The sequence below is a fragment of the Topomyia yanbarensis genome, chromosome 3, assembly GCF_030247195.1.
Source record: "Topomyia yanbarensis strain Yona2022 chromosome 3, ASM3024719v1, whole genome shotgun sequence".
In the NCBI taxonomy this organism is placed as follows: domain Eukaryota; kingdom Metazoa; phylum Arthropoda; class Insecta; order Diptera; family Culicidae; genus Topomyia; species Topomyia yanbarensis.
Window position 1 is genome coordinate 306,070,595 of NC_080672.1, and position 109,502 is coordinate 306,180,096.

Genomic DNA, 109,502 nt, shown 5'->3' on the forward strand with positions numbered 1-109,502 from the left:
ATCGTGAGATCAACGGATGGATTACAAACTCGGGTGGCCTTCATCAGGGGAATCATGTACTGGGACGCCGGGTGGTCCTCCTCAAGATGGCAAGGGTTTTTCCAGACGATTTCGTAGTACGGCTCAGATGTGGATCGGCTACATTTCGAGTTAAGCGTGTTATGTTCGTGCCGTAGGTACCGTGTTTGTTGGCTCATTCGATACAGATGCTTTGATACAGGTGGAATAGGGTTCTGAGAATAATAAGGAAAATAAGAAGGGGCAGTTAAACTTGTATATTGATGGTTTTCACAAAGTTGTATATAAGGGACATATAGAGGACATCGCGGCTTGCCAGCACATCTCGAACCGGGACGTTGGTTGGTCTTCCTCGGGCCCGCAGGGTATCCATTAGCCGAGACCTGGCGGAACTGTATTCGGTGCACGCCCAGACAATGTGCTCGATGTCGTGATAGCCGTCGCCACAAGCGCAGATACCACTATCCACGAGCCCAATACGCCGGAGATGTGCATCCAGCGTGTAATGGTTTGCCATGAGTCGGGACATCACACGAATGAAGTCACGACCCACATCCATCCCCTTGAACCAAGGTTTCGTCGATACCTTCGGGATTATCGAATGCAGCCACCTTTCCAGCTCTCCACTGCTTCACGAAGTTTGCCAACTTTCGAGGGTTCTCTGATGAGTAATACTGAAAAATTCGCTGAAGCAAATTGGTCTTTCGTAAACGTCTCCTTCTAAGGCACCCACCTTAGCTAAGGAGTCTGCCTTCTCATTGCCCGGAATGGAGCAATGAGAAGGGACCCATACCAAGGTAATCTGGAAAGAGTTGTCAGATAAAGCACTCAGTAGCTCCCGTATTTTCCCCAAAAAATACGAGGAGTGCTTTCCATGTGTCATCGAGCGAATAGCGTCAATGGAACTGAGGCTATCCGAAACGATGAAGTAATGGCCTGCGGGTAATGTTTCAATGATTCCAAGGGTATACTGAATGGCAGCTAGTTCTGCGGCGTAAACTGAAGCAGGGTCACTGAGTTTGTAGGAGGCGGTGAACTTTTGATTGAAAATACCGAGGCCAGTGGATCCTTCGAGGTTTGATCCGTCAGTATAAAACATCTTAGCACAGTCGACTTCTCGGAATTTATTATAAAAAATGTTTGGAACCACTTGTGGGCGTATGTGGTCCGGAATTCCACTAATCTCGTCTTTCATGGATGTGTCGAAGAAAACAGTAGATTCAGAAGTATTTATGAAATGCACACGGTTGGGATTGTAAGAAGAAGGGTTAATATTCTGCGCCATGTAGTCAAAGTACAGGGACATGAAACGGGTCTGAGAATTGAGCTCAACAAGCCTTTCGAAATTTTCAATCACGACCGGGTTCAAGATATCGCATCGAATGAGCAATCGATATGAGAGTTCCCAAAATCGATTTTTCAACGGGAGAACGCCCGACAGCACTTCGAGACTCATCGTATGGGTCGACTGCATGCACCCTAAGGCGATACGCAAACAACGATACTGAATTCTTTCGAGTTTGATGAAATGTATGTTCGCGGCGGAGCGAAAGCAGAAGCATCCGTATTCCATTACCGACAGTATCGTTGTTTGATACAACCTAATTAGGTCTCATGGGTGGGCACCCCACCATGTTCCGGTTATTGTACGAAGAAAGTTGATCCTTTGCTGGCATTTCTGTTTCAGATACCGAATATGGCATCCCCAAGTACCTTTCGAGTCGAACCAGACCCCTAGATATTTTACTGTGAAGACCTGAGCGATAGTTTGGCCCATTAATAGAAGCTGTAGTTGTGCTGGTTCACGCTTCCTTGAAAATACAACTAGCTCAGTTTTCTCCGTGGAGAATTCGATACCCAGCTTAATAGCCCAAGCAGACAAATTGTCCAAGGTATTCTGTAATGGTCCTTGTAGATCGACAGCTTTGGGTCCCGTAACAGACACCACGCCATCGTCTGCAAGTTGCCTTAACGTGCAGGAATTGTCCAGACATTCATCAATGTCGTTGACATAGAAATTGTATAAAAGGGGGCTTAGACATGAGCCCTGGGGAAGGCCCATGTAGCTAAATCGTGATGTCGATAAGTCGCCATGCGAAAAATGCATGTGCTTTTCCGACAACAAGTTTAGTAAAAAGTTGTTTAAAGTCGCTGAAAGACCATGCTGGTGCAGCTTCTCTGAAAGAATGTTGATCGAAACTGAATCAAAAGCCCCCTTAATATCTAGGAACACTGATGCCATCTGCTCTTTGCTAGCATAGGCCATTTGAATTTCAGTTGAGAGCAACGCAAGACAATCGTTCGTCCCTTTGCCTTTGCGAAAGCCAAATTGTGTATCTGACAGTAAGCCATTTGCTTCGACCCAATTGTCGAGGCGGGATAGGATCATTTTCTCGAACAACTTCCGGATACAGGATAGCATTGCGATCGGACGGTACGAATTGTGGTCGGAGGCTGGTTTTCCTGGTTTTTGGATGGCGATGACCTTCACTTGTCTCCAATCGAGTGGGACAATGTTAGCCTCGAGAAACTTATTAAATAAGTTCAACAAGCGTCTCTTGGCAGAGTCAGGCAGATTCTTCAGCAAGTTGAATTTGATTCTGTCTGGCCCCGGAGCTTTATTGTTACACGACAAGAGAGCAAGTGAGAACTCCACCATCGAAAAAGGTGTTTCGTTCGCGTTATCGTGAGGAGACGCGGCGCGGTAAATCTTCTGTTCCGGGGCGGAATCCGGACAAACCTTCTTGGCGAAATCGAATAACCAACGGTTTGAATATTCTGCACTCTCGTTAATACTGTTTCGGTTTCGCAAACGCCGGGCCGTGCCCCAAAGAGTGCTCATCGATGTTTCTCTCGTTAGTCCGTCAACGAACCGGCGCCAGTAACTACGTTTCTTGGCTTTCATCAAACTCTTCATTCGCGTTTCTAACGTCGCATATTGTCGATAGCTAGCGGGTAACCCGTCGTCCCGGAAGGTCTTATACGCGGCGGCCTTCTCCGCGTACACGTCTGAGCACTCTTTGTCCCACCACGGAATAGGAGAGCGTTTTTGTATGTTCGCGCCGGGTACTGGCTTAGTCTGAGCTTGATTCGCGCTGTCGAGAATCAAGCCAGCCAAAAAGCTGTACTCTTCCTCCGGAGGAAGTTCTTGGGTAGATTCGATGTTGTCGGATATCGCGGCAGCATAGCTCTTCCAATCGATATTTCGTGTGAGGTCATACGAAATATTGATTGATTTCAATGGCCTTGAACCGTTATTGATTGAGACTACAATCGGCAGATGGTCGCTGCCGTGGGGATCAGGGATTACCTTCCACGTGCAATTTAACCGCAGCGATGTTGAGCAAAGGGACAAGTCTAAGGCGCTCGGGCGCGCTGTAGGAGCAGGAATCCGTGTCATTTCACCCGTGTTTAAAATTGTCAAATTGAAGTTATCGCAAAGATCTTGAATTAAGGAAGACCGGTTATCATCATAGAGGCAACCCCATGCTGTACCGTGAGAGTTAAAGTCTCCTAAAACTAGTCGCGGTGCTGGCAGGGATTCTAAGATGTCTTGTAGCCGTCGGTGCCCAACCGCGGTGTTGGGGGGAATATATATGGAAGCTATGCAAAGGCTTTTGCCTTTGGTTGTTACTTGACAAGCGACAACTTCAATACCTGTTATCGAGGGAAGGTTAATTCTGTAGAAGGAAGGGCACTTTTTGATCCCCAAAAGCACTCCTCCATAGGGGGTGTCTCGATCCAGGCGAATAATATTAAAGTCGTGGACGTTGAGATCTATGTCGGAAGTTAACCAAGTTTCACATAATGCAAATGCATCGCAACTCAAATTATTTATTAAAATTTTGAAGGAATCGATTTTCGGGATGATACTTCTGCAATTCCACTGTAGAACAGTGATCAAATCCGTGACCTCGTTCGATGAGTTAGCCATCGAAGGATACAATCGCTGAGAGGAGGGGCCATTTAGCAGTCAACTGCTTCAAAAATGTTCTCACTGTAGGGAGAAAAGCTAACATAAGACTTTTAATAGGATCAGTAATATTGAAAGTTTTTATTATCCAGTCCACTATGTCCGAGAGTTTTACAATTCCAGTGCTGTGATTACTCTCGAACTGAAACAAAGGAACACTTGGGATTTTTGATGTTCCTGGAAGTGCTGGGAACTCCTTCTCTGAGCTTAATCCTCCGAGACCAGGAGCTAATTGCTTCGGTTTGGTTGCAACACTTCCAATAGATGTCACTTTCGGAGCCCCGTCAAGGGACACCTTCTGGCCTTTACAAGGAACTTTACGAGAGGAAATGTTCCTCCTCTTCCTATAAATTCTAGGCACCCTAGTAGATGTTCCCTCTTGTGGGTTACCAGCCTCGCCCTCGTCAGGAGGCAAGTGAGTATAAATGTTTGCTGAGGATGGTGGCGTAGCATTCTTTAACATTTCTGCGAAAGAATGTTTGGATCGTCCCGCAAGGGAACGTTTCAGTTTATCCCCGCGTAGTTTGTACGCGGGACATGCCGAGATATCATGCAGACTCTCCGCACAGTAAGGACACTTTTCGGCTTGCCTACTGCACGAATCATCTAGATGATTCTCCCCGCATTTTCCACAGCGGGCCTTATTGCTACAATGGGTGGCTGTGTGACCCAGTTGTTTACACTTTGTGCAATTCATGACCCGCGGCACAAACAGACGCACAGGAAGACGAACCTTGTGCAAGAGGACGAAATTTGGCAAAGCGGTACCAGCGAAGGTCACCCGATAAGAGTTTGATTGGGGGTACGTTTTTGAACCATCCCCCGCAACTACTACTGAGTGCAAACGTTTGCACTCAAGTATTTTAACTGGCTGAAGTAAGCGGTCTCTGAACCGGCCAACCCCGTACTTCAGCAGATCCTCGCACGTCAAACTCTCATCGGTTACGACGCCTTCGGATTGTACTCTTACAGCCGGAATATACACGTTATAATCCCGCGTAAAGTGCTCACAGCAAGCAATATCGTTTGCCTTTGAGTTGGCTAGCAACACCCTTATCTTGTCCGAGCGGACCTTTGAAATTTCGGTCACAGCCGAGAACCGTTCCGTTAGGTCTCTAGAAATCTGAAGAAGATTCAGTGATTTAGTCTTGGGCCGAAAGAAGACCACAAATGGACCAGTTGAGAGTTCTGGATAGCATTTGGGCCGGGGGGGAGCCTTAGAAGTTGAACCCGATTCAACTTCCATTTGACCATCCGGAGAGGGAACCATAGAAAACGTCAACGCACGGGGTCAGCGCCCGCGCAGACGGAAGAAAGCAATAAATGTGTTACAAAAGTCAAAAACCACTTAGCTTTAAACTGGTGTCCAACGACGAACCTTACAGCTTATACAGCTGGCTATTGTTTAATCCTCACACGCGAACAAAAGACTGAGGACCGAACCGAACTGGCAAAATAACCTTGAATGCGGATTAACACTATTCTTTATCGTCTCACACAGCACTACGGACTAGAAAAAACAACCTCTGTCTCGATGGAGAGCTCGAAAACGAATGAACGAAAACTCCATTATACGACATACAAGATGGTAAACCGGATTCTTTTCGCTGCTCGTTAACATACTTCCAGAACGACTTGGGCTTGGATTTCATTTGACGCTCGACGTTTCGCTGGTGTCTAAAATGGCGCGTCTGCTTTGCTGTTTGTATTCGTGGTTGAGTAGTAGTGATTTCGTAATGCAAGTGTCTTATGCTTCGAGAATTTTTTAAATGCAGGTCGTTTGGCAGATTTTAATCGTCTAAGGACGATTGCCAGGGAGGGTGTTCTAATTCTTCGTTCTGGCACATGGCGGTCGATAAGGTAGTTAAGAATACTAGAAAACGTTATCTCTTCGTTCGCGTCGTCATTGTTAAGATTTTCGTCCCAGTTTATATCCAACAGCGTGATAACGAGGAGTCGGTGCAGTGCAGCAGTACGGAGCGTAATCCCGGGCACTTACAAAGCAGGAGTCCAATGTACGTCCAATCTCGTTAATGCCATTATTAATTTGCCGAAGAGTTGCGCTGCAGTAGTTGTCCAAAATACAACTGGCATTGTTAAGCGCAGATTTTTAGATATCCAATCGTAGAAAACCATTACTTGCCTGGTACCACGTCAAGCCAGGTAAGTTGAAGTCGCCCACTATAACAATATTATCAGACGGGGCGGCGATAAAAGAAACGGATGAAAGATTTACATCGATCAGACTGGAATCACGAATTCTGTCAGGTGGAAAATACACAACACACAGGAACAGATTGCGATCGGCAAGTTTCACTGATATCCACACTTGCTCGGAGCTCGCCCACCGGTCTTCGTTGATCACTCTGGCTTTTATACCATGGCGAAAGGCGATAAGCACACCACCGCCTGATGTCTTGTGGCTGTTGAGGGCATTACTGTCACAGCGGTAGACATCGAATGTTGAACCAAAGACCTGGCGAGACAGAGTACGGTTGTCGAGCCACGTCTCGGTCAAGGCGATAACGTCGTAACTGCAACCCGGGGTCGCGAGCAAATAGCTGTACGTTGATGAATTTAAGCCACCAACATTCTGGTAGTAAACCTCGATGTTGTTGGAGGACGGATCAGGTACAGCAGAGAGCGAAGCCATGTTGCTGTGTAGGAAGATGCTTTCGTAAATCGTACGAACAGTATCGGAACGGCTCACGGTTGCTTGGTCGACTGTGGTGAGGGATTCGAGGCTTTCCGAATCAACAGAGATGCGCATAACATAGCAAGGAATAGACTCACGACATTCCGTGCGCGACTGGCATATTTTAGTCATGTCAGCGATTCAGTCCCCAGCACGGAGAAACACCTCGACTTGAGGACTACTGTTTTCAGTCGCCTCTTGCGACATGGGAGCAGGAACCCAGTGATCAATTCTTGGTTGAGGTACTTCAACTCGCCGGATGCCACACGGACTCGGTCATTGTATTCGAGGTATTGAGATATATCAGGTTATAGTCAAAAAACCTTTTAAAACATTCTATTCTAATAATAATCTTGGTTGAGGTACTTCAACTCGCCGGATGCCACACGGACTCGGTCATTGTATTCGAGGTATTGAGATATATCAGGTTATAGTCAAAAAATCTTTTAAAACATTCTAGTCTAATAATACTGTTCACCATAACGTTTAAATGTTTAAAACTTTCATTCAAGGTATGTGTATGTATCTCGATAGCTAGGTACATAGAGCCTTTATCTTGCTTTAACCCTTAAAAAGGCAAGCTAAATTTATGACTTCAAGAAGCATCGCTCCTAAGACCCAATGAAATCAAAAGCCTCTTTTTTGGCGTTTTATCAGTGAGAGAATCGAAAGCCCGAAAATGCTCGATCATTTGCATTTCAAATTACAAGTTCTTTGAAACTAGAGAACTGTAACTAGCCGGGCCTCTGAGACCTCTTGCCTATTTGAGGGTTGAATGATATTCTCAACAATTTTACTGAAGACACCAAATCTCTAACAAATGTTTTTGAACAGTTAATTCTGCATAACTACTTGTTGGGGGATTAATTAATCAACATTGTTTTATCAGAAGATGCGCTGTATTATTCTGAACTAAAACTCCAAAGTTTACGGGTTTTCGAAGTTTATCGCTCTTATTTAATTTTAAAAATAAACAAGAATCAATTCTACTATCGAGCTGCGTAACTTATTCCCAGTACTGTTTTTGAAAATAGTTGCTTAAAACCCTATTCGAAAAAGATCGAAATTTTAGTATTTTTTACCGTTCACCGTTCTTGATTGTCACATTGCAATGTTTCACTAAATTATATCTACTGAGTAGTCAAGCAATTCGTGGCAAGTTTTCACCTTTTCTTCGGGTTTCACATGTCATGACATGGAACGAATGAAAAACTATTTCGTTTTGGGAATCATAAATCAACGTTCAATGCAGAAATAACACTATTGCATGACTCTGTATGCATTCTTTCGATTCGATAGAGAATCGAGCGAAAACCATACACCATAACGACCTTGAACTATTTTTGCCCATTGCCAATAGATTTTTCGTCGTTTCCTCTACACGAACATTGGTGCTTAAGAGGGGAAATTATAGAGGGATGTCGGAAAACATGAAACGGGTATATAGGTTATAAAGGATGCTCGTCTGACGGCCTTGTGTTTGTTTCTGAGATGGCACCAAGCATAATCGCATGTTATCCTTGCGCCTCGTTCTCTCGAGATTCATTTCAATCGTCAGAGTGCAAACCCAATGGGGATAACATGCAATACAATGAAGAGGAAATGTAATCGAAATAGTGATGCAATGCTTCTGGTGCCATATGGTGGTATGTTGTCACACCTACTGGACACAAATCATATTCCCGATGAGTCTATGTATATACCTATATAATCCTCGAATGTAGTTGTTACATTTTTTTCAATCTACAGGGAATAAACCCACGAAATAACTTAACTCCAGAGATTCAAATCGTTGGAAAAACCAGCAATGTTCGGGGAACATTTATAGCAATCTAGGAAAAGTTTTAAACCCAATTAAAAATCACAATTTATTTTTCAAAAATCCTGCAACATTTTCGACCAAACCTTATACCACACTGAACTAAATTCCGGCAAAAACCGGTTTCAGGATAAATAATTAAGTACCCTACTCGCAGTTGAAATAATGGTAAGAGGCACATCGGTAATTCTCATTGCCTTATTCATTTGAATTCTCGGAGTATTTATTATAAAGCGAGTTCCCTCACAATATTAATTGTTCTGCAAAACAAATATAAATTTTACTCTTTTTGCTTAATATAATTTTGCAAAACCGTAGGGACTTTAAAAGATTACCTAGATTAAGAAAATCACATTTTTCCGAACGAATCAATCTTCTGAGTTTTCCTACATATTTGATAATAATTTATTTCAGAACTGGACTTTTGTACAATGCAGAATATATATTTTCTCGATTCATGCTGCTAAACGAAACTTTTAAGAATTTGGACTTCGAATATGTAGAACTTGTTATGGACTAATGTGCGGGAAAATGATTGGAAATAGTGACATTTTAAAATTGTTACCTATAGCGGGTTTATTTCAACTGAGTGTTATACTCTATTAGGAAAAAAAATAAACAAAACAGTTAATATTAAACTCTGCCGGTTTCAGTTTTCGGTGTGATTACAGTTATTTTATAAGTTACGTAGAATTCGTTAAATGATTCAATAATAATCTCATCAAATTAACACGAATCTATAAATACGATTGCGCAGCATCAAGAGCACAATCACTTCCGCATGAAGGCTTTAAATTATCGCTTTCTTAAATACTGATTCTTACAGCCAACAGTTAATAACTGCTTATTTATACCAACTTGCAATGAAGTAACACACGTAATAATCTTATATACCTAATACCAAATGAACTACTACTCTCTCCATTTCTTATTTCATCAACAGGTATCAGTGGATTGGCAGTACAAATAGTGTTTCCCGAACCCCCCACTGCATGATGCCGCTACTGGCAGCCAACCAATTGACGCTGATCGACCGTGAATGTGTAACTCAGTTACGACGTCTGTGATCAAACAACCTGTCGATTTAAGGTTTCATGTGTCGATTATCGCTTTTGACGCACGGAAGAGATCTGCGGGGAAGATAGAGAGATAGAAAAAAGTGAAACGTTCAACATAGAAAGCGCGGGGTGAAACGAGAGCGGTCTGTGTACATAATAAAGTAATGCGATGCTAAGCGTCGAGATGTATGCCCGCGTTGAGTATAGAATAGTGCAATAGAGAACTGAGTACAACCGTAAGAGAGCAAAAGTGTTCCATTACTGTCCGGTCACCGGCTGGCTCTAGCATCTACATTCAACCAGCAGCGCGTCCTCGCCAAGTGTTACTGAAGGCGATTACTATCTCCGATAAATTAAATAGGCAACGACGCGCAACGTGCGGTGGATATGATCTTCCCTCACTTTTCGTGCCAATACGCAACCAACACACGGCACCTGCAGCAGCGCTTATAGATGCTTGTAGACTGTTGTAGATTTGCTCATTCAGGTAAGTGTTGGTTCATAGATTAGTTGTTTGTAGACGTTTGGCCGAATGTTTTTGTTGAATACAGCTTCATTGCGAATTTAACTTAGGCAATGTTGCACTCATTCCAAACTGTAATTCATTAATTAAAATGGATAGATATAATAATTTATTAGACTGAAATCTTAAAAGTACGCTGGAAAACTCAACCATTAGTCCCATGCAGTCTGTCTCCGTGAACTGTCACTTGCTTGTTCAACCGAAATCACTTTCCCACCCGGTTCGGTGCCTCCTCCACCCAAGCTTCACCGTTGGGGTGGTGTGGCGTTCAGGGTCATTACGTGTTAGCGACGACGTTTTAGCGACTGCGATGTCGCTACCTATATAAATATTACCATCGGAAACTGCCTGTAGGTTTTCACTTTACGTGAGTAGATTTCGTGCTAGCTGTAACCTTGACGTTATTTGGTTTCGCCAATCAAAGCCACATCCATTATTCGGCTAATTTCCCAACCCAACCGTTTGGGGGCATTCGTTTCGATTCGGTTAATGCTAATTGATTGTTGATATACGCGTTAGATTTTCACGACGTCGTTAACTTATTAGTGGCTTTTGGTTCTTGCATTGGGTCACGCAGTCTGTTGAATGCAAATGCGAATATAGGGGTTTCGAGTTCACAGATGTTCGGAGCGCAAACGTGGCGATTTTTCCATCCTGCAGTTTTATACACACAATGATGAGAGTGAGGTGACAATATGGATGTATTAAGATATACCCAAAAGCAAATCAGGCATATTTATTGGTATACAACAGAGATTAACAAAATCTTAGGTGAAGTATACAATCAGTTTTGGTGTAGTTTATCTAGTTACCAGTAGAGTATGGTGGGGAAAAAGTGTGCACCTAACAGTTAATAGAAAAGGACAAGGGAAATAGATGGTCATCGTGGAACAAAGTTTACCGTAGACCTCTTTTTTCAATGGAGAATTAGTAGATGCCAAGCTACCACACGGGGTGTACTGGAGTGTCGGGCTCTCATGGTGACACCATGACTAGGTAATACCGACTAAACTCCATTGGGCACCGCCATTGTTCCCCCCAGGGACTACCTCTCGGTATTACTTCTGGGGGCTACTGTAGACCTCTTTCGAGATGAAAACGTACCCGTGAGTACAGTTTGCCGGATTCTGGCATCCCTGAGCGAGGAGTGGAAGGAAGGTTCAATGTCGTGGTTCAAGCCGAGTGGTCTGACCATCAATCAACAAGTGTACCAGGAGGAGTGTCTTGAGAAAATTCTTCTGACGTTCTTAACCTTCCGGAAGTCGCGCTAGTGCACATTACGCCAAAAAGACGCTGGATTATCTTGAGCACACAAAGATACCGTACGTACCGAAAAAAAGGAACCCGGCCAACTTGCCCCAGTTCTGTCCCATTGAGGATTTTTTCGGCTCCCTCAGTGCCCTAGTGTACAAAAATAGTTGGCGGGCCAAGGATACGAAGCAGTTGACCACCAGGATCCGGAATCGTCATGTGGGATAATGTTACCCTCGAGAAACCTATTAAATAAATTCAACAATCGTCTTATGGCGTAGTCTGGCAGATTCTTTATCAAGTTGAATTTGATTCTGTCTGGCCCTGGGGCTTTATTATTACATGATAAGAGAGCAAGTGAAAACTCCACTATCGAAAACGGTGTTTCGTTCGCGGTATTGTGAGGGGACGCGGCGCGGTAGATTTTCTGTGCCAGGGCGAAATCCGGACAAACCATCTTGGCGAAATCGAATATCCAACGGTTTTAATATTCCACGCTCTCGTTAATACGGTTTCAGTTTCGCATACGTCGGGCCGTGCCCCAAAAAGTGCAGCTTTCTCCGCGTATACTTCTGAGCACCGTTTGTCTCACCACGGGTTGGGAGAACGTTTTTGGGTGTTCACGGTATTCGTTTCGTCTCAGCATGAATCGCAGTATCGACAATCGAGGTGGACAAAAACATATACTCTTCCTCCGGGGGAAGTACCTGTGTCGAATCGATAGTTTTGGGCATCGCAGCAGCGTAGCTCTTCCAATCAATGCTTCGAGTGAAATCATAGGGAATCATGATTGGTTCCGATGGTCTTGAACCAGTGGTGATTGCAATTACAATCGGCAGGTGGTCACTATAGTGGGGATGAGATTTGCAATCTAACCGTAGTGATGTCGAGCATAGAGATATGTCCAGTGCATAGACTTGCACTGGTGATCCATGAATCCGTGTCATTTCTCCTGTGTTCAGAATTGTCATATTGAAGTTGTCACAAAGGTCTTGAATGGTCGAAGATCGATTATCGTTGTACAGACAGCCTCACCCTGTACCGTAGAAGTTAAAGTCTCCAAGAAGCATTTGAGGCGAGGGATGGTGTTCAGTCACGTTGGAGAATCTTCGGTATCCCATCATGGCCCTAGGAGGAATGTAAATAGAAGATCTCTGCCTTTGATTGTTGTTTGACAAGCGATAACTTGAATACCTGGCGTCGAAGGGAAGTTGATTCGATTGAAGGAGTAGCACTTTTTGATCCCTAAAAGTACCTCTCGATATGACTCGACTGAAATAGCAATTGTTGGAGAAAATTATCCTACGAAGTCCCAACAATTGGTTTGAGGTGAGCTGCTTGCTATCAGATACCCAGTTTGGTTCCGGAGAAGAAATGGAATGCAATAAAAGAAGAAGTAGCGTCTGGGTTCTTAAGATAAATTTTCTTTGTATAATTACCAGGGGCGGATCCAGAATAAAATTTCGTAGGGGGTCTGAAATTTCTAGTTTAAAATTAGCGGTGTACAATACGTAATGCGCAATAGCCGCATTTAATACAAATTAGTGAAAATTTGATTTGAATTTGATAATTTCTTGTTATGTATGTCAGTATACTAGATACTCCCGATTCCAATTTGTTTTTAGACACGTCAATGCAAGAACGAATTCGTGGAACCGCAGATCACCTAAGCTCGCTGGATAGCACTCAAGTAGTATAATACCATGACGTTTACTGCCATAGAAGATACCAAGGAAAACGGCCATAATTTAAGATCCCACCAAATCATAATTGAAAATGTTTATTGCTTTGAAAAAGTAACCGAAGCAATTTTTTTAGTTTAATCTGACGCCTTTATTTTTTTTTTCAATTTTTGGAAGAATCCAGTATTAAATAAAAGTTTTGGAAACACAAACTTTAGGAACATTTTTTTAAATAAAAGTTTTCCTTGAAGCTTTGAAAAGTTTTTGACCATCGATTTTTTTTTTGGAAAAATATAGAACGGAACTTCATAGTGTAAAGTGTTACGCCATGGTAGAATTCTCGAAAAAACCAATTTGCTATACTTTGATGTCTTAAAAATAATATGCCATAATCGAGCAATTTGTGTTTATTTATAAGGTATGGCGGTATGACGTTTCTAGCTTGATAAGTGAGTATGTAGTACTTTGGAATTGTAGTCCGTATTGCGTTGACCTCATATGAACTACCATTCCAAAGTATTGATTTTAATTGACCCTTTTGGAAGTTATGTGATACCTTATACGACGAAAAACGAGGAGACCAACTAACACCGACGGCAACACCATACACCACATTTTTGCGGCGATGGCGAGTATCACGAGCGATGGAATGCACAATGTAAAGTGCCAATACTTAGCCGGTTCAGTCTCTACTACGAGAGCGATCGCCAAGCACCGGCAGCAATATTGCAACTCTCTAAGGAGAAGATCATGTGAAAAGATCCGCACAAAGCGAAATGTAAATATCAGTTGTAGTACCCACGACTGAGCAGGCAGCGCAGTTGGCATGCACGCTTTGATTGTTTGCATGGTAATAGGGAATGCTGAATATAATAGGAACATAGCGCGAAGTGATTGTACCCTACTTAGGTATTTTTCCCAGGCCGCCAGTGTTCTAGCGGAATATAGTACTTGAGTCAAGTAGTCCGTGTAATGTGACAGATTATAATTTGGGCAGCCCAGTCCCAACTTATAACTGATACCAGATATGACGAAAAAGTCACATATCAATTTTCGAATTACGCTAGTACCCGAGCAAACGAAAAGCCCATAATACCCCCATGCTCATGGGGTTTGACATGGGTGTTTGAAATGGGTTCAACCCATGGAAAAACCATCACCATGGTCCTGTAGATCCCATATAAAATACCATATGTTGGTGTATTTATGGGTTATTGAGACCATTTTATGGTGTCTTGGTGGTTGTGAATTTTGGCACGGACCATGTTTAAGGCCTTTTCGAGGAGCTATGTGGCGTTTGAACCCATGAGTATTTGCTCGGGTAGCTCTCGCTTATCACCGAAATATCAGCCCCGCAATTGTGCAACCAATGTCAGTTCAACTGGGTTCACAGCGCATTGGGTACGTCTCTTCTGCGAGAGGCAATCAACGAGCACTGACGCGCGACACTATACACCATGTCCCTGCGGCAACTGTGAGATATTTCCGTACAAAGCATGAAGCAAATATCTATCGATGTGTCCTGAACATACATCATGTACGCGTTACTTGGTAATAGGTGGTGTTGAATGTAATATGTGAAAGCATTGCGCGGATTGTAGTCTGGCGTGCTTAGGTATTTTTGTCAAGTCAGTAATATTTTTTTATGTTTTCCTAAGTTCGTTATGAAATTTGATGGACACAAAAATCTTCATATTCACCTGGAAAATTGGTTTTCAATTTCATACAAACTCTAGCTTTTAAATGTGAACCTGCTTTCCAATTAAAAAAACTCCGTGGCGGTTTAGTAAGAACGCCAAACCTCTGGAGATGTTAGGATTTGTTCTGTTAACCAATCCAGTTCGGTAGGAAAATTCGACAGTCGCAAAAAAAGCTTTCATTCAAGAAAAATTATCCTAAATATATTTTTCCTAACCTTATTTACTATTAACAGAATTTTTTTTCAAAACTTACTTTTTGCTTTGACATTAAACTCGACATTTCAAAATCCTTGACGCCAAAAGATTTTGTATTTTTTTACCATTATCATTTATTTTGACGCTAGATGTTAACGTTTCATGTTATTTTTAGACACTTTTCCTCCAAAATTTTTTCTTTGACACTTATAAACCAAATCCTTTTCTTAAAGTTTGTCAACAGTTAGTTCAAAAATTTCGCTTGTGGCGAATCCTAGACCTGTACCTGTCCTTCAATCCAACTCCGTAATACCTACGGAAGCGTCGCTGAGTCGGGGGCCTTCCTTAAGTAGGTATTACATCAACATTTCCTACCCTATCCTAAGTATCGGCGAAGATGGTCGTGGCCGGCAAAAACGATTCTCATGCTATTGGTTTACTGAACTCATAAGAGATAAAGTTCATTTCCGATCATTTATCTCACAAGCAAGATGAGTTGAGCTACCTATAGGCCACATGATAATCGTTAGTATGCAATCTACGAATAGCACCGTGCTTCGCAACGCAACGCAACGCAAGTTAGTTCAAAAATTTAAAAAAGGTAAATAACGGCAACAGGAAAATATTAATGGGGTTACAAAGAAACTCAGAAATATACGTACATTTTATCATAAAGAGATAGTCTTAAGAAAACTTTTTAACATGTTATGTAAAACAAAAGAATCTCTGTAAAAGAGATAGAACTATTACTTTGAACTAGTTTGATTCTCTAACGCCATTGTGCGGATAAATTAGGAAACTCATAAACGGAACATCAAAAGATATTTATTCTTGCCGTGCACAGATTGGCATAATAATATATGAATGTTATGCTGTTAGCACCAGCATGCGATTTATATTTTTATAACGAGACACGAACATGCCAATGTTCAGAGGTAATTTGACACCTATTCCTCAGAAAATTCTTCACCGATTTCCGCCATCTTCCAAATTAGAAATGATTGATGCTTTAATTGGCTGCTATATAATTGCATCTCGATCTGACTTTCGGTTCCGAAGATACAGGTTGGTTAATGCGGCATAGGAATTAGGAATAGGAATTACCCATCTACCTGTTCCATCATAATATTTGATAAGCCTTTGAAGTACTATATAACTTCGTAGAACATCAGATTGCGCTATTTGTTACCATTGTATAGACAGGCATATTACCTTGAAATTTGCTTTTTTCAAATGAGAAAAGACTAGTACTCTAGAACTTCGTAGAACAAAGTCTCTCCTACCATTGTGCAGATAGGAGTACAGTGAAGATCCGTTTTTATCAGCCCCTTGATAAATTTTAGGCTGATAAAACGGGGACATTGACAAAATTGGGACATATGTTTTTCTTTCTTTTTAATAAACCAAAGCGCTTAAAATATTCTTCTTTAATCCCTAGATAAAGCCTCATAGCCCTTTCTGACAGCACAAAATTTAAAAAAAAATATTTTTGCATATTTCGGATCTCTAAGATAAGAAAAATATGCTCAAGAAAGGATTTACTCGAAGTCACCTTGGTTCATCTGCTAGAGCCCATCAAACTTCCAACTATCAATTTTCATTTATGGCTGACAAAATCGGATCAAAAAGCCGATAAAATCGGGGGTAGACAAAATCGGGGGCAGATAAAATCGGGTGCTGATAAAATCGGGTCTTCACTGTATATCCTTTAAATTACTTAGCTCACTACCGCCACTATGCGGGAAATCCCGAAACTTGCAAGTGAAAACATGAAAGTCCATTTGTTGCTCTACAACTTTGTAAAATATCATAATCTTCTATCTTTCGTCGTTTCAGAGTTCTATGAGTTTTTCCTAACTTTGCTCTACCCCTACTTGTGGTTTACATAAATGAGATAAACGGAGTACGCCCTTTGCGAATGTTAAGCAGCACTATCCAACTTTAAATGTTAATAACTCTTTAACGGTTTGTTGGATTGTTTTGCAGTCTTCGACAAAATTGTTCGGAATATCTCTCTACAAGGTCCCTTTTCGGATGTTTACAGTGACCTCTGGCGGCGATTTTGTGAACTGCGAGTGTTTACCCATACATTTTAGCCAAAAATCCCCTACAAACTTTAAGCTCTTTGGGGGAGGGGTTAGGGTTAACCGATTTCGCTAAAATTTTGACAGTGTCATTTTTTCATGATTGCCATGAAAGGTTGTGAGATTTTTTTTCATGTAATTTAATGTCACCCTAATATAGGGGAAAGTGTTCGGTTGCCGGCACTGGTCGGTTATCGGCACCCCTATGTAACCTTTGACAGAAAGCAGACATGGTCAAAATGACAATTATTGTTTGTGTGTTACATCAGCACGATGTTTGATTCTACAAACAAAATATTTTTTGAGCAAATGAAAATCTGCTCAAAAGTTTTTTTTTTCATTTGCTTAGTGTTATAAAAACAAGCAAATTGATCGAAACAGTATGCACATTGAATATTTATGAAGTGAATTCATTCTATTTTGTGAATAAAAATTGAATGACACCGAAATGTTCGCAACATTTTTTTTTTGCAGTTTTCAAAAAGGTTAAAAAAATCGGTTGTCGGCACCCAAACGTTGTCGGTTGTTGGCACTGCTTTTTTGTGGCAAATGCTGAATTCTCTATAACCACAAATTGATTTTTGACACCATTTTGAAATTCAAGATGGCGACTTTCGGTTTAGCGGAATTCTCTATATCCCAATCAATATGAGTATTTCCGACACGGTTTTCATGAGCCGATGCCAAAAATCGATGTGTGATGCCATTTTGAAATACAAGCAGGCGACATCTCTATTCTAAAAGTACTCACATGGGAGGTTTTCAGATTGTTGGATTTTTGTATGGTGGTGAATATCAGTTGGATGTTGGATTTTTGTATGGTGGTGAATATCAGTTTTAGATATGTAAATAACCTACTATTACAACCTTTGCAAACCAAAAATATCCACATTGTACGAAAAGATGGTCCTAAAACTTTGCAATTCGATTACTATCCCCACCAGGATGTCTGCTCCAAATTTGGGCTAAATCGGTCATGTCAAACTACCTTCACCCCCTCTAACTACGTACCTGCATGGACTTTTGTCCTATTTGTCTGAAGCTTTTGTCAAGAAAATGAGGAATGATGCTCAAAGTGCCTTTGCTAGTTGTTGAAATAACAAAATTTCATTTTCCCTTTGAATGTTGGTGATTTTCATTCATATTTTGCAAGTGTTGCCAAATTTTCATAGAGTACCGACAACTGACCACTTTTTTCTAAATGGCAAAAAATAATCATTTTACTAAATTGTTAGTAGAATTTTTCATATTGACGGAATAAGTTAAATCCCTTCACCAATTTTTCGCTAAGGCTTCTAGCTTTCCATTGGTATGCCTCTGGCCCTATATTGTGCAATAGGAGAAATGTTATGAGTTAAAAACAAAAGTGTGCCGACAACCGAACACTTCCCCCTACACATTTCATTTTTGCCTGAGCAAACCGAAATTGAACTGCCAATGCATGAAAAACTGCAGAAGTATCTGGAAAATAGTGGACTTTGCAGTACATTCGTATAACTGCAACTACAACTACGAAAAATTAAAAAAATCATTGTTAAACTCATACAGTAAATCTAAATTAACTGTGATTATTCAATAAATTGATGCAAATCAAATCACTGGGATTTGATTAATTTCAAATGCGTTTGTCTCGGTTTGTTATTCAAACGAATGAGGGGCTACTATATCTAGAGCGCATGTATAGTAAACACTACCGAGAATAAATAATCGTTAAAACCCTCTGTGGCCACAGATCAATTTTGAGTTTGTCGGCGGAAGCTATACCGCATGAAACCGCCAGCAGACGTCTCTTAGACGTGTGAGACAAGGCCTCCACTTGGATTCGCTGGCAGTGAATGAACTCCATATATCAAATGCCCCATGCGTGATATCGTGTCGCGCACACAAGTGGATATCGGTACATGACAGATGATTTCCTGTCACACGACATCTAAAAAAGCGGGTGTTGGTAGTATCCCGACAATAACTGAATACAATAAAATGTATGCCAAAGCGCCAATTTTCTAGTTCCAAGAAATGATAAAACGAATCGAACTAACGAATAATATATGTACTTTACCCTGTTTTTTTTCTCGGCTATAATTGTCTTGTACATATAGTTATTCAATCATATTTTAATCGGGAGCGATACGATGGTTAAATTCGCGTGAGACCGTGCGCTTTCTTTCTATAAATATCCAATTAACAGTGTTGTATATTTAGATGACGCGATCCGTTTAACTGCGAACGCCGAAGAAAATGTATCATCTGTTGATTTTGGCTTCCCAAACGTCTTTACTTTGTCTCGTCTTCTGATTCGGCAACAGTAGAAAATCGGTGCTAATTGACCTTTGAGTTCACCAGACGCGGACAATCACAGCACAATAGAACAGCTAACCAACTTAATTGTTTCAACTAGAGCTAATGGGAAAGTAATCAAAAGCGTTGTTGGGATTTTGTTTGCGTCTGTATTCCACAATTCCACAGCCGTAGGTGCTCCGAATATTGCAAGAGTCAATCAAAAATATGCGGTTTGTTTATGATTCGCTACTCTGCATTATCCTTCGAGTTAATTTCACCATCACTCTCACTTCATGACAGCCATGTACGTGTTTTGCTTACAACTTACCACTGCATGCATAGTAAAAAAAATGCACTTATTGGTAGATATTGAGAAGTGAACCAAAAAGGGGAATTAAAGTCATAGTTCCTTAAAATTTGAAAATATCACTTCAACTGAGCTCTATTTAAATTTTACCGCTAAATTGGTATTGTCGCCTACCGTGTTGCGTCAGATCCAAGAAAAGCTTTGAAAAATTAAAAGGAGATAAATTAATAAACAAAAACATTTGGCATCGTAAAGGTTGCTCTAATGTCGCAGCTCAGCCACGAAAAGTACGTCATAATCTCGTGAGCTTGTTTTGCACCTCTATACGCCTCAGTTTGTTCCTGAATTAAGTCAAATTTTATTCTACCAGGGTACATTCAGCCATATCCCGAGAAATTTAAATCTTCAGGTTTACTTATTCAATGTACTAACTAATACTAAACACTGTACTAAGATCTGTGCCACACTGATTGGTTTGAACTGTTTTCTATATCATTTAGTAGCCCGATAATACGAACCAACCCCCTAATTGGCATTGAAACGGCAGCGGCAGAATGGAACACCAGCAGGAATCATAGATCTGTGCGAGTTAGTATAACGTCACTCAGAATGTCGCTTGAGTAGAACCACTTGACGACAGAAGCCGTGCCAAAATAATTATTCACACATTTCATATTCGAATGACGTTTTCTGTACAAACGTCAGTTAATCTTATTTTTAAAATGTAGAAAATTGTACGTCCGGTTGGCAACAATTTAATGCTTTCCAGACGATACATTATTTGATGCATGAGGTGTAGACAAAGTCTTTGAGATATTGTATTGTAATAAAACTGCAGTCTGTTTGGAAGTGAATGAAAGAGGAAGGAATTTAAACTGAATGTTGGTTTTGGCACATTCAAACAGAACTGAATTTGTTATTTCCCACTCATAAAATGGTGGATTTTTTTGTGAAAAATGGTAATTTTTATTTCAAATGAATGAAAAAACCCCTTAATTGAAAAAAATATCTCAAAAACTTAATGTAGAGGTTTGGATTTTTTTTATAAAATGTGTATGCAAAATATAAAATAAATCCGTTAAGTAGTTTTTGAATGACAGTTAACACTTCAAATGCACAAAAGCTTTGGCCAATTCACTTCCCCCATTGTTCTAAAAAACATTCGCAAAAAAAAGGTTTTATTAACGCTAAAACCTTCAACCTCCCTCCCCCTTCCTACCTTAAGAAACATCACCCAAAGGACGATGTCTTCTTCAGGCCGGAGCTGGCCTCGGTACATTACGCGAAGCAATTGCTAGAGGAGATAGTGTTTGCAAATCACAGCCGTTCACAAAAATGCCAAACACCCCATCGTGCTCCTGCTGCACCAAAATTTCTGGACCTGAAGCGGAGGATTCATTCGGAATATTTTACGGTTAAAATCGATAAGGAACTGAAGAATGAAACGACCAGGGGGTTGAAGAATATATCACCATCTTTCTCTTCTATGGCTATGTGCTAAAGTTCCGGTCAACTGCCGCAGTCATTTTTGTGAAACCCTGAATAAATACAGGAATAAAAAAAAGTTTGTTTTATTTTGCTATCTTTTTCGTCTTTTTCTACCCATCCGGATCCCATTTAAACAGGTGTCGAATAAGGATGACCAACAAAAATCGTATAAGCCTGTAATTTTTATCGGAATCGTTTAATGGTACACCGTATGTATACGTATTATACAAAATTTATCTTAACTAGTGCGTTGTGACGACTCCTTTCTCGTATATGAGTGCAAACTAAGTCATATAATGTATAAAAATGATCGTTATTAGTGCAGTAATATGCCACAATTACGACTACACAAATGTGTGTCGGTAATAGCCAAATCAATCCAAGTATTGCACGCCAAGAATCGTAAAGCAAAGAGTGGTGGGGCTAATTTCGTATAAAATGCTGGCTTGATACCGACTACAATTCAATCTCCAGAACAAAATGTCAGTTCTGTTAAGCTTTCTAAAAAAAAATCGATACTTTGTAAAAAAAGGGGTTCTAAGTTATATGGAACAAATCCCCGACTACATACGGGGAACGTGCCATTTAAGCCAATATATTCTGATTCCTGATATGTTGATATTGCTTTCAATTCGTTCCCATACCACCATGGTTGCATCGTACCATAAATAGGAACTTAGAACTATGGAAATAATGGCAAGACTTTTAGGTAATAGTTAAAATTATAAGCTTAAGTTAATTTCAAGACTAGCGCAGGTACTTATGTTAACAGAACAAAAAATATTAAAAGCGTGAATAGTATTCACAGATCTCGAAACATGTTGAAGCTAAAGTGTATCCTAAAGTAAATTTTGAAAAGTTAATATGATTGAATCAGACATTCTTTCGGTTATTTCTATGATATGATAAATTTTGCAAGCAATTTTATTAGGTATCTTAGGTATTATTGATGAAAAATGCTCATTACCCTCAAAAAGGCAAGCTAAAATTGTGACATCAAGAAGCATCACTCAGTTCATTGGTTTCTGAAGCACTGAAGATAGCCGGGCTCTGAGAGAACTGAAAATAGCCGGGCCTCTGAGAGACCTTGCCTTTTTGATAGTAAAAAAACCAATGGGGTTTCTTACGCCAACCTGTGTATATGATTCGTAGGAGCGAAGCAAAAGTTTATAATTTGTTTACATAATTACAATTTATTTAAAACATAATGTGGCACTCTCTTTGATATTTTTGGAGAAGATGTGTAGCTTCTTTACCGCAATAGAGCAAATAATCGGAAGGCCTCGAAGTATTTATACAAATTTGACATAAATTGAAGTATTATATTTGTCTACATATGGACATATATGTACATTTTCATCAGTACAAGGAAGATGTTATAATATGTGAGTTGAAAAAACACATTTCGGATATCATTGAAAGTATGTTATGATAAGCGAGTTAGTTATCTCTCGTTCGCATAGACAAAGTTTCCCAAGAATCAATGAGTTTGGCCCGAACTAACCACACCTATCAAATGGAGTATGTTGCAGGCATGTAAGCTGATGCTTCAGGGTTTGAGACCTAGTGAATCCATGCTAGAAACGTTTTGGGTTGCGAAAAGTTCAAAGTAATTCTCTTTCTTAAAAATACAAGGAGGTCGAAAGATGTCTCATTCTTAACTTTTTTTATATTAATATTTTCCGAAAGCCTGATAAAATCGCATATAGTACTGTTTTGAGTCGTAGAAGTGTATAAAACGTATCTGTTTCTTGCCCCATGGAATGAGACTAAGTACCGACTTCAGTCGCATTTATGTACAGTTTACATCGTATATGGAAACCCAATTTTATCTCAATGTAGTTATATTGCGTCCACTTTTGTCCGTATATAGCATATTTGCACATTGCATACGATTTAGTTGTACTGTATATTCACATGTATAACTCGGTTGAAATTTCGATATCACTACAAAATTGTTTGCTGGAATGTTACCAGTTTTCAATAAAGGAGACAAGCGATATGTAACCAACTACCATAATATCACCCCATTGTGCTGATTCAAAACTGTTGGCGATCGACTGCTTAGTTCCGTCAAATCGTACATTTACGTAGACCAGCATGGTTTCTTTCCAGGAAGATCAACAAACATCTTTCAGCGTGTTACCACATTGGTGTGCTACTTGGTAACCATGGTTGGTTTGAACATAGCTAGTGATTTTGGGGTAGAACAGCAAGCAGATTCTTGGTTCCTGTTTTTTATTCGGCTGCAAAGTTGTCGCGTTTTGTCTCTGCTTCATCCTTTTGTGTTTCCTTGGAATTTTGTGCACAAATTCTTTTCCATACCCGTTCAATTGAGCAGCTTTGTATATTTTATCCTGCTCGACCTAAAAGTTTCCATTTTCCATCGGTACATTGAACAGACGATGGGCCATGGAATGGAAAGCTGACTGTTTTTGCTCGCCGAAATGGTCGGAGTCGGATGTTATGTATCGGTCTGTGTATGTTAGATTGATTCAAGCTACATTTTGGAGCAGTGATTCTCAACCTGGGGTCCGCGGACTCATAGAGGGCCGTGAAGTCGTTGCTGGGGGTCCGCGAAGAAAAACATTTTTTCCGAGTGAATGCTGAAATTATCAATAACTACTATGTCCATTTCTTTTTTTTTGAATCATTTGATGTTTTCAAAAACCGACTGGAGAGATACATAAGTTGACCAACGTGATTGTTTATAGTTTTATGTTCTTCATGTAGACCTAGTTGTCTAATGAATGTAAATGAATAAATAAAATTAAACATTAGAATGACGGTCCGGGCGAATTAAAGAATTGAAACATGCTAAGTTATACACACGCTAACATACGCGACGTAAAAACGCCCTCGCGAGAAAACACGTAACGTAGAAACGCTTGTACCCTTCGCGATAATGCAAATCTGGTCACGCATGCGAAGGTACAATCGCGATCATCCGCGCACACAAACGTCCGTGATCTCGCGTACATAAAAACACTCCAGTGATTAAGTCAACATGTTAGTGTGATTATACCACCACTCGTTCCCACGCGATCTTGATTCGATTACGTCCGGCAGTTCTTACCTTTGGTCCTAGAAGCCGATGTACATGCATTCAGTCTTCGTCTCAAAAGTAAAACAAGCTCATATACATTCTCAGACTGCCATAGCCGGGTACTCTGATGATATGTGGAAAATCACTCTTTTCTAAATATTTTAAATTTTAAAAGTGTGGTCTCAAGTGCGATCATACAAACGCGCGTTCCCACGAAACCGTGAATCGGCCACGTCTCAAAAACAAAAATGACGTTCATATAGTCTAGACAATATGTTTCGGGGTGACATTGCCGGAACTTTAGTGATATGTGAGAACTTACTCTCTTCTAGGATCTGAACCATACACTCAAAATCAAACATCAGGCGCGCAGTTCGCACGAACATTCAAGTACAATTGCCTTTAGGCACGTGAAGTGACATACACACTATCACATGCAACATATTATACAAACGCCCACGCCATCAAACGCGTTAACATAGAGATGCTCGAACAAACATCCATGCGCATATACGCCCGCGATCTTGCAGTCCTTATAAATTTATAAATGCGGTCTCAAGCGTGAAAATATAAACGCTCGTCCCCTTGCGATCATGAAATTTTCACGTCCTCGCATCAGAACAGTACACTCAATATCACAATAAGAATCGTCGCAGCAATTGGCATTAACCACTTGGCCTTTTTAGTGGGTGACATTTCCTGTCTACAAATGTAGTGATTGATTCTGACATGACAGAGTAGAGAATCCAGTGTTATGTTTGCACATAATGGTTAAGATAATGTGCATATTGAATTAAATTATAAAATTAAATTATGGTTCATTGAGGTAATTATGATAAGCGTGCACGGCATACCCGACAGAAGAAGGTGTGCAAGTAAAACACTCGCTTGACAAAAACAAATTTGTCTGGCAAACAAAAACCGGACGTAGGCTAAAACGTCAAAAAGGTAGAAAAAAGGAAAAAACGTGAAAAAAAGTCAGTAGAGAGGTGAGCGTTCAATAAAAGAGTGCGAGGACGAGCAAACGGGGGCTGATCCTACGGACGGTTTAAAAGGAGGCCCGTAGAGTTGTCAGTAGTCGCCGGGAACACCTACGATACCGTTAACACCGAAGACACCACTCTCGCATCCGTACCATCATAGGCAGGAGATATATAAAACATCCCCATCGTCACGAGGCGTGAGTATAAAATAGTGCCGCAAGGGTCAACGCCGGCAGTGAATATAAGAGCAAACCACGCTGCCGTGCGGATGCTAGGTTCCAACGAGTTCGCCAGTAAAATCAAAACAAAAACGGCAACAACTATTCGGGAGCATCCAATAATCATCCCTCGGCGACGTCGGCCCGGTCCCGAGAGGAAAGTCCGTGCAGTCCGGCTCTTCCCAGGTCGGCAACACTCGTAGTAGCAACAATCACCACGGCTGGCCAAATCCTGAGGAGAACCGGTTTGGTCCACCGAGTACGTGATCAAGTTTCCGAACAAGGCGATCCAAATCTGTACAGCGGATCCGGATCTGCAAAGAAGACAGTATTACAGACCTCAATTGTTCAGACTGCCCGGGAAAGCAACCACAGCGCGGGTGGAAAACGGTGGGAAAACAACCGCCACTACCAATGCAACGGCAAAGCAGCAGATTCATTTGCGGCAACAGAGCGGTTATGGTGAAATTTGTCGGATCGAATATGTTGTGTCGGCGAACCATCTAGTCGCGGAAGAGCGCTGTGTATTTGTGAGGAATGACTAATTCGCTTAGGATAAATAAACCAGTGACGGTGGTCTGGAATAGGCAGCTTTCAAGCAATTCCCGGGGTCACATGATGACGACGGCCAACATCATTAAGGTGAGTGCACCTCTTTTTACCTCCTTCTAAGAACCATATGTGTTTTGGGGCAATTTTGGGAAACGATTTGGGTAAAGTCAACTTTAATTTTACACCAGCTCACAGTGGCGGATTTCCCTAAAAACCTGGCCAAAAGTCGAAAATGGTTTTGATTGATCTGAAAAGGTGCATACCACGGTTTTTTGGGGCGCAGATTACGATTTTGATGTCAGATTTTCAAAATTCAAAATGGCGCATGCAAAATGGCCGACATTTTAATCTAAATATAAGTAAATTTTCACGAATGAAGATTTAATGGTTCCAGTGTTTGCCAATAACGTTTATAATGTATCGAATTTTAAATAGTGTGTAGCTAAATGATAGAATTTGTTGATTTGCACGCATTAATAGGTTTGGGTGTCTAGATAATGTAGCTATTATGAGAATTGATGTTATTAGTCATTGCAAACTATGTATTTTCAAATATTATGCAACCTAGTAACGAAACTTTTAAACTCTCAGTACGTTTATTGTTCAATTGTTGATGCACATATTTCTCAAAGAACGAAAAATAGTATTTTTCTAATATACAGAATATAAGCGAAATGCATGGAGTGAAAATTGACAACAATTTTGCATGCAAATTGCAGTAACTGAAAATATGAGAAAAATACGAAAACAAGTGAAATTCACTAAGATTAATAGTTTCATTTAAATTAAATTTGACCAAGGATTTGTACAAAGTACATTATTATACGATGAAACGTCCATTTAAATTCATGCGTTACACTTGGTCAGAACATGCTAGTACTGCTTCCTGTTATAGTTTTAAGCAACCACGTTTTGTTGTCATGCTTGCTGACATGCTCCGACTGTCAACCTTCTCACAAACAAATTCGACAAACTGGAGTGTACGCCAAAGTGAGCTCTTTGGCCAAACCACGGCCGGAGATCCCAGTATTCTTTTGCACTACTCTGCTCTTTTCGCTTGTAGTATGCAATCTTATATTCCACCTCTAGATTTGCTTTGTTTTGCATGATAAAAGGTCATAGTTCTCCGATAACGTTTAATCATGGTATTCATAATCCATTTTTTATATTTGGAACCTTTGGCGATTACTTCTGTTGACCTCGTTGGATTTCAATATGAACGACCAAAATTATTTTTGCGTTCCACTTTTGCGTTCCACTTTCGATAACTTTTGAACATGTTTATGAATCTCGATGAAATTTTCACCACTAAATACACAACTCTTCCTGATCAAAATTCAGTTTTGATCGACTCGCTATGACAATCGGAGGTGCAGCAGTAATTAAAAGTACGAGTCCAAATTTTAAATTGAAAATCTTATAATCCATCTCCCTCTCCACTTAATCAAAGATTACTCATAAACGGGCAAATTCGGGCAAGAATTCTATTATGTTCCAAATAGAGAATCGTTTAAGGAACACAAATTGCCTTGAAACATAGTGGACATACGTGGACAAAAAAAGTATTTTAATAATTTAGCAAAAATGTCTGTTGAAACCGTCTGCTACAAAAGCGTGAAAGTTATTGACATTTTCTATAGAAAAACAAAATAATATGTTTTGACATCAATACATATAAATAAAGTACATATCGTCAGCATAACTTTCCATTATTACACATTTGAAACCGAAACTTTTATCAAAATCTAGCTAGACTTAAATAATACTGATATTTCGGGCGCTCCATGAAAAATATGAGCAAAACGCCATGGTTTAAACTGTTTGGATGTGTCAACACCTCAAATATGGAAATTTTGTAGTGTTTCACTTAAAATAGCATGCGGCAGCACCATCTGAAGGACAATATATGTACTAGACTCCAAAGTACTACCATGCAATTTTCGACTTTTGGCCAGGTTTTTAGCCAAATCCGCCACTGTGCAGCTCTTCAGCAGCCTATCCATATTCACAGAAGATAGACACGTCTACCTTTATCAGGACACATGTTAGTGAACTCGGGTGATTCGTAGTTATTCTGCCTAAGCTCGACCCTCATTACCAGAAGACAAAGATTAAGCCCGTACGATATTAAGCCTGTTCTAATGACCCTGCCACTTCTAGTTTTCCGAATTTACTTCACATCCTTGCTCTCACTTGAGTACTATGGCTCTAAGTTTCATAACTTTCCCTATCCAGTAATCTCTAGCTAATTGAATGTCGTTAAAATGTAAAAAAACATATTCACAGATTTTTCTGTAATACCACAATTTTTTTTCACAATTTTTCATCGCAGATTCTTTGTCACAAATTACAGATTCTTGACATTTTAATGAAAATTTTACAGATTTTTTAGAAATTTAACACAGATTTTCACAGATTTTTTTTCTGTTCTAGTTATCACACACGGTAAGAAGATTTTTTTGAACGAAACACAGATTTAAAGGTGGCACCCTGCTGTACAACTCCACTTGGACCACTTAAAATAAAGGAAACTCACCTTTGGATACTGAAATTTTATTTTAATTTGCAAAACTCTGCTTAGTCCTAAAAAAATAGATCAATCGTATTGGTTAAGGGTGGACCTATCGTGTTCAACCAGAAATGCTACAAGGATGGAGATATTTTAGGCCGTACGTGTAGTTCCGTCAATCTACATGATTTTTGCACATTTTTATAAACATTTTAGCATATGTTCTTGCTTGTTTGTTTATTTAGTTATACATTTAAAAAAAATCTGAATTTTATCGAGTTCATATGTATATACAAGCTATTTTGTCAGATCAATAGTTTTCGTACAAATTTTTCTGCGAAAAAAGTTTTATCTTGGCTGGTCATCAACTATTCTTGTGGCGCTTTTGGATGTTTCCCCGAGATACTGCTAAAATCTATCCTCACGTAAACTTCATCGTCCATAAGCAAGCATCCTTGATACTTCGTCGAAACCTGATCAAATAGCGCATGTTTTGGTTGACAGATTCTACTTCAGCGTCATCTTTCGTGGTTTGTAGGCACAAAAAGGAAATCTTATCAGGAACGGATCCTGCTTACGATTATTATTACATTTTCTGCCGACATTTCGAGTACTGGATATGCATTACCTGTTCGCAAGTCCTTTTAATCCAACCTCTGATAGTGTTTTACATGACACTATTTATCTTTGATCCTCCAGATCCTAAAAGAGGAGTATTTTACATGAACAGAAGTCCAAACATTCCAGTGACTATAAAACAAACTGTGTTTCCGGATTCTAAGTGGACCAGCCATTTGTAATTAATTATCACACATTACCAAACATCACTATTTTACTTTGCAATGCATTTTTCCATTATTGTTTGCAATGTCATAAAATTTAGACAACATATTCAGTTTTGAATTTTCAAATTCCTGATAATCTGAAAGTAGCACTTGCAAGCTATTGTTGATCTCACGTACATATATCGCATCGGTGATGCAATTTCACGTCAACTATTCCAACCAACTTGGTCCACTATTACCCTGGGTATAATTGAATCCAAAAGCAATTAAAATGGTCTTATTGGAAAAGCGTTCTAAAAATGCACATCATGCATCGTCGTTCAAGCGGTGGGCAACACTAAAACAACATATACATAGCTCAGGAAACGGAAGCATATGTGCCTCTCGTGAGTTCAGAGCCGAGCCTTTGTTTTATTGTTCAACTGCTACTGCTGCTGCTGCTGCTTTCTAACGTTATCTTCATCATCATCATCATCGTCATCACACGGCGAAGTCGACGGCGGCATCGTCATAACTTGTGCACGTGATGTACAAGCTATGACATCCTGACGCCTCTGCTATATGTCGTTGCATACGTCAGGCACCACCAACAACAATTCATCAAGTCCCTGGAAATCAATTCTGAGTGGTAGTGTAGAAATATATATATATCTACATGGGCTTTTTCAGCTGGAGTGTTCGTTCTTCAGTTTTTGCTTCCACTGCATTAAACTGATTCAGAAAGTAGAAATTATTATATCTATATATAAGTTTAACTAAAGGGCAAAAACGAACAAGTAGCAGTCAATCAGTAAATCACAGTAAATCTATTATCAAATCCCATGTATTCATCAGTAAAAATCTTAATTTTTAGAGCGGTTCTTATACAGTTAAATATAAAATAAGCACAGTTTTGTATCAATTTTTGGAGGTTGTTTTTGGTAAACTCGTCGACATTTTTAGAACTTAAAAACCAGGTGTTTCTCGAGATTAGTTTAACGCAAGAAAAAAATAACTTAGTCAATATTATTGTCATAAACGCTTTTAATCCACTTAATAGTTTGATGAGACATTTCTAATAACTCTTATCACTCTCTTCGGATATTATATCGTTTGAGAACATTTTGAACTTGATGCTTCGCGATGTTTTTGATAACACATACTACATGGGATAGTGGCAGGACTCAGAGAATCGTTCAAATCAGCATAGGACAACATCAGTGCTAGAAATCTCAATCCAAATCAATGGGAAAGCGAAAAAATGGCCCATAAAATAAAATATCTAAATTGTGGTGGGAAAACTGAATTTTCCTAAAGGGGTTATATATTGTACTGAGCCAAAATTTTTTTTTAATCGATTTGAAGTTTATACTTTACTCAAATTTCCAACGCGACTGAGAACTAAGAAATCAACACTTTTTGTTGAAAAGGGCGATACTAGCAGTGATACCATTCAAAGAAAATCAACAGTGAATATTTCCAGACTTGGTTTTATTTCCTATTTAAGAACTATTGTGTTTTTTACATCCTAGATTGCATGATTCAGTGATCGAAACCCCAAACTTCATAAAGTATTTGAAACTATTAAATTAAAATTTGTTTTTGCTGTTGAAATTGACAAAATGATAGTATCGCCCCTTTGGCGATTGTTTACTTTTTCGGTCCCACCTATCAGCATTGAAGTATCGCCCTTACGTTTTTTTACAATAACTACCGTTCTACACCACCGATTTCGTCCGTGTTTTTTCAATGGCGATCATTGTTACTATTTACAGCTGGAATCAGCTTGATAATCCTAAAAAATACGAAAATAACAGTTTCGCTTCTAAACTGCTAGCAAAAAAAGTGTCGCCCTTTTTGTTTGCATGGAGCGTGGAGGGTGAAACTTTAAATAAACAAACAAAAATACAGTTTCGCCCGTTGTATTTTTTGAATCCAAATTTTTAGGTTAATTTGTTGCGTTTCAAAGCCCTCATTCGCATGTATGAAAAAAGCCTTATGTTTACATTTGTAAGTATCGCCCTTTTCACAAAAAAGCGTTGAAATGAAATCGCAGCTCCTGATATCACGCTATCTCTGAAGTGCATGCGTGCATAGTTCCAAATTTTACTTCGACATCGACTTTTTCTAAAGGTGACTTCCCAGTAGTATCCTTGATTTGAATTATTATCACTAATCCTAATGCCAAAGAACAAATAAAAACCTCTCGAAAATGAACCGTTTGGGAAAATCATCATCATTACTGGAATTTTCATTTTCACGAATCTTTTCGATAACCTTCCGTCACTTGCGTTAATGCTCTGGGTGCACAGTGCTCTGAAAATCTAGCGAAATCGTCTTAGGGCACCAGCGGGTCTAATTCAGAGCTATCTGCGCGGCGAGTTAAATCTGTAAAGGATTAAAAAATCACGGTTCAATAAAAAATTAATCTATTAAAAAATTTCAAATAGTTTATAATTTTCCCAAACTTATTAGGAAAAATTGTTTAATAAGCTTTCGTAATATTGTGTAGGAAAAAAAGCTGAGAATTTCAGTATTCTCTCTATCTGTAACATATAAACCCTTAAGTATACCAATTAATTGGTATACGAATTGGAATAGGTTCGCCAAATTTTGGAAGAAGTCTATAAAATAACCCCTTGAAAGCTACCTAAAAATTGTTGTAGTTCGATGCAATAAAAAATCCCCAAAAATGAAATGTGAAATGTGAAACACAGTGAATAATACATACAATAAAGACCCATTTTTATCAATCTCATGGTGTATTTTAGGCTGACAAAATGGGGACATTGACTAAATCGGGCAATTTTTTTTATAATAAACTGAAGCTGTTAAAATATTCTTCCAGTCCCTTGATGTAGTCTGATAACTATTTCTGATTATGATGAACTTTTTGTTTTTGCATATTTCCATCTTCATGATAAGGAAAACATGCGCAAGAAAGGATTTACTCGAATTCAGTCTTGTTCGTCTGCTAGAGCCCATCAAACATATGTTCATATTTGGCTGATAAAATCGTGGATTCAATGTATTGTAATAGATATGCAGCATTCGAAGAAGTTTCTTGTGAACGAGTGTAGAACGACTTTGTTTCTACTTACTTGAAGTCAGCGGCGTAGCCAGAAATTCGGTTTGGTGGGGGTTTGGTGAAAATCGATCATACTGTCCAAACGGCATAATTCCGAAATCGTAATTTTTGAAGTTTTAAAATTATGCAGAGGTAATTTTCCAGAAAATAGTAACGGAGTTCGTGTCTTTAGCGAATTTGTTGAAACTTTATTGTAGTCATGAATATTAACCTGAGAAAATTCACTATAAATACTTCTTGGACGATATACCGTCAAAATTATTTTATCAAATGATGCGCTGTTTAACGTTTGTAAAACTCATTGAAGATACTAAACCTCCGAAATTGGCGGTTTCAAAATGATGCTATCTTGACCTTAAATTACTGTTTTTAAACATTTGACCTATACATATAATTGGTCATACAACAAAAATCAAATGCTCATCAAAATCGATCAGGACCGGCTAGAGTCGAATGGAAATCGTCATTTTTCATAAATTTCTCTCTACATTCGGAAAGTGTTATCCTCGTTATTAATCATATTACGTTTCCGTCTCAACTCGACGCATTCCCAAAATAAAAACCTGTTTTAATCCACCTAGTGGTGCAGTTGTGCTTTTGTCCAGACTACGATTCCATGACTGGTTATATTCAATACAATGGTGAAAATGAATATTACATGTTCAGTACGATTTACACATACATACAATGGATCGACAGCCACGATCTTGAGGTACTATGTGATACTGAAACATCGCTTGAAACCAGCGGCGGATCATGGAGAAAGATCCGAGAGGTCCAGGTCCTGCCGAAAATTTTCAACTTGTTAAGAAATTTTAAACTAGTTTTAATTTTAAAGTAGCAACCCCTCACTGCATACTCCCTCCGGGCCGGTATGATTGACGATTTTTAGAGTGATTGCATAACCTTTCTATATGAGAAAGGCAAAAATGTACCAAAGTCCAAAAAAGTCAATTTTTGTCAAACATCTCAATCTTTCATGCATTTTAAAGTCATTTGGCATCAAAAATACAAATTTGATTTGGAAATTTTTTCATTTCAGTTTATATGGGAATTTGCTGTGTGATTGCACTCTTCAACTCGTAACTCCGGAACCGGAAGTCCAATCAATAAAAAAATCAATAGCAGCCGATGGGATGGTTGTACCTTTCATTTGAGACTAACTTTGTGCAAATCGGTCCAGCCATCTCTGAGAAACAGAGGTCACATTTTTTTCCACATACACACACAGACATTTTCCGATCTCGACGAACTCAGTCGATTGGCATATGACACTCGGCCCTCCGGGTCGGGATAAGATTGACGAATTTTAGAGTGAATGCGAAAGCCAAAAACATTTTTAGCAAATGTTGATAGTTATACATTTTTTTTTGGTGAGCAGTTCTATGTTTCATAGACATTAAATCAATTTTAACTTCGCTTCCTATTAAATAAAAACCCTTATTACAGCACATCTCTACAAAAACGAGACCAATTTGAAAATAAATCTGAGGATTATGATTGATTACAGAGCTCTGGAATTTGATTGATTGATTTTATTGAAGCGGGTTTTAACCTTATAGGTCATTCACCCGTGCTCTGGAATTTGATATTGATGCAATTAGACAACTGTGAAATCAAGACCAATAGATCAGTTACATATCAGGACCCCATTCCGACAATTTATCAAAAGTCCTCATGATGTTTACAACAACAGGTTATCAATCTACGGATCAGATAATTGTTATTGTAATACTGAATTAAATCAGTCTGCATCAATAAATTTTCAACTTCAATCCAATATTTTTTTTGGGTGCGGTGGGGGGGGGGGGGGGGTTGTATTGTTTTAAACCCCGAAACCTTCTCTTGGATACGCCGTTGCTTGGAGTTATTTATTTCGCTTTTCATTTTCCGGTATGTTTCAGATCGATCCGATGGTCATAAGTTAGAAAAATTGCAGTGAGAAGGTTCGTACAAATGAACATTTTTGCACTGATAAGTTATCAAGTTCCTTCCAGATAACTTGGAAGTGTTCGGTGATTATTTCTAGCGGTTGTAGATAGAAAAATGAAATACAAAATTCTATTTATCGAAATAATGTTTGGCTTATTTCAATGGATTATAAAATAAATAGGCGACAAAGAGTAATCCACAAACAACAAGCCATAACTTTTACAGTATTCAAAATAGATATTTGAAGTCTTCAGTAAAGTTATTCGCAAAAGTAAGAGCTACAAATTTGCTGAAGGCATCATTTCGATATAATCACTTCCAAGAAAATTTGTGAAAATATCTCACTCATAGGGGGATTAATCAGCAAAAGCACAGTACCAAAAGAAAGGGCATATTGCCTCCATTAAATTCTCCGAAGATACTATTGACCTAAAATAAGCCGTTTTGGCGTTAATAATAGATTACATGTTTTTGGTCATATTTCTGGCAATGGGAAATGATAAAAATCTTTCGTCCGCATTTAATGTTAAATATCTCTTTTGATAATAGTCCGATTTCAACAATCTATAGCTTGTTCGAAAGGTATTCGTTAAATCTGTCTAAAAACATATAGATTGTTAATCTATATTGTCAATTTCGGCAGATAATTTAAAAAACTGCAAAAACGCCATTTTGACGCATTCAAACATTCATATCTTGGAAACTAAACATCAGAATCAAAAACAAATTAATAGCGTTCATACTGTTTTTTAGTTCTTTCATTTAAAATTGGTTTGGTTAAGATCGGTTCAGCCATTGCTGAGAAACACGAATGAGAATTTGTCCGTTACATACACACACAGATATTGTCCCAAATCGTCGAGCTGAGTCGATTGGTATATATGACTCGGCCCTCCGGGCCTCGGAAAAATCTTGAAAGTTTGAGCGAATTCTATACATTTCTTTTATAAGAAATGTAAAAAATAAAAAACAACATCTTCCAGGTTAAAAATGAACACTTTGACCATCGAATTTTCCGAACGAACTGGTCTTGGGAGCAGAACAAAACCAAATGATGGCAGGGATTTAGGGTACAACCTAAATCATCAATTTGGTAACTGTGAAGTTTCTTTCCATTTTTTTTTTTAAATAATTTCTTCACTATGATTTAGGTGGAACCTTAAACTCCTGCCATCTTTTTCTTGCGGGACATCACGCATGACTAGTGGTTTGCTCAGAAACACAAATAGTCAATCCGGAGCTAGCTTAGTCCTGTCACTAAGTTAGTGTCGGATTCTAACGAGACCAAGTCTAAACGTAAATTCCATAAGTAAGTTGAAAAAGCTGATCAATTCTATAAAAAGAGCATTGTTCGCATTAGGTAGCAACCAACATGATGCTTGATGTATAAGATGTTCGACTAGTTCAAATTCATCACCTACGAAACAGTGCACTGTTCACACTGCAGTGTATTGAGTTCGAAGTCGCTTCTCTGGGTCGAGCTATCTGAAAATCTGCAATATGTTGATTATTTCTGTTATAATTCGGAACACTCGGATTATTCGACTACTATGATGATGACGATGATGAATAAAGAAGTAAATAAAAGGCAAAGTTATACGCGCTCAATTTTGAGGGTATCTTGTCCTGTAGCTGAGGTGGGTTTATGCCGGAATTGTTGATAACACCGCAGGCAATTTAAACATAAATGGTAGCGCCACGTGCAGTATATGCGTAAACGTTTACTCGCGGTTTCTCTGTTTTTTATCGATTGATGTCACGCAATCCCGTTTACGGTTACTGCAATACAACAAACTAACGGTAAGAATTGACAGCGAAATATGGGACCTTGCGCAAAGGGATTCAAAGGCTTTACTTTTAGTAGCTATAATAATTAATGCCATCTCTTAGATGGTATAATCGTCCATACGGGCATCATGAGCATTGAGCGCTTGTCAAAAAGCAAACAACTAAATATAATGTAGGGAATCTGATTTTATGATAAACATACATACGTGTTAATTCGACATGACTGCATTAGTTCGTCTTCCATTTCTTTGGTAGTTCATCATCAAGAGGAACTTTGTTTCTAATTTGATATATTCGACTACGAATCGGGTGCTAATAGAGCTAAATTATATATTAATCGAAATCCATTAAGAAATTACGATTTCATTTCAAGGGACTTGGCGTTTATTGAAGGCGGAACAATCGACGTGAAAAATCTATTGTCGCGTGAGTGGAGTTCACAGGTGATAATTATATCAATTCGTAACCAATGAGCATATTCGTAGAAAACCTACCAGTATTTGTTGACACATCACTCCATTGCTCGATTATGAGCTACGTGGGCACGTGCGCCTTGGTTGTTATCAATGAATGACCCGTTGGTACCCGCGTCTATTTTTATCAAGCATGCATATAGTATATTAACTGCCGTGATGAAATTTTTATAGGGGTGTACATCGAAATAGACATATGACATGTTTTCTCATAAATTTTCTTTAGTTTACTCAGACACCATATCGGTCCAAACAAGCCGAGTAAACATGGAATATTTGATCCAGTGGTACGATAGCTGTTGTACACAACATCCTTGAAACACCACCAAGTCAAATAGGGCTTGTCTTGGGGTCGCGTGTAATTTCCGGTAGTGTCTAGCCCTCCAGCAGTCGCGTCTTTATCTCCATTTTGGAAACTATCACAAACTCTAAGACGATTTCACTAGAACGTTATGCACCAATTGCATGCTGCAACTGAAAATAGGTTTATGATTTCCGTTACAGTTTGCGAATACGAGACTACTGGAGTGGCTAGGCAATGGTTCTTTTTCTGGTTTTACTGTATTTTGAACACATCCGGCAGAAATTCGGGATTAGTCTGAAATGGTCTAAATATGTGAAAACTTTATCCATGAACCGCATGTTATGCAATCAACAAAATAATATATTTTAACTTAATTATTTCGAAAAAATTTCGATCTATATACAATTGGAACGTAAGGTTTGACACAATCAAACTTTTTTGAGATTTTCTCATTATTTGAATGCATTCCAGGGCGTTATAGTGCAAATTGCAAGTCTAATCCCAGTTGGTCGAGACTCAAGTGCGTGCAATCTTTTTTGTAGCCTTCACAAGTAAGTCGTCCACATTAACGAAAAAAGGGAACAAGAAGTACACTAGTGGTATGTATATATATGTACGGTCATACATTGTATACATTGCCTGTGGTGCAGTGTTAAGCAGTGGTATGTCCTTATCGCTAACATGCTATGCCACGACGTCAACAGCAGGAAGCCTTTGATCGACCTGGGGTTGGTGGAATGTTTGGAAGGGCGAACTGCCTACTCCAACCCGGCAAACCTTTCACACTGAGTGTCCTGCACAATGGCGCTAGAGATTCTTACGTACAACAAAAGTGCATATATTTATGAATAAGAAAAGGAAAACTGAACACTTTTCGTCTGCCGCATTACAACGTAACTCTCACAGGTTTACTTTTTCATGCACCGTCCGCTATTAGACTTCTTGTTTTAGCACCTCCCGTTTCCTAGTAGTTCCACCGACCGACATCGCTTGAGGTGGGCTTTCCTGCTGATGATGATTGCAATTGCATTACTCGCTCTGAAAAAAAGGAACAGGAAAACAGGGTAGATCCCGCACGTCAATGCACAAAGAAAAGACCGCCTGGCGCGGAAAAGATTTCCCGTTATGCGTCACAGGGGCGGATGGAGTAATGCCTGACGAGAAACTCCTGCCGAGCTCAAACTTCATTCACGTCTATCGGCGTGACGGTGGTTTGGCGGCTATAGTCCTGATTCTGGCGTCTACAGTGTATAGGACCCGTTGCGTGCTTGCGGCAAGAATCAGAAAGTAAATGAAGGCTGCAGCATTGCATGCCTATGAAATTAATGAAGGGTAATAATTTGCGAAAGCACTTTGCCTCATTACGAAAAGGCAGGAAACCGATTTCTATGGGATATGGCTGGACTATTGACGAGCTATAAAGAAAATTGTGCGCAAATCTGGAGCGATGCCACTAAAGTGATCCAAAACGGGTTTTTTAGTTTTATCTGTCAGCGTTCGAAAATTGATTTTAGCCTATATTTAGCTGGATGCATTCTTAAGATTGTTTCCACAGTTATTATAAGACAAAGTGTGACGCATTTTTTGCATAATAAAGCATCAAGAAACGTCATCTTTGCCATTTTAACGTTTGCGAAAGCGCTGATAGCCTTTGTATTGTTTCTAATCATATGTAACTGCAATAAATTAATTGGTCTCCGTGACTCGGAGCATATTTACATTTGGTAGAATTCTTCGGAATAATTTCTTTAGCATGGTTACTATTTGTGCTTACTAAGTGACTAAACAGTCGAACGCCAGTCTTGCTGCGCTGTGGAATGTAAATTGTGAAATGGTCATGTGTGCCTTCTTCGAAAAACAACAACAACCCGAACGGTCAGTGACATGCCGAGTATGTACCGGTTGGAACCGTTACTGGTTAAATGCTTTGCGTGAGGTATATTGTTTATGACGTTAGCGTAGCTCTTCGGAAACATGTGAGTTTTGCGAGGGATATTTAATTGAGGCCCGAATGGCGTGACCAGAATCACGTGATACAGGCGTCATACTAGTCTGAGCGATTAAATGCCCTAAATGATGAAACGAGTAAGGTGAACAGAACTAGCTGTCTAGACTGCAGTGGTTTTATAGATCTTTGTTAATGATTCATGAAAAGGTTCAATTAAAACTAGTAATACGTTTTGATACGTTTCGTCATTCAATGGAAATGAATCGCATATTAATTGATGATATACATACACAATAAAAATATTATTTCTTCAACCGTAGAAGGGACGCCAGAGATAAATATTTTCAGTGGTGTAAATTCATAACTGATATCAATTACCTCTCATTTTGAGGTATCACATTTTCAAACTGAAAATCAATTCAACAATAGGGGGTGGGTAAATCGATTGCCTTGTACGCAGCGCACCTGGGTTCGAGTCCCGCCCCGCACATAGGGTTACAAATTTTTCATAAGAGATTTTTCTAACCCGAAGAGGCGAATGACCTTAAGGTTAAAACTTCTATAATCGAAATTAAAAAAAAAATCAACACTACCATCGACTAGTAGGATCTTTGAGTTCGAAGAAACTGACGGAATACATGCATCGAATAATCGGATGGATCTGGGACACAGAACACTTACCGAAGGAGTGAAAGGGGGGTTATTAGGCTTATAAAAGAAAGGTGACAAATTAAACTATGAAAACTACAGGGCACAGTTTAAAATGCCGCCTACAAAGTGTGCTGCCAGATCCTATTCCGACGCCTATTGCCACTGGTAAACGGATTTATTGGTAGGTATCAAGCCGGCTTCATCGACAGAAGATCAACAACTGACCAAATCTTTACTATACGGTAAATCCTGTGAAAATATCGTGAATATCAGAGCTCGTCACACCACTTGCTCATCGCCTTCAAAGTCGCATATGACTCAGTGGATCGCGTAGAGCTACGGAGAATTTTGGACGAGAACGGCTTCCCCGTGAAGTTGACAGATTAGGGCTACGATGTGCGGTGGTGTGTCAATATTTCACGCGGTTTTCGGACCCGTTCGAATCTACAGGAGTGCAGAGGGTGAGTTTCGGGGGTTACACCCTCCTGCTTCCAAAACCAAAATTATTTTTCTTGAAGAAAAGTTTGTAATTATGCTGATTAAGTTAATTCTCTAATACTTTTTCAAGTAGACGTATCTAAGAAAGAGTGATAAAAGTTTTCAATCATTTCCTAATACGATTGAGCATTGGGCGATCATATAATCCGAAGAGTTTATGAGCTAAAGTAAAAATTTATAAGATTATATTAGATAATTCTTATATTGTTGTTCCAATACATCAACAATCTTTTGGTAATATACTGCCCATGATCGCAAGTCAGTCCCATAAAGATAGGGAATCCCATAGAAAACGGGACGAATGTGCGATCATGGGTAGTATAGTAATCTTAAAACTGAGTTTTTAGCCTGGGTTCAATAGTTGTAAACTCAAATCAGTATCAAATCAAATACACACGTTATTATACTAGAAATGATCTCGGTATATAGAACTAGTCATGATCCTCGAATCTCATATTGTGTTTGGCTAACCTTGGAAGGATGTATCAAAATTTGGATTATGGACAAGCTTTTAAACAGCAAATTAAGTTTAAATGGCTTGATTGTTAATAGAAAAAAATTATGCTCTAAAAAACAGCTCAGGCAAAAATGTGCATTTGCTGAAAATGTATAGTAGAAAATTGAGATTGGCGCAGATGCATGAACCAAGTATACCAGCGGTACCAAGTATACAAAAATGCTGATACTGGAAGTTTTGTTTTTTTGAACAATCTAAAACCCGTTGAAGGGTTTGGATAAATATGGCCGTGTTTATGTAGAAAACGACAAAATAGAGATACTACTACACGATCTGGTACCGCGCACTTGCACCAAGTTCATTAAAATATACGTTGTAAAGGTAACGTAATCTGGGGTGCCATTGATCACTTTTCGAATTGATCATTACATATTATTACACGCACCACATTTTTTCTCGTTTAGTATTTTTAAACCATGTACTGAACATTAGGCATCGCAAAAAAAATTTTTTTTTGAATTCTCAAAGTAAGCTCAGATGCCAATTTTCACATAATTTGGGCAATTCTAGACTCCCGCCCCCTTCGCTTGAAATTTTTGGAATTGGTACTATGGGAAAATATGGAGGAAAAATATATTAAATGCTATAACTTTTAAAGTAGCAATCAGAAAATTACAATTTATACCTCTTTTTAACCCTCTAGTGCCCAAATTTTTATTTGACTTGAAAAAACTTTTGCAGGTGGGTTTCGTGATGAGAAAAACGAAAATAATGTTGATAATTCAAGTAAGCAATGGATTTTTCATTAAAGCCTTAAAATAAGTAGGCCGCCTAGAGGCGGTGTTGGGCACCTGGGCGAATAAAAAACAAAAACTTTCTTTCTTCTAATTACTTCAACATAAGCGAATTCAAATGGTTCATATTTTGGACTCCATCAGAACGTAAATTACCCAAGCTAAGGAGAATTTCTCTAGTGCTTTGGTTTTTTAATGATTGACTTCCATTTATAGTAGGGGAGACCAGTGTCTGCCGGCGATGGTTTCACTTATCATGTTTTATTTTTTATTTTAAGAAGATTGTGTAAAAGAGAATTTTCGAGATTCTTCAGGTGAAATTCCGAAGTAACCAAACAAAAAAGAACAAATTTTGTTTGTGGTTACGTATATTGTATATACGGCCACGGAAAGTTCTTTCGCGCGCTATCGAAAAATCTAGTCATTCGTGGAGTAGCTTTGAACTAGCTCTAAATAACAAAGAAGCTGAAATTTAAAAACTTCTCCTTGGGTAATGAGCCTACTTTCGCCCTAACCATGTGAAGCCGGTGGTTAGAGCAGCGTTAGCCATCTTTGTTCAACGGATTGGAAAGCAAAGATACTGGTATGCATTGGCATTACATCAATTGTATTCCGAGTAAATAATGAAATGGTGAGGCACCCTCCCTAATACGACTAAAATGGGCTCGTCACTCTAATATGCTCAAAAACTTAACGCTTAACATGAACGAAACAGAATTTAATACAACATAAGTACATGGGAGAATGTATTACACAGTACTTGAAGTGCAGGACTAGCTCCATATGTCTAATACAAAAGGAGAAAAAAAACTTCCGCCAACTTACCCCACACACCCCTAAATATAATGAAATCATAAGGACATCCATATTCTAACAGCAGCATTCACCCAAAGATTTTAAACATGCTCCTTTTCAGCTAAAATTGCACATAAAGCTAGTTTCGGTACGATAAGTAATCACAAAAGACTATATTTTTTTCGCTCAGGTGCCCAACACCGCCTTTAGGCGGGTACAATGTTTTACCATAAAAGCTAAACTTCCGAATTATTCCACTAAACCAATTCACATCTACAGTAAAATGCTACTAACAGGCTACTCAAAAATATTTTTTTTGGTTATTAAAATTTCCAAAAATAATTAAAATTTGTTTAATGAAAATTACCACTAAACACAAAATAGTTTTTTTCTTCGTTTTCATCGAATTTTCAACTTTGAGCTTCAATTGCCTTCAGCAGAAAGCTACGATTATTCAAACAATGTGTGTGTATGAAAGGTGTGAGCGTTGGGAAGAAATACTAGTGCGGATGACAACATACAATCATGTTTTAGTAGTTTTATTTAGATTTTTAAAGAGACCGCCTAGAGGCGGTGTTGGGAACTAGAGGGTTAAAGGAAGTAACCTTTGTATTTGAATGGATATATCTTTGTGCCTAGAAAAATACGGGAAAATAGGGCTACCGGGTTATTTTGGCTCCAAAATCCTCTATTTTTAATAATTTTTCTGCTCCGTTATGCAAACCATACATATTTTGCAGTTTTTCTAATGTGAAAAATTCTCAGAAATCGCACGGAACCTTTTTGACCTTCGTCCGAATACGAGAAGTTGGGGTTATAGGGCCTTTTGTGATTCATATTAAATTTTATCATTTTCTCATGTATATATTTCTATTATTCTTCAATCAATTTTCATAAAATGTAACTTGTTGAACGTAGAAAATTCTTAAGAATACAACAAAAATAGATTCGTTGGTGTTAAAATTCAGAAACATCAATTTTTTGACATTAACTCTACAAATCACATTTTTCCATTAAATGTCCTAATGCCTCAACTTCCCCTATTTTTCCTGGAATGAAACTGTTCTCCTTAAGCGTATTTTACACAAAAAGTAGTAAATTAAATAAGAATTTTGTTGTTGAATAGAGTTAATATGTGCGATTTTATGATAAAAATGTGAAATCGAGACTATATGTCAGATAATTTGATGTTTCTAAATTTTACCGGCAACGAATCTATTTTTGTTCCTAAGGATTTTCCACGTTCAACAAGGTATAATTTATTAAAATTGAGTGAAGAATAATAGAGATATATGCACGAGAAAATGATAAAATTTAATATGAATGACAAAAGGCCCTATAACCCCAACTTCTCGTATTCGGACAAAGATCAAAAAGATTCCGTTCGATTTCTGAGATTTTTTCACATTAGAAAAACGGCAACATATGTATGGTTTGCATCACGAAGCAGAAAAATCATTAAAAATTGGGGATTTTGGGGCCAAAATATCGCAGTACCCTACTTTCCCGTTTTTTCTAGAATCAAAGATATAACCATTCAAATACAAAGATCATTTCCTTTAAAAAGAGGTATAGGGGAACATTCTTTTCGGTTCTTAAATTTTTTTCAAAAATATTTTTATACTTGTTTCGAACCCTTAAGGTAATTTGAAAAGTTTGGAATGAAAAATCCTTTCCTTACAGAAAGTATTCCATGATTAATAAATTTGCATTAAATTATGTAATTTTTTATCAAATTTTATCCAAGATTTTATTGGGAGACTTGACCAAGTGGCAACTAGGTGAAGAAAGATGCAAAATTCCTGATATTTACTATGCTTTGGTATCTACTGTTAATGTTAATCACGTCATAAAAAAATCCCACCTCAAACATAAGTCTATATATTTTAGTATTAGTAAAAAGAGTTACTTAAGTATCAGATTCTCGGTCAGCGCAATCACCTAAAAGCATTCTAATATGCGAAAGGATATATGGTTATAAAATCGAATTTATACACGCGAAGTCATTTACACGCGAAGAACACGTTAACATACAAATGCTTGAGCCCTTTGCGATCATCCAAGAAACCTACACCCGCAATCTCGCCAACACGATAACATCCCGGTGATAAGGTGAACGTCTCAGCACTTATAATTTTTCAAACCCGGTCTCAAGAGTGAACCTACAAACTCCTGCGCTCGCGCGATCATGAATCGGTCACTTCCGGAAGTCTGTATTCTCGATACCATGGTTCATGCCTTAAACTGAACCAATTTAAAAAAAATGACCGGGAACTCTAGTGATATGCGTAACTCACTCCCTGTCAGAATGTGATCCGTACACCGAAAACTAAATATCAGAATGAAGGTCCGCGTGGCTATCCAAGAACACACGCGAATATGTGATTGGCCACAGGGTTACATAATCGAATTTATTCACGCAAGGTAACATACACGCGAGCAAGTAATAGAGTAGGGTAAGGTGGGGTAAATCCGACCGTTGGGTAAACCCGACCCCCCTCTGTTATCGAAAATCGGAAGAATTATGCGAACTAATATCAATGTTGTCGTGTAGAGCATCGAAAATAATCATAATGGTGACATGACAGCATTTTATTAGTCTACATTGAGAAGCTCAAACGACAATAAGTGTGTTTTTACAACTTTTGATTTGATTTTTGTGCATAATTGACTACAGGATATTTCTGACTGTTAAAGTGATTTCATAAAAAATGTAAGTGCATTTAAATTCTCTGATTAAAGCCCTACAAAGTGCATAGATGAATTTAGTCCAACTTTTTTCATAATTTTTTTTTAATTGCATCGTAATGAAAAATGACGCGATGGGGCAAATCCGGCCTCTAAATAGTGGGGTAAATCCTACCGCTTTTTTGCTAAGAAAATGTTTATTTATCAAATTGAAATATATTTTTATTATTTTTTCGCACATTGGCAATATGATTTTATTATTTTTTGCACTATGGCTCAAAATTACAAACGAAAGACACAAAAACGTGATGAATATAGTATTCGTCGAGCAATTGCTCCGATGAATATCTTTACGTGTTACTGCTCGTGATTTTGACATTCCAAGATTGACATTGAATTCCATTTTCTTCATGTTAGAATTCAATAACATAACATTAATTGATTTATCATTGAAAACCAATGAAGTTTGGGTAATATCGGTTGGTTGATTTAATACCAATAACATAGGCGGTCGGGTTTACCCCACCATTTTTGAACACAGCAAAAATGAACGTTTTCGTAAAACGCTTGTATCTCAAAATTTTCCCAAGGTGCGAAGGAAATGCTATATACAGAAAGTTGCCCAGAAGTCTAACCTTTAATTTGGTATATAAAACGACTTGATCCGATGTAAAATGAGCATTTTACAGCCAAAACCATTTACTAGGTCGGATTTGCCCCACCTTACCATATAATATTACTGCAGGAGAACATATTGAAAATAAAACTTATTCTATATCGTAGCTCAAAGTGCGCTTTAGGGGCTTGCATAACTTAGTTGGTAAATCGATTGCATTGTACGCAGTTCACTTGGGTTCAATTCCTAACCCCGCAGGTAGGGTTGGAGATTTTTCTAACGAGGGTTTTCTAACACGAAATAAGAGGCGAATGACCCTAAGGTTTAAACCTCAATCAATGAAAGAAAACTGGTGCCCTTTTTGGTCGTACAGTAGGTAGTGGTTTAGGTATTCTTAACAAGATTCTTTGTTCCACATTCAGATCGGAATTCTGCATACTAACAAAGTGTGCTACTTGGGTATTCTCAGTACGACTTTCAAACTATATATTTTCGAATAATATAGCTATCGATTAAAAAAAGAAAAATCAATTTTTTGAAAGTTGTAAATTAAGGATGAAAAACTACTTCAAGCCTCGTCTCTGTGTAATCAGGCTTGTTCTGGTCAATCACGGACTTTAAACCATATGGTAATCATACAATATACAGACAACTTAGTTCAGTGTAAAGTACGATCGACTCAATAGGGCTACTTCTTGACAAAATTATCCAGAGAATTGAATGGAAGTGGTAGCATTCATCGTTCGGCTCTTTGGACGAATATGTGGTATATTTCAATATTTTTAGAAATAACTCGCTGATATTTTTAGTCTGAGTGGTACATTATAGGATTTCTTACTAAAGCCTATAAGAGCTGTATGACGCCGAGCCGATGGATATCCACAACCTCCTATTACCTCAGGGGTGAAATGTGAATGCACACGTAATTACAGGTTATAACTGAGTATGGCGACCTCTGCAACGAAACCGTGAAATATGGCTTTATCGCACACATCGTAATAAACAGTTTACTCGACTATGGTACCTAGTGAAAAATGTGCCGATGCCAGACACTGTACTCTAGCACCACCTACATCCAGCCCGGGAAGTGCACTCAACGGAAACGTTGCTAGAACCGACTGCAGAAGAAGGCCGGCATAATCTGCATTGTGATTAATTGTTCGTGTTCTAAAACTGAAAACGAGGCTATGTTCAATCCTTTAGTGCTTTTAAAAGGCCTTTTGAGTCACCCCTTTTACCGTGCCAAAACTGTTCTGTAAACTGTTTCTGGCAGTCTCGGGTAGCAATTATCTTAAAAGCAAATGTTAATATACTAGTCATAATAAATTCCAACGAGGAAAATTCACTTTTCCTCCGGCGGTGACCCGATAAACCGCACCAAGCTGGTTGCCTGCATGTCCTCTTCATATGCCCATGTGCACAAGCCTCTTATTGATCTGCATTGTTTTCTTCTGCTTGTTTTTGCGTGGTGACAATTAACCTAAATTTGTCTTTTTTCTATAAGAAAGGTAATGTAATCATTCCGAAAGTTTGAATTTTTATTCAAGATATTGAGGGCGGTATGTTATCGGTAAATAATTTTTATTAAGATCAATTCCATAGGTGTGAATTGGTTTCTCCTGACAGCTTAGAAAGCCTTGAGGTCAATGTGCAACGTGGATAATGCAGGAGAGGAAGATCAATTATCAATTGTCAATTAGGAGGAGAAAGATTGCAGTGGGACAAACCTTTATGTTGACTTTTTCTGCTATATAAATATTTTGGTTTTATGTTCTGAAGTTGGAAAACAAACGCAATATTTTTTATGGATGTTCTCTATAATGTCGAAGCATGTACGTACAGCAACAAGAATAGTGTTGTGTTGTGTTGAAATCGATGGCCGAACTGATGTCCTTTAATTGGTTTACCATACCGAAATTGCCTTAATATTGTTCACATTCACCCACCGTAATGTGTAAGGTTATGGCAACGTAATGCTTACCACTGTTTCGTATTATTCCGAGCGAACGAATAGCTCATAATGCCCCCATGCTTATACAAAATACAGTGTAAACAAGACACTCTAATCTACTTCTATTCAAATTTTTAATGGGTTATTTTCCACAGCGTTTTTTTCGTGATGCAATTTGAAGCGGGACACCCTTCAATAGCGTTTTTCTCGAAACTGAGTTTTTCAAATTGGCGAACACGATAACTCAAAAACTAATCAACGAATCGATTTGATTTTTTTTTTGCGAGAATGCATAATATGTGTATGCTGTCTATGAACCACAGAAAAGTAAATAATTTTGTTTTCTCCTTGTTATATTTTAGTAAAATGAGCTAATTTTACAGTAAAATATGAGATTTTTCGGTTTTCATGAAGCCATTTTCCGAAAATCGAACTTTTTTTCTATTTTGGTTCATCGAGTAACCACAAGTCTAAACTTTACAAATCTAATTGAATTTCCCGTGTCAGATAAATTTATCAAGAGTTATCGTGTACGCCGCGGCGCTCCTCGGCGTGGAAATGGTTGAGCGTCTACTCTTGGAACGTTGACTCTGCGTGACTGAAAATATTTTTTCGTACACACTGAATGTATAAATAGATCTTAACATTACACAACAGATCTATTGAGTAAAACAAAATAACTTTCGTTTTGAGCACTTTACACCAGACGCCCCCTTAATATCCCATCTATTTCTCAGCGAATTATTTACCTATTTTTCCAAACTTGATTTCAAATGAAAGATATGACACTTCCATTAAATGCTATTGCATTTTATTCAGATCTCACTTTTGCTTCCAGAGTTATAGGTTGGTTAGTCGATCACAGGAATTTTCCATGTAAACCGTAATTGAACTTTGGAGGTTAAAAATCTATTTTTTAACTTTGGAGGTTAAAAATCGATTGAAGTGGACATCAATTTACTTCGATTTGCAGATCCAAATCACTGATGGGCAATCAAAGATTCTTTGAAGTTATATTACCCACTATCGACAATACCGAAAGTGTCGGGTCTCGACCAAATTCCAGAGTTAAAGTCTCATAGGTTATGCGTGGAATGTGGAAAGTGCGATTTTGCACCCCGCATCAACCCCCTCCCGAAGTCTTATTGATCACAGTGACGGTTCCGACAGTACCGTAAACCGGGATAACATTTATCACTTTTCAAAGTAATCATTGCATATTTTTAGACGCAACAATTTTTTTTTTTTTCAAATTTAATATTTTTAAACCATGTACTGATGTATGGAGAACAAGATTGGATGATTTTACCTAAAATTGTCCACTTACAGCTATTTTTTCAAAAATGATTTCAAGTTGAAGTTCGTTTTCGTTTTTTGGGGTGACTTTGTTAACCTGCATGTTCACCCACATTAAGTTTTCGATGTCAATGTTTTTCATTCAAATGTTTGTTTAAACTAATTCTGAAAAGATACTCATTGTTGAATAGATGTTAATTGGTATTATACAAAGTATTGCAGTGTACTGTAAAATTCAAGTAACCAAAATTCGTATAATTTGTGTCCAACTAGAATAAAACATTCTGAAAACATTTAAAATTGCTAAAATGGGTTTATTTCATTGCATTATCAATGTACAAAAAGTTTCATCCATTGTAACATGTTAGAATATTGAACAATAAAAGAAAATGTTGCGAATTTTAGCTTAAAATAATTTGAAATAATTACCAACTAGTTTCACAAAAAATGCATTTAAAATAAACAAAATCTTAAAACTAAATTTGGCACATCCCAATCTAAAGCAAAATAAAAACTCGCTTGTAATTTATAACTCTTGCTCAAATCTGAGATTTATTTGTTTTATAAAAAAAAACTTTACGAAGCTTCGTAAAAATAAGGTAAAGTCAAGTTTCGGTTTTTTGCACCCAAAAAAACCGAACAATATACTCAAAAAGTATAACAAATCATTATTTTTTAAGTTTAGAGAAAAAATCATTTCAAATTAAAAGGATTCGGTAGACTATTCTGGTTTAATAAGCGATCTACGAAAAAAGTTTCGAGTGATCAAAGTCACCCCGATGATCAAAGTCACCCCGGTTTACGGTACCTGGAAAAATGGTCATCTATCAAAATTAACAAACTTACATCAGTTTCTCGGAGATGGTTGGGCCGATTTTCACGATATTAGTTTCAAATGAAGGGAATATATATCCCCATAGACTGCCATAACATTTAGTACCGATCGGTTGTATGGTTCCGGCAATATAATGTCACTCAATTTTCTCAGAGGTGGCTGAACCGATTTGCATAAACTTAGTTTCAAATGAACAGTATAACGCTCCCATAAGCTGCAAATTCCCATATAAACTGGTAACACTAGGGTAGTTCCCGACGCAGCCTCCTCCTTCCACTAATTGTCTAATCCACTCTCCCCCACCACTCCACATTTCAAAATATGGTAACATGAAGACAACATTGAACCGCCCCTCTTTCCCACGGAACTACATCAAGGTATTGCGTTGTGCTTTCTTTGCGTTTTGCTCACGAGTTTTCTGCAGCTATCTCGGAACCTCACTTGATCCATCCATGAAATGGCTCGACCTTTGAATCATTTAGTACTCCACTCTTATACTGCTTTTCGTCTCCATCTATTAGGTCGGCAGTTAGTTCTCGTCTCAGTGAGCCTTTTAGCGGATAGTCCTCAGCGGTCAACTCACCCTACTCAGACTAAGAGTTCCCGACGGAAGAATTTCTCCCGACACCGATACCTGCTTTCGTGGGCCATTTAGCTCTCAGTTTCATCGAGATCTACTCTGATGTTATCCGGCGTTGAAACAACCCGACTCAGACTGAGAGTTTTTCGACGGCGGAATTCCTCTTGGTACCGATGTCTGCTTTGCTCCCAGCGAATTAGAATATATCCTCCTGTGAACTCCTCGGTGATGGATTTATCCCGATACCGATGCTTGTTTCCGTGAGCTTCCCGCTTCATCCCGATCGACACGATGCTCCTGGTTTGCCGTGGACCATCGGTAGAGGTATGTGTGGTAGCAGGGACTGTTGTACTCGAATCTGTGGCGCATTGGAATCTCCTTTGAAGAGGTTTGTTCTGATGTGCGCACAACATTTACCTCATGGGGTTTTCGATTGATTGACACCGGTGTAGTGGAGTGCACTGAAACTGTACCGTTTTTGCACTTTCTAGCAGAAGTGCAGAAAACTGGGTATGTTCCATTAACACATCTGCTAGAAAGTGCAAAACCAGTGCAATCCACTACACCGGTGTCAATCAATCGAAAATCCCATCAGTGAATTCGCGTCACCATTAGAGTGCCGCCATTTTCTGTCGTGGCTGTGCCTCGGCCTTTGTCGCTTTCTGCTGCGTCACCAAAGGAAGTATGGGAATTCTTGTATTACGCGTTTTTCGCATTATTCCAAATCCGTAGTCCGAAGAACCTAATTATGTGCGGTTTCGGAATAAAATTTAAAATAATCGTTACATCTGAACAGGTGGACTAGTTGTACTGATTTTTCTGTCTAACCATTGCATTGGTGCCGGTCGACAGTCGAACTTAAGATTGAAGCTAAGATTTGAAAAAAATGTATTTCAGGACTAGTAGGACACACCCTTGTTACGAGGATTTTCTTCCGATGCATTCCAACGTCATCGGTCAAAATGGGACTCATAGACGCGGTTAGATCTGTATTGTACTATAGGTGATATTAAGTTTACTGGTAGTTTCACGCTACTTGGAATTCGTGGGGGGAACCAAACTACTAATCTAACCCAATTCACTTTGCTCTATGTTAAATATATTGAAATTGGATCTCAAGTCGATACTGTATACACAGGTCTCAAGTCTGCATTCGATCGTGTAGATCACTCTCTTCTGCTGGCAAAGATGAAGCGGCTGGGCGCTTCGGCGAATTTTATAGGGTGGCTTAAATCATATCTCGTAAATCGTTCTCTTTCTGTAAAATTAAGAAAAAACGAGTTTTACAATTTCATCAACTGGTCAGCAGGGCCCTAAGGGAGCAATCTAGGACCCTTGCTTTTTTCGTTGTTCTTCAATGACGTTTTTTATGTTATACCTCCAGGGTGTAAACTTAAATACGCCGACGATTTCAAACTATTTCTCATTGTGCGGTCAATAAAAGATAGCATGGAACTACAGCAACATTTGGATGCTTTCTGTAGTTGGTGTAATCGCAACTTGCTGGCTCTCAGCGTGTCCAAGTGTTATATGATATCTTTTACACGCAGAAAAATCCAATACTCTGGAACTATATCATTTTCGAGGAATCGCTAGAGAGAATGACAGTTGTCAGAGGCCTCGGAGTACTCCTGAATTCACAACTGACATTCAGAAATCATTACGCTCATGTTATAGCACAGGCACATAGAAATCTAGCTTCATTATAAGAATCGCCAAAGAGTTCACCGATCCATATTGTTTACGGGCACTCTATTTTTCACTTGTTCGGTCTATCCTGGAAGTTTCAGCGCCCATTTGGTGCGCTTATACGAGCATTTGGATCAACCGAATAGAAGCAGTGCTGGCAAGATTCCTCCGTTTGCTCTTAGAACTCTGCCGTGGCGTAACCACCGCAGAGCTACCACCGTACATCGGTCGCTGTTGTCTGCTCGATATGGAAACCCTAGCCAAAAGGCGGAACACATTTAGAGCAGTATTTGTTAGGAAGATATTAACTGGCCATATAGATGCTCCAGATATTCTCTCACAAATAAATGTCAATGTGCCCCGAGAAATCTCAGATCGCATAAGAGGAATTCCACAAAGATCCGTCCGAATATCTTTAAAATCGTGACCGACCATCTTAGATTTCAATGAAACTTTACACGTTTCACCGTCATGCAAGACTAAATATTTTCCACAGGTAATAAGATTATTTTGACTCAAGAGCAACTTTTCAAAAGGGCGTAAACGTAAAGAGAAAAGAAACATTTTGAATGTGATTGCATGATGGAGAAAAAATCGGTAAAAAAGTTTTCCTAACCTTAACTTCGTACATGTTTTTAAATTTCATACTAATAGACATACAAAATTGTAATTCTATTACAGAATATAATTCTAAGCACCATTTAAAATCAAAATGCATTTAACAAAAATCTTCCAAAATGCGATAGTTTTCGAGATATTTGAAATTTTGCTCCTTCAAAAACAATCGTCTAATTATGCTCCTTTTAAAAGTTATTCGCGTCACCCCATCAAAAAATGTCAAAAATTTAATGTTTATCGTTTTAAAGACGTAAAAGCAACTTTTTTAGTGTATTTGGATCCTGGAGAAGCTTTCAATAAAAAAGTTTTCCTAACAACAACTTTTGACATTTTTTATAATTCTTACTATTTGCAGTCAAAAATACAATTTTCTTTTTGAATATGATTCTAAACGCCATTTTAAATCGAAATGCTCTTAACAAAAATTTTCTAAAATGTAGTAGTTCTCGAGATATTTTAACTTTTGTTTTAACAACACAATTATTTTGTTTTATTACGACCTTTTCATAAGTTAGTCGCGTTTCTCCATCAACAATAATAGGTTTTTCAAAAGGCCCGTAAACTTTCCTGCAACTTTCTCTTTGACATCAAGGCGATATTGTGAAACATTTTAAAGTTACATGAAAACAACCAACATATGATTCAGCTATATAGTTTAATCAACAGACCCTATGGTTGAAATATATTTGGTTGCTTTCATGTAACTTTCAAATGGTTTACAATATCGCCTTGATGTCAAAGAGAAAGTTGCACGAAAGTTTATGGGCCTTTTGAAAAACCTATTATTGTTGATGGAGAAACGCGACTAACTTATGAAAAGGTCGTAATAAAACAAAATAATTGTGTTGTTAAAACAAAAGTTAAAATATCTCGAGAACTACTACATTTTAGAAAATTTTTGTTAAAAGCATTTCGATTTAAAATGGCGTTTAGAATCATATTCAAAAAGAAAATTGTATTTTTAACTGCAAATAGTAAGAATTATAAAAAAATGTCAAAAGTTGTTAGGAAAACTTTTTTATTGAAAGCTTCTCCATGATCCAAATACACTAAAAAGGTTGCTTTTACGTCTTTAAAACGATAAACATTAAATTTTTGACATTTTTTGATGGGGTAACGCGAATAACTTTTAAAAAGAGTGTAATTAGACGAATTAATTGTTTTTGAAGTAGCAAAATTTCAAATATCTCGAAAACTATCGCATTTTGGAAGATTTTTGTTAAATGCATTTTGATTTTAAATGGTGCTTAGAATTATATTCTGTAATAAAATTACAATTTTGTATGTCAATTAGTATGAAATTTAAAAACATGTACGAAGTTATTGTTAGAAAAACTTTTCACCGATTTTTTCTCCATCATGCAATCACAATCAAAATGTTTCTTTTCTCTTTAGGTTTTTGGTAATAAAAAAATTAAAAAATGGGTTTTTTCGCAATTTAAATTTTTATCATAATTTTTTTTTTGAAATATGACACAACATTTTTTTCAGTGTATATTTTTTTCGGACAGAAGTATTCATTCCCTGTAACTTGTTCTCAGATAGTTTTGCTGTATAAAATACAGTAATTGAACAAAAAAAAATGAAATTCATGCACGTAGAAACGTTTACGCCCTTTTGAAAAATTACTCTTGTATCAAAATATTCCAATTGCCAGAGAATATCATGGAGATTCATACAGCGAACACACCTACAAAGTTTCGTTCGAATCGACGATGGTCATATTTTGCGGTCGGCCGGTTTCTCATGGAATCCCTCATAACTTTTTAAGACTGGAGTTTCAGCGCACCGAGTACGATCAGAACGAACCCATTAGGGCGATGTGTATTCTTTTTAATAGTGTTTATGACCATATGGACTTCTCTGTATCTTGTGATGTTTTCATAAGTAGACTAAGGGTGCTTACAGAGTGGCGGCGAGAAGCTGAGCTGGCGCTGATGCTGACATTAGAATGCGAGATGCGAGAAACCTGCTTGCTGCAAACCAAAGGGATGATGTCAGAGTGAAAGCTAAGCGGATCGGCGCCGACTGCCTGCTTTTACTCTTTTTTTTTACAATGGAGAAGACCTTTATGTCCTAGCCCAGTACACGTGCTATTTGTAGGGTCCAATCTACCACACGGGGTGCACTGGGGGCGTGTCGGACTCGAATGATGACTCTTCCATTAATACCGACTAAACTCCATTGGGCTCCGCCATCTATCCCCAGGAACTACCTTTCGGCATTACTTCTGGGGGGATGGCCGTACTTAGCGTACGCTCTCACTCGTGCCTTATATTCGCGCATACTCACTCCCATCTCGGCATGGGTAAACCATACCTCCGTCTATCATCCGCCAATTCACTCACTCTAACTCCTCGCTTGCTGCTCGGCGCTCCATGCTCTCTGCAGCCGGCAGGCAATCTGAGTGGTAGCAGTCGAAACTGCGTTCCACTTCTCTACCGCTTGGCACATCCCCTGTACAAGGGTATCAGGGGTTGTGTCCAAGCCGCAGACGCCTAGCATAGCGCCTCTTTCGACGTCCTCTGCGTTTGTGATCTTGTCCAGCTGCTTACACTGGAGAGTCACTTCCGCTCCCAACGACCTCATCTGAGCGCCGTTTCCCAAGACCTCTTGGGCCAACCTCCTATACGTTGCTCCATTGGATTGTGCTCCACGCTTCAGCACCAAGATCATTTCGCCATCTTTGGTGCGTCTGACGCTTCGCACATCCTGTCCTAAATTCGAGAGGCTTCCGGCCGCCCGCATCGATTTTAGGACCTCCGCATAGCTGCCCCCGTTGGTTTTCACCAGCAGGGCCTCTCCTCTGTCCCTCGCCTTCTTCTTCGCGGGTCGAGGTGCGTTCGACTTCCGCTCCCTGCTGACCACCTGCCATTCGCCATCTTGTGCCGATGGCGCCGGCAGGCTGGTGCCAGGTCGCTCCGCAGTACGCGCCCGATTGGCGACTTTCGCCTTTCTAGGCTGGGAAGTCGCCTTCTCGGGACGCCGCCCTGCGGGATCCTTCGCACCCGGATCCGCACCTCCCAAGCGACGTTTGGCCTTGTTGGTTGCACGTCGTTTGGCGTTGCTGCGCGTGCCTACATTAGGCCTAGGCCGCTTCGCAGTCTCCCCCTCTATTAAGCGTTTGGTGGCCGATAAAGCGAAATCTATCGCCTCCTGCGCCATCGTCGCTCCGCCGTGGAAGGAGAAGGCCTCGGTTTGGATACCGCGATCGGCCTTCTCTCTTTCCGGCAACCTCTCCATGTAGGCTACTTGTTCTTGTCTTGCGACTCGAACAGCCTGACGAAGCACCAGCAGGTTCTGTTTAAGTTCCTTGCTGATGTTATTCTTCCCGCTTGTGAATTCGATAATACTATCCAGCTGCTTGACCACTTCCTGCATCGCAGGTAGTGGTCCGCCAAGCGTGCTGATAGTATTGTCTCCTACCACAACCATTTCGCCTTCGGTGCCGTTATTAGCAGCCACCTTCGCTCCGTTGTCAGCCCCTGTCGGGGAAGACCTCGCCAGACCCCCTTTGGCAAAGGGGTTCAGCGCCGTAATCGCTTCCGCCTCCTCATCGCATACTTTTTTATTATTGTTTCTACAAAGACTCATATTAAGACCCACGAGTTGCGCGAGAAAATAAGTCCGCCACGCCAGAGCTCCGCATTAACGTGGTAAGAGACACTTACTGTGGGGGGTGCCCAGGTACCCCACAGGCTCCGTTAACGATCGGGCATCTTTTTCACCCCCCCGATCATTCATCCCTCGGCACGGATCGCTTCACGCCTTGGAATTGGGGTTATCCCGTTTGGTGGGCCCATATCACCGGAACGGGAGGTCCATAGCGCTATTGTATGCCGGCAACTACACGGCCCTCCTTCCCTGTCAGCATACGACCATAGTCCCAACGAGTTGGCTACCCGAACATTCCTATGGCTACTCGTATCCCAGCCGGCACCGCGGGGAGGTAGAGATAGGAGTTCCTGGGCAAGAGGCTAAGGACCACTGTGGCTAACCACCGGGTCTGTATTGCGCATTGCCCAGGCATTTGCCGGCCTGCCTGCTTTTACTCTGACAGGTTCCATTTGATATGCTGCAAGCAGGTTTCTCGCATTTTAATGTCAGTGCCAGCCCCTGCTCAGCTTCTCGCGGCCACTCTGTAAGCACCCTAAGACGGTTGACTTAGATTCAATTTTTGAAATATGTATTTATAATTTTTGTTCTTGTAATACTGTGTACTATGTGATTTTATATAATTGTAGTTTAAACTCATTGTAATCAGGTGTGAAAATACGAAAAGGTAATGGATTTCACGACTATTTGAGGATTTTTTCTGTAGTATATCCGGAAATGGGCTTTTCCCATTCAATTTTATTTCATGTAGTCCAACATAGGTCAGATGAAGAATAAGAATAAATAAATAAAATTGTTCTCGGTTAAAGAGAAATATAGCATAGTGAAGCTTGCATTGGCTTGCTAGCTAAACCAAATCAAATGTTTCTATTTTTTTGTTCTAATCAGCTTAAAATGAGCTCCTCTTCTTGCGGGACTTCACGCTTGACTAGGGATTTGCTCAGGAACAATTTGCAAATTGTATGTCTCCGTTTTGCCTTTCTCATATAGAAAGGTTATGCAATCACTCTGAAAAACGTCAACCTAATCCCGGCCCGGAGGGCCGAGTGTCATATCCCATTCGACTCAGTTCGTCGAGATCGGAAAAAGTCTGTATGTGTGTGTGTATGTATGTATGTGTGTATGTGTGTGTATGTGTGTGTGTATGTGTCAAATAATGTCACTCATTTTTCTCAGAGATGGCTGGACCGATTTGCCCAAACTTAGTCTCAAATGAAAGGTGCAACCTTCCCATCGGCTGCTATCGAATTTTGGATCGATCGGAATTCTGGTTCCGGAATTACGGGTTTCAGAGTGCGGCCACACAGAAATTTCTCATATAAACTAGAGGAAAAATTAAAAATAGAATTTTTATTTTTGATGCTAAATGTGTTCAAGGTGCATGAAACGTCGAGATTTGATGCAAACTCGAAAAAAAAATTTGACTACGATTCACTTTTTTGGATTTTGGCATATTTTTGTTTTTCTCATATAGAAAGGTTATGCAATCACTCTGAAAAACGTCAACTTAATCCCGGCCAAATTTTTTTTTCGACTCGCATAGGGTTTCTGAATTTTAACAGGGGCGTAGTTGATGGTTTACGGAGAGGGGTTACACCCCCTCCCCCCTCTACTGTTCGCGCCCCTCCTTTAAAAATCTCCTTAAATCACCCCTCAGACCACCACCCCATCCGGCCCTCATACCCCTCCCTTTCAACTCCATCATCTTTAAACCACCACTATATCACAAAGCATACCAATTTAAGCTGGGGAGTCGTTCGTTCATGGGACTTTCGCCCTCTTCACATACCCACCCCCGCATGACAAAATGAGTTAGCAAGCAGATAACATTGATCTAATGCTGATTAGGCTAATGGAGTATGATATTTTTTTGTTTCAAGTGTTCCACCGTCGACACATAGCTCATCAAGTTCGTGGCTGGCATGCCATTGTGTATAAGTGCAAAGTGTACTAAGAATGTAATGGACATTTCCACGATTATGTTGAACATAAAAAGCCTCCGTGCCATAGCTTAGAGAAATGAGAAAGGCACAATTGCACCGCTAGGTGGATTAAAACAGGTTTTTTTTTGGAGCAAGCGTCAATCCGGCGCTAGCTTAGTCCTGTCACTAAGTTAGTGTCGGATTCTGATAAGATGAAGTCGAAACGCAAATATTATAGCTAATTTAGTGGGGAATGTTATGAATTGGTTCTGAACGAATCGAAAAAGTTGTTCGTTTTATTAACACTTCTAACAATCAAATAGATTTATCATTTCCTAAAATCCAATTGTAAGAATTCAGAAAAGCATCCCGGTATCCCCTGAATCACCAAAACCTTGCAATGTTCAATCTTCACCCTGCAAATATAACCGAACTGTGCAAGACAACAAACTGCAGACAAATTTCCTCCTTGAGTAGACAGGCAGCTTTCAAATTGCCGCAAATACGGTGGAAAGGGGATCCAACCAGGGCTACGTAAGATACCGAAACGGGACTACCTGGCGCCAGCACACAGTGGCACGACTTAGAACAAAAGGTGGACTAAAGTCCAAACTTTTCCGTATCGGTTCATATACGACGTTTTTATGTAATTTTGGTACGCTGAATTCGTTTTCGATATTAAAACATTTCAAAAATGAACATTTACTATTCATTAGGGTGTCTCAAAAAAAAATTTTTTTTCTGAATCGTTCTAAAAATTTGTGTATATAATAATTTTCGTGTGCTAAATCGTTTTTGATATTAACATTTGCAAAAAATTTCATTATACATTAGGGTGGCTCAAAAATAATTATTTTGTTGCGAAGGTTCAAAATTTTTTTAAAGACATTTTTGGGCGCTAAATTCCTATGTTGGTTATAGAAAATAGAAATTAACGTTACTACTTATTAGAGTGGCTCAAAAGTAAATATTTTGTCTTTTATAAAGATTTCTTTCAATTGTAATTTTGAAATTTATTTTCCGTATTGAAACGAATTGATTGACATCTCATTATGGGGCTTTAGAAATGATTATATTATTTTTAAGGATCAAATAAGATGTGATTGTCTAATTTTGGAACGTTTAATTCATTAGTGGGTTACTTGGTATGAAAACTACATTTTTTTCATTTTCAAAACAAACGTTTTGAGCGTCTTAGTGGAATATTGATTTACATTCACTAATCAACAAGACGGTTAACGATTTTGTTTTCGCAGGTGTGTTTTAAGTTGCTTAGATTGCTTATATCATACCTTAAATTAAAATAAATCCAAAATCCTTTTTTCGCGTATATGGTTCATTTAAAAATGGTCTTATTTTATTTGGATAATATCGCATACCCTTAAGCTATATCAGTGCTATGCAAACTCGGAAAAAAAGTCTCACCAAATGACTAGAACTCAACTGTGTTCACTCAATTTGACAGTTATTGCGTAAGTTAGCAAAAATAGTTCATGAAACATTTTATGACACATTTCAGATGGTTGAAAATATTTACTGAATTTTAAACATTCTTAATTCCTTTACCACATAAAAACCATACTTCCCACTCGGCTCCTTACTCTTGATCACTAGTAAAACCCTTGTAGATCATGCTCTAAATGCTATTTGAAAGTTGTGCATAAATTAGTGTCATTATTCTAGTCATAAAGTGAACATTCAAATTAAATATCAGTAATAACCATGCGTCTCCATTCACAGTTTTTTCAAATTTTGACTGCTTATCGCAAGTTTTCGCAAAACTAGCATAGGCTCATTTTAAAGAGAAAATGAAAAGCTTTCGAATGAGCATAGTGTGATCGCGGGCATTCATGGGCGTCGTTGTTGTTATCGCTTTAGAAGTTCGAATTCAATAAAAATTCATTTCAAACAGTTATCTAAACACTAACTAAACCAACTAGTGACTTATTTTTGGCGATTTTACGATGTAATTTTATCACACGGATAATTTTGGTGAAGTAATGCAATTCATAAAATCAACCGTTTCTTTGAAAAACGAGAATAATCGTATATAGTTCCTATGGTCAAATAATGCAAAAAACACTTAAGTTATGCCCTTCAAAAAGCTGTCAAAAATTCATTTTGCATTCAAATCACCAAAAATCTCGCGAAAATGTCTCTGATGGCTCAGCTGATACGAGAAAAATACTAGTGAGAATATCGCATAACCTTCATATATGGACTTAAGTCCGGGCTCGTCCCACTGTGGCAGCAGCTGTTGTAATTATGCCAAAAAAATCGCATGTAGTGTCATGAAAATTTGGTTGCGTTCCTGGTGCTAGTTGTGGTGGAAGCTTGTTTGCTATAAATGTATTGTCAAGGAAAAATGCAAATCCTGACCCACGGTATCGATCCAAGCCTGGAGCCTTAGGCGTCCTGTGCAGATATTACCTATATGTGTAACACATTTATATTAGTAAATACACGGTTGCGTTTTAAAAAACTAGGCAAGACTCACATAGAGCAATTGTCTTTTTTCATTTTTTTCGCAGGCTTTGCAAAAAATGCATTTCCTTACAAATAATTCAAATGTATCTAACGGAAACAATGTAAAACGAGGTAGTATCGCATTAATAATGAAATGGTAAAAGGGAACATATGTTTGTATAGTTACCAAGTCAATTCCCCCACGTTCCTGTCCTTGGCAATCATATATTCTGGGTTAGGGATGAAAAGTTTTGCATATCGCCGCTCAAGCGTGCGAATATTGAAACATGTTTGATTGGTGGCTTATTGTTATTGGCTGGTTTAGGACTCTATCCATGAATATAGTTCACTAAAACATGTATCATAAATACATTGAGTTAGCAAATGAAAGCTCGTTCTATTATGCACCAAAAAGGTTTGGCTATTAATTTTTCATCGGAAGAGATTTCTGAAAGAAAATAGGTTTTATGATACTTTCGTAATAGCAGATTTATATACGAACAGGGAATAAATCAATAATTCATGGAGCCTACCTATTTTTCAAGAAAGAAGATTCAGAAGTGCTTCTGGAGACACCTGAAGGGTGTAACGTGCCTTGAAGTCGACAGTGTTTGGTAGGCGGTTGACATTTTTTTCTGATATCACCAATAACCGAACGTCGACTTTCCAGCATCACCGGTTCCATGTGTAACACAACCATGTGTATGATATATACATGCCCAATTACAAAATAACAGATTTCTGTAACAAAATAATCTAGTTAATAAAACAACTGGTGATTGTGTCATCGCAAATACGAGGGGATTCCTGAAATTTATCCTTTTCATCTAACGTGTGTATTCTTCAAGATAGTTTACTTCAATGTGCCAAAATATTAACACATGAGTCATTTCTGTTGTATCATCTTGATACCCATCACTGTTTTCAGGGATCTGTCTTTTCTCTGACTTCTGAATCGGCGATGTTATATATTACGATTGGGAAATTCCACTCACTCAATTTACAATGAATCTCATACTGCACTTCATTTACGTTGTGATTCACATAAACAATTTAACAACCGTAATATTTTCTTTCGTCTTTTTTACAGATAACTGCACCATGCGAGAACCACACTACCGCTAAACAAGAGATAAGACGCTTCCGCGGCACCACGTGTCCGGTGTGCTGGTCATGTTCGAGCGTCGTCCGTTGTTTGGGGCTCTGCTCGGGTTGACGCTGGTAGTAACAGTATGGCATATGTCGTTCCAAGAAACCACCAGCAGTACCGGCGGAAGCAGTAGCAGTAGTAGCAGTAGCAATGGCGTTGGGTCTGGATCTTCGTACCTGGAGTCGGTTACTATTGCGCCACCGTACATGCAAGCATCGTCTCTGGCAGTATCCACGCCACATCACTCACAATCTGCAGTACCACCACCAGCACCACCTCGTGATGGTGCAGCAGACGTTGCTGGGGCTGTCGAATTTGTTGAAAGCAGCTCGATGACGAATCAAAGCTTCCTCCCACTATTGCTATCGTCGATATTAGTCAATCCAGTAGAAATGTTGCCAAAAGATGATTATACCAGTTTAATAGATTTGAAAGATTTTAAGTTCACCATCAATTTCAGCAATTGTAGTGAGGGTGGTCGAAACAAGTATGAAAGTGTTCGAACTAATAGTCTTAAGAGTGATGAGCAACGTGTACCATTAATTTTAGTTTTAGTTCATTCGGCACCAACCAATTGGTACAAGCGCAATACAATTCGTGATACCTGGGGACAGTACGATCCGCGAGCAAAGCTCGTCTTCCTGGTTGGAGCTGTCAACTCGAGTATCCTCCAGCAACGAATAGAGCAAGAGAATCGCATGTACGACGATATCGTACAGGGCAACTTTATCGACGCTTATCGAAATATGACCTACAAACATGTGATGGCACTAAAATGGTTCACATATCACTGCCCAGAGGCCAAGTACATCCTGAAAGCAGACGACGATGTCTTCGTTAACACTCCAACACTATACGACATTCTAGAATCGACGTCCCAAAGGCGACGGCTACTGTTTTGCCAAGAAATTAGCAAGGCGCCCGTAAAACGAACACATCGCTCCAAGTGGTACGTCAGCGTTCCCGAATACCGTAACAGGTACTACCCAAACCATTGTCCAGGCTATTCGATAATCTACACACCGGACGTGGCATTCCAGCTGTATCGGGAAGCACAACAGCAACCGTACTTCTGGATCGACGACGTGCATCTCACGGGGACGATAGCAAGACGAATTAACGTTACCATCACACCGACGGGTAGCATGCTACTCAACCAAAGCCAAAAGGATGCAATCATCGACAACAAGCTGAATGCATCCGAACAACTGTTCTTCTTCACCACACCGGATCTACGCGAAGGGGAAATCCGGAAGTTGTGGAAAGCGGTAACTCTGTCGAAAAGCGGTAGATAGTAGAAACCCATGAGGCAGACTGAATAGGAAACGAACGAGTGTAAGAGTGTTTGTGCAGCTGAAAAAAAAAGAATCACAGGCAAGATCTACTTGTATTAGAGCCTAGATCTGATCGTGAAGAATCTCGTTATACTAGGAAAAACCTTCAAATTATTCTAACATTGTTTCGCCGCTCCTTCCTATTTTTTGCTTGTTATTTAAACAGGTAATGTAAAATATTCATATCCCACGATCTCACAGAACATCATTCGATTTTTAGTTCTGAAATGAGCAGTACTACGCTTGATACTTCATCTTTGATTCAAACTAGGATATATGCATTTTTAAAAAGAAAAGTGAATAAGTTAATCAAAATACAATTCGAAATTATTTATTAAATGTGGAGTTGAAATGCCCGCGTTCATGCCATGCATGCTCGCGGGCATTTGTTTTTTTATGTAAATGTATTTCATTATTCGCAATAAGTTACAGTTTTCTTGTCCTCCTTTGTATTTCGCAATGTTCTCGAGAAAGATATTCATTGAGTTTTACCTAACTGCTTAAAAAGCAGTTCACCTTTTTGCCTTTTTCATATAAAATGTGTTACGATCGAACATTGCTCAAATATCAAACTTTTTATTTAAAAATAAAATAATGTTTTGTATGGCAAGTTCAATTCATACAGAATAAAGGAAAAGTATTCAAGCTTCCTTTTAGCGACTGTGAATCAATCCTGTTAAGACAGATTTCTTCCGTTCAATTCTACTATAGACATAATAATGAAAAACTGTTGCTTTTCACTAGAAATCAGTATTTCTAGTACTAGTATTTCAACTATTACGTATAGTCACTGAAGAAGACTATACGTAATAGTTGAAATACTAGTATCTGATTTATAGTGAAAAGCAACAGTTTTTAATTATTATTATTTCATCTGATTTAACAGGATTAATTGTGACATTCCACTAAGTCGTTCAAAAAGTTTTGAATTTTGTATGAAATTTTAGACTGTGAATTACCGGACTGCTGACTGGCAACTGTCTTTCGCGTCTTCTTGAGATTTCGCTTGACTATTGCCCAATCCTTTTTTTCTATTTGATGAAGCCCCGGGCGAGTTGGGAGGGTTCCTGTCAACAATTATGTTACTTGTTACTTGCGGAAAGCCAACAGACGTTTTTCCAGGTATTCCTGCATATAAATTTCCTGGTTGATGGTCCTGGTTGCGATGTAAATATCGCTCTTCAAGCCACAGTAATAGATGGTCTGACACACGAGATATTTTTTTACGCACTTTGACAGCATAACGTGTTTGAAAATTTTTGTCATCTTTCCTCTTCCAGTCGAATAATATTATTCCTGTTCAGGAACCTGTATTAAATCGACTTCATAATCCCCAAAACGGTTATAGACCTATTAAAATGGACAACAAATGGCTTAGATTTACTGGTGTTAGTAACTGATGATCAGCCGAGGTCTCTTTGGCCACATTTCCATCTAGGGACCGTTAATAAATTACGCAACGCAAAGATTGCCCAAAATTGACTCCCCCTCTCCCCATGTAACAAATTGTCATAAATTTATCTATACCTCCCCTCCCCTATTACGTAACAAATTCTTTGAGATTTTTTTTCTTCAGTAAAAACATGTTACGTAACGATCTAGCTTATTCCCCCTCTCCCATATATCACAACATGTAACAATTTGTCGTGAACACCTCCCCCCCACCTTAAAAAACTCCGTAATTTATTAATGGTCCTAAGACGATTCCAGAAGTCCCGGGTAAAATGGTGCTGTTACAAATTTACCAAACGCATATTGGTTTCTCGCATATGGTTACAGCGCGGAACTTCAAATGTGGAAGTACATTAAATTTCAGATATTGAATTCGTAATTCAATATCTTCAATTTAATTCATGCATCCCATCAATCAAAAGTTCGTATAAGAGAGAGAGCTGCCTAAGCTGCTCGTTTTAAGTAACTTTCCAAACAGTGCAATGTACAATAGCTGATCAAGCAACTTGCAAGTTCCATTAATTCTTTCTATTGCATATTTTATATACAGCAGCCGAGGTTACGTACATTATGTGCATTCTATAATTTTTAAAGCTCAGGTGGAAAAGGCGGCTTTGGTGGATCGCTTGTGCTTGAAGATATGCAGATTTACATGATCATCATTTAGCTCTGTTCCGTGCACATCTCCAAAATCCTTGTATTCCCCATCTGGTTGCGGAGTAAGTAACCACATTAAAGAACTAAAAACTTCATCTGATAGTCGTACGGATTTCTGAAACGTTAGTGGAATCGTCGGTGCATTTTGCCTTTCTCATAAAAAAGGCTATGCAATCACTCTGAAACTCGACTTGTCAACTAAAGCCCGGATTTCCGTGTGTCATATACCATCCGACTCAGTTCATCGAGATCTAAAAATGTCTCCTGTTGCCATGAGCCATTTAGCTCCCGTTGCCGCAAGTCATTTAGCTTTATCCCGATCTACTCGGATAGTTTAGTACCAGGGATGAATCAACCCAATTCCAACTGAGAGTTTCTCAGCGGCGAAATTTCTCCTCATACTCCCTTTACGCGACCTACTCGATCTAGTCCTCGGCAGTGTAACTAGCCTGCTTACATGTTTCCCGGTAGGTTGAGGAGGTTGATCCGGCGATTCTGTGTAGAGCATGGCGCCCGGTAGCCGTGATGACCCGCTTCCGTTACATCAACTCGAGCTAGTCCCGGGCTGTGGATCTGGCCTACACGGGGTGATTACCCATTGTTCCATTCATCTACTCGCTTGATTATCCAGCCATTTTCGCTGTATGGCCGAATGTGTCTGTTAATGGCGTTCCACGGATTTTCACAGTGAATGGGCGATTGCTTCCAAGCGGTTGAAAGCATTCTTCACGTCCAAGATGACCTGTCTTTCTGGAAGCGAAACTGCACGTTTGACAGGTCGTCCACACCCTCAGTGCACTTATTAAACCTGTTAAGGGTTATTCTCTTTAATAGTTTTCCGACCAAAATCCAAAAGACATATTGGCCTATAAAACCTGCAGGAGGAATTGTCGGCATCGGCGGCAACACCAATTCATGTTGCTTCCAGTTATCGGAGAAGCTACCTTCATCGATGCATTTCGGCAGTGTAGTCCTGAACATATCCGGGTTCTCCTGTATCGCTGTTTTTAAGACCAGGTTTGGAAGGAAGGATCACTTTCATGGCTTTCGCCACGTCGATTATCTCTTCATCGGTTATTCGGGTTTCTTCATCATAATTATATTCCTAACAGAACGGCGCCCTAAGCCCTTCAATTATAATCTTCATCTTATCCGGGAATCTTTCAACTGGTTCAGCTGGGTCTTTTATCTTTGCCATGGCTACTCTGTACGTGTCTCCTCGAGGATTCGCGTTGGCTTTGTGGCAAAGCTCCACAAGGCAGGATTTCTTAATTAGTTATGGAATTTGCGTTTCGACTTTGCCTCATCAGAATCCGACACTAACTTAGTGACAGGCTTAGTAGCGCCAGAGTGACGCTAGCTCCAAAAACCGGAGACAATATTTGTGTTCATGAACAAACCCCGCTTGATATCCCGCAAGAAATGGAGTTCATTGCTGTGACCGCATATTGTTTTTATGAATATTTCAAAATTTGTTGCATTATCTGCTGGTGAAATAAGAAAGCTACTATACGTGCCAGGATTCATTACGCCTATAGAATTCACTATTCCAGAGCTGTTATACTAACGTGAAAAAGGTGCTAAATCTGTCTCAGAATTGTCATATTTTTTTACAATATAACACCAGATCTCGACGATCTATGCATTTGAAAGACATTTAAATCAAAACAATTTTTTTAGATTATAGAGGCACGTACAAGGCAATCGATCTACCGCAAACCGGGGTGACTCATCACTACACTTCCCAGAAATTTATTTTTTTAAAGTTCAATTGCCCCCCATGATTCGATTCCTAGTCCCACACGGAGTCTACTCCAAATTTGACCCAAATAAGACAACTCTAGCTACCTGTCTGTTCGAAGTTTGTACGGGATTTTTCAACAATTTACATGGAGAAAGCAAACTAACTTGCATTTTCACCGCTAGTTGGTACTGTAGGCATCACTTCAAGTGAAAATGAGGAAAATTATTTTATTGCCTACAACTTTGTAGAAGACTGAATCAATCCAACTTCCTTTGGATAAGTTATTAAACTTTTAGAGAAGTAATGTCTAAGTCAGTTTTGCATGGGGCCTAACAGTATGTACTTAGTGATGAATCAGTAATCGAATCCCACGAACTCTACTTTTTGCGAAATAATGGTTTGGTTTAGCGGAATAGTATGTTTGGAAGTAATTTAATACGAATGGTATAAATTGTGAGTGATTAAATTAAGTTTTTGTTTTTCAATCAGTCAGGTGCTGAATATACAGCACACCATAGCAACCTATAAATGTTTTCAGAGCAAAACGAGTTTGAAATTTTAACTATTATTGTATTATTTTTATTGTTTTGCCCAAACATCTGATAGTTCGAATCTTTGAGCAATATCTTTCAGAAGCATTTGAAATCTTCTACAAATGGTATCATCACTTTTTATTGAATTTTGCATTTTGTGAGAAATGTGTGTTTCTGTTCGTCTTACCTGCAGTGTCCATAACAGCGCGCTTTCCCCTATAAGGGCCTTGTTCAGCAACGATCTTTTCATGTGGTCATTGATCTGGCGCGTGCTTTTGGAGTAAACAAACCATTCCAAGGTTCTAGGGGCAAGACAGACCATTTTATTCTGCAATGGGACGGACATGAAAAGCTTTTGTGCATCAGGGATGAAAAATTTGCTCCAAATATAAAAAATTGCGGATCCCACTGCACAGCGGTCCAAAGTGTAAATGCGGCAGGGTTTTTTAACTTTTTGCTAAGACTAATTGAAATATCCTTAAAATATATTAAGGAAAGTTGTTGTATTTTGCAAGGCCCTTCTTTTTTTGAACAAAAGCAAGATCTAATATTGAACTTTTTAACGATTCGAGATAGAGCTTGACTGTCTTCGATGAGGCTGTAGCTTAGACTATATCAAGTGTCGCGGATGATTGCTTCTTCGGTATAACAATCGGTCAGTTATTTTATAAGACCGATAGATCGCCGTATTGCACACTGTTAGTCGATTAATTTTTGTAGGCTGAATCGTGTACCGATGTTGAATGGGACTACAATCGGATGAATTCAGTCGTTTGTCCGAACCGGAACTAAAATGAGTTTTTCTCTTTCAAAGGAAAAACATACAAAAATTGGCGTTTGTCGATTGAGCTGAGAACAGAAATTAAAGCCTACCATGTTGTGAAAATTGATACTGAAGGATGGCTTGTCAAAATTTACACGTCTTATTATTTGTCAAAATAGACATTTGGCAGACGACTTGTCAAAGTGAGTGCGCATTTGGAAACGCAACCGATGCCAAAAAGATGAATATATGGTTGCAGGAGAAAAAATATTTTTTGTTGCTGAATGAAAAAAGATGTCCAAAAATGGGACCACCGCCTTAAGAAAAGTAATGACGCAAGCTGCTTTAGACGATTTGGGTGCATTATCACATTTTATGAAACATTGCTGAGGACACTTTTGACCGTCTTTTTTGGGTTTGCGACCACCGTGCGTCCCCACGAAGACAACGGTTTCCCCTTTTACGATGCGGTGGACAACAGTACATACAGGCATGCATACCCTCCTCCGGTTCAGTTAAACTACTACTAAACACGGTGTTTTAATAATGATGGTCCGTGTTTGTACCTGAGTCCGCTTTTCCACAACGTTTTCACCTAGACCGGCATCGGGATTCAGGGGGCAACGGTTTGCAGACCGGCGACAATCTTCTACTTCCGGCGCATGATGACCGGGAAAGAAGCGGGGTAGGATAGGATTCTAATATTATACTTTTCAAATGCTTCTCTTGGCCGTGTCTGGTGGTTATCAGCTGCATTTGAGCTAAGATTAGTATTAGAGGGTGAAAATGTGATCGTTTTTGAAACCAACGTGGCGGGCGGGTTCGGTTTTGAAGTGTGTGGGAGTTGTCGGAATGGTCGTAAAATGAACCAACCACATAATAAACTTGTATAAATTGGGTATAGGGGATTGAGCCATGTACGTATCGGTACATAAGGGTTATAAACACGGATACCATGTTAGTTGTCCTTCTTGCAGTTTAATCGATGGTGCGACTGCTATCAGTCGAGAATATATTCAAGCCTTTATTAAGAGGGAGGGGGGAGGGGGTTGGTTAAGGGTTTTCGGCGTGATTGCTGTAATTTTTCTATGCAAAAATATCGACAAACGATTTGGTGACGGGACTTTTTGTGCAGCGTCTCTGGAAAGAAATGATTTGCGGTGTTACCTGCCATTCCAAAACTACTTAACCGTTTTCTTTCAAACTTTGCATACACATTCTGTGTTAACAATACGTTGAGTTTTTGAGATAAATGTTTAATTAAGGGGTTTTTTTTACTCATTTTAAATAAAAATTACTATTATTCACGAAAAATTCCGTCTTTTTATGAATAAACCTTAAATGAAAAGTTATCTCAAGAACTCAACGTAGGGGTTAGGTATTTTTAACATAGAATGTGTATGCGAAGTTTGAAAGAAATCGGTTAACTTGTTTTGGAATGGCAGGTAACACCGCAAATCATCTGTTTCCAGAGACGTTGTACAAAAAGCTGCGTCACCGAGTCGTTTGTCGTTATTTTTCATAGAAAAATTACAGCATGTTATTGAAATGATAGACTATAATGTAAAAAAGTTTTGATAAATTTGCAAAGTTCTAAAAAAATTCGCAGAGGAAGTGTTTTTTTTCATGCTGAAACCTTTAACACCCCCCCCCCCTTAAGTGAGATATCCTTACACCATTTATATGGTATGATAATAATTATACTATAAATAACCGTCAGATTATGTCTTCACTCAACTACATTATGCAGTGCCTCAAAAAATGTTACGTACAAGGATTGTTTGCATGTGCGGTTGTACATGTAACAAATTGATTTGTTCCATCTCAATTAACAAAACTACCTTACTGTATACCAGTTATAAATTTGACACCCTAGCGGACGATAGCTGAACTAGAATATAGAAAACTCGATTATGGCAACTCTTACACAAAAAAAGCCTACTTGTCTGCGTAAAATTATTCTCACTTACGCTAATCGCGGGAAAAGTGGAACAAATGAAAAGTCCGAACAAATGGAAATGATCAAAAGGGAACAAAAGGGATTTATTCAAAAGCCAATCAGAACAAATTACGCGCGAACACACGATACCGCCAAAGGGTACGCATGAACAGATTCCCGATAAGCTCGCCACTTTGGTGGAGACCGTGGTGAGGCAAAATTCTAGGTGCGAAAACCATTTAATTGGTTTAGTGAATTGTGTGAACTAAGCGTTGTGCTAATCAGGTGACGCTACCCATTCAACGTGGGTGCTAGTTCTGGGTGAAGAACGCAACATCGTGGTCGAATCGCTAGTTGGCAAGCCGTTGGATCTCCACCAAAACCTACACGGGGACACATCTACCCCAAGTACTCGGCCGTCGTTATTTCTGGTCTACGGTGCGGCCTCCTAGCCTGATCGACCCGACAACAGCGAACTACGCTATTGCCACCCGAAGATCCTCGAAAACCAAAGCTCCGATGGATTGTCATCGTCACCGTGCCGGCCGGCATAACAAGTAAGCTCGTTCCGTTACGGTTGTGCGCACTCACTAGAGAGAACAGAATAAAGTGTTAGCGGTAGTAGATTGGCCAATTGTATAGCACGATTTTTCGTTCACATCCGGTAGTCTTGGTTCGTTGTGATTTACAGAATAAACGCGGTATTGGTTTGGGAAGCTATTAAGAAGCGTTTGGATTCTTGCTATTTTGTTTGATTCTTTTTTTTACTCAAGCTAGACTGATCTATCGTGCGCCTTCACTGTGGTATCGTGGTTTCGAGATTTCGTCCTGATTCGCGTGATCAAAGAGTATACTGAACTGGTACAATTTCCGCGCTTACTTTTAAATTGTTTTTTTTTTTTTTAATTGCCAAGATACACCAATTTATCCATGGTAGATGCGATAAATGTCAATTTTCCAGGACCAGTTTCACTGAAGGTACCCCAAACCATAACATGACCATCGCCATGCTTTACAGTCGGCCGTAAAATTTTCGGATTTTATTCAGTATTTGGTTTGCGCCACACGAAAATATTGAATTTGCCTTCATCCGTGAATAGAACGTTGTTCCAAAAATCATCTGGTTCTACCACATTGAGCGTGTTCCAATCGCTTTTTGATATTTTCTGTAGAAATGAACGGCTTTTTACGCGCGACGGATTCTCGATATCCTGGAGGGTATTACGTATTATTTGGGGGTTAACTTTGCCGTACCGCAACGGGCTTCCTGCAAGCTTAGGAGCACTCTGTTTGGGACGTTGCTTGATTTCACGTAAAAGTGTGCGAATGTGACGGTCTGTAAGCTTCGGTTTGCGACCTCTTCCGGGAGCAGTCTCAGGAGACTTTGTTTTCTTGAAGCTCTGAAGTAAATACTGCACCGATGATCAGGGGAGATTCATGGTTCCTGCAATTTCGGACAGACTTTTACATCTTCCTTCAAGTCAACGATCAGTTTTCGGATAGACAGCGGAATCTGACAAAAATATCTAAAACCTTTAAATTACACAAAACAACTAAAATAATATTGTGTGTCGCGAGTATGTACAGGACACAACACGGGAATTAGTTTCTACCTGTCACATACTTGTTTACTTCACAAATTTTTGAAAGGGTCGTAAGTGTACGGACAATTTTTTTGACGTCGGTTTCGTTACTTTTTTGAGGCAAGCAAATATTAAAATATTTGCTAACCTCAAAAAGGCAACGAAACCGCTTTGTCAAAACAAAGTTATTACTTTTCAGCATAGTTTGATATGTGAAATACAAAACGGACTTCATTCTACAACAAACGGCTGAAACTGAGGAGAGTTCCCTTAATATATTTTTCTAATGATTTATTATTGGAGTAAATGCTGTGCGGGCAATTTTTTATACAGTGTTCGTCTCACCTGTATACAAACATTTGGAATTCCCACTTCGAGTATGAAATCACTGACGAAATATCAAGCTAGCATAGCCCATTAGTAACAATAGTTATCTACTCTACCGGTGTGTTATAAACATAGGAAGTCCTATTATTACAGTTAAAAATCCCTATTTGAATCTGACGTAGGTAGTTACCGTATAGTTATTCAAAATAAAAATATTTTAAACGAAATTAACCGAAATATCGAGTTATAAAAATTTCCTGTCCTGACGAATCATCAAATGAATCCGAGCAAACATCCTAAGATGCTCGATTTCTCCAGCAAATTGTTTATATGAAAGTGATTTAGTGTATTACCTTGACCCCGTATTGCTCCCGTTAAATAGATTTAATTTTCGGTTTATCACTGTAGAAGTTAACTACGAATTCGACTCCTATTTTGTAGGATAGTATCTGCTAGAGAGAAAAATATCGTATGCCTTTCAAAATCTCGACTGATGATGCGTTGCCTGAGGCACGTTAAACTGAATCTATTTGTAAATATTCGTTTATTCAAGTATAGTTTACGGTTTTTGTTTGACCGCTAGTTGCGTAGACATGCGTTTGAAAATTCTCGGGAAAAGGCACAATATTTGATCGTGTGAAACTGTAACAAAAGTTTAAGAGATATGATACCGATTTTTGTTTGTGGTGGAAATATGTACAGCTGAGCAGACAAGTTTGAACATTCCGGTAACATCGAAATCTTCACTTTTATGATTTCGACTAAGCAGTATTGGTCAATAAGTACATACCAGTGTGTAGATTTCTTCAACACCACCGGGAGTATCAGTGGTTTGTACATCAAATTAATAATGTTAGTCAAAAAGTTCAAAGAAAATCTTTTCATTCATTTCAATTGCACGTGCGTGTTATGATCCAAATCAATTCACATTGAGTGAATGTGGAACTGGAACTGATTATTTTGTCTCAATTATAACACAATTACTTGTCGAATTGGCTGCATTAATTTCCACTGTTAACGTAATCGGCTGGCAAAATGATTATAAATGAGAAGTGTGACCACCAATTCACTATCTTGAATGGAAGGGGTTCGTGCATTGTATTTGAGTAGCTAAAATGGTTCGTCTATTGCAAATGGGAGAGAAATTAAAAGTAAGCAAATCGGCCATAATACTACTTGCTTTTAAAGTGCCAATATTTTGACAAAACAAATATGATTATAATTTATTTTTGCCCGATGAGAAATTATAAGTATTAGCTAAACATATAGTATTTAGACAAAGTTATAGGGGGAATATTACGAAGAGGTTGTTTTTCGAATTAAAACATCTTTCAAAATTACGACGACAGCAACTAGTGTTAACAAAGTGATCCATCACTAGCTTTTTCAGCGCGGCAAGCATTAAATGCTGTTAAATTGTAGAAATCAACTCCACAACACATCCAGCAGAGCATGTCAGTAATCAGTAATAGAGAAGGATTCAAATTATTTCAATATTAGCGAAACAACAGAATGGACAAACAATCGGTACCTTTAATTGTTAATGGTGGAACAGTTAAAATTTATAAACCAAAATAAAAGGACACACAAATTTACACTTTTTAATAGTCTTTGCAATAATCTTCGAATCACAATAAAGATATTTCATACACATCACAAACTGTCACGAATCTCAACGTACATAGCTGGAACCATAGCGCAAAGAAGTTAATCAAAACATACTCAACTTGAATGAAACCAACGTACGATAAAGGAAATGGAGCAAATTATATAAACAAAGATATTTATTTAAATGGCGCAAAAAAAAATTGACATATAAGATGTATAATCTAGTTAGAAGAAACAACTGTATATTTATTAATTAGTTTAGCGAGAGAGCGTTAGAGAAAGAAAAAAAACAAAGCAAAACGAGATGTTCATTTAAAAAAAAACCTTCGAAAAAGAATTGACTATTACAAGATACAATTAATAGAATTAATTGATATGGGAGTGTCTTCATGTGTTCGTGCATATGGATTTGAGCATTTGGCAAACAGATCACCAGAAAAAAACGTAACTGATGTAGAAGTTGATTAAAATAATTATAGAAATGTTTGTACCACCACCAATAAAAATAATGACATGTACAATTCAATGCACGAATTATCCGAAACTTCCCTGAATATGCCGGATTCGTTCACTATGTTTTATTTCGATCTGATCAGTACAAACACATCTTATTATCTAAAAATAATTTTCACGTTGTTACTGGTTGAGCAGAGTACAAAAGTTATTTGAATGATGTAGTACATCCTGAAAATCTTGCATTATTATTGGAATGTCATCTTGCGGTATCTTCAGGAATTAGAATATATTGGCTCAAATGGCACATGCCTCGTGGTGACCTGTGATGTCTTGGGTCACAATGTCGATGCTTTGTTCACTGAACCCAGCTTGTATATATTTTGCAATGATGTTAATTTTTTTGTTGTATAAATAACAGTGTTCGCTCTATCTCGTGTATTTGACGATGCCTGCTCTTTGTTTATATTTTTAAATTATTGGTCGTGAATGTAACAGTAGAATTTAAATGTCAAACCATTACTACTCCGTCCTTGCATGTTTGAGTCGCAATTAAGTTCTCTGGTTGGTGTCAAATTTGGGTTTCGTTGGCTAGCTATTTGTTCAGAGATTTGTTTGCTTATTTATTAATTTATTTACTTATTTATTTACTATTTATTTTGTAATTGCACTAAGGTTTTTTTTTGCAAAACGATGTAATTTCGCAATAGACCTTTCTCGTCAAAATTTTTTGTATGATAGGATGCTTCCTTTTTTATTCCCAATTCGTTACTGCCTATTGCCGCGATGATTTGGTACCTCTAACTATTGAAAAAATCAAAAATAGTGCAATCTGCCCATTTAACCCCATATTCCCAATACCTATCTTGCCTTGCTTCCCCGTATTTTTACACCATTTGGATGAATTTCCTGTGGGGAATACTAAAAGGATGCCAGATCTGCATATATATTAGTAAATCTGCAGATTTCGCATTTTCAATGCAGATCTTTTGCAGATTACGAATATTTAGCAGAACAAAGCCTATGCCAGCCAATTTATACACCTGCTTTCAACATTTTTGATCATTTAAAATATATACATACTACATTTCTATGTCAAATTTATTAAAGATTTTTGTAGCAATATGCAGACTTATATTTTTACTGCAGGCTATTGTTTAAATGGACCTGGCATCACTGATGCTGAAATGATTCATTCATATACCTGTCAAAAACGAATGAAAATGTATAACCTCACTTTTCTGACAGTTCAGTGTGCTTGTTTACCTAAGACTTGTTTACATGGACTATTAAAATTTACATTACTTGAATACTTTCGATGCTCTTTGTTCATACATTGACCAATCGGCGCTGGATGTAATACCCGGTGACATATGCTGAATCGCAAGATCAAGTATTGGGCTATAAAACGATTGCTTTCTGGATGATGGATAAGGATTTGTACACATTTGTTTGTTTGCTAGTGGGTTAAGTCCTAACAAGATGATACGATTGATTACTCATTTTAGGTGGTGAAGTTACCTGAACTGTATAGGTAACGAATTCGGTCGATGATAAGTTGTTGAAATGATTTTGTTCGTTCAATGCCCATATCGAAGAACGTTTCCATTGGTCGGAATGCCTGCCAGCGTATGATAGCTGCAAACATGAGGACAACAAGGTTATCGCTTTCGAATGGAACAATTATTTATTAATCGTGTTCAAGTTCCATTACAGCAAAAGTTTCGTCGATGATCACATTGTCGTTGATTTAGCCGGCAAATACAAAATAGTGCTCGGCACTGACGATAAGGAGTAAGAAGGATTTGATAGGAGTGATAAGAATGCAAATTTATATTATATCCCGAGTTGCCATCATTTTGGCACCGCAATAAAGCTATCTTTCAACTGCTGCCTTGTTCAAATTGGTAGGAAATAACTAGGCATGCTTCGGAGATCTGTCTAAACAATCTCTACTTAGCGCAGAATACGCGAAACCGCTGCTAGCTTTCGAAAGAAAATTCCTAGCTGCTGCTACTCTATCAGTCTCTCGACTGAGAACTACAATTTCGGTCGGATAAATTATGCTATGAAAATTGTATTTCCTGGAATTTCATCTGACGAGATCAATTCATTGTGAGGAATTTCGCTGCGTTTCAATATTGCATGCCTCTGTAGGTGATGATGTGTGTGGATTCACTTCGGCAGCCAGCTCTTATGTTTTGGGTAATTTTGCTATCTTATTCTGCTGAATAAATCATCTGCCCAAAAGCCTCTAGGTTATACTATGGTCACTTTAAAACCGCCCTGCTATTTAATCTTGTAGCTCTCGTCATGTCAGTCCTGGCACTCTTCTCGACTATTCCTGGCACTATACCGCTGATGTCGCACTTATTACGGTATTCAAACTTGGCGAGAGCGGCAGTAGTTTCGTCGGAATTGTTCACTCGACAAGCAGTAAGTGCAAGGACTTTGCTACTTATGCCTGAGCCCCTCGTTGAAACATTCGTCCTGCCGGAGTGTTAGCTTCGCCCGATATCGGAGCGTATTGCTGAACCGAAGCAGTCTGCTACTGACGCTGCTTCCTTCGAATCGGAATCGCTGAATATTCCCGTTAGCCGAATGTCCAACGTGGCCGAAGGCAAACCGATTGCAGTAACACCACCAGCCGTAGCTGACATTTTAGCCTTTAATCCAAGTCCCTGCCATTGACATAGCGACAGACGAGTGCGGCGCAGGCTGGACCATCGGTTGACTCGGTGCCGGATGGGGCGAAACAGCTGCAACAGGAGCGGACCTAGTATGGGGTGTAAAGGTCATCAATTGCCATAGATCACCAAAATGCTCTGCGACTAACATTGTGAACAAAACAAACCAAATGAAATTGATCGCACAACGATAAAATAATCTAAATTCTACCCAAACATTTGAAACATTTGAAAAGGGTCTAACTGCCAAACGTAAACCTTGAGAAAAAGGCAAAAGAAGTTTGGGTCGAATTCATTATAATTCTATGTAAAAAATTTAATATTGTTTTATTTAGTTTAATTGTGCATATTGTTTACATCAGACACTCCCCTTAATTCATTGAGTACGTATTTCACTGCCTTTATAATCCTTTTGGAATCAGTTACAATAATCCTTTATAATCATTTTATAATAAGTGTATTGCTAGTTAGGACTTTTATATCAGCCGGGCCCTTTTATAATTTGTTATAAAATCATTATCAAAATTCTTCATAATCCATTTTTGCATTATGTTTATGTACATGGCCAGATAGATAGTTTTTAACTGGGACGGGAGTGTGGATACGAAAAACCTAATGTCAATTGCAGCCAGGGGTAGCTGTCAAATGCAGCCAAAGGGAACCGTCAAATGCTGTCAGAGGGAACTGTCAAGTGTAGCCAGTCCATTTAAAATATGTGAGGAAGAATGAGTGGCTATGCAAGACAAGAGATAAAATGAACAGAAAAAAAGAAAAAAAACATCTATCCACAGGTTCTGTCCCAGGATTTTAATAGAGAACATGAAAATTCGATTTGTTTGCATTTGGCAGTAGGCCTTTTTCAAATGTTTGGCTAGAAATTCCTTACTTCTTCAATGAATCATGTACAAGAAAAGTAAAAATGTTAAATTTAACGGAACAATGTATGATGCCGACATCAAATAAAAAAATACAGCTGAGCGACCTTGTTTGGAAAGTGTTAATATTTGGCAGCGAACCAAACCAAGTTCTCATACTATGATCGAATCAACAAAAATTCCAAGACCATGTAAACAATCTCTCTGAACTGTCTAAAAAGTGAGGTTAAAGATTATCATGCAATGTTCTCCACCGACAGGTTCACTTTAGTTTGTTTACATAACCAATGAACTTTGTACCGCGACTCACCACTTCATTTGCCGCGTTGCCAGGAACTCAAGCAAAAATAAACAAAACAGTGTTGCCCAAACACACATTTTGAGTCCCACCATTCTTGCAAAGGTGAAAAAAATACTCAACATTCTTGCATTTTTCAAATTTAAAAAAATCATTAGAAAATCACGATAGCTCTAAAAAGTCTCATTTCAACGGAAATATTCTTAAAAATGTGTATTCTTTTGAATAAAAATAAGAAAAAAGGGGGTTAGGTCGGACGAGAAAGATCTATTACTAATGTGTATATTCCGTAAATTTAGTATAAATGAAGCAATTTCGGCTTTTACAGTATCATCCTCTTACGCGTTAGAACTTCTTTTGTGTATAAAATATTGTTTTAGTTTCAGTTTAGACATTGTAAAATCAATTGAGTCGCAATAGTGATTATAAATAGACATCGTAGGAATTATGGGGCTATATTTTGCACAGTTTGTGCGAAAAGGAGCTAGGTTCTCGGAAGGGCTCCCCGTCAGAATCATATACTACAATTTGCAATGTCGCCCACTAAAACACTGCTTTAGGCCAATTGTAGCGGGCCATGATTCTTGTTTATTTGTTGAATACATCAACAGATATATCAAAGCCCCAATGATGTTGGCCTTAATACTAATCTAGTTTCTAACAATCAAGTACACTCAGGTTTTTTTTACGCGGGGGATACGAGCCGCGTAAATGAAAACCGCGTAAATGAAAACCGCGTAAATTTCAAAATCCGCGTAAATGAAAACCGCGTAAATTTCAAAATCCGCGTAAATGAAAACCGCGTAAATTTCAAAATCCGCGTAAATGAAAACCGCGTAAATTTCAAAATCCGCGTAAATGAAGACCACTTAAATTTAAGAATCCGCGATAAAGGGAACCTCATTGATGGATACCGCGTAAATTCCAAAATCCGCGTAAATGAAAACCGCGTAAATTTCAAAAACCGCGTAAATGAAAACCGCGTAAATTTCAAAATCCGCGTAAATGAAAACCGCGTAAATTTCAAAATCCGCGTAAAAAAAAACCGCGTAAAAAAATACCGCGCAAAAAAAAACTTGAGTGTACACAAAAACAATAGTCATACAATAATCAAAAACAAATAAAAAGGTCAAGTATTGTTAGCTAATTGATTAAATAGTCTAGAAAAACGTATACGCAGTGTTTGCCGAGAAACGTTGAAATCAAATGCCGAAGCTGCCTGGTTAAAAATTCGTTGCAGACCAGTGATGGCTCCATACATACCTACTATAGTTAGTGCGTCGGAATGGTAATCTGAACATAATGTTGTTGCGTAGTGTTCGAGGAGCGACGTTTATGTTGATTTGTTCCAAAATAGCTGGGGCATCTATACGACCTTGCAGAGTATCACCGATGAACAAGGCTCTTGCAGTATTACTTCGAACATGTAGGGGCTCTAGTTGAATTAGCTGACACCGGTTTTCATAGCGAGGTAGTCGGGAAGGATCTCTCCACGGAAATCTACGAAGCGCAAAACGTAAAAAGCGACGCTGAACGGACTCTATTCTCGCAACGCCATTATTGTAGTTTGGACTCCAAACTTCAGAGCAATATTCTAGAATTGATCGAGATAAAGAACAGTAGAGCGATTTGAGACAATAGATATCCGCAAATTTTTTGGCAATTCTGAAGATGCATCCCAGTGCTCGAGATACTTTGCCAACTGCATAGGAGACGTGTTGTTTAAACGTAAGTTGAGGATCCAGAATCACTCCCCGATCTTTAACATGACTGACGCGTTCAATGTCTGTTTCTAGTAGACGGTAGTTAAAATGAATCGAATCCTTTTTCCGTGAAAACTATATTACCGAACACTTCTTCGAGTTCACGCACATGCGGTTCGTGTTACACCAATCAGCAAAGACATCAAGCTGCTGTTGGAGAAATCTGCAATCTTCAATTGATCGAATTAGGTGGAATATCTTGAGGTCATCTGCGAAGGACAATCGTGGAGTCTTCAGAACTAGATGAACATCATTGAAGTATAGCAGAAACATCAACGGTCCCAAGTGGCTTCCTTGAGGTATTCCTTACGTAGAAATGAACCTTGTGGCCTGACAATCTCATATGACAACCGCTATCTCTCGGTCTGTGAGGTAGGATCGAAACAACTGCAAAACACTACCATTTATTCCAAATCTCTCCATTTTTGCGATTGCGATATCGTGATTTATCTTATCGAAAGCGGCAGATAAGGCGGTGTAAACAACCTCGGTTTGAGCACGATATTCCATACTCTCTGTTATGTAGGATGTTAAACACAGCAGGTTAGACGCTGTTGACCGCCCGGACGTGAATCCGTGTTGATCGTCACTTAGGTACTGCTTACAATGAGCCTGAAGAGGTTCCATAATCACCAGCTCGAACAACTTCGAAACTGCACTCAATGAAGTTATTCCACGGTAATTATTGACGTCTCGCTTATTACCCTTCTTGTGGACTGGGAACATGTTCGCGTATTTCCAGCAAAATGGGAAAACTCCTCTAGCAATAGATGCTCGAAAGATATGAAGAAGCGGAGTACTCAAAGCTTCAATGTGCCTTTTCAGGATAACGGAGGGAAACCCGTCGGGTCCCGGATTGAAAGATGACTTAAGCCGAGAGGAAGCTCTGGTAATCATCGTTGCATCGACATCGATAGCACCCAAAGCTTGGCCTACAAGTGGAGCTCTGCTAGCAGCGAGTTCGATATGCTCAATAGTTAGTGCCTCATCTGTGAATACATTCGCGAATTTTTCCACAAAAAGTGCACATATGTCTCGCAGTGTTCCCATTGAAAGTCACAGACGACGGCAGTCCAGACTCCTTGCGCTTCTCGTTCACGTATTTCCAGAAATTTTTAGGATGCGACTTAAGATTATGCTGAATATTTTGCCGATATTGAAAGAAAGAAAGAGTGTTAACTGGCTCGTTTAGAGCGTGGTTGAGACTGACGTAATAGTTTCTAAGTGGTATTGTGCGATACTTGGTAAATCTCCGCAGGGCAGCTCTCTTGATGGACTTAAGCCATCGCAGCGTACTCGTTATCCATGTAGGGCCGGCTTGTCGATGGTGAACTTTCTTCGGAACATACCTGTCGATAACGTATGCCAGAACGTTGGAAAAAGTTGGAACTGCGGTTTCGACATCTTCGGGGTCTAGAATATTTTCCCAATCGATGGTGGAAAGAAGGTCTGCGATACTTTCGTGTTTAGCTTTACGAAAATCGTAGGAGACGGAGAGCGGTGAAATATCGAAATCATGCACCACAGTGCTATCAATCGTGGCGATCAATGGAGGATGATGCGCTACTGGTTTTACTAGAGGAGAGGGAGCCATCACTATTGATGTGGCGGAAACCTGATCGCTGACAAAACAAAGGTCGAGGTGGCGGCTATTCTCATTGGCAATAGGATTGATTTGTAGTAACGTAGCTGAACTATAGCTGTCAAGTAGTCTCACTGCACCTGAGTGGAGAACGGAATGGCCGGAATCCGGATAAAGAAATCCGTTGCGGAAAGATTTCCATGAAATGCTAGGAAGGTTAAAATCTCCTGCCACCATGATCTCATCAACTGCATTAGCATCTTCGAGGATCGTAAAGACCGAGCTGCAATGTGCATCGACATATTCGATGTCGCGAGCGCGGTTGGGAGGAACATACAACGCACACAGGTACAACTTACGGTCTTCAAGTTCGATAATCATCCAAACCCGCCCAAGGCAAACCCAAGAAATGTTCTCGACAGCTCTTGCCTTCAAGCAGGAATTAACTGCTACTAATACGCCACCTCCGGTGGATTTTCGGCTATTGTTCGGGCTACGGTCACAACGAAACACCTCATAGCCTGTACCGAACACCTGACTGGAAAGTGTGTCATCGTTTAACCACGTTTCGACGAGGACAATGATGTAAAAACTCTTATCAGAGACTGCAAGGCGATATTGTTCAACGGTTGAGTTGATTCCACCAACATTTTGGTAATATAACAGCAGCTTGTCCTGTCGTTGACCAACGCTGGAAATCGAAGAGCTTTGAGGCAAGGAAGAGATCGCAGATGCATTGTTGCCTGTACTAGGTTTGCGGAAGACCCCTTGTCCCAACTCCACCACAGGACCGGCACGGCTGCTGGTCGTTGGCAGGAAGGGCTCGACTGTGATGGGGGGACTAAGGGCTTCCTCACGACTGGTGGCAAGTGTGCGTCCCGGGGACCGAATAGACGATATTTCGTGAAATGCACCTGGACTATGTGCTTCTTGTAAACAACTGCGGGTCGCTGATATGAAATACGGCATCTGGTGCTGGTAATGTGCTGGTAATTAACGATGAGCTGGAATCGGGGAACATTTCAGCGCTTGAATTATTCAAAATAAAAGGATACTTACCGCAGTAGGAAGTTTGGAAGACCCTTTCTCCACTCCCCCACACAGGACCGGGACGACTGGTGAACGTTGGCTGCAGTAGCTGGACTGTGGTGGGGGGATCGAGGGCTTCCATAATACAAGCGGCAGTGCATTCCGGTATTCCATTAGCGAAATCTATCCTGCTTTGGCTGGTCGAAATTGAATTCCCGAACAAGTACTCCAGTCGGCCAAGTAGACGCTTTGAGTGCAGTGTCCTTTAGTTCGCTCGAAAGCTCAACTCGGAAGGAAATGAAGTTGAGTTTCGTGATATCGGTATCCTTCTTGATCAACAATACTGCTTTGGGTGTGACGCTTATTCCGAGGCATTCCTGGGTCATAGAAACAATTTCCTCCACTGTATGTGTCGTGTCGAGACGGCTCAAATAGACCCAAAACTGCTCCCGCTCATCCGCAACAGTTTTGATTTCCCGCTGAATGGCTCTAGTACCACAGACAGCGGCTGCGGTGGCACGAATTTTTGCATTATTCTCGCGACTTCGCTTCGGTGTGGGCAGATCCCCTGGAAGTCGCTTGACGAACAGCCCCCTTTGAGCCACAGAACCAGAATTGGCCGGAAAGTGAGTTTCAATCCGGCTCGAGAGATTAGAGACGACAGCGTTACAATTATCTACAGCCTCACGCAATTGTTTTGTGTTCACAATGGGAGCAACGGAATCGGATTTCTGCACCCACTCGTTGAAACAGCGAGCACAATCGTCACACAAGCCAATACAGGTTGTTGTTGAAACTTGACAATAGGTCTAGTGCGGATCGCTGCATACCGGGAATACAGGTGCGGTGGTAAACCGATCCGCAATGGCCGCGGCATGCAATTTTCTCAATCCCATTAACGGGCGAGTCGCATGACTTGCAACTATGACTCATTTTTGATTCCAACCCGCCCTGTATCCAACTTTTTGCTTTCGACTCGCTATGCGCCAAGTTGGAGTGTGGGGAACACTTTCCACTACTCGCGTGCAGATGGCGAATTGAGTGTGTAAAGTTTTTGGTGGGGTATTATACACAGGTCGAAGTGTCGCAATTTTCGCATAGACTAACAAAGTTTTCTCAAGGCGAAATAAGGCACTTTTGCACTACAATTTCACTGGTGAGCAGCATACAAATCGAAAAAGAATGTCCGTCGAGCGACTGGAATTCTTTTTACCGAAAAACTGTAGGTACAACACACAATAAAGGCCCTTATTACCGTTCTCACTTACACGTTCACTTTCACTTCACCTACACGTCACTTCACTTGTTTTTACCTATTTTGTCACCTACTGTGAAGTGATGAAAATGAACACCGTGAAGTGAGAGTGACAGTGATGTGACGTTCGGAATAGCCTTAAAATAAAAAAAAAATCCGTGTCGTTCAAATTTGTGTTTTTTTTGTAAACTGACGGAAGTAACTTTGCTAGTCGAGATTTTTATCTGAAAATGAGTGTAGAATTATGGTTCGATACAGACAGTGAAGACGAGGAGGAATATGCTAATCTTGCAGTAGATCGTCGGCGCATTAGAGATACTTCCAATCCGTTGGATCAAACTGAAAAATCGTATGTATTTGAAAACAAAATTCTAGCTAAAATCTGAAAAGGTAGATAGAAAGTTACATGCTTTAAACGCATTTTCAGTTTTATTCGTTTGTTCAGGGTATCCAAGGAGATTTTTAAATACCTGCTGGATATAATCGATTCGAAAATCAATCCAGTACAACTATCTACATTAGTTCCTCCGACGATCATGCTGGCAGCTTTCTTGAGATTTTTCGCGGAAGGCAACTACCAGAAAGGCGTAGGAAATGATAGATTTATCGGATTGGCGCAACCAACGATGTCAAAGGTGTTGCAGCTCGTTTTGAACATTATTGAAACTGAAGTCTGCCAAGTTGCAATTCAGTTTCCATCCGAAGACCGCGAAATAAATGCGATTAAACTTGGTTTCTACGCTAAAACTGGATTTCCAGGAGTAATCGGATGCGTAGATGGAACTCACGTAAGCATCATACCTCCAGCTCGCGACAAGCACCTGTTTTACAATCGTAAAGGATTTTACAGTCTAAACGTTATGTTGATAAAGTTGAAATAAGGTTGTAGGACCTATCCATTCTACTAATGTAGATGTTGAACAATTTTACAGGTTTGTGACCATAACTTAATGATTCGGTATCTCGATGCGAATCACCCAGGCTCCTCCCACGATTCATTTGTATGGAATGGTAGTTCGCTGAATCAGTTACTATCACAGAGATACGAAAACGGGGAGAGGAACTTCTGGTTACTAGGTGAGAATAAAGTTAATGAGTGTATTGAAATGTCAAAGATTCCAATTAGTGTTTGCCGAATTCATTAATCTTGCTTTGTTTTGAATTTAACAGTTTACATCTCTTATAGGTGATGCCGGCTACCCTTTGACGCCATTTCTTATTACCCCCTTTCGTACGTGTACAAGTACCACTGATCGACAGACGAGGTTCAATGAAGTGCATTCCAAAACTCGCATCACAGTGGAAAGATCGATTGGAGTGGCTAAGAATACTTTTCGATGCTTATTAGGAGCAAGACAGCTATATTATAAGCCTGAAAAAGCCACGCAAATAATAAATGTGTGTGTTGCTCTACACAACATTCGCATAAAGCATAGAATGGATTATGACGAGCCGGAATTACAGGATGGAGAAGGGGACGCAGAATTACATGGTATGGATGGAAATCAAACTGATGCGTTTAGGATAAGAGTAGAAATCATGAACAATATTTTATGAATGCAGCCAAGTTATTTTGAGCATCATGTAATAAAACTATAAACGAGAAAGGAATAGAATAAATGTTTTATTAAATGACATACAACTTACTTAAAGCGATGGAATTTATAATGGCATCTTCAAAACAATGACGTTTATACTAACATTATTAGGAAACTAACTGAAAAAAATAATAGTAATAAATTAATCGTCACTTTCATCCTGGTCCATGTCATGATAATCCTGCGCATCAGTATTAATCGTTGTTGTCCGTCCCATTTCAAAGTCTAGCTTCTGCTTCTTGTACTGAAGCAGTTGCAACTGGCATTATAGCTGCTGGCTTTTAGATTTTTGCGTCTCCAGTAGCATCTGCTTTTTGAAAAGAAATTTTTCCTCGTCCAGCAGCAACCGCCTCTTTTCAAGCTCGAATCGCATTCCTTGCAAATCGTACGATTTACGCGAATATCGAGCGCAGTCCGACACATGCCGCTTCATCTTACTCAGATCATCAGTCTGCTTTTCAAGCAGCACTTTACGGTAATTCCGATTAGTCATTCGTCCACGGACGCGCGTTGCTGGTTGACCCTTCCTAATCGCATCATCATGGACTGCATTATCATGCGTAGACTCGTCGCCCGGGACATTCGGTTCCTCACTCGGGTCATCGTCGCAAGGCACACATGCTGGGCGTTCATCAATTTCAGTTGCACTAGGTGGTAGTTGTATTTCAAAAACAGATCCTAAATTTCACAAATCAAGCATCAATTATGGTGATAAATTTAGTAATAGTTGAAAATTTTACCATCGTGGTTCACCGCTCTCTCCAGTGAAAGGAGACGAATGATGGTTTCTTCCAGGTCGTTAAATGAATGTAGAGTGTTTGGCCCACCTCCAGTAGCCGTCAACTCATTCTTGTTATGCTGCAGCTTTCGCTTTAGTTGCAGCTTTTTGTCGGTCCAAACCTACAAACGGTAAGCAGAAATTTAGATATGATTAATGAAAGCGTAATTGATGGAAAAGTATAGGTTGTGTACAGGAAGCACTCCGATATTTAGTTTGAAAAATTCGTTTTCTAACAAATAAATGCATGCATTAAAAGGGACAATTAAAAGCACAAAGCCTACCTTTTGCCATGCTGCAACGGAACGAGTGGGAGGACCCAAACTATTCAGCGAATCCGTCACTGTCCAGCATAGAGAAGTAACTGATTCCCGTGATTGGACAAACTTACTTCCTCTGGCTACTTCGGGATTTTTCTCCATGAAGGCTACAAGGCAAGCAAACTGTCGCTTGTTCGTCTTTTTCTTCCTAAACAAGTATAAAATTGTTAAAATATTAGTAAAAAGTCAAACAAGAAGAAAAATTTGAACTTACTCCATTTTACGTGACTGCGAAAATGGCGATGAAGAAAAATCACGAGAAGTGTCATTTTTTTTCGATAAAATGATGGTGACGTGGTAGTCATAATAACACCAAATTCATCCATGTTGTCACTTCGGATGAACTCTTCCATTTTTTATCACTAGGGTGACTCCCGTAATAGCATTGTTGCCACTTCACTTTGTTTTCACCGTGAAGTGATACTCGTAATAAGGGCCAAAGTGATTTTGCACTGGAGCCAACAAACGTAAACACGATGTAAACAAACAAGGGTTGCGCATTCTGAATGTGATATTCATTGTACGGTTCAGGTGTGGGCGGACGTAGGCACTCGCAATCGCGTGTATCATCGCGAAGAGCTCGAGCATTTGTGCGTTAACGTGTTCGATAGCGTGTGCGTTTGTATTTCGCGTGTGCTAACGTGTATGTAACTTCGTGTGTATAAATTCTATTTTATAACCGTGTGCCTTTCGCATATTCGCGTGTGTTCTTGGATAATCACGCGCGGACCGTGAATCTAATACTTTATTTTTGGTGTACGGCTAAATGCTAAAAGAGTGAGATCTTCCATATCACTAGAGTTCCCGGTGATGTCGCCATGAAACGTGTTGTCTAGTGGATATGAGCTTTATTTTTTGATTGGTCCTACTAAATGTATGGACCTAAGTTATTAGGACAGAGAGTAATGGTTTCCGGACGTGATCGATTCATGGGCGCGCGACGGACGTTTGTGGGTTTCATTCTTCATGTCTGCTTGATAAGGGGCACCACATAATACTGCAATATTCCAATATCAACCTAAGATATACAATATATAATGTTTTTATTGTGTAAGGATCTTCAAAATGATAGCTGAAGCATTTTATAAAACTGAGCATGTTGTTAGCTTTGTGTATAATTGTGTTATAATGATCAATAAAATTTAAATTAATAAATTTAATTTGCATTAGTACTACTTACAGATGTCATTTCAGTGGTAGTAAGTGTATCATTCATTGGTTGGTAAATGACTGGGCAATGCGTAATATAGACCCTGTGGTTCGCCATAGTGGTCTTTAGCCTCTTGTCCAGTAACTCCTATCCCTTCCTCCCTTCAGGGGCGGCTCAAAACAGTGTCTGTTCTCCATGTTAGGGGCGGCTGATGTATCATCCTTGTGTCAGCTCTCTAAACAGAGCTGACACGATGGTCTTCCGGCGAGACAGAGGGTTAGGGAAGGCCCAACAAGCCGCCCTGGAAAACTAGCCGTTACGAACAATGCAAAAAAAAAAATACGAATCGGAACAATCGGCAGACATACGCAACGAAATAAGGACTACTATTGGAAACTCGGAACATGAAACTACAGGTCACTCTGCTTCCCAGCTCTCGACAGGATAAGCAGCAGAGGATGAAGGCGGTATGGCAACGAATCTTGGAGCACGCGCAGAAGATGATAGGCTACCGGCCCCTGATCTCCAAGAAGTCAAGGAGGAGATCGACCGACTGAAAAACAACAAAGCTGCTAGTGTAGATCAACTACCCAGCGAGCTATGAAAATACGGTGGTGAAACACTGGCTAGAGCGCTGCACTGAGCAATCGCCAAAATTTGGGAGAGGGATATTCTTCCGGAGGAGTGGATAAAGGGTGTTGTTTGCCCAAATCTACAAATAGGGTGACAAGTTGGATTGCTGCAACTACCGCGCGATCACACTACTTAACGCCGCCTACAAGGTCCTCTCTCAAATGCTTTGCCAATGCTTATAAGTAATCTGTGTGTTTGCAAATTGAATGTTGTATGTAATTATTGTTCAAATTATTGTTCAAATTGTAGTTTTGCCCAGAAGATGAAGGCATAGACCTTCGAAACGTTGGTAATAGACGCAATAAAATATTATTGTAAGAAATCCGTGACCAAACGCCATCTCTCATTACTGAAAACAAAGTGGTCGTTCATCTTTCTATCGAGTGGTAGTAAGTGTATCATTCATTGGTTGGTAAATGACTGGGCAATGCGTAATATAGACCCTGTGGTTCGCCATAGTGGTCTTTAGCCTCTTGTCCAGTAACTCCTATCCCTTCCTCCCTTCAGGGGCGGCTCAAAACAGTGTCTGTTCTCCATGTTAGGGGCGGCTGATGTATCGTCCTTGTGTCAGCTCTCTAAACAGAGCTGACACGATGGTCTTCCGGCGAGACAGAGGGTTAGGGAAGGCCCAACAAGCCGCCCTGGAAAACTAGCCGTTACGAACAATGCAAAAAAAAAAATACGAATCGGAACAATCGGCAGACATACGCAACGAAATAAGGACTACTATTGGAAACTCGGAACATGAAACTACAGGTCACTCTGCTTCCCAGCTCTCGACAGGATAAGCAGCAGAGGATGAAGGCGGTATGGCAACGAATCTTGGAGCACGCGCAGAAGATGATAGGCTACCGGCCCCTGATCTCCAAGAAGTCAAGGAGGAGATCGACCGACTGAAAAACAACAAAGCTGCTAGTGTAGATCAACTACCCAGCGAGCTATGAAAATACGGTGGTGAAACACTGGCTAGAGCGCTGCACTGGGCAATCGCCAAAATTTGGGAGAGGGATATTCTTCCGGAGGAGTGGATAAAGGGTGTTGTTTGCCCAAATCTACAAATAGGGTGACAAGTTGGATTGCTGCAACTACCGCGCGATCACACTACTTAACTTAATGCTTTGCCACCGATTGTCACCATTTGCAAGGGAGTTCATGGGTTCCCGCGCCACCACGGACCAAATATTCGCAATTTGGCAGGTTCTACAGAAGTGCCGCGAATACAACGTGCCCACACATCATTTGTTCATCGATTTCAAATCAGCGTATGATACAATCGATCGAGATCAGCTATGGCAGATAATGCACGAGTACGGTTGTCCGCATAAGCTAACACGATTAGTCAAAGCGACGATGGATCGGGTGATGTGCGTTGTTCGAGTCCCTTTGAATCTCGAAGAGGGTTACGGCAAGGTGTTGGTCTATCGTGCCTGCTGTTCAACGTTGCGTTAGAAGGTGTAATGAGGAGAGCGGGGATAGACACGAGTGGCACGATCGTCAGGAAGTGCGTTCAGCTTCTTGGCTTCGCCGACAACATTGACATAATGGCACGGAACTTTGAGGCGATGTCGGAAACGTACATCAGACTGAAGCCAGCAGGCTTGGACTTGCCATCAACGTTTCGAAGACAAAATACATGAGAGGAAGAGGTTCTAGAGATGACAATGTGGACCTCACATCCCGAGTTCGGATTGACGGTGACGAAATCGAGATGATCGACGAATTCGTGTATTTGGGCTTACTGGTAACCGCCGACAATAATACCAGCAGAGAAATTCAGAGACGGATCTTGGCGGGAAATCGTGCCTACTTTGGACTCCGGAGGACGCTCCAGCCGAACAAAATTCGCCGCCGCACGAGGTTGATTATCTACAAGACGCTGATTAGACCGATGGTCCTCTATGGCCACGAGACCTGGACTATGCTCGTGGAGGACCAATGCGCCCTTGGAGTTTTCGAACGAAAGGTGTTGCGTACCATCTATGGTGGCGTGCAGATGGAAGACGGACCGAGTGAACCATGAGTTGCATCAGCTGCTGGAAGAACCATCCATCGCGCATACCGCAAAAATAAGACGTTTGCGGTGGGCTGGACACGTCGTAAGAATGTGGTTGTCGGACGACGACCCGGTGAAGATGGTTCTTGAGGCCGACCCTACAGGAACAAGAAGACGGGGCGCACAGCGAGCAAGGTGGTTCGACCAGATAGAGGACGACCTGCGGACACTTCGAAGACTGCGAGGGTGGCTTTTGTTTTGTTTAGTTTTATTTACGTGACTTTAAATTGTAAAATTCATTCGTCACGGCGAGGGTGGCGACAAGCAGCAATGGACCGAGTGGAGTGGAGACGGCCAGGCATGGGAAAATTCACTCATTCGTTTGATTGCATCTGATAGCCATTCATCCTTGGTTCAGCCGCACACAATCGTCATAGTGAGCATGGAGCAACGAACCATGAGAGAATGCGATGAATCCTCTCTCAACCACCATGTTTGTGCACTCCGAACGGTCAGCGAACGCACTATGTAAGTGAGTGGTTAAAAAAATACTTGAAACGAACCGAACGTCAGCAAACAGGCAGGACTTCAATTCTGGATGAATCAAAATTCGCTCACTCATCGAATGCATTTGTTGACTCATTGAGAGGGTTCCTTGTATGTAATTCCAATAATAAGTATGAGGCACTGTATATATCGTTTACGCAGAGCTGTAGGAATTAGATTTTTCTTAAAACTTCTTGTTCGGCTCGGAAGCCTTTTGGTGATTATAAGCCGGGAAATTACATGAAAATATAGCACAGTTTGAATACTGTGTCTGTGACATATGACGTCTATAATAATCATTGCTTCATAGGCAAGGACTGTACGTCGCTTTTGGGAATGATTTGAGATAGTATCGTCGCATTCGGAAAGCGATAGAAATTGTTAAATTTAAAATTAATTCTTTTAAAAGGCTAACGCGATGTTTATATAAACAAATTCATTATACCGCTACGGAGCTTAATTTCCTCACCCTTCGTAGTAGCAATAGCACAGCTGTTTATTATAGTAAATTAAGAGTAAAAACGAAATTAAAGTTTGTTTTGCTATTGTTAAGATTATATTGATTTGTAGACAGAGCTGCGCTAAATAAATTTAAGTGTTGGATACGTTGTACATAAAAACGTATTGACTCCAAAAATACGTCTGTTGAACTTTTTTTTTCATAACTAGTTCGTCGGGATAATGACGGATATCAATATTTTTATAATTATCTTTGTTTTTGGAACGAGTTTGACGAGTGGGTTTTGAAATACCGTCATCGGTGATTACTTTACGCCAAAAATAGAACGTTTTGTACATTACACTCAAGAACTACGATCACGCAACTTCAAATTTGAAACTGTTCGATGTTTTACATATGGCACAAGTACCTCCAAAGTCATTGAAAAGAACTTTTGGAAAATCAAGATTGAACGTGAAATCTAAAGAGCTAAAATTGGCGTAAAGTCACCCTCACAAGGGGGCTACTTTATGTCAAATTTTTTTTCGCAAAATCATGGTAACTCCTTGATTTATTGTTATTGATTATGCTCGTTATTTATGTGTGAAAGCAAATGAATGTAGTGCTCGTAAAAATAAAAGGGTGTGTTCAAAAACTGCGTACCACGCATCCAATAACCTTGTTTTGGAGAGTCGATAAGTCCTACAATGAAAAAAGCAAGCCGAGAAAAAAAGCTCTACATGATATACTTGATATTGATGATATTTAGCCTTAAGAATTAGACCACCTTGTTTTAGTATTTTTCTAAAAGTAGTTTTAATTGTGTTACGGAGTGCAAAGGCTTTTCCAACAGAAACGTTTTAATGGTCAGGTCAGTTCATCCATCTTTTATGACATATCCATTTATAATATGACGAATTTCGCACCAACTCGAACAAATGTTGGCAGCACCCTCCCAGATTTTAATGAAACTTTCTGTACATGAGAAATTTGTCACAAAAAGCCACTTTGCATACTTTTTTTTCCAAAAATGATCTAGACAAGCTTTTGAGAGGGTCAAACTTTTTTAACCAATTTTTTTCAAATGGCTATTGTCTAAAAATGATAAATCCTACAAAAAAATGTTGTAGGAGTTATTTTCGCAAATTTAGTCATCAGTTGGGCATTTAGTAGTCATTAGTTGGGCATTAGTATTTTATACAAACTTTTCCTTGTCCAACCTGATTTTTTTAGTAAATTTGTCGAAAACTAAAGCAATGAAAGTCATAATCATCTCAGAATCTAATAAAACTCAGTTTGTCAATAGATATTGTCCAATTTAGCAATTAAGCGTGTTTATACGCGATTAAAGAGTTTTTAAACTATATGGGGTTACCTCGATCGGTAGTTACCGAAGAAGCTGGTTTCATTCCAGTAAAGCACATTCAGAATTTAAGCTGGCTTGAGGTTTCTGTCAGAATTTCGAATCAAATAAAACAACCGATCGCGGCTCATTGCTTCATTTAAAACTGATTGTGGCTGGTTTGACTAGGATTTAATAGTATTTACAGGTATGTTCCGTTGGGATCATTTTAGATGTTTTGATGCATTTTTTTCAAATTTACCCTTTGGTCGTTATAACACCTCGTACACTATTTTTGAACTTTATAACCTTGAATGTCATGTACGTCATGATATCCAAAGCCATTGTTTAATATTGTGGTTGTAGTTGAAAACTGAAAAATCCAACCAGACACAATCGTATTTTCTTTTGTTTTTAGCAATAGAACACACTACTCCCGACGTCGTGAATTAGCATTGAACAAAAGAGAAAAAAATTGTCGCTGATAGGATTTTCCAGTTTTCAACTGTAACGATAATATTTTAACTGCACAAAAGATAGACAGCTTAATGAATAGGGGAATTGGGGGCAAGTCCGATACCGTGGGTAAGCCCGACACCCCATAACTTTTCCCAGATATCAAATTTTAAATCATACAATAATAACAGGATATCATTAGTACGATTATTTTGAGTATTTCGAGACACATGTATGCCATATAGATTCATCCAACGTCACAAAATAAACAAAATATGCGAAAGCAAAGTTGATGCGCACTTGGATGTTATTTTTAGTTGAAACATTTCAAGGTTTTAACAGCACAAAAGCTTTGAGAATTACCAGTATTTTGCCGCACATTCTAATCTATTCTGCCGGATTGTTGATCAACAGAGTTCCGAAAAATCATAACACGAACCGGATAGCTCACTACAAAAGGGTATGTTACTTCTAAGTGAATGAATCTTAGTAACAGGGGATATATTCTTCTTGCAGAACGGATCTTACTTCTTAGAATGGCTTCACAAGCGGTAATAAAGCTAGAAAAGATTAATGGAGAAAACCAAGTGTTGAACATTATTTATTCACACCACACATTCGTATGCTTTTCCTCTTGCTACGCGATGATATTCCAGAAAGCATGCATTTGCATCACACATACTCATATACACATAATTACACTTTATCACACATACACAACACATTTTTAATGAAAAATTGGACAAAAAGAAAGCTAACAAGGGTGTCGCTCTTGCCACTTCGGGGTGTCGGTCTTACCCGCAGCGTTTTTAAAATGTTATTTTTCTCCCTTTGGCAACCAATAATTTTTAATGAATCCAATTTTTTGAAACACTGAAAAAAATATATCTTGTTAAGAACCATCTAAACAAGCATTATGCACAGAATATACAATTTTTGGAGAATCGTGGTATTTTAGAAAAATGATTGCACTTAGGGTGTCGGACTTGCCCCCGATTCCCCTACTGAAATAGTAAAAAGTACTTCAACATGATACAGACGAAATAAAGTCAGTAACTTGTAGGTCACGCTAGCCGTTGAACGATAAGCTTGCGTATGTAAAAATTAAAAATCCTGCATCTTGAGCTATTTTACCTTTGCACTTCTACCCATATATTACCTCTACAAAGGATAGAAAACCGATTGAACGATTCAATGATTGGATATAATGATTGAATCAAGATTAGACTCATCGAGTGGCTCGCAAACCAAAACAATAATATTCCAATCTGATTCACTCACGTCCAAACATCATTCTTAGAAAATATTGAGAGAATGAGAGGCTCTCCGACTTAGAACGAACGGGAGTCAATTGAGTGCCGCACAGCTGCTATCGTTAATGAGCTTTGCAACAAGCTCAGTGTATACTTCCTGGCGTTTACTTCGTGAGACAAACACAACGGTTGGTAGCATGAGATGTATCAGAAGATGAATACAGATGAATGAATTTCGAATGTATTTTTCCCATACCTGGAGACGGCTTCTGCATACAGCAAGAGACAACAAGGGTCTAGACTGAACGGTAAGGTAAGTAAGTGTCTCATTCTCGCCTCGATAGGATGTGGAGCCTATTTTCGCCCTCACCCTACCATTTGAAGCCGTTAGTTTGTGCATCGTCTGCCATTTTTGTTCAACGCATTGGCTCAAATGGAGCATTCGATTCCAATTTTCGTTGCGCTCAAATAGAAGTATTTCATCATTCTCAGGGCATTTTTGTTGTTTTATTGGTTCTTGGGAACAAAGCAAGGATACTGATGCCAATACATGCACATTTCACCGATTATAGGATCGTAATTAATAGAATAGTGCAGCACTCTCCCTAATGGGGCTTAAATTAGGTCTGTATGTTACTATGTTTTAATTGCCGCAAGGTTCTACTGTATCGATTTTGTTGGCTATTTTCGGCAAATTTGAGACTAAGAGAAACGAAAGCAATGAAATTGAAAGACGGATAGGTGTTCTAGAGCGAATCAGTTATAAACTTAGAACGGAAAACTAGAACTAGGCAGGCTCATATGGGCATGATCGAAAGGAAATGTGAAGAATTCTTTGCCTTCTGCAGAGTAGGAGTTGGGCGTTGCACCCAAGTCTACCGCACGGTCTATGGTAGAACATAACTCATCATCATGCCGGCGTCGGCGGTAAAACATGATGATGAGTTATGTTCTACCATAGACCATGCGGTAGACTTGGGTGCAACGCCCAACTCCTACTCTGCAGAAGGCTAAGAATTCTTCACATTTCCTTTCGATCATGCCCATATGAGCCTGCCTAGTTTTCCGTTCTAAGTTTATAACTGATTCGCTCTAGAATACCTATCCGTCTTTCAATTTCATTGCTTTCGTTTCTCTTAGTCTCAAATTTGCCGAAAATAGCCAACAAAATCGATACAGTTAAATTAGGTCTTTACCCTACCTACGAAATTGCAGCTTACAGACACCGTCAGTCGATCGTCTCATAGAATCGAGGTCTCTGTCATTGAATCCGCCATTTCCTTCGAGACTCCTATAAAAGACGCTCAAGGACCTCTACTGACACGAATATCAACTATCTGAAGCACAAAAGACATTATATATCACATTATACATAAATATTTACTAACCTTTTAATCAACAAAGGCTGTCTGCCGATTTTTATGCAGAAACGCTAATGATGCGACAATCAAGAGTATGTCAGAACTTGAACATTAATTGACCCCCTTCGACAACAATTTGGCCTTAACGCGGGTGGCTATTTAAATGCTTATTAGCTTGATGTTAAGAAGAAAGTGATTTCCATTCTCAATAACGACGTCCATATCAAATGGTAATCTCATTCGTACGAACCAGAAATGTTCGAAAAATGTATCCGTTGCCATGCGGAATAAGGTTTCTATTCTATGTTTTCAGTAAAGGGTATATTTTCAACACCTCGTAAATGTTTCGGAGTCCAATCCGTGTAGAAAATGTATTATTTCTATTTCGGCCGTTGAAAATTTTTCAAATAAATTGCTTTAAAAAATATCACTTGTATTTTCAGATTATCCGAAAACATTGGTACTTTCGAAAATATTCCTTCGATCAAAGCATGTATTTCAACTGCAGTGCTAAATCTATAAAACATGAACATTTCCAATAATTCTATAACAGTCATGGAAATTTAATTTTGGCTTCCAGGAGTCACAGTTGTAAAAACAATAAAAACTAAAACAAAAGTGTGCTCTAACATACAACAGGAACGAAACCGAATCATTGATTGTTGTTGTAGTGTTGGTAGGCCATCCGACAGAACCGTACAAACCGATTAGTGTCTTGAAGGCTGACTGTTCCTGCAACGTTCATCGTGAGTTGCAGTAAATCCTGCACGCACATCGGTGCCATCGCATTAAAACACGGTAGCAGATCGTCAGTTTCATTCTTTGCAGCACGTACCGTTTCCAGATAGGCTCTGTATCGTTTCAACGGCATCCTCCATTCGTTGGTGAGGGTAAAATCCGCTCGGTTAACGGCCATTCCCTCCTGGGGGCAGACAACTGAGTCGGCAAAGGAAAATTGATTTCCGTAAAAATTGAAGAAATCGGTAGCGCATTTACGCAGATCCGACTCGCAGTCTTTCACTTTCAGTTCTGTCCGTTGTTTCGGGGTAAAGTTAATAAGCCAACCTGTAAAGAAATTAGATAAATATGTTGGTTACTGATACTATTTGTTTAGGACAATGGGATACCCACCGTGATGCATTTTCTGCTCGAGCATATTTGCCTGCAGCTGATCGACCGTTGGAAGACAACCGCGAATTTGAAGGAAAAACACGACCAGTACAATAATTAGATAGCGGGTAAAATTCAGGTCCACCAACTTTGTAAACTCCTGCACGTAGTAACAAAGCTTCTGAGCAACTGGAAATGTTCGCATATAATACTGTATCAACTGAGAGTTGCAGTAGTAAATTTCACTGTCGAATGAAATTCTACAACACACATTCTCACAGTGATTTTTAACCGTTAAATTTGAGTCAAGACCTGAAAGGTCTTTATTCTCAATCATCCAATCGTCGCTGTTTGTTTCAAAAAACTCACACAATTTAGTAAATAAAACCTCAATGAAGGCAATGGTTTTTGTTTGAGTTCCTAAAAAGATTCAGTTGTTCGGTTTTACATTACTATATAGATTCCAATAAAAGCTTACCATCATTTACGAATAGGTTAAGGTGATCTTCCTCGTAACCCACTCCGGAGACTTTTGCACCGAAACAGCTAACCTTAACGTCTGGGGCAACCACTTTCAGTGCAAGACAGATTTCAGATGGAATCAAGCTCGATGATTGGAAGTCCCTAAGAATGTTTCCATTTTCAATTAAATCCTCAAGATTCGGTTCTTTCAAAAACCGCTTAAATTGTTCATCGAAGATTGGATTGTTCATGATCAAAGGTGGCAGTTGCGAGGCGTCGAACATGGGCGGAAGACTGTTCAGCATGGCTTGTGGTCGGAAAGCAGGCGGTTGTTGCTGCGGACTTGGTTGTTGGCAAGGACCGGGCAGATGATGTTGATTTGAATTATATATTTGCTGTACTCCATTCTGTAGCGGTGCATTGTTCGTTGAATTGGCCAGATTCATTCGGATTGGTTGAATATGTGGAACACTGCCTAACAATGGCAATATTGGCGTGTACATACGATGCATTTGCGGTTGAGAAGCTGGAGGTGGTATCATACGAAGCGGCGGAAGAGTTCTGAATGGGGCTATGTTTTGAGGGAGTGATTGCTGGTTGGAAACATTGCTGGTGGGCTCATTCATCATTAATCCTGGTCCTAGATATCTTGCCGGTGGCAAAACGTTGAATCTTGTTGAAGGCAGCGAGAATATATTTCGAAGAGCTAGAAAAAGAAAAAAAAAGTTTAGAACCGGTGAAATATAGAACTAATTTTTTTACGACGAATTGGTCTGCAGGTCGAACCAACCGTGACACTCGTTGAATTTTATGTCGGATGGAAATCAAATTCGTTTCATAAAGCAATCCAACGTAATAGAGAATATCAATGACAATTACCGTGGATGTTATCCATTCCTTTATTGAACTCCATCTTTTCCATAATTTGCACAGTAGATTCCTAGAATAAATATTCGGTGAGTTTCATTGAACATATTTTCTACGATAGAACCGGACACGTAAAAGGTTCTTGTGAGAAACCACTGACAGTAGATACCTAATGAATGGACATTGTGTTCTGTATTTATACTTACATAAATGTTATTTTCAAACAGGAACCGAATATCCCAAGATCTGTGGGTCATCAGCTGCGAATTGTATTCCGATATCGATTCAACGCATCGGGCTGTGGAGACGAGCGTATCTATTTGTGTTAGCAATTCGCTAACTCCACTGGCAATGATAGTCGACGGGTGACATTCAAGCACATGCAGTGATTTCAAGTACCGGGATGTCATTCGCAGAAATGAGTTCGTCACGAAATAAAAATCAAGTATACAAGCCAACGCCGCCGGAGGAAACCCATGTTTTTCCAAAATAACGCACTCTTGAGCCATGAACATTTGGTAGTTAGGACTAGCATTTAGGTGCATCCGTAAGTACTTTTTCGATCTTCTGGAATGAATTTCATTCATGAGATGAAGCAGCAGCTGAAGCGCATTGGGTGCATTCCAGTTGCAGAATCGACATGTGATAACCATACGCACATCATGGCCATTAAAATCAGCTTCGTCTTCATTTGCCCTCTGAAAACGAGCAAATTTGCTATCTGCTAGCAAGTCGGTTAATGCCTCCAGGAGCACTACCATGTTAGCATCCAGCACTGCCATGGTGCTTACCTGTCGGATCATCTGTGTGTATCCCGTTAGTTGCAAAGAGTAATTAATTGAGCGATTTCGATGCTGTAATTAAAACTTTTTCGTTAAATCGTCATAAAAGGGAATTAAAAATGATTACCGAAGTATAATTTTTGATCGACAAATCCGGTAGACTAACCGTATCCTGATTCTGTGACATGTTGAGGTGACTGCAAGTACACTAGTGTTTTGAAGTCCTATCAGTGCATCAGAAAATATAGGAGCTCTATTGGTGATAACAAAGCTGAAGAAAAACAAAGCAGAATGCGATAACAACGCGCTATGGTAACAAAGTATGTATCGCCAAATACAAATATTTGATATCACTACAACTATACGAAAGACGTATTATTTGATTTCTTGTTAACTGTACATTAAGATTTGAGATAATTATTAGGTTTGTTCCAGTACACGGAAGTCACTCCGGAGTAAACAGAAGCCAAAAATACTTGCTCCTTTTTACTCCGGTTGACTTCCAGAAGAAAAAAGAGAAGACGAGAGTACAGGAACGATTTTCTCCGGAGTACTTCCAGTTTCTCCTGGTACTGGAACAAACCTATTATATTTTTGTTAAAACCATCCAGGTGTTACAGAAATTGGGCGATGTCGATGCGATTTTTGAAAATCGATTGTATAACCTCGAAAAATCGATTTAATTTATTCAATCTTTCCCGATTCGAAGTTTGACAACATCGATTTTTTTGAATGCGGATCGAACCCTGCACTGGAAATAATTAGGTAATACTTTCATGGAAATATTTAAGAGATGGCACTGCTTCAGTGGTGGCTATGATGAATTTAAATGTATGGGAAAGATATTAAAACTTGGGATTTTGGAGAAACTATAATATTGTGGTTGTAAAATGAATACACATTTGATGCAGAAAAAATATGGGAACAGTTTGTAAAAGTTTATTTAGATACTTACTTGAAAATTTTCATATAAAATCTAAAAAAACTGTTTGCGTCCATACATTTTACTCATTGGTTTCCACCAAGAAAAGTTAAAACTCTTACTCTCACCAAAGAGAATAGGGAAAGAGACGAATAGAGTGAAGCCAAAAATACCTTATTAAGCAGACCAATCGTGCAATGTAAATAAACATTACTCATGCCTGAGTTGGAGGAGATAAGTATTGTACATCTATTAAAAAAGAAATTTCAATTTTCGTCAGAATTTGGTTCAATCGTGATTGTGAGGTGCATTCTAGAGTATATGTATGAGTAAAAACAAGCTTTAGAATTATTTTATCTCTTTGTTTCGAAATGCGCATCGTTTGATAAACAAATCCAACGATCGACATACGGTTTGTTTTCAAAATATAATAGGAGTCATGTAAAGTGCTGCCTGTGGAAGCGGTTGCCAAAATTCTAGTGTTGAAATCATCATAAAGGGAGAGTTGCCGTTTTGACTGATTTTCACTCTTCGTCTCTTTCACTATTCTCTTTGACTCTCACAACTCTCTGTTTCACTCGTTTTGACAGCAGATTCCCTGCTCATCGCATTCGGAATGTTTTCTTTTAGAATTTAAGCGCAAATTTAACAACCGATTCATTCAGGATGGGTTGTTGCCTTCGGTTGGAATTCCATCATAAATCAGCCCATATTCTAAATCTCATTACGAATGTAATTTACTGGGATGAGGATATTTTATGGTACGGACATCTAGTCAAGTCACTCGCTGCCCGGTCAGAAATAAGTATCAAAAATTATGGTAGAAACGTCAAAGTTACAACAATTTAACAACAAATTTTACTGTAATATCAATGTACATGATTTAGCGCGTCATGAATTTACCCAGAAATAGTATTCTTTATTTTTTCGTACATTAAATTTGTTGTCATATATTATTCGCGTATTTTCAGCATGGTCACTCGTTTGTCCAGTTCGGCAAATATTTTCGGGTTTATAATACTCAGGTACACACTTAATTTAAATTACTGGGTGCAGTAAAATTTTGCTGGGGTTTTGAACAGCAAACCGTTCGGTAATCAATTCAGTAAAACAATTTGGTACCGAACTCTCCGCAATCCGTTCTATCCAAACGTCAAAAAACACTGGTCAGTCAGCAGTTTCCTCGGAAAATGGCGACTTGACAGATGATTTGCTGTACCTGTTTTGTATGTTTTTGACGAGGTTCGGTAACGTTGGTACAATTTTGCCGAACAAATAGTCAGTATGTTACTGGATAATGTTTATGTACCGAAAAAACAGAAGAGCTGATAAATTCAGTGAAAAATATTGCGGGAGTCAATAAATTATTCGAAAACTTACTGAAAATCGCTAAAAAATGAAAACTATTCCGCGAATTTTTAAACAATTTGCTGACAGCTCCTTAAAAATATCACTTTACTGAGCAAGTCGTCAAAAGAATTTACTGAACAAGTTTGGGCTGGGTTAGTGTGTAAGTCAAAAATTTTAATTTTGGGTTATCATTTATAGAATATTAACCCTTAAAGGCGCAAAGCAATTTTTTCAAATTTTCTGAAAATTGTCCCGTTTTAATACGATATATGATAATTTTGAGATGGTTTTCGCAATGTTGTTTTAAAACAACTGCGCATTTAAGGGTTAAATATTTATGATTTGCAGGTTGGTCAACTGAACTGGTTAAATTGTTCTGGCTCAGTTTCTGATCGGCATGATTGATCACCAGGATTCGATTAAGGGCACGGATGTTACGAATTCCTGTCCAATAATCATGTAGAATCAGGATATATGTGCATGATTTCTGTTGGACAGGTTAGGATAAAGCATAAATTAGTTCAACGAAACTGATGCAAAAAAGTCTTTCGGTCGTACTGGATATTGCCAGCGGGACATATACAGTTTGTATCATATGCGAAAAGTGAGATTTAATTAGGCCGGGACAGCTGAAGATAGAGGAATACCCAACAAACATTAGGAACTGAACTATAAGACTACGTGTTGATTTAAAGCAGATTAAAGGTTATGTAAGCTGAATAAAACTTTCGCTGAACTATTTAAACATTAACAGTTTATTCAGCCTATTTAAAATCCAGTATTCGCCAGTTCCAACTAGGCTGAACTATACTGCTAATAAATGTAATAGCGACAATATTAAAGCTTTTATTCAACCATCTTAATTAGACTGAATTGCGAGTTGAATAAACGATGCTGTTACCAATAGTATTACCTTTAATCATTAAGCTGCACTACATGTCTTCAAAAGGTTGTTTCTACCTTTACATTTGCCTTTATACCACCTTTGACTTTTAGCTGAATTATGTGTTTAACAAAGGTAATAGTAACTACTACCAAAATTGGCGCGATTAGCAAATCATGAGGAATGGCAACCGACCTGGGTTCGAGTCCCAATACACACAATATTTTTTTTACTATTAAGTGAAGGATTTTTTTTATTATTTCGGTATATTCCAATTGAGATGTTTTGCATATATTACAGTTAAGGAGCAATAGATCAATAAATGAATAAAGAAATAAAGAAAGTTTATTTAGTTTTTTTTATATCTACTGAGTTCTCACCACGGGAAATACACGATTTACAGTTTTTCAATGTACAAGCTTACCAAATCACACGCGCCCTCGTTTATGTAAATTTACCTTTTAATTCGAAACGGCCTGTTTACTTGTGAAACATGAATATTCTCATATTGAACACAAGAGAAACTTTTTGTTCCAACGTCGCTATAAATTTTTGACACCAGCCATGATTTTTTTCTATCCATCGACTTGCAAACAAAGGTACAATGAAATGATTATTCACGCTGGCGAACTTAGTTGATATAAATAAATAAACTATTGAATTCGATCAGCGACTTCCGCATACCAATAAAAAATCACATTGGAAAGAACATCATTTGGCAGGGAGTGGCAATTGAGATTGCTACCTTAGAATTATAAATGACTTCAATCCATCATTCAGTTACCACCACTTTCATATAACACCCATTTTTACTTATCTAAATGTTTTGTGGCAACCATAAATCCTCACCTTGGAAACAAAAACGACTATAATCAACATTTTTGAAATAAATAATCTAATTTAAAATTCCCGAATGTTCTAAAAATTATTAATTAAAAAAAAATTGAAATAAAAAAATTATCGTAGGTTGGGATTCGAACCCAAGCCAACTAGGTTCACTCAAATCTATAGAAGGCTACTGTAGCCTTTGTACAGACTCTATTCAGCAGCCTAGACTTGTCGGTACATCGGTGAAATCTTAAGCATTCGATGTATGCAAGATTGGTGCAGACAGTAAGGTAAGTGCTTAGTATTCAACAGGTTGCTGGTTCGGATCCAGGTACGTGATATGATATCCAACAAGGTAATACAATTTTTCTCGAACTGTAACGTAACACTAATAAAAGAATATGGCTTCCAAAGAGATTGATGGCGTGTGTAACTTGAAATAAATGTCTTTTTTAACAATTTTCCTATGATAATTCTCTCCGCTGAATAGCGGTAACGAAAAGGTTTATTGATAAAGCTGAAATGTGGCTTTCTTCAGGCTGTATACGTGCTGAAGAATTGTTCTTTCATGTGTCTTAATCAGACAAGCTGAATAAATTCTCCAAATCCCGGATGTTTAAGGGTGGAATAAACGATATATGATTACACGTATACTTCCAATGTTCAGCTAGAGCTGAATAAAGCAACTGTTAAAACGTTTATGAAACCACGAAATGTTTGTTGGGTAATGTTTTAACATTTTCCACATCCACATAGTTTAACGAAGTTCAAAATTCCTATGCCATATGTTTGCAACTAGTAGGAATTATTGCAACTTTTGAGAAATCGTAGTTGGACAAAAAGCCTTCGATATGTTTTCGATGTTAAAACGAATTGTGCAGATTCATAGTTTATTAAATGTAAATGTAGAAAACGCTTTTGAAATATGTAATAAAACATGAAAAAAGCAATCCAATAGTAAATCCTCTGAAAAAACAATTCCTTATAAATAAAATTGCTGTAAAAACAATGTAAAGCAATGTCTGGGGCTTCAAAATCTACAACGAAGCAACAATGAAAATCGTTGTTTTTGATTTCAGAATGTATGGGAAAAGATCAATATTTTCATTGTTACATACCTTAACGACCTCCCTTTTCAATGTAAAAAACGGGTTTAATGAAATTGGATGTAGAAACAATAATTATCATTATATTATTGATGGCATTTAAAACTGGACTCCATAAAAGTGCGATTTTTCTTATAAAAGTGCGCTTTTACATTGAATCGTTTTCATGTATGAGGCGCACTTATTCCTCGTTGGATAATACATAAGTGCGTAATAGACAGCAGGACAAGTCAATGTAAAAGCGCAGTTTTATTTACGTTTCCGCACTTTTAGTCGCACTTATTATGTGGGCAATGCGCTATATTTTCGTTGTAATTCCTTCAGCATTTCTAATTAATAAACATTGTTTTTCGATGAATGTAACAATAAAAAATGTTGTAATTCTGTTGTGCATTTCTGTTCGGGTGTTTACACAAAACTCCTGGTTGTAAAAACTAGCAGACAAATAACTTGGTGTTTTCCTCCTATTTTGTTAAAAGTTGCAGCAACGCGCGACGGGTATTAGCTAGTATTATATATCTATATATATAAAAGTCAAAGTTTGTATGTATATGATTTATAGACTCCCAAACGGCTTAACCGATTTCCGTAAAAATTTGCACACAGTAGGTATTTGGTATGGGGCGTGTTTGTGTGCTATTAGATGGAGATTATCTGCCCGCCAGATGGCGCTTTGGAACAAATTGTGTTTTCCTCCTATTTCATTGAAAATCGCAGCAACGCGCGATGGGTATTAGCTAGTCTATCTATATATATAAAAGTCAAAGTTTGTATGTATATGATTTATAGACTCCCAAACGGCTTAACCGACTTCCGTAAAAAATTATACACAGTAGGTATTTGTTATGGAGTGTGTTTGTGTGCTATTGGTTGGGGATTATCTGCCCGCCAGATGGCGCTACGGAACAAATGGTGTTTTCCTCCTATTACGTTGAAAATCGCAGCAACGTGCGATGGGTATTAGCTAGTTTTCAATAAAACTGGAATAACCCATTAAACGTCAACCTGGGTATGTTTCACCCATTATTTTTCGCAGAACTGTTACAACAAAATGCGTAAAAAATACCCATTCATGAAATTCGCGCCAGAATGAAAAATACTGTCAATAGAATTATTTATGAATTTAAAAAAAAAAAACAAAATAGCATTCATTTCACATTATTTTTTCCTTATAAAAGTATAAGAATCTAGATAGAAAATAAAACCGTCAACTGGATATATTTTTGGTGGCTGGATCTTTTGGCTGCTCTAAAAATGCCGAACTATCGCCACTGAGAACTGACATACAAGTAAAGTTTTCAACTTGTGTAAGAAATAAAACTGTCGCTTTGAAATGACAACAGCAAGTAGCAACTTGCCACTTGGCGGCGCTTCGATCGACCAGCAATCGCTATACGGGACTTATATGCAAACTTGGATATAATGGTGGCTCATGCATGCAAACCTGTATGCGATGGTGATTTTCAACGTATTTTCATTTAAATGTTTACACAGGTTTTTCGGGAAAGTTTGTTCCAGATTATATGTCTGTTCTCTGTGCTATCGCATATTTTCAACATCCTCAGTAGTCTAAACAGACGTCGTTTTTGGAGCATTGGCGAAATGTTCAGTTTCCGCCACGGACTCCGATGCAGGGCGATAATTTGCAGGTTCCACTACGATCCTTAGTTTGCAGGTTAAATCGCTTGCAATAATGCTTAAGGATTTTTCACCCATTATCCCATTGACATTAGCTCATCGAGTAGTTGTGAAATGGATAAAAAGTACTCATTGTTAGAAACAAAAAATACCCATTTTTTGACAGCTCGAATAACTTCGGAAAATGAGCAATTTGAATACATAAAATGGGTAAAGTTTTTTTTACCGTGTACCCGATTTAACCTCAATCTCGGACTAACACAACCAGAGTTAAAAATATTCAAATTCATTGAATGAAAATTGATCATATTCAGCCACATTCATTTTCAATATTCAGTGACGCAGCTGAAAACGTCAAACGAACAATTCGCCCATTCATCCATGCAGATTTTCATTCGTCTCCGATTATTACACGAAGCGACCGTACAACAACGAATCAAACGAATCAAAGTAGGCCCTGGCACAAGGTAAGCGATGATGATTGTTGTTTCATATGCTTTACCGGCATTTGAAAACATTTTCCTTGATAATTAGTGAAATGAATATATTGTACGATATTCAACTGAATGAATAACATGTATATTTGAACGAATATTTTTTGTATTCACCGCGAGTCGCATCAGGTTCACTTTCAGCCGTCAAAAAAGAGCTTCGATTATTTGTAACTCTGAACACAACTCCACATAGATTAGTCAATATGGGCACAATGAGGTACATATAGGTGTGGCAGAACACACGGTTTGCTAGTGTTGGCCTAGGTGTTGGCAACCAAAAATATGTAAACAATCCAGAAGCACAACGGGTCGACGTCATAGCGGTCACATGATTCAATGGGAGCGGAACGACCGGTATGACGAAAGCAAGTCGATTTATACTGTGATCACTCACACCACTCATGTAAGATTCATCTTACGAATACCAAAGTGCCATCTTCGCCAGATCTGTATATACGACATTGCCTCGGACACCCCTAACCCGTATGTATTAGAGCACTCTAGTTAGAGTGTGGCCAAGAGGCCATGACGTGTCCAAACGAACATGAAATTTGACATATTCACAATAGAAATGTCAGATTTCTGCTCGTTTGGATTAGAAAAACTCTAGAAAGAGAACTGCGGAGATTCCATTTTGGATCGATTGGATTCGCGTTTAGCTGTCAAAAAACGAATCCAATCCAACATTGCCTATCCTTATAACATTGGACGTGTTGCCATGCAATGCCGGGGCATACGTTGCCAAAAATGCTGTTTTTCTCTCCGCAGTTCTCTTACTAGAGTTTTTCTAGTTTGGATACGTCAGACGCGTCTTGGCCGCACTCTAACTAGAGTGCTCTAGTATGTATTGAACAAAGAGAATAGGGAAAGAGACGAATAGTGTGAAGCCAAAAATACCTTATTGAGCAGACCAATCGTGCAATGTAAATAAACATTACTCATGCCTGAGTTGGAGGAGATAAGTATTGTAAATCTATCAGAAAAGAAATTTGAATTTTCGTCAGAATTTAGTGCAATCGTGATTGTAAGGTGCATTCTAGAGTCTATGTATGAGTAAAAACAAACTTTAGAATTATTTCATCTCTTTGTTTCAAAATGCACATCGTTTGATAAACAAATCCAACGATCGACAAAAGGTTTGTTTTCAAAATATAATAGGAGTCATTTAAAGTGTTGCCTTTGGAAACGGTTGCCAAATTCTAGTGTTGAAATCATCGTAAAGGGAGTGTTGCCGTTTTGACTGATTTTCACTCTGCGTCTCTTTCACTATTCTCTTTGGTATTGAACTGACATGAGTCAACATCGAGATGCATTATAGTATAGGTGTTCACATTCGTCAAGTTTGAGTGTGTTGGATTGTTGCTAGTGAAATTAATCATGGCGGCCCAGGACCGCGCAGCACATAATCAACAAACCGACCAATTGAAACGAAGCTTGTAAGCACGTGGTAAAAATAAGTATGGCGTCCGGGATCGCGAAAGAGCAAATGTTTACATCACTAACCAATCAGAATGAAGTATGAGACCACGTGCTTCTGTTTTCTTCTTCATTCTTGTTTGCCCGAAAAAAGTGACAGCTGATGCACACATAGAAAAAAAAATGTGTACACCTGTATACACCTCGACTGTGTGCACACAAATTATGGGCCCCGCCAGAGATGCCAGATTTGCAGACATGTCTGCAAATTCGCAGACTTTTAATTTAAGCTGCAGATTTTTTCGATGACGCAGATATTTGCAGATTTTTTAGTTTGGTTGCAGATATTTGCAGATTTTTTGGTTTGGTTGCAGATATTTGCAGATTTTTGAATATAAAGGCTTTTGGTTACACTAGCTTTCCTCACATTTTTTGTTCTTCCCAGACTTTTAAAATTATTATTGCAGACATTTGAAAAAAGTACCTGGCATCTCTGGGCCCCGCTGAGAGCTCAGATTGCTCTGCTCGATTTGCTGCAAGCTCGATTCGCACAAGATAGAAACGATACGGCATAACTCGATTTTTAGATGTTTGGCATCGAGGTTAAATCTTGGACAATAAATTAAAGAAGTGTTGTTTACGACATATTGATGAATCACAAACAGTTTATACCATGGTGCATCAATAATAAAACGTATCTGAACATCGCTAAGTCGTGTCGTATGGAATCGATTCTGTCGATTGTGGATCGAGCTTAACACGTTTTAAATGTTGGCTTGGAAATCAATTCGGCATAGAACTCTATGCTAGTATGTTAAGGGGTAAAAGTGTTCATATAGTCACAGGTTTATCACAAACATTATCCTTTATTATTGTAAATCCGTTTAATCCCTTCGTTGGTGTCTAGGGCATAAAACCTCATCTTCGAGGGTTGAAACAACCTCGGCGGGTGCCAGCAGCAAATGATCATACTGACCATCTTTCGATAGCTGCTCGGGGCCTTTCAATGCATACTGACGAATGAAATCTTCCACAACTTCTCGTTGGAGGACAGAAAACTCTAATAGTGCACCCCACGACAAAATCGCAAATGGACGTTCTTTGGAAGGAAGATCCGATGGAGTAATTATGTGCCGGTAAAGACAACTTTTGACAATCTGCTTCAGTTCCTCAATCTGTTGCTTATTGGCACAGGGATGGTACAGAGCAATTATTGCACCATGCTCACTGTTATGTAGCCATCGCTGAGGCGGAACGTATTTGTACTCGCCATAACGGGGCCACAACGGACGATGGGTACCACTGGAAAGTAACGATAGCTTTTAAAATGTATACCTTATTTGTAAATTACGTCATCTTACTAAGTTGGAATAGGACTCTCGTATTCAATGCTGGAATTCATACATTTATGAATAGCCACATATGCATCCGGAATATTATTCAGAGTTATCAGTGGTTCCACATTGTAGTCACCACGATAGTCTCGTTTGCTGTCCAGACACATGTATACTGTAGAATGACTGATATTGTACGGATCGAAATCAATTTTTAAATTCGTTCGAGCATCGTCACATTCTGCGTTCTGAATCCCCATTACAATTCGACCATGTTCGTCTCGCACTGGGTGTAAGGTACTATTCAAATGAGTCTCGTTCTTTTCTGTTGTTTGCAACTTGAGTACATCCGGCGATTTGGGGAACCAATTACCTTTCCATTCTGCAGCAGAATGTAGAACAGCGTTAGTAGGTTGATTATAGCTTTTGGTAGATATATTTACCTCCATCAATAGTAGCAGTTGATGCGTGCAATAGCAATAAGTAAAGCAGATATTCAATCATATCGTTTTATTTAATCTCTATTATTAAATGCACAAAAATAGCTATTACTAAAAATGACAAACAAAATCTGTGTTTACATCTAGATTTGAATTACTTTGTATCCCATAAACTTTTTAGGGATGTTCGATTAGTTCTCGATTAATCGAACTAATCGATTATTACGAAAACTATCACTGAACGCAGAAATCATACACGCAGAAAAAAGATTTGTAGGTTCAATAAAATGATGCATTAAATTCAATAAATTAAATTATTGGTCGGGAGACAATAAAATGATTTATTGAATTCAATAAAATTTATTTATTGTTTCAATTAAAAAAATAATCGTTCCGTTTTTCAATAATTATTTTATTGAAATTAAAAGAAAATTACTAGATACTAAAAATGCATTTATTGAAAGCAAAAATTTGTTGTTGTTCTAATAAAAAAATATTTTCAAACCAATAATTTTGTTTGTTAAAGTGATAAACAATAAATGATTGGATTCAATAACACATATTTTTGCTTTAAATATGCTAAATTTTTCTGCGTGTATAAGATTTTTAGCGGGCCTTACACGTTCAATATTTTTGTCAATACTAGACAGTATTGACAAAAGTCGACACAGATCTTTCATTAGGGCCTAAGTCGCAATGTACTCAAATGGAGAAAAATCAGTTTCAATATTCGGCGAAGGTTTTCTAAATGTAGTTTTTATTGTAGGTATAAACAAAGAGAATAGGGAAAGAGACGAAGACTGAAAATCAGTCAAAACGG

General features: G+C 38.9%; 4 protein-coding genes and 1 pseudogene across 5 annotated transcripts; 2 read left to right on the plus strand and 3 right to left on the minus strand.

Moving 5' to 3' along the window:
• The first annotated feature begins 9,454 nt into the window (after positions 1–9,454).
• Positions 9,455–73,760, plus strand: LOC131692436 (lactosylceramide 1,3-N-acetyl-beta-D-glucosaminyltransferase). Its single transcript, XM_058979484.1, has 2 exons — positions 9,455–10,050; positions 61,240–73,760. Exon 2 carries the CDS (start codon positions 61,323–61,325, stop codon positions 62,592–62,594), a length of 1,272 nt encoding a protein of 423 aa, XP_058835467.1. The 5' UTR covers positions 9,455–10,050; positions 61,240–61,322; the 3' UTR covers positions 62,595–73,760.
• A 9,651-nt stretch (positions 73,761–83,411) lies between these two features.
• Positions 83,412–84,738, plus strand: LOC131688039 (putative nuclease HARBI1; annotated as a pseudogene).
• A 306-nt stretch (positions 84,739–85,044) lies between these two features.
• Positions 85,045–86,096, minus strand: LOC131688040 (uncharacterized). The gene is made up of 4 exons (XM_058972166.1): positions 86,092–86,096; positions 85,842–86,025; positions 85,520–85,679; positions 85,045–85,457 (listed from the first exon to the last, which is right to left on the minus strand). Exons 1-4 carry the CDS (start codon positions 86,094–86,096, stop codon positions 85,045–85,047), a joined length of 762 nt encoding a protein of 253 aa, XP_058828149.1.
• Positions 86,097–95,466: 9,370 nt separating this feature from the next.
• LOC131691042 (uncharacterized) lies at positions 95,467–98,792 on the minus strand. Of its 2 annotated transcripts, XM_058977192.1 has the most exons (7): positions 98,672–98,792; positions 98,399–98,542; positions 97,696–98,343; positions 97,502–97,562; positions 96,639–97,328; positions 96,182–96,580; positions 95,467–96,115 (listed from the first exon to the last, which is right to left on the minus strand). In XM_058977192.1, exons 2-7 carry the CDS (start codon positions 98,456–98,458, stop codon positions 95,703–95,705), a joined length of 2,271 nt encoding a protein of 756 aa, XP_058833175.1. In that variant the 5' UTR covers positions 98,459–98,542; positions 98,672–98,792; the 3' UTR covers positions 95,467–95,702. The 2 variants fall into 2 exon arrangements, with proteins under 2 accessions (XP_058833175.1, XP_058833174.1); XM_058977191.1 differs by having other exon boundaries at positions 98,399–98,786.
• Positions 98,793–107,754: 8,962 nt separating this feature from the next.
• Positions 107,755–108,838, minus strand: LOC131692369 (uncharacterized). The gene is made up of 3 exons (XM_058979377.1): positions 108,686–108,838; positions 108,270–108,624; positions 107,755–108,210 (listed from the first exon to the last, which is right to left on the minus strand). The coding sequence occupies exons 1-3, from the start codon at positions 108,744–108,746 to the stop codon at positions 107,793–107,795; spliced, it is 834 nt and encodes a 277-aa protein (XP_058835360.1). The 5' UTR covers positions 108,747–108,838; the 3' UTR covers positions 107,755–107,792.
• Between the last annotated feature and the right edge of the window lie 664 nt (positions 108,839–109,502).

Excerpts from the sequence above, each read along its gene's own strand:
- LOC131692436 (XM_058979484.1), top strand. The coding sequence starts at position 61,323 with ATGTTCGAGCGTCGTCCGTTGTTTGGGGCTCTGCTCGGGTTGACGCTG.
- LOC131688040 (XM_058972166.1), bottom strand. Across the intron at positions 85,680-85,841 it reads CCGTTGCAGCATGGCAAAAG|GTTTGGACCGACAAAAAGCT; the intron begins GTAGGCTTTGTG and ends TACCGTTTGTAG. Across the intron at positions 85,458-85,519 it reads GAGAGCGGTGAACCACGATG|GATCTGTTTTTGAAATACAA; the intron begins GTAAAATTTTCA and ends TGTGAAATTTAG.
- LOC131691042 (XM_058977192.1), bottom strand. The coding sequence starts at position 98,458 with ATGTCACAGAATCAGGATACGGTTAGTCTACCGGATTTGTCGATCAAA. Across the intron at positions 97,563-97,695 it reads TGTTTGAAAATAACATTTAT|GAATCTACTGTGCAAATTAT; the intron begins GTAAGTATAAAT and ends TATTTATTCTAG. Across the intron at positions 96,116-96,181 it reads CGAGCAGAAAATGCATCACG|GTTGGCTTATTAACTTTACC; the intron begins GTGGGTATCCCA and ends ATTTCTTTACAG.
- LOC131692369 (XM_058979377.1), bottom strand. The coding sequence starts at position 108,746 with ATGATTGAATATCTGCTTTACTTATTGCTATTGCACGCATCAACTGCT. Across the intron at positions 108,625-108,685 it reads AACTGCTACTATTGATGGAG|AATGGAAAGGTAATTGGTTC; the intron begins GTAAATATATCT and ends ATTCTGCTGCAG. Across the intron at positions 108,211-108,269 it reads GAGAGTCCTATTCCAACTTA|TGGTACCCATCGTCCGTTGT; the intron begins GTAAGATGACGT and ends GTTACTTTCCAG.